The sequence below is a fragment of the Bos indicus x Bos taurus genome, chromosome 4, assembly GCF_003369695.1.
Source record: "Bos indicus x Bos taurus breed Angus x Brahman F1 hybrid chromosome 4, Bos_hybrid_MaternalHap_v2.0, whole genome shotgun sequence".
NCBI classification, from domain to species: domain Eukaryota; kingdom Metazoa; phylum Chordata; class Mammalia; order Artiodactyla; family Bovidae; genus Bos; species Bos indicus x Bos taurus.
In genome coordinates this window covers 51,117,870-51,256,947 of record NC_040079.1, presented here as the reverse complement: position 1 = coordinate 51,256,947, position 139,078 = coordinate 51,117,870, and the positions used below count along the sequence as shown (strand labels likewise).

The following is a 139,078-nucleotide window of genomic DNA, read 5'->3' as shown; positions in this document are numbered from 1 at the left end:
GGCTTCTCCGTCCATGGGATTCCAAGAGGAGAGGAAAAAGCTGGCTTATACCTCAACATTCAGAAAACTAAGATCATGGCATCCGGTCCCATCACTCCATGGCAAATAAATGGGAAAACAATAGAAACAGTGACAGACTTTATTTTGGGGGCTCCAAAATCACTGCAGATGGTGGCTGCAGTCATGAAATTAAAAGACGCTTGCTCCTGAGAAGAAAAGCTATGACCAACCTAGACAGCATATTAAAGAGCAGAGACATTACCTCACAAAGGTCCGTCTAGTCAAGGCTATGGTTTTTCCAGTAGTCATGTATGGAGTTGGACCATAAAGAAAGCTGAGTGCCAAAGAATTGATGCTTTTGAACTGTGGTGTTGGAGAAGACTCTTAAGAGTCCCTTGGACTGCAAGGAGATCCAACCAGTCCATCCTAAAGGAAATCAGTCCTGAATATTTATTGGAAGGACTGATGCTGAAGCTTAAACTTCAATACTTTGGCTACCTGATACAAAGAACTGACTCATTTGAAAAGACCCTGATGCTGGGAAAGATTGAAGGCAGGAGGAGAGGGGGATGACAGAGGATGAGATGGTTGCAGGTCATCACTGACTCAATCGACATGAGTTTGAGCAAGCTCCAAGAGTTGGTAATGGACAGGGAAGCCTGGCGTGCTGCAGTCCATGGGGTTGCAAAGAGTCAGACACAACTGAGCGACTGAACTGAATACACCACCTTGGATGACCAGCTGAATTTCTCTTTTTTTCTTCTGTAAGTGATCTAAGTAGGTCAAACCTCTTAGTCACTGAGGTGTACAGATTTTGTACAGTGGAAATGGGGAATGGTCAGAGTGGAGATTACAGAGAAAAATGATGTTTTCATGATATCAGAGAAGTACAATTTGGATAATGAAAATAGAGGGGTCCTCATTTTGATCCCAGAGAAGGCAATGGCACCCCACTCCAGTACTCCTGCCTGCAGACTCCCATGGACAGAGGAGCCTGGTAGGCTGCAGTCCATGAGGTCGCTAAGAGTCGGACACGACTGAGGGACTTCACTTTCATTTTCACTTTCATGCATTGGAGAAGGAAACAGCAACCCACTCCAGTGTTCTTGCCTGGAGAATCCCAGGGACGGGGGAGCCTGGTGGGCTGCCGTCTATGGGGTCGCGCAGAGTCGGACACGACTGAAGCGACTTAGCAGCAGCAGCAAGTTGGTAAAGACAAGTGAATTTCTATGACATCTATGGTAATACTTTACAACCATCCTGAAGTGCTAAGTGACTAACATTTCTAGAAGGTGACATTTTATTTCCACCTACATAGTTTCAATTTATATAATTATATAAGGGGTTAGATGTCATCATGAGCTACTTTTTCATGGAAAAAGTAGACAAGTGAATTCTTACATATGATGACGATGAATAAAATTACTTTGAGACTGAAAAATAAAAAGGACTAGGGAGAGGCTTCCCACTTGAATGGCAAACTGCACACATGTGTTTGCTCTGGATGCAATTAAAATAATAGTAAAAGAGCAAAACCCAAAAAGGGAAATAAAATCACATGAATGAAGAGAATAGGAAGAGAATCACCAATGGATGAAATACTTTTAAAATCATACGAAAATCAGAAAAGCGATGGAATCATATGAGGGATTAAACAGAAAGAAAGAAGCCACAACCCAGATACAACCAGGAGGGGCTGCAGTGGCAGTAGGAATGAATCTGTCCAGTAAAACCTCAGAGATTTTCTGAGGTTGGAAATTTGGAGTCAAATTGTCAAGTAAGCAATAGAACAAGATATGTTCATCTGTTGGTTTTCAGGGAGTTCATTCCAGGACCCCTGGGGACACCAAATCCACAGATGCTCAAGTCCCTTACAGTTGGCCCTCCATAATGGTGGATGCCAAAACCACAGATAGGGAGGGCCCATTGTAAAGATAGTCTGCTGCTGCTGCTGCTGCTAAGTTGCTGGAGTGGATTGCCATTTCCTTCTCCAACGCATGAAAGTAAAAAGTGAAAGTGAAGTCGCGCAGTCGTGTCTGACTCTTCGCGACCCCATGGACTGCAGCCCACCAGGCTTCTCTGTCCATGGGATTTTCCAAGCAAGAGTACTGGAGTAGGGTGCCATCGCCTTCTCCAAAGATAATCTAGGACTCAGAAACTCCCTTTCTTAGGAAGTTACTTGATGTAATTGAGAAAAAAACAAGAGGTAGGGAAAATAGAAAGAAAATGAGCTGGAGTTCAGACAACACAGACCTAACCCAGGCTTCAGCAAACAGAAATCCCAAAGGACTGCGAGCGCTGCAGGTCTAGAAATGTCTTTCCAAATTAGAGTAAGAACTCAGTGGGGGCCAAAAAGAATATCTGTAATAAGAAAAGAATACATTCCACACTGTAGATAGAATAAATAAGGTGTTGGAAGATATTTGGATATGGTAAGAAGGTATATTCCTTTTCCCAAAAGAAAACAAAAAAGAAATTAAAAACTCCAGAAAAACTGAAATAAAGTTGTGGTCTAAATAGTTATCAGTCTAAAATGCACTATAATTTTGGGCAATTGGTAAAGTACAAGGAAAAAGAATGTATTTGAATATGAACATCAAAAAACATATGCATTTTATATCTTAATAGCAATTACCAAACATCCCTCCTAAAAAGATTCTATTTTGGCCATAATTATTAAAATGTAAAATGTATAAACTTTTTGACCCAGATATTCCACCCTAGGAGTTTATCCTCAGATTTATATTCATATCTTTGTTCAAATATTTAAATTTAAGAATGTTCATTTCATCACTATTTATAGTGGCAAAAAATTAGAATTGGTTAAAGGAGTTATGGTATATCTATACAATAGAATACCATACAGTCTTTATAAAGAATGAAATAAATCTATTTTTATGATTTGAAATAACCTCCAGGATATAGAAAGTACAAAAAGCAAGATGTTAGAACAGTGTATACATTGTGCCTCTATCTGAGTAGAAACAAGAACACACACATTTATATATGTGAAGCTTATTCTGTGGTTGACTCTGAAACGAGATGGACATTTTCTTTGTCCTTTTATGCTGCTTGAATTTTACCACATGCTTGCTTGTAAAAATTGTTCTTAAGCCTTAAAATATTTTGATATTTTGAAAATGAAACAAAACTAAAACTAACTCAACCTTTTTAGTTAAGATACTTTTCCCCAAACGTAACAGAAAATCAGATTCCACTTAGTTTTTATTGGCTTATGTAACTGAGAACTCACTGGTTCACATAATGGAAGTCTAGAGAAGGTGGGCACCAGGTTCAGTCTAGTCCAGCCTGCCAGAACTATTATTCCTCAGTTTGCTGGATCCATCCTCACAGGGGCTTTTCTTACGGCAAAATGCTACCTTCGTATACGCTTTCCTCAGTGTCCAAAGAAAGAGCATTTCTTCCTGTGATTCTCTTGGAAGAACAAGGAAAACTCTTTCTCAGAAGTTTCTTCATGTCTCTTCTCATTTCTTATCAGCACAAACAGGTTTATTATGTTCTTCCTGAACCAGTCCCTGGGGCCAGAGGAGTGCTGTGAACAGGCCAGCGTAGGCCTGGGTTCCTGCACCAGTAACTATAGGAAGGGACATGGTATTATCCTTAATTCAAAACAGTTTTTCTCTGGAGCTGGGTGTGCCGGTTTCCCCTGACGTACATGAAAAGAGTCATACCGGTACCCAAATTAGGATGCTGTTAGGAATGGGAGAGAGGAAAATGGAAATGGGTGTCTTGCAGGAAAACTAATGACCATTACTCCCACCCTAATCCTCCTCAATGCCTCTTTACTACGCCTTCATAAAATTATCCTAACTCATAAAATTACTGTCAAAGAAAAAAGTTTATCTTTTGCAGCAACAAAGTAAAACCTGCCCATAATGGTCATGATATATCCTTTGGAAAGATATAATTTATGGGAAACTCTCCCCTTTGATATAGAATAGATCATTTGTTAGATTACCCCATTCTTTAGAATACAATCCTCAGGGAAATAGGACTATATCCTTCAAGACACCAGGCTTTAAGAGAATATAGAATAAGCTCGTCATAATGCATGCACAATGCTTATAAACTCCAAAGTGGAATTCATTAGGCTTAACTTCCCCTTACTACTGATTGGCTGCAAAGAAACAATGTAAAGTTTACAGGAAGAGTCGCACAGAGTCGGACACGACTGAAGCGACTTAGCAGCAGCAGCATGGTTTAAAAGAAAACATATCCATTTTCTTTGTCTTAGCTAAAGTATAATTTCACTGTATCCATTAAGAAAGGGCACTTGATCATATATAGAACCTGAATTAAGTCATGGAGTGAGGTTTTTGCCTTAAAAAAAAATCTTACTACTTTCTCAAAACACCTCAGCTTTTTTCTTTTTACTGTAACAATCCAAACTTATAATTATCCTTCTAACCTAAAAAAAAAAAAAAAAAGTTTACAGGAAGAAACCCACAGAAAGCCTGATTAAACTGATTAGATAACCAGCAGATATTTCCTTGCTAATAAGGGGATCAAGTTAAAATACTGCAGACATTCTGTCTCTTCTAGAACCTAACCAATTTAGAGTAAATATTGGTATTCTCCAGGGAAGGGACAGCAATCCTGAACATTCTGGTTTATCTGTTTTTTGTAATATGCCTAGCAAAAGATGACATTTCTGAAGGACTGCAGAGTGCAAACAAAGCTGAAATTTCATGGGAATCATCTACAAAACAATATCGTTTAGCCATATTTCAGACTTCAGAGTCCAATCATGCAGGTCTCAAAAAGCCTGAAGCTTCTCCTGAACTCATGAAATTCTTCTAGGTAGGTTGCTGGAGTGGTGATCAAAGTAAGTAACAGAGAATTACTTGGAGTGAAACCCATAATTGCAGTAGGTATTGAAATACTGGTTGAACAGAATCAGAAAAGTTACATAGTGTGAAGGTTGCTCTATTAGGGTTAACTGCCCTATTAATAAGTTGGCCTAAAACTGAAATAGCCCAGTATTTGGTTCATAGTCTCTTGGCCATGAGTTTAGAGGTGATGACCAGTAGACTTGGACCTGGATTTGAAATGCCTATGGAAGGATTACAAGTCTGTGCCCCTCCAAGGGGAAAGAAATATATTCGGTGCTTTGTACTGTTCCACTGCATTTTGCACGTGTGTGGTCCAAGATGCCACACGTGCCACTCAAGATGCCCATCTTGCAGGTGCATGGTTGAGTGGCCAGTGCTGTGTGAGCAGGCACAGGTGATGTATAAACTTTTCACCAATAGCCCCCTCACTCTGAGGTGGACACAGAGAAAAAGGAAGGTTTACGATTAAATTGCATGACTAACAGCCTTAGGGGCAGGAAAGGGAATAATAGCTCCTTGGGGATCACTGACTTATCTTTAGGCCGTCAGTATCCTTTGTCTTTGTCTGATTAATGAAAGAAGTTATGTTGCATATGGGACTATTGGAGCCCCTAATGAATCAAATTAGTTCTCTTGAAAAGGCCCTAGTGGCCTTCTCAGCTTGCATCCTGGCACAGAAGAAAGGCCTGGATCCAAGATTTGTCTACTGGGACATGTAACTGGCTATAGTCACATAGGATGCCTTCCTTATCCCCAGTTCACAGTGTCTGGGTGTTCCCAGAGTTCTGCTGAGCATGGACAGAGGCAGAAATTTCCTTTTGGTGGCACTGGATAGGTTTACCAATTCTTTTGAGGTTGCAGGACTGTAAAGGTTTTTGAATGGACATTCTAAGATAGGGTAGCTTTCTGACTCCTTGGCCTCAAAGCACACTCAAACCTAGAATTAACCATTGGAAGAATTAAGCTTTGCCCTTAATTTCTAAGGGCAATAGTTGTTCGAGGCTTCATTCTGAACTTCCTAAGAGTGCTTGGTCTTTTTGAGGTATGCCTTTAGGGGTTAAACGTGAACTTCATGTGAGGAGTTACTTTTCTATTCTAATTAAGGCTATCTGGCATTGCATGAGTAGGTGCTAAGGTGCTTCAGTTATGTCCGACTCTTTGAGACCCCATGGACTATAGCCGACCAGGCTCCTCTGTCCATGGGATTCTTCAGGCAAGAGTACTGGAGTGGGTTGCCATGCCCTCCTCCAGAAGATCTTCCTGACCCAAGGATCAAACTTGCATTTCTTATGTCTCCTGCATTGGCAGGGGGGTTCTTTACGACTAGCACCACTTAGGAGACCCTCATGTGGCATTAGTCTGTATGAAAATACTGAGCATACATCAGGACACCTGCCCAGACATTTTCTTGGAACAATGGCATTGGAGGCATCAGTCTCTTTTACCCCTACTAAAAGGTAGAGTACATCACAGCGTGTCTAGCCTCCTGACTGGTCTGGCCATAGTCAGATTCCAAGGGACCTCCTGGGCCTTCTTTTGAGCTGCACTGTCCAATACAGTAGCCACTAGGCAAACATGGCTATTAAACTTTTTTTTTTTCACTGAAATATGGTTGATTTACAATGTTGTGTTACTTTTAGGTGTGCAACAAAGTAATGTCATGGCACTGACTTTCTAAGGCAAGCAGACACCTCAACGACCAATCTCAGTCATTCTTCCCTGAGATACCCTTGTCATGCTGTGGGGGCACCTGGAGAGCATTTTCATCTTGACTGTACACTTTCAAGCATTTAACTCAGCTACAGATCAGGAGGGGTAGCCTTGGGCATCCCTTGGGTAGCATTTGGAATCAATCACCTCTGATCAAAACCCTCAGTGGGTTTTACTTCAATCAGGTTCCTGTTTGGTTTCCCATTTCTGTTTTTTTTTCTCATTCACTGTCCAGTGCAGACCTTTGGACTTGACAGTTATGTATGAAAGCTCCAGCCTCATGTTCTTGGTTTTCCCTCAAGGACTTTGGCTTAGACCTGTTTTACCAGATCTTTATTTGTATGCCACCAGTTGCTGGAATCAAGATTGCCGGGAGAAATATCAATAACCTCAGATATGCAGATGACACCACCCTGATGGCAGAAAGTGAAGAGGAACTAAAAAGCCTCTTGATAAAAGTGAAAGAGGAGACTGAAAAAGTTGGCTTAAAGCTCAACATTCAGAAAATGAAGATCATGGCATCTGGTCCCATCACTTCATGGGAAATAGACGGGGAAACAGTGGAAACAGTGTCAGACTTTATTTTTTGGGGCTCCAAAATCACTGCAGATGGTGATTGCAGCCATGAAATTAAAAGACACTTACTCCTTGGAAGAAAAGTTATGACCAACCTAGATAGCATATTGAAAAGCAGAAACATTACTTTGTCAACAAAGGTCCGTCTAGTCAAGGCTATGGTTTTTCCCGTGGTCATGTATGGATGTGAGAGTTGGACTGTGAAGAAAGCTGAACGCCGAAGAATTGATGCTTTAGAACTGTGGTGTTGGAGAAGACTCTTGAGAGTCCCTTGGACTGCAAGGAGATCCAACCAGTCCATTCTAAAGGAGATCAGCCCTGGGTGTTCTTTGGAAGAAATGATGCTAAAGCTGAAACTCTAGTACTTTTGGCCACCTCATGCAAAGAGTTGACTCATTGGAAAAGACTCTGATGCTGGAAGAGATTGGGGGCAGGAGGAAAAGGGGACGACAGAGGATAAGATGGCTGGATGGCATCACCGACTCGATGGACGTGAATATGGGTGAACTCCAGGAGATGGTGATGGACAGGGAGGCCTGGCGTGCTGCGATTCATGGGGTCACAAAGAGTCGGACATGACTGAGAGACTGAACTGAACTGAACTGAGTTATTAAAAAAAAAAAAAAAAAGAGTTAACACAGCAGACTGAGTGCCATCCTTTCAAAGTCCTCCTTACAAGCTTGGCCCTTGACTGATGTCTTTCTGGCATGCTGAATCCTCCAAAACTTCCTTGGCCTTCTTCCAATGACTTCTCTTCAGTGTACCTTTCCAAGTGGGTGTCTTTTGAGAAGTCTGTATCATTTGCCAATTTTCCATGTACCATGAGCCTCAGCTTTCATGCTTTGGGTCTCCCAACCACATTTTGCAATATTAGGTGTAGCAAGAGATTTCACTTCTTACTCTCTTAAGAGAGAAAATCAAACCAAAAATCATTTACATTCAAGTCTTCCTCTAGTGGGTTCTGTGTATTACATCATGTCTCATGGGGTCTCCAAGACCACTTCTCAGTCATACTCATGGCTATGATTGATTTCAGCAAAAAGATACAAAGCAAAATAGCAAAGATAAAGGGGACATGGGGCAAAGTTCACAGGAAACCAAGCACAAACTTCTAAGAATTCTCTGCTGGTGGAGAGAGACAGGACCCTCCTTGAACAGAACCCAAGGCCATGTCCCAGAAAAGGAAATAGAGAGATAAAGGCTGGTCTTGTCCCAGCCACAATGACAGAGTAGGCTAAAAGGAGGAATTCTGCTGAAACAAAACAAAACAAAAAACTAGTATCAGCACACGGAAAAACTTCTTTCTTAAGAAATACTGTTCTTGATAAAGCTTCAGTCAGAAGTTATTTTAGGAACAAAATGTTCACAAACAGAAGATTAAAAAGGGATAAAGGGAATTATCGAAATATTTTCATTTTTTATCTCAGAAAATGCAAGTTACTTTTGTATTTCTATGCTTAGGGTGAATTAGGTTTAGCATTGAATGTTTTTAAATTGTCAAATATTCAAAAATATACTAGGCCTCATTAGTTTTACTATCATAAAAAACCCAGGTTTAATTTCCCAATGAGAAGACAGCCTCTGATTTTTCAAGAGACATAATATGAAAACGGACTTTGGAACCAGACGCCTGCTTTTAGTTTTAGGTCTGGTTGCTAGTTATGTGATCTTGGACAGATTAATAACCTCTTTATGTCCTAATGATTTCATCTTAAAATGAAAATAATAATTACAGTTACTTCATAGAGTTATGAAAGGGCTACTTAATCTATATAAAGAATTCACAGTGCCTGGCATACAGTATATGCTCAAGAAATGGTAGATGTTATTGTAATAAGATATACTTCTTGTGTTCTTAGAAAGTAAGTTTACAGGATGTTCTAAATACTTGAGGATTATAAAGATATGCCCTGTTAACTTGTAAATGAGATAAAATAAAACCTCTAAGAATTTAGCCTTAAAATGAATAAAAAATGAATCACCCGAAAGATTGCTTGAAGGTACAGTGTAACCAGTTTGAAATCATTATGATATCTTAAGAACATATCAATCAAAACAGTGTTTGTTCCTCTGGGTGGATAGGATAGTAGTTCCAGGCCTTTAGGTTTTATGACTCAGTTTAAAAAAAATAAAAGAGGACCCAATGAAGTGCTGCTAACTTTTCAATTTACCAAAGACGAGTGTGAAAAAGATCCACCAGTCTCTTGCCACCATCATGGCGTAAAGGAAAAGATGTTTTGCCATAAAAAATAACAAATGCCGTATTCTCAGAACAAACACAATTGTTCCCATAAAGGCCACTAATCCAGAGAGATATTATTTTCTTTTCTTTCAAAATAGGTGAAAATCTCATTAAAGGCAAGCAACACTCTCTTGGACTAGCCCTCGGGGTAAGAAACAAAGAATCACAGAGGGAAGTGTTGGAACTGCCCATTCTCTAGGGAAAAGGAAGTTTTAGCATCAGTCTTTGACCACTTCTAATGTGAAGATAAACATAGGAGATTTAGGCATCTGATTTTGAGTACTTCCTGTCACTACAATCACAAAGCGGCATTCACTAGACAGCTGATTCATTGGTTTCTCCGTGTTTGATTTCATGTTCATGAAGCAGCCTTCTAAGTTCCATGTAGGTCTGCCAATAGGGAGAGAATATGTTGACTCCATGAACCTTACTTTATTTATTTTTTTCTGGCCATGCCATGTGGTTTGAGGAATGTTAGCTCACTGACCAGGGATCGAACATGCACCCTGGGCAGTGAAAATGTGGAGTCCTAACCACTAGACAACCAGGGAATTCTTAACTCCACAACTTTAAACATTTCTGGCAAGTCACTGGAGTCCAGAAACATGGGTGGATCTGGAGAGCATTACCCTAAGTGAAGTAAGTCAGAAAGAGAAAGAAAAATACTTATGATATCACTTATATGTGGAATCTAAAAAAAAAAAGCAAACTTATGAATGTAACAAAAAAGAAGCAGACTCACAGATACAGGGAGCAAATTAGTGCTTAACAGCAGGGTGAGGGAAGGGAGGAGGGACAATACAAGGGCGGGGAATTAAGTGATACAAACTACTAGGTATAAAATAAGCTACAAGGATATATTGCACAGCACAGGGAATATTGCCAACATTTTAAATATCTATAAATGGAGCAAAACCTGTGAAAATTGTGAGTCACTATGTTGTATACTTGAAACCTATATAATGTTATACACCAACTATACTTCAATAAAAGAAAATTCCCTGAATTTACTTCCTTCTAATTTCTCCTTTCCTTCACAGGCCAAGTTTCCTGGGGGAAAAAAAAAAGACAATATTCATTGTCTCTGTCCATTTTGCCATCTGTCATTGTCCCCTAGTGTATTGTGAGCTGGCCCTATCATTTCATTGCAAGTGTTCTTCTTTACTAAAGGCGACAATAATTCTTAGTTGCAAAAGCCTACAAAGACTTTTCTGTGCTTATCGTATCTCTCACTTGATAAGCACTGGCATTAGAAATATTTTCTTTGAACTGTTCTATTTTAACTTCCCTGACATCTCTCTGCCCTCATTTCCTGTCTTCTCTGGACTCTCCCTCTTGGTCTTTACATGCTCTAATTCTTCTTCCACTCCCTAGAGTGTTCTCAGGATTTTTATCCACTCTAGAAATATTCGGAGGGACCCCATCTACACTCATGACTTTCATTATCATCCATTAGCCCATGACTTCCAAATATATATGTCTAACTTCAACTCTCTATCTGGCCAACTGCCCCTGGACACATCCACTTCAAACTCAGAATAACCCAGTTCCCTATTGTGGGAAATGGCATTTTTGTCTAACCAGTTACCCAAGTCAAACCCTAGGAATCTACCTCGATTATTACTTCTCTCTCTCTCTCTCTTTTTTTTTGGCTGCACCATGCAGCATGTGGGGATCTTAGTTCCTCAAACAAGGATCAAACCTGTGCCCCCTGCAATGAAAGCAAGGAGTTTAGCCACTGCACTGCCAGGGAAGTCCCTTTCTTTCAAATCTCCTTCAGTTTTCAGAAGTAACAGGTACTATCAGTTTCACCTCCCAGACGTCTCTCCTACTTGTCCCTTTCTCCCTATGCCCATTGTCATTGCCAGCATGACTAGTTCCTGAACATCTCTCATGTCTTAGATCGCTTTACCTTATAAGGCAGCCGCTATCAATGCTCATTCTGTGGCAGAACTATTTGAGAAAATTAAAAAATAAAGGCAAATGCTCAATGACTCACCCCAGAAATTACTTTTAGTTGAGCCCTGGGCTTTAGTATTTTGGAAAAGTTCTAATATGCATTTGGGACTCCAAACCACAGCTTTATGGTCTTCGTAGATGAATTGGACCATACAGAAATAATCTAAGAAACATCAAAGTGACTGAAGGCTACCAAAATTATGTCATGGGTCTCTGGTAATTATAGCCTTAAGCAAAACTAAATAAACAAAAGCAAAACCAAAAACCTCTGTTATTTTTGTTATAATTGATATATTGGATATAGAATCAAAGTAATGCACTGCATCTTCGGTCACGAAAGGGTCAATAGATTATATGAGCACATGACATGAATATTGGAGAATGCATGACTTGTTCAAAAGGCATTCTGATGCCAATTTTTTAAAAGCATCTAAGAATGGCTAAGTGACTAAGCTGTGGCCAGTGGGGAAGGGAAATTGTGGCGTGGCTTATAAAGAAGAATTCTGAAAATGACCGTCCACCAGCATATTCCTTTTCTTTACCTTTTCCCCTCCTTTTCTTTTATGTGGGACCACCAGCAGCCACCTTGGATGGTGAAGTAAGCATGAAGCCAGATACCAGTGGCAGACAGTAAAACAAAAAGAGGAGCCTGGGTTTTTGATAACTCAAGAGTTGCCATAATGATCCTGGTTTGTCTATGTTTAGACTTTTTATGCGATGATTAACCAGACTGCTATTATTTGGCCTCTCTGCTTCATTCAGCTAAACCTGATGCTGTTACAATTTTTGAAGGTACCTTTAGGTATCGTTTCTTAACCAGACTTTACCATTTTCTTGACTGCTTATTTATTGTTGTGGAAAAGAAAGAGAATGAGAGAGGGAGAGAGAAAGAAAGAACCTGGTATTTCAGAGTGATCTGGCAAGAGAGACAGTATCATTTTATGGTGGAGGTGAGTGAGTAAGAAAATAGCTTGGAGACAGATGTAAAATGATTAGATAGCATGGGTCTTTTTGGGGAAAGCTTTTTTTTCCCCTCTCTTTCCCAGATTCTGAGGACATGAATGTTAGGTCTTTTGTCACATGGATCCCTGAAGCCAAGGTTTTGTTTTGTTTTCAGAATATTTTTTTCTCTGTTGTTGAGATTGGGTAATTTCTACCGTTCTAGCTTCTTGCTCGCTGATTCTTTCCTCTATTCTGCTGTAGAGCTCATTCTTTGAGGGTTTGTTTTTTCTTTCAGTTATTACATTCTTCAACTCCAAATTTTTCATTTATTTCTTTCTTGTATCTTCTTTTTTTTTTTTACTGTGCTAATGTGCTTAGTCACTCAGTCACGTCCGGCTCTTTGCGACCCCATGGGCTGTAATCTGCCGGGCTCCTTTGTCCATGGAGATTCTCCAGGCAAAAATACTGGAGTGGGTTGCCATGCCCTCCTCCAGGGGATCTTCTCAACCCAGGGATCAAACCCAGATCTCCCACATTGCAGGCAGATTCTTTACCATGAGAGCCACCAGGGAAGCCTGTAAATACTGGAGTGGGTAGCCTATCCCTTCTCAGGGGATCTGTCTGATCCAGGAATTGAACTGGGGTCTCCTGCATTGCAGGTGGATTCTTTACAGTTGAGCTACCAGGGAAGCCCTATCCACCCCCCCCTCCATTTAAGGGTATTCTAACTGCTTATTGAAACATTTTTTGATGGCTGCTTTAAAATGTTTTTCAAATAATTTTAACTTCTCTGTCACCTTTGTATTGACATTTTATTAGTTTTCAATCTTCCTGGTTCTTGGTATGATGAATAATTCTTATTGAAGCCTGAAAGCTTTGGGTATTGTGACATTCTGGATCTTATTTTAATCCCCTCTTTTAGCTGGCTTTCCTGACACTGCTCTGGTGAGGGAATGGAGGGGGGCATTGTCTTTGTTAATGCCTGGTGGGGATAGAAATCTAAGCTCCATTTTTTGCCTCTGTTGATACCTGTTGGCGGGGGTGGAGGGGCAGCCAGGGCTCCTCGTTGCTCTTAAGTGGTAGTGGGAGTTTCAACTCCCCACTGGGCTTCCACTGATATACCCCTAGCCTAGAAGGGTAGGAGTGTTCCCTAGGTGGCCTCCACTGACACCATGGCAGTGAGGGGTGGCCTCCTTACCTCTGATGGTGGAGGAAGTCCAGTCATTCCACACGGCCCCTCTGACTCTGACTGTCAGGTGGGGATGGAAGGCTCACCACGTGGTTTCCAATGACATCTTGGGGATAGGGGAGAATGTGTGAATGGGTACTTGTTACTATCCAGCAGTGGGAAAAATCCTGCCTTTCTACTTGGCTTTCTCTGAAACACACGAGTGGAGCTGAAGTGTAGAGAGATTGGGCTGTTAAGATGTTGGGGTGTCTCATTATGGCCTTGAGGGTGTGGAAGTTGGTTCCTCACCTGGCCTTTACTGGCGTGAGTGCGACTGGGGCTGTAGGTTTTTATTATATGGTATCTGCAGTAGTGTGGTTATTTTCTAAAGGTTTTCTATCTTGCTGCTGCTGCTGCTAAGTCGCTTCAGTTGTGTCCGACTCTGTGCGACCCCATAGACGGCAGCCCACCAGGCTCCCCCATCCCTGGGATTCTCCAGGCAAGAACATTGGAGTGGGTTGCCATTTCCTTCTCCAAGGCATGAAAGTGAAAAGTGAAAGTGAAGTTGCTCAGTTGTGTCCGACTCTTCACGACCCCATGGACTGCAGCTCACCAGGCTCCTCTGTCCATGGGATTTTCCAGGCAAGAGTATTGGAGTGGGGTGCCATTGCCTTCTCCATTCTATCTTGCTAGGCTGCACCTTTTTTTGGCCCTTTGGCTAACAAGAGTAGTCTTTTACCGGGGCATTTGGGTTTGTGCTTCTTGGCTATTCGGGGTTTCTGGTTTTGGGATTCTCCAGTACCCAGTATGTGATATAAAATGCTAAATGAAAATCCAAGAACTTGCCTCTGTGTTCCTATTTGGATCTTGAGGTCTCTAGCTAGTATGCCTTCTTTTATTCACTTTTCAGAGTCTTCTTATTGTTACAGAGCAAGGACTTGTGTGCTCACTGTGCAGAAAACCAAACTCTGACAGTGAGTATTTGCAATAAAGTAAGGGTTTATTTGCTGGGTGCCAAGCAAGGGAAAGGCAATGGCACCCCACTCCAGTACTTTTGCCTGGAAAATCCCATGGATGGAGGAGCCTGGAGGGCTGCAGTCCATGGGGTCGCTGAGGGTCGAACACAACTCAATGACTTCACTTTTACTTTTCACTTTCATGCATTGGAGAAGGAAATGGTAACCCACTCCAGTGTTCTTGCCTGGAGAATCCCAGGGATGGCAGAGCCTGGTGGGCTGCCGCCTATGGGGTCGCACAGAGTCCGACATGACTGAAGTTACTTAGCAGCAAGCAAGGGAAACAGGCAGCTAGTGCTCAAAACACCTGAGCTTCTTGATGGCTTTCAGACAGGCTTTTTAAAGACAGTATTAGGCAAGAGGGCTATAGAATGCATAATCAGCTTGTGGACCTTCACATCAGTTGATGGTGAGGATAACATTTCAGGAATCTCAACTTTCTGATTTCAACCAGTCTAGGGTCTGCCTGCTTGCAGTCAGCACGTAAGTCACCATCCTCTATCTGGGTCAGGGTCTTACATTCTATTGAGCAACTCAAAGATTTGCATCAGGTTGTTATCAATGCCCCGTTAGGAGGGATTCCTATGATTAATCATTCATTAACTGCTTGAGCCTGCTCTTTAGAACCCAATGAAGGCCATGGAAACGAAAGAGTTTTTTCCTTTCAAATAAGAAATGGGGGACATGCAGGGGCTTTTGTACCTGGGAAGACCCTTCAGGGTCCTGATCAGTTTCAACTCTCCCTTCCCCCCACCCTTTTTCTTTGACACTCCTCAGTCTTGAGGGGTACAGGGGCAGGATAAGAAATGGAATAAAGTTCTGGATAGGGAGATTAATCATAGACCTACTAAGGGAATTTGGTTTTAGAGGGACTTGGTTTCAGTATGTTTATTTTAGATGTAATGTCCAGAGTTTTCAGTTGTACTGTGTGGGAGGAAAAGAGAAAAATACATCTACTGCATTTTCCCAGAAGCAGAAGTAAAGATCCTATAATGCACTAAAACACAATTTCAAGCAAAACTACACGGCAGTGACTTAGGGAGAAGTTACAGGGCCTTTCCAGCAAAAATATCAGGAAGGCAATCAAGTAAAGCCAGACACAGGAGTAACTGTTTTTTCAGATACATTAAGATCTGTAAGCACCTTTAAATAGGAATAGTTACTTTAAAAAATCAAGGTGCTTATGGGAAAACTTTTATGAAAATCTCAGAGCCTTAATTTATGAAGCAACATAGGGCTTTTGAGAAACTATACTAAACTACATGATGTAGGAATATGGAGAAATTATAACTTACCCCTGGTCCTAGTTGAGCAAAACAAATCAAACTTTCAATGCCATTCAGTCCCTTTTCAAAACCAGCACATTCATTTCGTTTTTTAAAAAAATTAAAAAGCTCTCATGTGCAACCTTAGGTCTGCTTCCTCTTCTTTCTGAGTTATTTCTTCTTTTCCTTTCAGTCCTAGGAGAAAGCAGTTAATAAGAGGGGACTTTTGTAAAGAAAGATTCATTTTCTGAGAAGAGAGTCCTACAAACAATTTAGAGAAACAAGCACTGTAGCTCACAATAAAAAAGACAAAAATCCATCTGATTGGATATAAAGTCTCAAGAGGACTGGGATACAAACTTAAGGAGTTGGGAGATCAATTGATATGTGGGCCTGTTTTCTAAATACCTCTGCTATGTAGGCTCACATAGTTGAAAGGCAGACTGCATGTCAACAATTATATAAACCTGTAGTGCTACATTGTAGTACTAACAATTGTAGTTCATTGTTTGCAGGAGGTCTATTCAAGCTGAAACCTAAATAAACCAGCAATAGATGATCAAGTAGGAAATGCTCCAGAAACTAGTAAGTAGATTTGGGTGGGGACCCAAATCTAGGAGACTGTCCCCATGGCTGAAATAATGTTTTCTTTCCTATCTTACTCCTTTCCTTGGTTTTGGTTTGTGTGGAGTAGAGGGCTGGGGTGGAGAAAAAGTCAAAGAAAGGAACTGCTTCTCTATCAGTTATAAACAGCGACCTTGCACTCTGTACCAGTTTTTGGAAACACTGCTACCATGCCAAGAACCCTGAGAGAGCATACTTGGAAATCATCCAGTTCCTTTAGATACTTTGAACTATGTGTGGCTACAGTGGAGGTTAAAAAAAGTCAAATCTGTTGATTCTGCTACATAGATCAAAAGGTTGGGTAAAAACAACCTAGGCAAATGAATAAATAAAATGAATTCAGGGGAGTGGTTTCTATTGCCCTAGTCTATTCTCACTCTTTTTCCTTCTGTACTGTGCGGTGTGCTAAGTTGCTTCAGTCCTGTCCAACTCTTTGTAACCCTATGGACTATAGCTTGCCAAGCTCCTCTGCCCCTGGAATTCTCCAGACAAGAATCCTGGAGTGGGTTGCCATGTCCTCCTCCAGGGGATCTTCCTGACCCAGGGATGGAAACTGTATCTCTTACCTCTCTTGACTTTGCAGGCAGGTTCTTCATCACTAGTGCTACCTGAGAAGCCCCTTCCTTCTGTACTATGCTATGCTATGCTAAGTCGCTTCAGTCGTGTCCGACTCTGTGTGACCCCATAGACGGCAGCCCACCAGGCTCCGCCATCCCTGGGATCCTCCAGGCAAGAACACTGGAGTGGGTTGCCGTTTCCTTCTCCAATGCATGAAAGTGACAAGTGAAATTGAAGTCGCTCAGTCGTGTCCGACTCCCAGCTACCCCATGGACTGCAGCCTACCAGGCTCCTCCGTCCATGGGATTTGCCAGGCAAGAGTACTGGAGTGGGTTGTCATTGCCTTCTCCGTCCTTCTGTACTACTTTTCCATTAAAAACAAAAAACAAAAAGCAAGTCTTTGTTTTGGGTGTCCATGGCTGCCAAACCTTCCATGGGGTTAGTGAGGAAGTGAAGCCCTGTAATCATCGCCAAAGGTTTCAGAGATTCAAATATGTACACCAAGCACAGATAGAAGAATGAATACATCTCCTTTCTGACACACAAACATACTTTCTGCACTTTCATTTGCCTTTCAGTTCAGTTCAGTTGCTCAGCTGTGTCTGAGTCTTTGCGACCCCAAGGACTGCAGCGTGCCAGGCTTCCCAGTACATCACCAATTCCCGGAACCTATTCAAACTCATGTCCATCGTGTTGGTGATGCCATCCAACCATCTCATCCTCTGTCATCCCCTTCTCCTCCTGCCTTCAATCCTTCCCAGCATCAGGATCTTTTCCAATGAGTCGGCTTCTCGAACCAGATGGCCAAAATATTGGAGTTTCAGCTTCAGCATCAGTCTCTCCAATGAATATTCAGGACTGATGTCCTTTTTGATTGACTGGTTTGATCTCCTTGCAGTTCAAGGGACTCTCAAGAGTCTTCTCCAACATCCCAGTTCAAAAGCATCAATTCTGGAGCTCAGCTTTCTTTAAATTAAATGGATGCAGAATTTTCAAACATTAGAGAAATATATATTTGAGGAGCAAGTTCCTAGCAATTCTATACTTCGAAGAAAACCGTATTGTTTTCCTACAATTTTTCAAATATGTGGAGAATCTATTCGGCAAATTAAAATAAACTGAATCTGGTAAAGTTACTGCATTCATGGTAGATTTCTGCGCAATGAATAGACACTAAAAACACAAATGTTAACATCAAGAGGCCCACGTTTTATTGAAGTTAAAACGGGATCACTGTTTTTGGAAAGCATGGGAATTTCTGCTCTTGCTTAAATATTGCAGCAGCTTCCGCGAGCCAAAGTTCCGTCCTTGTCTGCATGGAAGCAACACGTGCAGTTATAACACTCGAAGAGGCAGTTCTGAGGGGCAGGTGTGGCAAGGAGGCGCTGAGCGACAGCCACCGCCTCCCACACGCCCTCTGCGTTTTGGTAAAAGAGATTCCAACCCGCAGTCCGTAAATAAGGGAGGAACTTGGGGGGCGGGGTCATGGAGGTATGCGCCCTCCTATTGGTGGTTCACAAAGGGCGGAGAGACCTGGGATTTCTGATTGATCTCTTTCCCTGTCTGTAAGGTGATTGACGGCGCTTGTCCCGCCGGGCCACGCCTCTCGGCTCCGTGCTCCTCCCCTCCCGGGTAGGTGTTCCCCCCCCCCCCCCTGAGCAGCAGAGCGCATGCGCCAGCGGCCCCACGCCGCAGCCGAGCCCGCCCGCCGTACCACGCACCCTGCCAGTCAGTGGGTGAGCGGGGAGGCGCGGAGGTCACTGTGGGGAGGCGGGGCGGGGGCAGCATGGCAGCCTCCTTACGGCTCCGTGGAGCCGCCTCCGGCCTCCGGTATTGGAGCCGCCGGCAGCCTCCGGCAGTGGCCAGCCTTGCAGCGGGTAAGGACCTCGCTCCTTCTTCCCCCGTCCCTCCTCCAGTCGCCCGCTTCTCGCTCCCTGATCGGAAGAGGTTTTTTTCACCGGAGGCGCTGCGATTAGATCGGGGCTTAAAACCCAACATTTTGGCTGGTTCCAAGGCCTAGGCTTTCCTGCGGCCGCGGCTCGCGCCGCCAGTGCGTCTCTGAACTCTCCCCACCTGGATCTATATGAATAGGGATTAGCATCCTTCTGGGATTTAGTAATGCGAAGAGCTTGGGATAAAGGGAGGAGTGTTTGGGTCCGATTCGTGCCTCTTTAGAGTTAGGAGTTTGAGGACAATTGGAGGGCCCAGCCCCACGGGCGACCCCGTACCCACGCCGGCGACCCCTGGCCTTGCAGCGCTGGCTGGCCTTTAAACGCCCCGGGTGGGCGCGCCGTCTGGCCGCAGGACCTGATTTTTGTTAAACTACCTTAACTGTTTCAGATGTTTTTACACAAATGGAGTCTATACAAGCCAGACGATCAGTCTTTCCAGCAAAGTTTTAAGTCACCTTTGGGTGGCCAGGCGGGTTCCTTACCCTTCCCCCCAGCCCTCCAAGTTCTCTGTAACTGTGCCACCTGAAGATGGCACTTCTGTCAATTTATTTACCAGAATACTTTGTGTCCTTAAAATTGTGGCCTGACGCTATCCTGCTTCCGTCCCCTTCCACCTTCCGTATCATTATAACTTATGGAAGCTAACCATCGATTTAGGAAGAAACAGGTTTTTTTAGACCCACAGAGAACTAATAGTCTTTTCATTTTTCAGAGGAAAGAACCTAAAGCCTCTCGGATAAGTGAATTAGGATATTACAACAGGATCTAGAAAGTAGTCCTTGGTTCTTCCTGATTCCTGCATGTTTCTTCTACAGCAGGATTCCTGTTTAACTGAAAAATTGGTTGATTTGTGCGGACACTGCCATTGTCTTCTTGTAAAATTTTTTAGTTTTGACAGTGTACTGTTTAACACTTTCATACTTGAGAGTTTTGAGAAAGCCTTGGTATTAATTTTTTTCTGATCCTCACTGAAAAAAAATATAGCAGGCTGAGAATTGAGTTCTTAACAGACTCCCTTTCTATCCCTCAGTAAAAACCTAAGCAGAAGAGTGGATTTCCTCTCTGGTTTGAAAAAAGAAAGCTCCCTGTGATGAGAGAAAACAGATGTCTGATACAGAATCACACTAATAAGATACAAACTCACAGAATTTGTCAAACTTGAGTATAACCACTGCTTGATCTACATCTATTGAACTACAGACAATGCCTCCCATGTTGGAGATACTAAAAAAAACCCAACACTTTTCTGCAGTAGTAAATGTAGCACCAGTTTTCAGATGAATGTGTGATTCTTTCAGTTTTGATTAGTCAAAGAAGGCATATGTGGCTGTTTAGTGGTTTTACAAGGTGTTCTAATGATATTTTAATGAACCCTTGAAGTACCTTTTAGAGTTACGAAAGTTCTTAAAATTCATGGAAGAGGAGTCAGAGGCCTTTGACTATAATAAATGCTTCTCTAGACTGGAAAGGCCTACCTTGAAACGTTGATAGACTACTTTGGCATATAATGTTGTTTACCCAAATACATTGTAATAATATAGATATATGACAAATTTTGAATTTTTTTTTTTGATGTGTGTGTGATGATTGTTTAAAATGCTTCAGTATTCTTACTCTTGAATTGTTTTAAATGTTTTTGTTAATTTACTACAGAAGTGTTAACTTTTTTGATGTTGGAGTCTTAAAAATTACATGCCAATTTGGAGTCTAGGGACATTAAGAAAAACAGCCAAGTTCAAATAGTAACATTATTTAGTGTTCTAAATTCTGTAGGCTGTTTGCCTCCATGTTATGTTCAACATGTTTATATCATGTGGATGGTAATATTATAAAGATCTGTACAGTTATTTACTGTACAGTTTGAAAAAAATAAGATCTAGTAGTTACTGGTTAATAGCATATCTTAATTTTAATATTTAAAGCATTAAAAAGGAAATAAAAAAATGAGAAGCATTAAACTAGCCATACATTACTATTGCATCACCATTTAATAAAAGTAAGTTTTGTGTTTTATCTTAAAGGCAATTAAATTTAGTTTCAGACTTCTTTGTACAGACAAAAAAATTACAGATGTTGACCCTCTACAGCCATTGTGATTCACTAACAAGTACAAGTAAAAATAAATTTGTAACAGATCATCTTAAAGTGACCACCTGAGCAAAACTGGAATGGGAAAATTAGCCAGAATTATAGACAGATATGGGAATACATTTCTTTATTATTGACGCTGTGTGTGTATGAAATCTGCTTTAACTCCTTGTGTAAATAAGACTAATGGCATTTTTTTTCTCTTTATATTAGCTTCTAGGGTTGCACATGAAGCTCTGAGAAGCTGCACATGACCTTGGGACCAAAAGTTGACCTTAAAATTGCATAAGGAAAATACATTTGACCTTTGAACAAAATGGGTTTGAACTGCAAGGGTCAGCTTACAAATGGATTTTTTTCAATGAATTTGTACTACAGTTGGTTTAATCTGCAGATTTGGAACCATGGATGTCGAGGACCAACTACAAATTATATTTGGATTTTGTGAGGAGCATCACAAAACCCCCACTTGTTCAGAGGTCAACTGTATTTCTAAAATAACTTGATCCAAATAATAAAGGCCTTTATAGAGTCACTATTCTTAGTCTAATAATAATTAGCATTAAAGCAAAAGGAATGCTCATGACATAATATGTGATAAAGTAGGACACCAAGTTGTATATACAACATGTCTCATGATATAATGTAAAAAATGCATTCAGAAGACTGGTCGGGCTATACAAAAAGCTAACTGGTTGTTTTTGTGTAGTGAAATTAACTTTTTCCCTTATGACTTTATTAGTTGTTGTTCAGTTGCTAAGTCATGTCTGACTCTTTGTTGCCCCGTGGACTGTAGCACACCAGGCTCATCTGTCCATGGGATTCTCCAGGCAAAAATACTGGAGTGTTGCCATTTCCTTCTGTAGGGGATCTTCATGACCCAGGGATCTAACCTGTGTCTCCTGCATTGGCAAGCAGATTCTTTATCACTGAGCCACTAGGGAAGCACCTTTTTCATATTTTCCACTTTTCTACAATGAATTACTTTGATGCAAGGGAAAAAAAACTTTTGGAAATATAAAATAATTAACCTCTTACCAATTTTTGCATTTTTATACTTGGAGTAGCCTGATTTGGGTTCACAGTGTTAACAAGATATGGGTAATTTTGTCCATGTCCCATTGGAGAAAGAGGTCATAACCTGTAAATTTACAGCTATCAATTTAGAGTTTAACTTTGCCAAATTTTCTGGCTATTTCTTCCTCCTATGTGGTGGTATTGAGAATCACAGAGGTTTGCTGATTAGATACGATCGTTTCTTTAATCTGTATTTCATTTCCTAGTACATGTTCATATTTTTCAGAGCTTCTCTAAATCTTTTACTCAGTGTTACCAGTCTGTGAACAGTCAGTTCAGAGAGATGGCAGTACATAAGTGGTTTAAATAATGTGGAGCTTGACTCTAGGTCCGGGAGGAAAGGATTTGGAGAGTAAACCTAAAATGTTTGTTTAATGGTTGCTGCAATACCAATTAAATTAATTCTTTGCTGGATCTATTTTATCATTATCTTTTGTTTTAGCATTGATTTTTATCCCCATTTTTGTGTTTTTCAGAGTTTATATATAGTAGGAGTCAGCACACTGTGGCCCAACAGCTGAACCTGTTTTTGTAAATAAAGCTATATTGGAAAATAAGCACAACTACTTGTTTTTATATTGTCTATGGCTGCTTTGAAAATGTAGTGGATGAGTTGAATAGTTGTGACAGAGGCCTATGGCCCCAAACTGAAATTGTTTACCCCTCACCCTTTAGGAAAAAGTGTGCTGACCCCTTACATATAGTGTATATTCCTAGAAATGTAATTACTGTTTCAAAGAGTATGCACATTTTAAATTTAAATTTTATAGTAAGGTTCAAATGTAGATCTTTTTTTCAAATTGCTGTCTAGGATTGATATAAAATACAATTCTATTGTGTACAAGAGTATATGTTTTTATCAGGAATAACCAGTTATGCATTTTATCAGAGAAACACATTTGTCCAGCTGATAGGTAAAAATGATACTATGTTGTTTTGTTTGCATTATTCTAATTATGACAGAAGTTGAACATTTTTTAAAAGTTTTTTTTGGGTATATTCTGTTAACTGTCATTTTGTGATTTTGGCATACTTTAAAACAATGGGTTATTTAAATTTTTCTTATAGATTTTAAAGTTATTTGCATATAAAGTAAAATAGCCCTATATCTATCTTGTGTTTCAAGTGTTCTTCCTAGTTATTTGTGTTTGGTCATGTTTTTGATTTTTTTTTTTTTTGTATATAGATTTGGTAAGTTTTCCCCCTGTGTTTTTTTCATGAAAAACTTCAAACATAAAGTATTGAAAGAATAATGCCACAAACATCTATGTACTCTTTGCTTAGTGTCAATAGTTGTTAACCTTTTGCCAGGTCTGCTTTATTTCTTTCCAATATGTTCATATCCCATGTGTATTATTTGAAGGTAAAATGCAGACGCCATGACACTTTCAACCCTAAATGATTCAGCACGAATCTCTTAAAAACTGTCTCCTACATAACCAAATTACCACTATCTCAATTAGCAGACTGCCCTGGTGGCTCAACGGTAGAGAATCTACCTGCCAATAGGAGACGTGTGTTCGATCCCTAGGTCAGGAAGATGCAAAGATCCCAAGGTCAGGGTTGCAAAAGGAAATGGCAACCCACTCCAGTATTCTTGCTTGGGACAATTCCATGGACAGTGGAGCCTGGCGGACTGCAGTTCATGGGGTTGCAAGGAGTCAGATATGACTTAGTGACTAAACAACAACAACAAGGCAATTAGAACTTCCCGATATCATCCTAATGTACAGCTTATATATAAAATTTCATAATTTTCCTTAGAATGTCTTAATGCTTCCTTGGCACCTCCCCAATCCAGATCCATCCATATTTCACATGTTGCATTTGGTTGATATATCACTTTAGTATCTTTGGACTGAGGAATGTCTTCTCTTGGTTGTTTTTTTGTGAACATGTTGACTTTTTAAAAACAGCTTTATTGCGATATAGTTGACCTACAATAAACTACACATCTTTAACATGGAGAGTTTGATGGGTTTCGACATGTGGGAAACCATCATGACAATCAAGGTAGAGAACATATCCATTCACCCGTTTCCTGCCGATTTCCTCATACCCCTGCATACGCAGGTTTCTATAATCGTATACTGTCACTGGCTAGATAAATCCTAGCTTGACAGTCATTTTTTGTTTCAGTCCTTTAAAGATGGTGCTCTCCTATTTTCTCACTCATTTTGATTCTTGCTCCTCTGTACGTAATGCCTTTTTTTCTGCTGGTTGCTTTTCAACGTTTTGATTATGACATGTCTTGTTGCAGTTTTTTTCATGTTTCTTGTGTTGGAGTTCATTGAGCTTGAATGCGTGGGGTTTATGGTTTTCATCAGATTTGGAAAATTTTCCCATTAGGTCTTCACACACTCTTCCTGTCCCCAGTTTGCTTTCCTCTCCTTTGAGGATTCCAGTTTTGTTGTGTATTTGGCTGGTTGAAGCTGTCTCACGGCTCACTGATGTTTTTGTTTTGTTTTTTTTTAATTCTTTTTTCTCTCTCTGTATTGTGTTTTGGATAGTTTATTGCTTTGTTTTTAAAGTCTTTTCTTCCAGTATTTCTTCCATTATTACATTATAATGAGGCCTATTACTGTGTCCTTTTATTACTATATTTGAAATATTTTTCCTATCTGTATTTTCTATGGCACCACCCTTTATTAGTTCTGAACTTAACTGTGGACTGAATGTTCGCAGCCCTCCAAAATTCATGTGTTGAAATCCTAATCCCCACTGTGATAGTATTAGGAGCTGAGGCCTTTGGGAAATAACTGGGTTATAAGGTTGGAGCCCTCATGAATGGGATTAGTGTCCTAAACAGAGGCAGGAGAGCCTGTGTTCTCTCTCTGCTCTCCAGAGATACAAGAAAATGGGTCATCTACAAGCCAGGAAGTGGGTTCTCATGGATACTGAATCTGTTGCCTACCTCATCTTGGACTGCCCCAGCTCCAGGTCTGTTAGAAATAAATAACCTGTCATTTAAGCCACACAATCTCCTTGGCTGGAGAATCCCAGGGGCGGGGAAGTCTGGTGGGCTGCCGTCTTTGGGGTCGCAGAGTCGGACACGACTGAAGCGACTTAGCAGCAGCAGCAAGCCACACAGTCTATGGTTTATTTGTTACAGCAGCTGGAATGGACTGAGACTTTAGATAGTCACTTTTATATTGGTCTTTCTGCCTCCAGGCTGCTCTTACAGTTTAGTTTTTGTACACTGCTGCTCTGTTTCTCTCCTTTTAAAGCATGGGTTTGATCAGGTCATTTATCTTGCTCAGCCCTTTCAGTAACTACCTGTTTTAGTCTGTTTGGGCTGCTATAAATAAATACCACAGACTGGGTGGCTTATAAACAATAGAAAACTATTTCTTACAGTTCTGGAGGTTGGGAAGTCCAGAATCAGCATGTTGGTATATTTAGTGTCAAGTGAGGGCTCACTTCTTGGTTCAAGGACAGCCATCTTTTCACTGTGTCCTCACAGGGTGGAAGGAGACAAGGGCACTCCCTGCGGCCTCTTTTGTAAAGGCATTAATGCCATCCTGAGGGTTCTTCTGTCAGGATCTAATAATCATTGCCTCAAGCTCCCACCTCCAAATACCCTCACATTGGAGGTTATTTTTTCAACATAGAAATTTGGGGGTCACCAAACATTCAGTTTGTGGTACCGCTACTTGCTTACAGAAAGTGAAAGTGTTAGTTGCTCTATGGTGTCCGACTCTGTGCAGCTCCATGGGCTGTAGCCCACCAGGCTCCTCTGTCCATGAGATTCTCCAGGCAAAAATACTGGAGTGGATTGCCAAAATACAGTCAAATTGTTTATAGCATACTTTCCAGCCATGTTATGGTTGCATTTTTTTCTTTCAATCTTAATCTTGCTCTTTTGTTTCTGTGTGGGTCCTGTAGGAAGAGTGGATGGCAGTTAAAAATGAAGAACCGAGAGTCAGATTGGCTGGATTTGAATCTTGGCATTACAACAACTTGAATCTGTGCATTTTATTTAAACTAAGTGTCAGGGACCTGAACTGGAAGATAGGCTTAATGATGGGATGTAATGACAGTGCTATTTATCAAGTGCTTAGTACAGTGTCTGGCATGTAATAAAATTGCCACAACTATTAACTTTTATTATTCATGTTTGCTTGACTTTCCTATTTGCTTGTATACACTCATATGCATACTCATTCCTTTTTTGTATGGAACTCCCTTTGTTTCTACTCTCATTCCATTTGAAAGCCTACCCATCCTAAAATACTTAGCTCAAATGCTGTTTTTTTTCAAGTTCTCTTTTAGTATCAGCATTGTTTTTCGTACTTTATCTTTTGCTTTCATGTTTTAGTGTCTGTGTACCTAGTTGTCTTCTTGTGTTTTAAGCTGGTTGAAAGCAAGGACTGTATGTCACTTGTGTCTTTGATGGCATCTGGCATGGTACAAATGATTGCTTCATGTTTATTGAATGTGTAAATAAATCATGGTTCTACTTTGCCATAGTTATTGTTTGACTTAGAGTGAGTTGCCTGTTAAAATTAACTGCATTTAAATAATAATATTTCTAGTTTCTAATGTTTTTAGTTAAATTATACCTTTTCAAGCTTAACACAGTAGTCAGGCATGCTAGTTACTAGTATTTATGAGAGTTCTCTTACAAAGTATACTTAATATCAAAATAAAAATTCAGTGAAGAGTCATTTCTCTGTCATTAAACCCCTTGTGAACCAGAAAGTTAGGCACAGGACTCCTGTCATGCCCAGAATGTTAAACTCAGCACTAGTAAGGTGGTGATGCATAGAAAGCACACCCATCTTTAATGGAAATGGTAGAGACAGACATGGAGTTCGTAGGAATTAAACATGCTTCTGACCCAAGATGACCTCTTTTTCTTAAGCATTAGGGCTTCAAATAATCTGCTTTTAGGAAATCTCATTACATTGAGATTAAGTTGAAAGAAGAGCAGGGATCCATCAGTTGAGAGGATCTGAAACTTAAAAAGTGTTACTGTGATTAGTCATTATACACTTTACTAAACACTACACAGTTTTAAAACTGGAGTCCTTGAAAGAAAAAGAAATAATAAAGCTGGGAAATGATAGGAGAAAGGGCAAGTGGAATTATTTTGCTTTCTTCTTTCACTGGAGTGTGAACTTTTGGAGGGCAAGGACCATATCATAGAACTTCATGCAGTAAATACTTCTTGAATGGAGTAGTAACACCATCTAATGCGGAGCTTCTCTGCTGTCTTGCAAAAAGCATTACCTTGAGTTGTATGCCCCAGTGTGACTTCACAAAGTCTTTTATGAAAAGAAAGAAAATAAAATCAAAAGCTACATACAGATTTTTAAGAACAGTTTTCTTTTTCTGTGAGTGAAAATGTCTCTTCTCTGAAAGTGCCTGGAGTTGTTAGCCCAAGGTCCTGAGACTGTTTCCGTTGTCATGGAAAGCCCGTGGAAGTGTCCCCCTGGTCTCACCTAGGACCCCGTTTATAAACTGGTCACTTTTAAGTTGAAATACATTCTTCTGGGTTTAACATTTTATTCAATTGTTTTTTTTATACCATTGGAGGAAGTAGTTTCAATAAATGTGAAGGTGGGAAGCTAAAAAGTTTTTCCATTCTTGGTGCTTGTCCAAGATACAGGTTTTATTGAATACTTCCAGTTTTTTTGTACACATTTTTAAAGAAGATAATATAGATAAGAGAATTTAGGATACTTCACTTAACAGGCAATGTAAATAATAGGTACATGGTAACATTATTAAGTTTATTGTTAAAATAGTAAAGGGATGTTGTAGAGGTAGAAAAATTTATGATTATTCCTAGAGAACTGTATATTCAGAAGTGAATATTTAAAATATTTAAAATAAAACATTGTCTGCTCCTGTTAAAAATAATGTGTTGAAATCAGTGTGTTCTAGGTCAATGGCTTCTAAGACTCCAGTTGGATTCATTGGAGTTGGCAACATGGGGAATCCAATGGCAAAAAATCTCATGAAACATGGCTATCCACTTATTATTTATGATGTGTTCCCTGATGCTTGCAAAGAGTTTCTAGATGCAGGTGAACAGGTAAGGCCTTTTCTTAAATTTCTTTTAAGATATTGATGTTTAAAAATGTTTTTCAGATTTTGATATTTGACATTCAAGTAAGTAATAGCTGCTTGGAAGTATACATGATGGATTTGTAAAGTTAACTCATTGTTAATTTTATTTCTTTATATGTGAGATTACATATGTATATTTATATAATATGTAAAATACATGTACACACACATACACACACACACACACACACACAGGAGACTGTGTACTAGTAACCAAATTTAGAGGTTCCCCCACAAGATACGCAGGAAATTCTTCTTGAACAAGGTGTAGAGTGGTAATTGAGAACTGGATGCAATCCCAGAGCTGGGTGAATACTAAAAAATACTGAGAAATATAGAAAACAGTTAGAGAACAAATAAACTTCTAGATAACAGACTTGAAATAAATACTGAGAAGACGCAGTGTGTATGCAAAGAGCAGGTTTAGGTAACTTGGATATCTTCTGTCTCCTCCTCCCTTGAGGTTTGTGTGCCAGATGGGGGTGGCTGCAGTGCTGTCTAAGGATGTGTGAGTATCCTGTTGGGACTTTTCAGGGTGGGGTTGCGGCTGCGTATGCCCATATAGTCTCTGGGTGCTGACAGTGTGCTACCAGTGCAGCAGGTTACTGATGCTCTTAAGTAGCTAAGGGACTTAGACTTGTTGGAGAGGTTTGGTCAGTTCTTTGTTCTGGGACAGGTTGGCCATTACCATATTTAAGGGTGGACAGGAGTTCCAAGTTGATACTCAGTCTGGGGTGAATTAATTGTATTTTCAGGAGTTGAATATTACTTTTTGGGATAACACATCTATTTGATGTTGGCACTTTCCAATAGTTTATGTATTTATTTGTAAAAATAACAATGGTACATAATCTCTAAACAGAGGAAAAATCTATTAAATACAGAATTTAATCAAAGTAACAATAGGAAATTCTTTTGGCATTTTGGAGCTAATGTTCCAGGTGTTTTCGTGTGTGTGTGTGTGTGTGTGTGTGTTCATGAAAAATCCCATGAATTCCTCTTCCTCTTCCTACCCCTTCTAGTAATAGAGAGGTAGAAATTGAATGGAAGCTGATTTACCATGGACTGGCAAACCAGATGCTTAGGGCCTTTCAGATTGTTTCTAATGCCCTTACTCTTCCCTCTGTTCCTGTAGTACTGAACAGCTTGCCTGTGGAGAACTGAAATGTTCATCATCCTTTTGTGAATCTCTTTGCTGCTGCTTCCCAGATTGCTGGAGCTTTTTGATGCTCTGCCTAAATTGCCTCATACTCTGAAGAGAGTGAGGCATTCCCTAACAAAATTCTGATTTTTTTAGTGTTGCTAATTTTGGGTAGATGTGAAGGAAGGTTACCTTAACAATAAGACTTATACTTGAATGAAGGAGACATTTACATTTTAAAAGGGAGAGAGAAGAAACAATATTTAATGAGTACCTACTATGTGTCAGGTCTCTTACTAAATATTTTGTACATATTATCTAATTTTATCTTCACAACAGAAGTATTTTCAGGAAACTGATGCTTGGAGAAGTTAAGTAACATCCCCAAGGTTACATGGTGAGTGAATGGCAAGAGCCAGGATCTGAAAAAAGGTCTGTCTTTGACTTTGGAGTTAGTCACTAACTAATGAAATTTATGTATGAGACATTTTTAAGTGTATTTTTGGTGTCTTCCTTGATGATTCTGAAATAAGCACCTGTTAACCTGTCTACAACCTAGACTACTAGACAATAAAATGCCTAGATTTCTTTTGGATTAGATGATGTCAGGGCAGTAATGATTATATACCACACCCTACTAAATTGTGTTGTTCTGCACCCATGAAATTTGTTGGAAGTAATTAATAGTTATCTATTATGATAGATAATATAGTTAGTGAGTATACAGTAGGTTGAACAGTAGCCCCCCAAAGAAGTAACTTAGAAAACTCTTAAAAGAAAACCTGAGGGTAAATCTTTATGACACTGGATTTGGCAAAGGACTTTAGGTATGATACCCAAGATCATGAGCAACAGAATAATAAAAAAAAAAAAAAAGACTTCATCAAAATTAAAAACTTTTGTGCTCCAAAGAACACCAGCAAGAAAGTGAAAAGATAACCCACAGAATGGGATTAAATATCTGCAAATCATGTATCAAGAAATATCTGGAGTAACAGGCAAATTTGGCCTTGGAGTACAGAATGAAGCAGGGCAAAGGCTAATAGAGTTTTGTCACGAGAATGCACTGGTTATAGTAAATACCCTCTTCCAACAATACAAGAGAAGACTGTACATATGGACATCACCAGATGGTCAATACCGAAATCAGATTGATTATATTCTTTGCAGCCAAAGATGGAGAAGCTCTATGCTGCTGCTAAGTCGCTTCAATTGTGTCCAACTCTGTGCGACCCCATAGACGGCAGCCCACCAGGCTCCCGCGTCCCTGGGATTCTCTAGGCAAGAACACTGGAGTGGGTTGCCATTTCCTTCTCCAATGCATGAAAGTGAAAAGTGAAAGTGAAGTCGCTCTGTCGTGCCTGGCTCTCAGCAACCCCATGGACTGCAGCCCTCCAGGCTCCTCTGTCCATGGGATTCTTCAGGCAAGAGCACTGGAGTGGGGTGCCATTGCCTTCTCCGGAGAAGCTCTATACAGCCAGCAAAAACAAGACCAGGAGCTGACTGTGGCTCAGATCATGAACCCCTTATTGCCAAATTCAGACTTAAATTGAAGAAAGTAGGGAAAACCACCTGACCATTCAGATATGACCTAAATCAAATCCCTTATGATTATACAGTGGAAGTGCAAATAGATTACAGGGATTAGATCTGATAGACAGAGTGCCTGAAGAACTATGGACAGAGGTTCGTGACATTGTACAGGAGGCAGTGATCAAGACCATCCGCCAAAAAAAGAAATGCAAAAATGGCAAAATGGCTGTCTGAGGAGGCCTTACAAATAGTTGTGAAAAGAAGAGAAGCGAAAGGCAAAGGAGAAAAGGAAAGATATACCCATTTCAATGCAGAGTTCCAAAGAACAGCAAGGAGAGATAAGAAAGCCTTCCTCAGTGATCAGTGCAAAGAAATAGAGGAAAACAATAGAATAGGAAAGACTAGAGATCTCTTCAAGAAAATTAGAGATACTAAGAGAACTTTTCATGCCAAGATGGGCTCAATAAAGGACAGAAATGGTCCTTTATTTGGTATTTATATGGTTATGGACCTAACAGAAGCAGAAGATATTAAGAAGAGGTGGCAAGAATACACAGAAGAACTGTACAAAAAAGATCTTCATGACCCAGATAATCACAATGGCGTGATCACTCACCTAGAGCCAGACATCCTGGAATGTGAAGTCAAGTGGGCCTTAGGAAGCATCACTACGAACAAAGCTAGTGGAGGTGATGGAATTCCAGTTGAGCTATTTCAAATCCTAAAAGATGATGCTGTAAAAGTGCTGCACTCAATATGCCAGCAAATGTGGAAACTCATCAGTGGCCACAGGACTGGAAAAGGTCAGTTTTCATTCCAATCCCAAAGAAAGGCCATGCCAAAGAATGTTCAAACTAATGCAGAAATGCACTCATCTCACAGCACTAGTAAAATAATGCTCAAAATTCTCCAAGCCAGGCTTCAACAGTATGTGAACCATGAACTTCCAGATGTTTAAGCTGGATTTAGAAAAGGCAGAGGAACCAGAGATCAAATTGTCAACATCCATTGGACCATCAAAAAAGCAAGAGAGTTCCTGAAAAACATCTATTTCTGCTTTGTTGACTATGCCAAAGCCTTTGTGTGGATCACAGCAAACTGTGGAAAATTCTTCAGGAGATGGGAATACCATTCCACCTGACCTGGCTCATGAGAAATCTGTTTGTAGGTCAAGAAGCAACAGTTAGAACTGGATATGGAACAACAGACTGGTTCTAAATCAGGAAATGAGTACATCAAGGCTGTATATTGTCACACTGCTTATTTAACTTCTATGCAGAGTACATCATACGAAATGCTGGACTGGATGAAGCACAAGCTGGAATCAAGATTGCCGGGAGAAATATTGATAACCTCAGATATGCAAATGACACCACCCCTATAGTAGAAAGGGAAGAAGAACTAAAGAGCCTCTTGATGAAAGTGAAAGAGGAGAGTGAAAAAGTTGGCTTAAAACTCAACATTCAGAAAACTAAGATCAAGGCATCTGGTCCCATCACTTCATGGCAAATAAATGGGGAAACAGTGGAAACAGTGGCTGACTTTATTTTTTTGGGCTCCAGAATCATTGCAGATGGTGACTGCAGCCATGAAATTAAAAGACTCTTGCTCCTTGGAATAAAAGCTATGACCAACCTAGACAGCATATTAAAAAGCAGAGACATTACTTTGCCAACAAAGGTCCATCTATTCAAGGCTGTGGTTTTTCCAGTAGTCATGTATGGATGTGAGAGTTGGACTGTGAAAAAAGCTGAGCGCCAAAGAATTGATGCTTTTGAACTGTGGTGTTGGAGAAGACTCTTGAGAGTCCCTTGGACTGCAAGGAGATCAAACCAGTCAATTGTAAAGGAAATCAGTCCTGAATAGTCATTGGAAGGACTAATGCTGAAGCTGAAACTCCAGTACTTTGGCCACTTGATGCAAAGAACTGACTCATTTGAAAAGACCCTGATGCTGGGAAAGATTGAATGCAGGAGAAGGGGACGACAGAGGATGAGTTGGTTGGATGGCATCACCGACTCAATGGAGTTGAGTTTGAGTAAACTCTGGTAGTTAGTGATGGACGGGGAGGCCTGGCATGCTGCAGTCCATGGGGTCTCAAAGAGTCGTACACTACTGAGCAACTGAACTGAACTGAAATCATGTATCTGATAAGGACTTGTATCTAGCATGTGTAAAGAAGCCGTGCAACTCAAACAGAAAGACAAGTGACTTAATTAAGTGGGCAATGGATCTGAATAGACATTTCCACAAAGAAGGTATTCAGACAGGCAATAAACACATGAAAAGATGCCAGTATCTTTTGTCATTAGAGAAATGCAGTCAGAATCACAATGAGATTTCCACCCCCTAGGTTGCCTAGAATCACAGAGTCAGATGACAAGTGTGAACAAACTGAACTATCTATCACACACTGCTGATGAGAATGTAATTCTACTCCTAGGTATATATGAAAGAGAATGAAAACACATGCCCACACAGGAACTTGTAGATGAGTGGCAACATTATTCATTTATAGCCAAAAGACAGAAACAACCTAGATGTCCCATCAGTGATAAAAAAATACGGTATATGCATATGATGATATATTATTCCACCATAAATAGGAATGAGGCAGTGACACATGAAAATCCAGAACAGAGAAATCAAAGTGGGTTTGTGGTTGCTTGACTGAGCTACTTCACTTTCACTTTTCACTTTTATGCATTGGAGGAGGAAATGGCAACCCACTCCAGTGTTCTTGCCTGGAGAATCCCAGGTACAGCAGGGCCTTGTGGGCTGCCATCTATGGGGTCGCACAGAGTCAGACACGACTGAAGCGACTTAGCAGCAGCAGCAGCAGTGCTGGGTGGGAAAGAGGGAGGCAGGCACAAGACAGAGAGAGAGCTAATGGATATGGGATTTTTTTCTTGAAGTGATACAAAGTTCTAAAATTATAATGGTTGCACATATCTGAAAATACCCTGAAAACCATCAAATTATATACTTTATGTGGGCAAATTATATATCACAATAAAGTTATTGGAAAAAAAAGATAAATGTCCACATTCTAACCCCAGTACTTGTGACAGTGACCTTAATTGGAAACAAGGTCTTTGCAGATGCAATTAGGTTGTATATCTTGAGATGAGGTCCTCCTGGACTTTGCATGGGCCCTAAAGGCAGTGATGAGCATCCTTAGAGAGAGACATAAGGGCAGGCTATGGCAGGTCCTTGCTGACTTCAGAGTTAATGCTGCAGCAAGCCAAGGAGCAGCCGGGGCTACCAGAAGCTAGGAGAGGCAGAGGAGGCTCTTCCTGTGGAGATAGCATGGTGGTGCCTACACCTTGATTTCGTCCTTCTGGCCTCCAGAGTTGTGAGAATAAGGTTCTGTGTTTTAAGCCACCACGCTTATGGGAACTTGTTGCGGCAGCCACAGGAAACCAATACTGCAAGAGTTTTGGGAACCTGGAACATGACTTTACCACTTAGTGTCTGCAATCCCAGGAGAGATATTTAGTATCTATATCTCTGTTTCCTCCTAAGAATAATAACAACCTTTCTCAGAGAGTTAGTATGAGGATTACATGAATTCATATTTGTAAAAAGCTTAAAGTCATGCTTGGCATGGTAAGTACTGTGTGTGTTAGGTCTAAGTTAGTTCCTAGAAGTCTTTGTTTCCCCTCTGCTGTGCAGAGCTGTCATTCCTTTTCTAATGCTCTCTATTCACATGACATGTCAGAATCTCTTCTTTGTGAAGAGAAGTTACTTTGATCACTGCAGATTAAGGCTACCTTAGACTCTCCTAGCAAAACAAGGGAGCAGGCAGTGGCAACCCACTCCAGTACTCTTGCCTGAAAAATCCCATGGATGGAGGAGCCTGGTAGGCTGCAGTCCATGGGGTCACAAAGAGTCGGACACGACTGAGTGACTTCACTTTCACTTTTCACTTTCATGCACTGGAGAAGTGGAGACAACACTGGGGTGGCAACCCACTCCAGTGTTCTTGCCTGGAGAATCCCAGGGACGGGGAGCCTGATGGGCTGCTGTCTCTGGGGTCGCACTGAGTCGGACACGACTGAAGTGACTTAGCAGCAGCAGCAGCAGCAAAACAAGGGATAGGACCTTCATTTATTTGCTACTTTGATTGATGTTTCTTGAGTACTTTCTTTGTGCTGGGTATGGGTATTATAGCCTAGAACAAAATAGTTACAATTTTGCCTTTGGGGAGGAGCAGGAGGTATTAGATAATCAGATCACACAAATATGTTATTCCAAATTTCGATGTCAAAAGAAAAAGTAGCGTCTCCTCAGTTTTCAGTAAAAAAAACCTGTATTACATTGGTTTAGAGGGCAGTTAGGGCTGTTCGCTGAAGACTAGCAGTGTAGGCAGATAGTGCAAGAACAAGCAGGATTTATCCAGATGAATAATGGAGACAAAGGAGCAGTGTTCTTTAAAAGTGAAAGTCTCTACAATGATGGCAGTATTTTTTGTCAATAGCAGTTCACCTAGTGCGTGTTGATACTTTGGGTCTGAGTAAAGCTGAGGGTAGAGGGGAAAAAAATAATAAATAAAAGTGGAAGGCTCCCTCTCTAGTTTCTAGAGATTTCTACATCAGGTCAACAAATAGAGATTGAGTACCAGTATGACTCAATTCTCATGTCCTTCTTTGGAAGGACTGATGTTGAAGCTGAAACTCCAGTACTTTGGCCACCTGATGCAAAGAGTTGACTCATTTGAAAAGACCCTGATGCTGGGAAAGATTAAGAGTGGGAGGAGAAGGGGACAACAGAGGATGAGATGGTTGGATGACATCACTGACTTGATGGACATGAGTTTGAGTGAACTCCGGGAGTTGGTGATGGACAGGGAGGCCTGGCCTGCTGCAGTCCATGGGGTTGCAAAGGGTCGGACACGACTGAGCGACTGAACTGAACTGAACCAGTATGTCTAGCAGAGCACCTAGTGCTGTGGAGAATAAAACAGGTTGAATGTGGCAATGTTTTAGATGTGTCGTAGATAGCCAGACTAAAATTAGGAGGGAGTTTCTATTAAAATTGCATTTTGACAATAATGAAGTGCTGAAGCAGGTTTTGAGGGGAAAAATAATAAGTAACTGTTAAGAGCCATTTCATTTCTCATAGAAAACTACATAAATATTGCTTTTAAGGTTTGCTGACCTGCAAACAGAAATGCTGTAGTCTGAAATGAAAGTCATGTAGACAAGGTCTCTCAGACTCCTGAATAGAAATCAGAGGGTTCTAGGGCACAGGCTCAGTCATTAGATTTCCCTTCTTTCTGTCTTCCTTGAGACACTGAAGTGGGTATGAGGAAGGAAAGACGTTGGGTTCTGGGTAGCTGCCCCTCCCAGAGTAGTGAATAGTGAAGACATGTCCTAGCTTCGTGCCTGCAGCTCCCACCCCTGACCACTGCACGCGGTGGGAAAGGTTCTTAGATGCTTCAGTCTAAGGTGGCAAGCCTGGAAGGCAGGCTCCTCTTTTCCCACATTCTATCTCTGCTTCCCCTCAGAGTCTTGACTCTAAGGAGTCCTGTGTGTATTGATTGTAACAGCAGTGGAGGGCTGGAGGACGTGAAATTTAGATGAATGAAGGGAGAGGGGTGAAAAGTAAAAAAGCTTTGGGCCTGAGGGGGAATATTCTGTCATAAATATCATAAAATGAAAACATTTGTTGGTAAATGATTTATGCTGGCAGCTTAAAAACCATTTTGAACAGTGGCAGTGTCATTCAAACAAGTGTGATTTCTTAAGAGTCCTACTTTAAAAGATAGTGTTAATTTGGATGGATGACATCTGATATGTTAAAATGTCAGTATTATTTCATAGCTGTATTTAGTTTTAAATGTTTGATAAAGGGAAAAGTGAGTTTCATTTTACCACTAAAAGATGAAGATAAGATTTGGGATTAGATGGGAAAATGCAGGTGAAAACCTTGAAACCTCTGGCTATTATCCACAGTAGTACAATGGATGGATTAAGAATTCAAAAATTCAGAGTATATTTGAGTTGGTGCTTACATTTTAAGGACAGATGTCCCTTTCTTCCCTTAATGTTACTATCTCAAGGGAAGTCTATGAAATGGCAGCCAAAGGAAACATAATTTTTTTTCCTCAAAGTTTGTGGAAAGCATGGCTAGTTGATTTCTAATGTCAACTGTGCTTTCAGTAGGAAATTTGCGGGAAGAGAAAGTACCAAACTAGACATATCTGAAGGATCAAAAAGCAATCACTTGGTTTTAAAGATCTTTGAACATCTTGAAGAAGTGCTGCTTCAATTTTTAAAAAGCAAAAACTGAGAATTTGTTGTTTCATGTAACTGAAGAGTTGGGGAGTGGTCTGAACCTAAGCATAGTTGAATGTTGGGTACAGATGTAAGCAGATTCATTTCTGTCTGTGTCTTGGCTCCCCTTTCCGCAGCCCAGCCCTCCCTCCCCTCAAGGTGCAAGGTGGCCGCCTGTAGCTCCAGGTGCAGAAGTGCTTTGGATGTGACCACCCTGGAGGGTTTCCTTCCAGCTGTACCTAGTAGTAAAAAACGCTACTGGGTTATGAAGGAAATTTGTACCTTTACATGTTAACGAATTGGGACATTTACAACTGGTTTAATATGTTATTTGTGGTCATTCCCATAAAAAAACAAAACAAAACAAACCTATGCCTTCCTCTTGCAGTAACCCTTTGTTATGTCTTTATTTCTGTTGGAAACTCAGGTTTAACCTGGGCTTCCCTGGTGGCTCAGCTGATAAAGAATCAGCCTGAAGTGCAGGAGACCCGGTTTCGATCTCTGAATTGGGAAGATCCCCTGGAGGAGGAAATGGCAACCCACTCTAGTATTCTTGCCTGGGAAATCCCATGGACAGAGGAGTCTGGCGGGCTACAGGTTTAACCCTGAATGCATCTTTGCAACTTATAGCATCTATTATAAGAATGTAACCCTGGTAATCGTCAGCCCTTTGGGTTTTAGAAATTATGAATCAATAAATGGTGAATGTAGTGGTTTAAAAGCACAAACTTAGGAACTTGACTGTCTGGTCTCAAATCTCAGCTCTGAGTGACTTTAGACAGATTAATGTCTTTCTATCAATACTTAAAGTGTCTCATAAAATGTCAATTAGTAATAGTACCTTCATTTTAGTTCTAGAAAACCTGGCACATGGGAAGTGCTATTATTGCTGCCACTGCTGTTACTACTGTTATGGTTGTTGCTTTAGTATCTATACTGTATTTCTCCCAAATCTTCATCCCCAATATCACACATAGAAGTGTACCACTGTCCTGACTGAGTCACTGAGTCCAGAGTTGCTTGGAAGAGAATTTAGACATGTTTTTAAGTCAAAGAATGATGATAAAAGTTAAAACCAAATTAGGAGACAAAGAGGAATTTGACCGCATCCCTGCTTAAAAATACATTCTGCAGAGTGCCTTGTGTCCTGGACACAGAAGATAGCAGTTTCTCTTTTTAAGCATTAGTATCAGGGGCATGTGACTTGTGCTTTATTTTCATTTTCATTGTCTAGGAATTTCCTTGGAGATGCCTCTGATTGGTACCAAAAGTTTTGAGACTTATGCAACCATTTCTGTGTGAATTTTCCGGTTGAATGAGGCTTAATTGGATTCTCTCTAAAAACTTGGAAGCCATCTTGTTGTTCCTAGATTATAAGGCTGACCATGTTTGGTTAAGAAAGTCTCTTGGGATCTAATCTGGCATCCACTCAGGTCTCGTTAAATGGGAACTTTAAACGCCTCTTGCTGAGTGGGCTTCATCATTGTTGACCAGATGTTTCAAGATGTAGGCACAAACCATTTCAGTCAATTTTTTTAAGGGTGGTGCAATTTTGAAGCAACAATATGCTTTTCTATTTGGAAAGATGAAAATACACAGAGTGGCATGTTTAACCAAGGTCATTTTCATCTTGTCTCTTTGCAAATATCTCTGTCCCACTTAGTTTATTTGGAAGCAGTGCTAAGAGCTTGACTTATGTGACTGTTTTGTCTAGAAGAGACAGCGAGATTTTTCTCTTTATGTAAAATAGCTAGGTTAATTGTTGTCTCCTTCCACTGATAATGTAAAAAGGAAATGTAATGTGTAATGTAATGTAAAATATAATGTAAAAAGGAAAGTAATGTAACTGTAGAAAAAATCCACAGTTACTTCAGATTACTGTGGACCCTGATGCCCATCATGCCCCGCCCCCCTACCCAGCAAAGCAGATTTTGTCTTCCATCTGTCCAGTCATCTACTCTTTATATTGTACACCTGCCATTGTACTTACTAGCATATGGATGAATCTGATTGCAGAAATGCTTAAAAACTAGATAGTTTGAAGGGAACCAATCTCCTGTAATCAAAATTGAGATAATGGAAAAATTGTTGTTGTTTAGTTGCTAAGCTGTGTTTGTTTTGTGACCCCCATGGACTGTAGCCCACTAGGCTTCTCTGTCCATGGGATTTCCCAGGCAAGAATACTGGAATGAGTTGCCCTTTAGTAAGGTCATCTTAATTCACAGTGGTGTAAGAAGGAGGCAGTTGAAATTGTCAAGAATTTCTGGAATGCGCATGACAGAGCAAAGCCATGGTTCAGAGTCAGCCAGATCAGTGACCACCCACACATGTGGAGGTGCAGAAGAGTCCTGAGTCGCTGCAGATGCTTCCTATCCTATCAGTCCTTTTTCACAGAGGCAATACCTTCCTAGCATTTAAATTTACTCAATATGGAGAAATTTCCTTGCCAGAGTTGTCTTTCTACTTTGGAGGTAGAAACCCTTAAAGATAACCTGAGTCAGTTTTCTTATTTTGTAGGTTCAGAAACTAAAGTCAGAGAGGTTAAGTGATTTGCACAAAAGCACACATGACTTAGTGGCTGAGCTGTAGCTAAACCCGGGTCTCTGCCTTCTAAATTAGTGTTCCTTTCACTGATCCATGCTGTCTGTCTGTGCTTATCCATTCAATTAGCTAACGTAATTGAAGGGACTCTAATTAGTTTGGCTCCTAAAGGCTTTTGTGGTTAGTGTCAGATTGGCAATAAGGTTTGTTTTTTTCCTGCCAGCTTTTGAGTCGTGGCCAAATTTTGTTAGTCAATTATTTCAGTCTTGAAGTCATCACATGGAAGGCAAGATGATTTGAATAACTGGACACACATGTCTGTCTTATCTGTCTAATAAACATGCCTGTTCTGTAGTGCAAATTAGAGACTGTTATAATGTACCGAATGTATATAGTCATTAGATATGGAGCAGTTGTGGCCAGTAGAGTGGTGACATTCCAGCTATCACTATCATTGTGTGTTTTTTCCGGACCTGTGAGCTTTGACACTACTTTCCTTTATAATTGAGGGGTTAGCAGTACTCTGGCAACCCAAGCATCCCAAGAAGCAGATGCTAAGGATGCAGGGGGCTGATTGGCCACCCCATGCACTTGGCAGTTGTATGAATTGGCAATGCCAATTCATGAACATGAGAAGCTTGGAGGTGTGAAGTATTCCTAGATTTGTGAGCTAATCGTCGGGGTCCCTGAAGGCACGTCTCAAGGAGCTATCTAGATGGAATTGAATTTCCTTCAGTGGAAGAGACTCAATTCCTAAGAGAAAGTTTGAAGTTGACTCTTAGACCTCACGGCTGAGGTCTTAGAATACAGGCCCTGAAAGATCAAGCGAGATGGAGCTGCGATAGAAGGAAAGGCCACTGAAAGGTACGCCAGCATTTTGTCTGTGTTCATTACTTCATTTAAGTAGGGTGAATGGGTGGGGCTCTCTCCATGTAACCCATATTCTTGACACAGTCCAGAAGTAGGGAATTACAACTCCTACAACCTTTCTTTTTCTTATCTTCTCATCTTACTGAACTTTTTTTTTTTGCTTGAATAAACTTGAATCGTTTGCCAGGAAATAGTTGCCTCTTTTCAAATCTCAGTATTTGTTTGAGTGTAGGAAAGGTTTTCACCTAACTTAAGTATTTCTTTGTCGTTGGATGGAAAAAAATGTTTTTTCTGGAATGATTTGCGGCAGATCCCTACTATATATCAAAATATACATGTTGTTGAATGTGCTGCATTGTAGACTCGAAAGTACTGTCTTGCCTTTAGAATAAGAGAGACTATCTTTTTTCTTTTCTTTTGGTTTTTAGAATCTGTGGTGTTTCACTTAATGTTAACACACAAAGTGACAGGACACTTGATTGTCTGAAATTTTGAAGTACAACATAGGAAATTCTGTTAAAACTTCCTTTATGTAGACTTTGATTTAGAAGCTGATAATCTCTTATGGAAAATTGAAATGTCACTGCTTCTAGTTCATAATATTTAGATTGCACACTGTGTTTGGCTTCTCACTCTTTCATCAGCTGTACATCAAAGACAAAAAGAAAACGTTTTGTGTACTTCCACTGCATGAAAAACAGAGTCATTCCCATTCCCAAGATGCTTATGTGCCAGTTCACATTTCCTTGTAGAAAATACGTTTGTTTCTAATGCATAAGTAAATCATCCTACGGAGAAATCTTTGATTATCCTCTTGATAATCCTTTGTCTTTTTTTAAAGAGGAAAAAAAGCTTTGGACAGGAACTTCTATGACAGGGTGGTGGATTCTTTCTGTTAAAGGGGAGTTTTAGTCAAGAAGTGATTTCCTAGTCTCTTTTGGCCTCTTTGGTGGCTGCCCAGCTGGTCAGGTGTATCATGGTGTATGTATGCGAGAGAGCAGAGGATGTGGGGGATGTGAGTGAGGGCAGAGACACCGACACTTGTGTGCACGTATGTTCAGAGGATGGACAGAGCAGCTTTCCTGTGTGGTATGTTCATGGTCATTGTTAAAGCAGAAGTCAGGGTTGCAGAGAGGGCATACCTTGATGCCTGTTGGCTTGTCTTCCTTGTAAATGTGGTTTCCACAGGAGTCCTGGCAGCTCACGCTCTCAGACTTTCATGGTGGTCTCAGTCAGTGCAGTTCATGCTTGTCCTTGTTCTGACTTTAATGAGAGGCTTAATTTTTTTTTTTTTTTCTCTTGAAAATAGAGGCTGGAAGATAGTGGTAATGGGGGCTTGAGAATTTTCTTGGGGATTTTGCTGCTCATGAAATAACTGGTGAATCCTGTACTTCAGCTACCAGCTCTGTTATACTAGAATGTTTTTCTTAGAGCATCTACCAAGAAGTATGCTGTTTTAAGAGTCCAAGTTGGAGGAATCCATGAGAAGTGTGTCTGTTCCCAGGACTGTAGGGTTTTGCCCTTTTCCCCCTCAACTCACTTCACACTTTTAAAAGTAAACAGTGGATGTGATTCCATAGAAACTGCATCTGTATGTGTGTAAGGAGTGGACTCTCTATTTTAGGCAGTAAGGTTTTTTTTTTTTGTCATTTGAAAACAAGTATTGATTTTTATTCACTGCTACTATTACAGGCATGCATAAAAAGTGGGTCCTACTTGTGCTCTAGAAGCATTTGATTTAAATAATGTGCCTTTGCAATTTTTTTTAAAGGTAGTGTCTTCCCCAGCAGATGTAGCTGAAAAAGCTGACAGAATTATTACCATGTTGCCCACCAGCATCAATGCGATAGAAGCTTATTCTGGAGCAAATGGAATTCTAAAGTATGTATTTCTCAACTGTAGATACGTTCTTTCTATGATAGTTTATGTATTTCACATTTGTTAGAACAGTTGTGAAATTACAGTTATGTTTGTTAAGTCTTCTTGTACTGTTTTCTTATGTCTTAAAAGTGAATAGTGTGGTTTCTCTCTCATTGTAAAGGGTTTATTTTTTCACTGAATTCAAGTATGTGACTTTTGGGAATGAATTTTTTTTTGCTTCTCTTCCTTTAACTCTTGCGTTAAACTTAACACTTTCATTGGTAAGCTGTTTTAAGAGACTTTTTAAAGCTTGACTTTAAACTGTACACAAATGTTACAAGCATACTTTTCTTATGGTTTATAGAAATTCAGGAAAAGATTTCTATGAAAAATAAAACCAAGCATTGGAAAGAACACTATTATTTAAAATTTATTATGAAATTAAAAGTTACTGTATGTCCTCTGGGTTAGTTCATCTGTAGTAAGAACTTTGAGAAGCTGGAATTAAAGATTAGCAGTAGCTCCCTGAATGATATATTATTTAGGCCAGCATATCCTACCCAGTGCCTCGCTTCAAGAACCTTTTGGTTAATTGGTGCCTGCTGCCAGACCCTTGTGGTTATATTAGGATGGCAATGGGTGAGTTCGCAGTTTAGTTTTCTGGTCTTACTGATTCCTGTACCTAACTTGTTTCATTGTTGAGTTATAGCAGAGAGCTAGAACAAACGTAGGCTCAGTGGACACATGAAGGGCTGAAAGAAAGGGTTTTAATTTCATGAAGCTGTAACGCATGGAACTTGAGGTTTTAGGAAACAGAATTGCTTTGGAAAACTAGCAAACTTAGAAGCAAAAGACACTTGAATATTAGGCAGAAAACTGATAAGATAAATGTTTAGATTTCAGAGAAGGTTGAAAGATACTCATTTTGGATGAAGCCCTCAGGCCCACAGTGTGTGTGGCCCTGAGGTGACCTAGCTGTGTTGTTACCTAGTCTGTTCCAATTATGGCCCTGCTTTACCTGTCAGGGAAAAGTCACTAAAAACTTTGTGTAGACAAAATTCTATGTTAATTAATATCCTTTATTAGGAATATGGTGGCCACCAACCAGGGTGGTTTTGTCTAGGGAGTGCTTTGAAGGAGTTTGGCTTTACACTGAACTATAATTTGCTTCTCAAGGGTGGTTCTTTATTTTCTTCTGGGCCAGGATCACTTCCCCACACCCAGTTGCATGTGTAGTTTCTGAAGTGATTTCCCATTTGATTAAAGATTTAAGATCTTAAAAATACTAATATCACAGAAGACTGGTAAACTTAATTGTCATTTTTAGGGTATATACATCCTGGAGTGATCTATAATAGAGTATGCTATTTCCTTTCTATAGAACATACTCATTTACTGCACTTAGACCAGATCAATTCATATGTCAAAAATTGTTGCTTAAAGCATTTTATGTGCTATTTTTTTTTCTGTAGAAAAAACATTTTTAATGGTTTTAGCAATGATTTTGTTTCCCCTTTAATATTTATATTTATTCAGTTTTAATTTTCCAATCATAGTTATGATTAAATGTCTTGCGGGTTAGTTTATCTGTAGTAAAAACTTTGGGAAGGTTAGCCATAGCCCTTTAAAAAAACTATAATTTAGGTCTGAGTTTCCAAGCTAGTGACAATAGCATAGATAATATACTGTAAGGGAACTCGACAGGTGTATAGTCTGTATTTAGAGTGCAAACAAAACTATTACTTTAAAGTGAAAGCGAAGGTCACTCGACCCCATGGACTATATATTCATGGAATTCTCCAGGCCAGAAACTGGAGTGGGTAGCCTTTCCCTTCTCCAGGGGATCCATCCACCCCAGGTCTCCTGCGTTGCAGGAGGATTCTTTACTAGCTGAGCCACAGGGAAGCCCTTTACTTTAAGAACGCCGTTTAAATATTGATGTAAAATATGATAATGAAAAGACTGCTTCCCCCTTTTACCAGTGTATATATATAAATTTACCATAAAGAACAAGAAGACTCTTTGAGATTTCTAGGTCCATTCCTATATTTTCCTTAGTATCTGTTTGATATTTTATTTTATCTTTACAAAATTACAATTATTAAAGAATATGCCATTCTAAAGCAAATGGCTAAATTTTAATTGCTTATATTTTTTCTACCTAGTGGAAATAAAATGGATATGTGAAATTTGCAATATGGCTTGTTAAAGACAAGTAAATTACTTTTTAAAGAGACCCAGCTATTTTACAAACAAAAATTTAAATCTTACCAAATAGCCCCTTTAAAGTTAATAGGTGATTTAAATTGCTTACATCTTAGCTAACCTACATTATTATGGTTAATGTGTATTTCACGTGAAACCAGAATTTATACCATGCAGTTTATTAGGTTACTTTGGTTTGTTTGAAATAGTTTGAGTTTACTTTGAACTGTAATTGATCTGAAAATGAATTTGAGATTTTGAACCAATTCTAATAACGAGCTTTTAAAAAATATAATTTATTTCTGGCCGCTCTGGGTCTTTGTAACTGTGCAGGCTTTTCTCTAGCTGCAGCAAGTCTAGTTGTGGTGTGCAGGCTTCTCAACGTGATGGCTTCTCTTGTTGCAGAGCACAGACTCAGTAGTTGTGGCACATGGGCTTAGCTGCTCTGCAGCATATGGGATCCTCCCTGATCAGGGATCTAACCCATGTGTCCTGCAATGGCAGGCCGATGCTTTACCACTGAGCCACCAGGGAAGTCCCTAACAATGTTTCTAATATTTACACCAGAGACTTCCTTGATATCTGGCAGCTTTTAGCAGATTCTGATTCTGTAAGTAGTTGCATGAAAGACTTATTAAGAGTTGTAAACTATATTTTTAAAACTATAAAACTGTACTTTTAAAAAAAACAATGTTTCTGTTTGTTTACTTAGAAAAGTGAAGAAAGGCTCACTATTAATAGATTCCAGTACTATTGATCCTATGGTTTCAAAAGAACTGGCCAAAGAAGTTGAAAAAATGGGAGCAGTTTTCATGGATGCCCCTGTTTCTGGTGGTAAGTCGTAGCTAAAATAGATGCACACCTATTCTGTTTGTCAGAAGTAACAATTACGATTTTTTGGTACCCAGGATAATCCAGTTATTTTTAGAGTTATTGCAGATTCTGTTTCCTCATTACAAATAAAAACAAACCAAAACTGACTTATGTTGTTTAGCCCTCTCAAAATACAATGCTTGTTCTAAACTCAGATAAAAGGATGTTACAGCTTTGAAGAGCTGTGAATTTTTGATCCAGAATCCTGTGGGTAGGGCTGGATCAATTGCTAGAAAATTTTAACTTTTCAGAACAGATTCAAGAAATAATTAGCCTTAATAATCTTATAACTATTAAAGAAACTGAAGAAGTAGCAAAAAAGAGAAAATTACTTCATGAGGAAAATACTAGGCCCAAGTGATTTTACCAAATGTTAACCAAAATTTCAAGGAGCATACCATCTCAATTTTATATGAACTTTCCCAGACAATGAGAAAAGAGGAAATGCTTCCTAAATCATTCGGTAAAATGTGTATAACTCTGATAATTAAACCAGTTAGAAACATTATGAGAGAGATAAACTATAGGTCTACATCAGTCATGAATATAGAAGTAAAAACTTTATAAAGTACATTAACAAATGAAATACAACCGTGTATGAATGAGATCAGACACTGCAACCAGGTTCAGTTTATCTCATGTATGTATAGATAACTTAATATTAGAAAATTTATAAATAAATTTTACCACAATCTCAATCAGAGGACAGGGAGCTAATAAAATTCTAAAAGCTTAATATTATATAAAATACTAATATGGGTATCTAGGTATTTTGGAATGGCAAGATTATGATTTTCTATAATTTACAAATTTTTCAGAGTTACTGTGTAATCAAATATATATGCACATACACATACATATGTGCATACATATATACACATACATATGTAATTATAGCGATATGGCAGTAGACAATGAAATAGCAATTTTATTCCTATTAAACATGATTATTGGCTTTGGAATTAAAAAATAATGAAATGTAATAATTTAAATCAGTTTCTTTTTCATAAAGAACCTAGTGAGCTTGTAAAGGAATCTTATATCCCAAACCCTTTTGAGTATAGAAAGTGAAAGTCACTCAGTCATATCCGACTCTTTGTGACCCCATGGTCTATACAGTCCATGGAATTCTCTAGACCAGAATATGGAGTGGGTAGCCTTTCCCTTTTCCAAGGGATCTTCCCAACCTAGGGAGCAAACCCAGGTCTCCTGCATTGCAGGCGGGTTCTTTACCAGCTGAGCCACAAGGGAATCCCAAGAATACTGGAGTGGGTAGCTTGTCCCTTCTCCAGTGGATCTTCCCAACCCAGGAATCCAGCTGGGGTCTCCCGCATTACAGACAGATTCTTTACCAATGAGCTATCAGGGAAGCCCTTTTAGTATAGGTGGAGGTATAAGTAATTTTTAGCCCCTATAATTGTTATATTGAATCATCTAAGTAGAATTTTAGGTGTAAAGATTTATAATGTGGTATGGATCTTTGATTACAAAATACTAATAAGCAATTTTAAGCTTGGTATTGGAATTTATTTATAGAATAGATTCAGTAAATGAACAATTCTTTGTTCTTTGAGTGGTTCTGTAATTTAATTTGAAAATTGATATGGTACATATTAGTTGATTGATCTTTTGCTTCAAGAGTATAGCCTGAAATGATCATTTGATAATGAAAAATACAATAAATTAAATAACATTTAATAACATTAAATATTATTTTAACATTTAAAATAGTCTTCTTTGTGATAAAACTTTGAGATTACTCCTCATCCTTATCAAGTTATTTTTATCACAGTTTTTTGGTTTTAGAGTATAAAAATGCTAATTTGTAAAAGTTTATTCACTTCAGTCTGATCTGTATTACAGATTGAAAATTTTGTGTAGAGACGGTTTGTGATAATTTGTTGCTTGACACATCATCATTATGAGTTTGGCTAACATATAATAGAAACTTATGTTTGTCTTCTCATTGTTATTATTTTTATATTTTTAATATGGGTTAAAAATGCCTGCACTTTCTCAGTTAAAATAGAGGGAACTTTCTGTAAGTTAGAGTTAGCAGGTTTAAAAATCATTGCATTTTAACTAAATAAAATTTAGGAACAGGGACTTGGGAAAAGTCTGGGTTAGGTACCCAAATGGGCTTACAGTTTTACAGAGGTTCTATGTTTGTCAGTTTTAAAACATGTATTATTTGAGGTAATTGTAATAAAATCTTAAAAAAAATTCCCCCATTTTTATCCTCCTCCCCCCACTCTTCATTTGTTTCTTATCTTAGACTTAAAAAATGCATTTTTGTGTAATTATATAGAGGTGTTACCTACAAATACAGTAGTATTCTGAAAATTAAAATGGGAATACATTGTATTCCTATTCTGTGGTTAGCATTTTAAAGAGAACCTTTTTTAAAACCCAGATGAAGAATTTGAAGTTGTACAGATTTTTAAGACAGTGATTTCTTCAGTCTAGCCCCTTCTGCTTTCTGCTAGCTTTTATTCAATTTTGTTTCATGTAACTTTAAAAAAAAATAAAAAGCAAATGATGCTTAAACTGTTCTACTTATCATCCTGAAACCATTGTGAATAACTGTTATATGCTTGTACAGTTATCGCTTTGTACCCTAGATACTACTTTATAAAATATTTTGACATGCCTCAACCGATTTTGGTGCTTCCTTTTTTAACTTCCCCAGCCAGGAATCGAACCCTTTCAGTGAAAGCACAGAGTCTTTAACCACTGGACCAGTAGGGAAATCCTGGTGCTTCCTTTTGAAGCTATGAAACATGCCTTTATCAAAGCCCATATTACATTATATTTATAGGTGTTGATTCTCTTCTTCCTGTAAAGCTTAATCCTTTTGAGTGCAGGGAGTAACTTTTCCCCCAAATTTTTATTAAATGTGAATTTATATACAAAATATTTATAAAATTATAAAGGTGCAAACTATAAGTGCACATCAGGCCCATGTGTTCCCCCTTCCAGTTTAAGAAATAAAGCCTTACTATTACCTTTGAAATTCTTACGTGTTTCTCCTACTCTTTGTCCTATCTGGGGTGGGTATTAATACTTAATTTGACCTTTCTGGATATTTAAAAAGAGGGTAACACCAGATCTGATTCATACACCTGATTCTAGGCTAGTGAAGGATTTTAAGTTCTGGAACTGGAACACTTATGTTAAAGATCACCTGGAAACCTTGTAGATGATTCCCAGATCCGAGGAGAATCATTGGAATTTGGAATTAGATACGACTGTTCTTAGTAAATACTCTTTAAGCAAGGAAGAAAGGAAATTGGTTAGTTCATATAATTCTACCACCTTTAGTTTCATTTTCTGGAACTTAAACGTGAAGGTCTTCATTTTTTTCTTCAGTGGAATGTCTTATACTTAAATTATTGTATTTATATAATTCTTACAGTGTTATATACTGTTTTCTGATCATATATTCTAATATTCTCTTTTATGCTGATGGGACCTTGATTGCAAGGGACATGCTTCATTCTTCCTTTCATGCAATAAACATTTATTGAGTACTTGCTATGTACTAGGTATGTTCTAGGTACTAGAGAGAGCTTTGAAGATACTCAACATCTTTTGTCTTATGGAGCTTATTATTTGATCGGAATAGAGAGGATAAACAAACAAGAATAATTTCAGTAATAAGCACGATAAAGGAAAAAATAGAGTAAACCGTTAAGGCGACAGACCAAGGGGAGGGCCCTTTTACATCGAGTGGACAGGGAACCTTCTCTGGGCAAGTGACATTTAAGCAGAGATCTGAACACACAGGTCCGGGGTAGACTGTTCTCAGTGGAGAGAGGTACTCTATAAGGTAAGAGGTACTCTGTACTTGTTCTGAGGCATGAACAAACTTGGTATGCTTGTGGAACGTTTGTCTTTGTATTGCTAGGACTTAGCAGGTAGTTTCACTCGGAGTTAGTTAAACTGGATCACCTGTATATTGATTCCCTATATGTCTAATACCATGCCTTTGTTTAACAGTTTGTTTATTACAGTAAAGCTAACCAGGATCTCTGTCTGTTAGCCATGACACTGGCCTCATAAGTATGATGCCCTAATCTGTTTATCTGTCTTGTGTAAATCACATCTTTATGAAAGTTGTAATCCTTTAATGTGAAGTGTTGTTTAGTGACACCATTTTGGACACATGCATTTTTTTTTTGGTGGGGGGTGTGGTCTGCTACCACAGAGTTAGTTCCAGTTTGACCAGCTCTCTTGTATAATGAATGCTAGATATAAAACAAATTAAAAACTATTCTTTGTAATTGATATCTAAATACTGTTCTTTCTGTGCCAAGGGCATAATTATAGCATTTAACTGTGCTTGAATAATTGAAGAATAAGGTCACTGATTACATAGTATGTCTGTAGGTTTGCACAGAAACCTTGAGTTGAAGTGACTCTGAAATGGCTCTTGTAGATAGCCCAAGGCTTTCTGTGCTGGCCAGCCTCATTGATTTGCTAAATTGTATTGCCCTGGTTAGGATTAATGTCAGAATTAAATAATTGAACTTGTGTGTATGTGTTTGTGTAACAGTTCCCGACCAGGAAACCAGATTTTATACTCTACTTGGCTGGGTTAAATTTTAGTAATTTGTTTGAGGTATTCTTAGAATATGGAATAGTAAGCACAAGACCTATTAAGGAGTTTCTCTTAGAGTGCTAGACTTGCTCGCTTAATTCTTCAATGAAAGTCTCACATAGACTCCATTATTGTTTTTAAAATCAAATGTGCACGTCTTGGCCTTTACCGCTCACTGAATTGGATACCTACTGTTTTTCCACTCGACCTGTATCTAATTTAGGGTAAAGGGAGCACAAAAACAAAATTTATTTATGTTTTGGCACCTAACACCACACCATTATGGTTAAGGGTCTCTTGGCATTTCCATTAAAACATTTTCTTAGAGAGGTTTATAGCTTGGCAATTTTACTTTGCTTTGGGCTGAAACATTGCTATTTCTGTCCAAAAGCAAATTCTTTTACCAAATTTCATATAACTTAATTTACCGTGGTTTGTAATGTGTGTGTTGGGGGAAAGAGCTATCATAGGAGGTCTTTGGTGCTCTCATAAGCTATTTGATTACACAGTAGTATTTTGTACGGTATTCATTGTTGAATTTTAGTCTTACCTCAGTAATATTGTTTTTAATGTTTTGAAATAAGTTGGTTTAACATGATTCAGATAATTCATTTTCATGGGTTCTTTCCTTTAAAGAATTGTATTATTGTGATGATTTTTAGTTCTTTTAAAATGATCAGTTTCTATTTTTTATTATAAAACTTAGAAGTACTTTGTGGCATTGACTTCTGTATCAGAGACTTGGATTATTTTATCTTAAAAGGCTAAAGTAAGCCTCTCCTTGGTCTGATTCAATGGTATTTAAAACTTTAGTAGTAACTCAAATAATTAAATTTTTCTTTAACTTGATTTAATGGATAAGTCTATTTCTTTAGAAGTGACGTAAGATTCATCAGTACCAGTATACCCAGAAATGAGTTAATTTTGTTATCCATCTGCATTTACCCATAATTTTACTTATCACCCTGTATCCATTAAGTATCCCTTCTGTCTCTGGAGAGTACATTTTGCCTGGGATTTTCTCCAGTTCGCACAAAGTGGTTCAGAGATGTTTGGTAAATAAATTCCAAGGATTTCTTTGAAATTAGTCCCAAAGAAGAGGTGCCCATAAAAGCTTCTTTTTACATTCTTTGGCATGTCTGAAACTCCCTTACAACAGTTGTTGTGGAGAGTCCCTATATAAGGTGTTAATGAGTTCTTAACATGTTTAGAGAAGACTGCTGACTCACTGCCCAAGATAACATGGTTGAGGCAGCATTAATAATTTGTCTCCTAAGAAAATAGTGGAGGAATGGGATAGAGAATGCAGGGTGATCACTTCATTCAGTGTTCGTATTATTACTATCAGTTATTGTTGGTAATAATTATTATTGCTAACAAAAACCTAGTTTATTTTTAAGAATTTACTCGCTTGCAGTTTGCAATTCCCTCATCTCCAAATCTGCAGGCCAGATTTTAACTGCATCTCAATTTGCAGTCAAGTAACTATTACCAGAGTTGCTCTTGCCAGGCTCTACCCTGTGGTGGAGGGACACTGTGTTCTCTTCACATGGTTCTGTTGGAAAGCGCATGGATAAGGCAGGGGTCCTGCCTCAAGTAATCCTGGGGTATTTTTAATGTCCTTTAATTGCCATTCAGGATGTAAGTCAGACCAGACACATTTGGGTCTGGTCACATAGTTTAGAACTGCTTAGCAGTATTTATATACAGGTGAAATAGATTTGGTAAATAAATCTAAGTCTATTAATTGTATATAATTTATTTTTCATTAACATCTATTGATTCCTTAGCAGCATGAAATTAATTCCAGTACCCCTGATGTATTATATGTCTTTATTTTGTTTTGCTTGTGATCCCTGGATAGCTATTGGCGGGAGGTGAGAGGAGGCAATGGAATTAAGAATTTGACAAGGGCTTTGTCATCACAAACTGTTACCAGATTTATTTGCAGTTTTATAGTTGTCTGATTTTCTTAAAGTTTGATAATATCAGCTGATGAAAAGTATATTACATAGAATTTAATACCTTCTCTGTATATATTTGTCATACAATTCTATTTTATTTTACATTCTTTGGGATATTTTAATTGTGAAAAATTTAAATTTACATGCACATTTCTTGGAGGCCATCCTCCCAACATGGCCAGTGAAGGTTTGATAACCAACTCACCATCTGTCTTCTGCGTCAAGTAATTTAAATTGACCTGAAGGTAGAGAGTTTTTGTTGTTATTTTGTATTTAGCTCAGGTTATATCCAGCAAGGGAGAGGTATGGACTCTATTCTAAAAAGAGTATTAAGAATTTTAAGATTTGCACCTGACATCTTTTTTATAAGTTAAGTTGTTGCCTGTTAGTTGTGGTCTTCAGAATGTTTATCCATTGCAGTCTCTAAGACAGCATTGTTCTTATGGAGTTGTGAAACACAATATGAGGCCAGGCATACAAGTGGTTTTATCATTACTTATGTTTCTTTTCCACTAATTCTTATGTGTGAGGGTAATACTCGTTCTCAAGTGGCCAACATTTTAATGTACTATGTACATATAGTAAAAGTAGAAAAATAATCTTGGCAGACGGCTGAAATAGTTAATTTGCTTTTCTAGCCAAGATAGGTTTATAAAACTTTCTGAAAATTAAGAAATGAGAGAATTTTTCTTTGCATTAGTGCCACATTAACCCTTTACCTTAGGCTATAAAAATTTTCTTGCAGCGTTTTTTTCATTAGATAAGCAGCTAGAGGAAGAAGGATAGTTGATTTATTGTAATTGTGAAGTATCTGCACTCACTCAGATAGTTGAATTATTTTGACATAAAATCCTGAGTAGAGATGAGATTTTTCTTCAAAAGTAAATGATAATTTTGAGTATAGTTCTGGCTTTGAGATCTGTAATCTTTAGTAGCAAACATTTAAAAACAGCGTTTAGAAATTTTTGGTGGTATCTTATGGGCTTTAGTTGGGCTGTACTTTTGTATTCTTACTAGTACTCGTATAAAATCAACAACTTTTCATGATCGAGCATTTACATCTTAAATCTTACACCCTGCTCTGTTGGGAAATAGATCCGACAACACTGAGTATTTTGAAGTTAATAGAAATAGCCTACTTTTATACAGGAAAGTTGCTTTTTATGTAATACTCAAGGGCTGGTGGACAAGAGTGAGAGTGAGGGTAGAGGGAGGCTAGGTGGGCACATGTCGGGGATTGAGAACGCTGACATTGTCCTTCTCCGTTTTAGCTGGTAGTTTGGAATAAAACTGCAGAATTAAATTTTTTGGAATCGTTACTACCCCAAGTGGGAATGTAAACTATATTGAACACAATTTATGTAGCCTGTTAAGAAGTCAACTGAACACTAGTTAATTAGTTTACATTATTACATCACTTCTAGTAGAGACTCAAACTGGTACCGAGTAAGAGGAGCTCTATCAGGTGAGCTGACTGCTGCCCATATGGGGCTTTAAGATAATGATGAGTTTAAATTTCCTCTTAGAGCTAAGTGAGAATAAAACTGGAGGCAATAAATACTCTGGGCCAAAGCCATTAAATGAAAAAGCTGGGAATTCTCCAGCTCTTGACTTAAATTGTTTGTTTATCAGCTGGCGCCTAGTCTGGAGTCAAGAGCTGGAGATTTCTATCTGTGACAGAACTTTGAAACTCTTGCAGGACACTTTCATTTCAACTTAAGGTAACTTGAGTTTATAGCTTTGGCTTTAAAGATTACTAATGATTTACTCATTTCCTTACCATTTAACCAGAGTGGACTTTTTCCCAGGAAGGGATCTGTGTTTATTTAGGGCCTTTGTCTGCGGAGGGATTAAAAGGCAGCCCACCAGCATTGTGAACTTGATGGTAATAAAAGGTCACCAAAACACACCATAAAAACATTCTTACCATGGAATTAATTATACAGTGTAATTTTACAAAGCAGTTCGGTTACTCCATCCCTACACCCCCAATTCTTAAGTATTTCATCTTTTAAAAATTAGAGCTTTGGTACAGTTTTAGGTTTTTGAAAAAAGAAAAAATGTTTGGCTTCCTTTATGATATTTAAACACTAAGGATGTTGTCACATGCAGTTAATTGCTTAAAATTTTTAATGTTTTAAAATAAAAATTAGTTGTCATTATTAAACGGCAGGATGAATAACTTGTTTAGGAGGAAGGTAGAGGAGTCTGAAGGGGTGGTTGGTGTTTTCATAGAACAGCTCAGTTTCTAAAAATCTAAGCTTCGTTAAAAAAATTTTTTTTCTGTACCACCAGGTGGCATTATATCCAAACCTGCTTGTGATAAAGGGAGGATTTTAAAATACATGCTTTTTGTTCAGGAGAGGTCATACTACTTTCTCTAGATTTCGTTTTTGAAGTTAGCTTAAAAATACATCTAATAGCAAGGTTGATTAAATGTCACTCTCCAAAGAACTGAAAAGATTTCTGAACTGCAAGTATTTGCGTTTAGGTAGTTAATACTGAAATGAAAGTAAATTAAAACGTTGAGACATTCGCAGAGGATTACCTTTTTTTTTTTTTTTTTAAATAAAATGAACATTTAACAGTTGGATATTTTTTTGGTTTTGTTTTACTTGTCTAAATCCTGGAGAGAGGATCCTGCCTATAAAACCCTCACAAATGTTGCAAAAATCCGCTCATTCCTACAATGTGGCAAATCAGTGCCCTCCTCCCCTCAACACCCACCTTATAAAAGCGGTGTCAGCAGGTTTCACTGTATGGGAATTTTTAAAAAGAGGGAAGGACCTCTGAAACGTGCAAGTTGGTCCTTTTCACAGGCCTAACTATGAGATTCATTAGGCAGTTCACGTCTTAAAAGCTGTTTTTGGGAAAGTAAATTCTTGCAGTTTCCTGTACTGATTTTGAGGGAGTCTTTATAGTCTTTTGAGTCAGCCCATTTTAAGAAAGTGATAATGTAAAAGCAGGGGAAAAAAAGGCTCATTTTAAATTTTAATAAAATAGATTCTTTCATTAAAATATATTAATGTTCTATTTTTATGAACCCATATATGTTAATAAACTCTTCAGAAAAAAATTGTATGATACAAGTATTCAGGTGCCACAATATTTTGTCAGAATAAATAAGGTTCAGTGTACATTCTATTGATTTTTATCCTTTTAAAAAATGTGTTCACTGTACAGAGAGATGTTTAATTCTTAGCTTTGATTATTTATTAAAATGCTTTATGAAATGTTACTCAATTTATATTCTCACCTCTTCCTCTGTGGCTTCTTAGTGTGTACAGCCTGATTAAGAAATGTGTATGTTTTCAAATTAAGTGTTTGACCTCCCACTTTGATGTTCCTGCTTTTATATATACACACAGAAACACAACACAACCCTCTCCTTCCCTATATTTTGAATAACTTGATTGTAATGTGCGTTGTACTAAAACTAAATACATACAAACAAACCTTCAGTATTATCATGAAAACTTTGTTTTAAAAATAAGGAAAATTTCATATTTGAAACTTGACAAAAGGTGTGCATGACACTTAACACTGAATATTTTACTTTTAAACTTGATACAACAGTTTGCTTCTTGGCTTTGTTGTATGCTGATATTTCTACTTATTTAACATCAAAAAGCTGTAGTGGTTTTTCTTTATAGATTGTGCCTGTGTTCTGGAATTGCCTCCTGCTGTCCATGAATTGCTTCTTGTTTTTTTTTGTTAGAATTTCTCACCAGGGTTTTTGTGAGCTAAGTAGCCAACATTAAGCGGGGGCAGGGAGAAGAATTTGATACAGTAGGCTGGATTAGTAAAAATTATACTATTTATAATTATAATTGAGTCAGCCTTCTGGCTCAGTATATCAGTTTTACGTAATAAGAATAAGCACATGCAAATCTCCTGTAATAATATGCATATGTAATTACCTACAATGACTTTTTTAATTTATTTCTAAAATATTAAATGACTTATTTTGCTGAAATTCTAGAAATCTACTTTTTCACTAGAAAAATGATAGAAAAAAAATCCTTACTCTTAGGGTGTGTGTAATTTAGTAATGAAGCATTAAGATTTTGGCTTCTTTCATTTCAGTTGGAAATAGTATTGGTGTAAGTGAGTGTTGCCATGGGAACCCCCACATAGATATAAAAGGCAAGACTGTCTAACTGGAGGAGGAGGGGCGATGTTCTCGAATACCACTGGCTTAAATGATCTATTTTATGTATATGTTGGGGGTCTAGAGGGAGCTAGGATGAGAAGGGAAGAAAAAGTAGTGTAGAAAGTAGACGTTAAAGTTAAAATCGTGTACTCGTACTTTTGGAGTCTCATAGATGGAAGTGTTTTAAAATTTAAATGGATGAAATGTGATTCCTGATTATTTGTATCATTTGCATATGTTGGGGAGTGTCTGCATAGCTTATTTTTAAATTGTATTGATGGAACATGTTTAACTTATTTGATTTTAGATAAAATATTTAATTCTGCGAAATTTTCTTGGTTGGAAACTGAGGATTTCAATCTCTGAGATGACTTTAATTATAAATTTTATTAAAGAGTTTAAAATACTTAATTTTTTTCAGATATCTGAAAAAAAAAGTTTTTTTAACTGTAACTTTGCTGATAAGCAGACAGTTAATGTGGGCTTTCAAAGGAAAACTGACTTTTAGACTTCATAGTATTTTTAATATTAGATTTTTTTAAATTAAAGAAGTTTTTGCTTTTCTATAAATATGGGTCAAGGAAGCAATGATTTACTGTATTTACATGTATAATATTGTATGGTTTTCTAAAATAAAGAATGAAAATAGCAAAAGCAAGCATCAAATCCTTTTATATCCTCAGGAGCACATATAGCTGCTGACAAATAGGTTTAGAGAACAGCCAGTTTTACTGTTATGTAACGGTTTTTGTTTTTTGCATATTTATGCTACAAAAACCAGTGAAATTGTGCCAAACAGGAGTTAGTGTGGTAAAATGCAACATTATTATTGCAATTTTAACACTATGGATTCTGGTTGTCATATATCCGTGTAAAAAAAAGAAAAGACATTAACCTGACAAAAACTGTTTAAGCTTACCTTTTTAGTCTTTCCAGAGAAAAAGTAAAGCTGCCAAGGTCATAAAACATCCGGAAGTTTTTAAATTAAAAAGAGTAATTTAAATTTTTTTAAAAGGGAGGGGGGAAACAGGAGGAGCGGGGGAGACCGCATACTGCTCCCCAGGCCCAGCCGAATCTGATGTAAATCAAGCAGCAGTGGAAGTGTATTGTTTCCAACTCCACACAAACAATGCTGGCATCTCCTGGGGGTGGGCGGGTGTTGGAATAGAGAGGGGTGTTGAGAAGTGAAATGGAATGCAAAGAGTTTAGTCGTCAGTGGATTCTGTGGCTTAGAAAACTACGGGGTTGAGAGTAAAGAAGGAGAAAGTATGTTGGCATATACAATTAATGAAGCGAAACCTTCAAGGGGTGTGAAACAGTTCATAACTGTGAGAGAAGGCTTAGTTGTCAGTACTCTTCTCTTTTTTTTTTAAAGAGATTGCATGAGGCCCTTAAACTGTAAAATGTTCAGCAACCAAGATACATTACGTTCACTTTTAGGTATACTTTTAGCATAGACTGTCGGCTTAGACTTGATTTCTTATACAAAAAGATGAAGAAAAACTTTCTTGGAAAAATAGATAAGAGCGATAAAAAGTCAAGTTTATTTTAAAAAATACTTAAGAAAACGAAAGGGCAATGCCATCTATGTTGTTCTTCTGTTTCAGTTTGTGTCTGCTACCTCCCTTCCCCCTCTTTCTTGGAAAAAATCTGACAATCTTAATGCAGTGAAGCGTAATGAAGTGGAAAGCACATAGCCTTATCAATAAGTGGATTCAAAATATATTTAACCTCCTTAAAATTCATAATACAGAAATTTTTAGAAGGCAGGTAATATTTATTAAGTACCTTTGGTGTGTCTGGCTATCATGCTAGGTGGTTTGTGTATTTTAAATCATTTAATCCTTATAGCAACTTCGTGAAATGCAGGCTGTCCTCATTTTTTTTTTAGTGTGAAAGTTGAGGCTCATTTTGGAAGGTATGATATGACAAACTGGAATTATTATAAGAATTAACCTGATATAGCAAGAAGACATTTTAGGTAGAGGGTTTTATTATGAAAGGAGTAGTACTTTCAAATTTGGAATTTCTTTGGTCGCTAGAATAACAAAAAGCCTTTTTTTTTTTAATAATAAAAAAAAAAGAAATCAGCGAAATACTTTTTCACATTCCATTGATATCACCACTCAGTGACTTCCCCCCTTCCCCTGCCACCCAATATAGAAGAAATTATTACCCAACTGAAAAAACAAAACTTCCATAATTTAAATCAGTTTTGGTTTTGTTCTTCTATGCTTGAATCTAGTCAATGACAAGAATAAAAGGGACAAGAAAATGCAGAACCAGAAGTGAAAGCCAGAAGTTTTAAACCCTCTAAAATAACTTCCTTGGAAAGAAGATTTAAAGATGCCAGAGGGTATCTTTTTAGCTATGTGGTTGAAGTATGAGTACACAGACAGTTTTACATATGTTCACTCTTTTAACTTGTGTTTTAAATTTTTTATTTTAAAAAAATTATTTATTTAAGTATACTTTTACAACTTTTTAATCACCAAAAACTGGCCTTTACAAAAATAATGTTTAACTGCGTGTATACCTTTTTTAGTATGTTTATAGTATTCAACATTAAGCCTTGTGATTAACAGTGTATCAAAGTTTATTGCTCAATAATAATAAAGTACAGTATTTAGTCTAATTTCACATTATAGCTATCATCATGTGTTTTACTGAAAGAATTATAATGTATTGGGAGTTAATGGTTTTTATCCTGTCATATTTTTATACCCTCTCAATATGCACAGTTCTTCAGTCATATTATTAAAAAAATCTGTCCCAACAGCTTTTGCAGAAGGCCTTTAAGAGTTGTATGTGGTATGTGAGTGTGTCTGTCTTGAAGTTATTTTCTAAACATAATTCACATTAGTTAAAAAAATGAGAGCGGTACAAACAAACCCATACTCCTCATAGCTTAAGTATAAAACATAGGTTTCATCGAAAGCTATAGGAAAATATGTTTATTATATTTTACTTTGCCAATTTTTCTTTGAATTTTGTAAAGATCAAGTGTGTTGAAATGCGATATGCTAGTATATATTTGGAATACAAACTGCTGCTGCTGCTAAGTTGCTTCAGTTGTGTCCGACTCTGTGTGACCCCATAGATGGCAGCCCACCAGGCTCCCCGTCCCTGGGATTCTCCAGGCAAGAACACTGGAGTGGGTTGCCATTTCCTTCTCCAGTGCATGAAAGTGAAAAGTGAAAGTGAAGTCGCTCAGTCGTGTCCGACTCTAGCGACCCCATGGACTGCAGCCTACCAGGCTCCTCTGTCCATGGGATTTTCCAGGCAAGAGTATTGGAGTGGGGAATACAAACTGGACCTCACCTCATCTCTTTTTTGGCATATACTAAGAGTGAGAATTTCAAGTGTGATATGTCTGGTTTCATCCTCATAGATCTAGCTTCAGGCATGATTGGCAGCAGTTTGAAAAGATTGATGAGTGGGCCCTTCTTCCCTTTATCCTGGTGTGTTCAACAGGAAAAAAATAAATCAGCATTCTTGTTACTAATAGCTCAGAACACTGAAGAAGAGTATTGTAGTCTTCCCAGGTTATTTTGGAAGTTATATGTGAAGCTTCTTTCGTTTCAGTTTGTTCTTATTCTAAGGATTATCCAGTTCTCCCCAGAAATGCTTACGAGATGGATTGCTATGAATATTAAGGATAGAAAAGGCAGAGTAGAGAATACTGGCAAGAAATTTCTGGAAAAAAATTTTCTTAAGGATATTTTGACCCTGATCTTTATTGGGGTGAAATTCCAAGTGAATAATTATTATTGTTGGTCAGAAAATCGTCCATCTGGATAATGATGAAAACTGAAAGTTAGTCAAATGTTATTTTTATGTGGTTTTGCTTTCTTTTCCTATTGTTGGTTGTATTGGAAGGGACCTTTAGTGGGTCATCCAATTATGGCAGGGTCAGGATTAGCTTTGCCTGGCTTCAGTCATGTTATCTTTTCTAACCAAAGTGGCCTATGATATTGAGATTCTTCATGGGGAAAAAATGAGCAATCTTGATCTTTATCTGTGCATCAGTTTTAAGTGGTGATATGATTTTTGAAGATTTAGGCTGTGGCTTTGAACGAATGAACTGCTGTTATTTCAGGAAGTATGCTAACGTGAACATGGGACAGTGTTTTCATAGGGGAGGTGATATGGGAAAACTGTAGTACTGAGGTAAGGAATTGTACAGAACCTAAAGGAACAATACCTATTCTGTTTTGTTGTTGCAGTGGGAGAACTAGGGCATTTGTATATCTTACCAATTATATGTAGATATAAAGTTAACAACAGGAACGAAACAGTTTTTAAATAGTAATTTTGATGTCTACCCCTTATTAAGTATATTTGCAGTACAGTTGAGCAACAGAATAAACTTCAAATAAAATTCCAAAATAAGGAATTGTTGACTTTTAATTTGTCATGTGTGTCATGTGGGTATGAAGGTCACAACTGGGGGACAAGTTTTGGGAAAAGATACTGTAAAAATGAGCTGTTTGTGGTTTCATGACCTAACCATTTACTATTTCCCGCTTACTTTCCTTTGAGAATCATAGATGTGTATGTGTGTGGATACGCATCTTTATCTGATAGTTCTCCCTTATCCTGCCAAAGCAAAATTTTAACGTCTAAGAAGTAAGAGGTTATTTTTCTGTTATGCGCTCCACATCTTATAATAAATTAAGCTCTGAATTTTTTTCCATTGGCAACAAAAATGAAGGTGATATACCTTCCTTTTACTTATGCTTGAATTTTAAATGTTCTTGAGTTTTTTATATGATGATACCACAATGTACACAAAGAAAGAAGCAAGCATCTGTTTATAATTTTTCCATATAAACCTTTTTTGAAAAAGAAAAAAACTTAAAACTTTCCTTAAGAAAATCTTTTCAGTAATTGCTGTTTAATTTTATTTACATTTTTATCCTTTCTCCTTAATTTTTATCATAATTTAAAAGACTAATAAAAAGTATAAATGTAAAGAGTTCAAAAAGTTTAGGATGAAAAATTTATCTAATTGCATCTGGCTTTTTCCTGTGTTTTCTACTGAAATTTCTTAAAGTTCCTTCCTTTTAACTGTGCTTTAAATTAAACCTGAGGAAGGCATTTAATTAACTTTCCTTGGACCCCAAACCAGAGCTTTGACTCTTATTGGTATATATACTCCTATCTGAACACACATCTTTGAATATGATGTTTGTGTTCTGAAAATGATTCCCCCTCAGTAATGATCTAAAATGGATGGTATCAATCTCATATTGTCCTAAGGTGTTCTGCGCCTAACCTTTGACAGGGATGGTTGTGTTATGTATGTCCAGTTTGCGCTGTACCCACTCTGTCTTGGATATGCTTCTAAGTGGGCGCAGTTTTTGCTTTTCCTTTCAGTGTTCATTCTACGTAATTACTGAAATGAAAGCTTGTGTGGGAAAGAAGTCCTTGTTTCCTGTCTTTGTTGGTCCTTGTGGGTTCCTAATCTCCTAAGAGCCTTGGGATGTAGATCTGTACATCACAACTAGGGGTGGGTAGTTTTTATGGCGAGGAAGAGGGGAAAAGATAGTATTGAAGCAATTCCTGTCTAGGTCTGCAGAGTGCAGATTGCATTTCTCTTTCAGTGGTGTTAGGTTTATGGCCCTTTTTTTGGAAAGTGCTGTTAAGTGTTTGGAGACCTTTATCTTCCTCTGTTTTGTTGTAGCAGATGGAGTTGTCCTCTGGTGGTTTTGCTAGGTATGATAAATGTTGTACTAAAACTGCTTGGTGGAAGTTTGATCTGGAAAGATTAGTATTTGTTTCAGTTTCCTGAAGAAAATGGAATCTGAGTATTCACACTGTTGAACGCCAAGCCCGTCCGCAGATCAACAGTAATAATGCATGCTTCTCTTTGATGCTTGTGACTTTTCCACCCTCCCTTAAAAAAGAAGGGTTAGGAATAAAAGCTAGAAATGATGATCAGTTTTGTCTGAAGTAAAGTAAGTGGTAAAAATAGTCAAACCTTTCTTCTCAGAGCCTATAGGAAGAGGTGGCTGTATAATATAGGATTGTCCCTATTTTATAAAAGAAGAATGAATGCAAAGCAGTTGTGCCTTTCTCTTGTGTTCACAGAAAAGTTATTCACAAGATAGTGTTGAAGTCTTTTATAGCATAGCTAGCCTTAGTTTTATTGTTAAAAAGACTTCCTTGTGCATGTTTCTAATATTCTAAGAGGCATTTCCCTCTTCAGCCACAACTGTTTTTAGTTTAATTTTGATTAATACAACTAGTAGTGTTTTTAGATAATTGTGTAGTTCTAGCTTTTATGCATATCTGATCTATAATTTATCTACACTGGAAGATACTGGCTACCGGACCTGGCTGCTGAATTGAAATAAATTTTCATTGACTGAATCCTCCTTATAAACAAACTTGTTACGAAAAATGCATAGGAGATTATAACCAAATGACCTGACATTTGAAGACAGTTTCACTGCTGAGGGTCCGAGTTATATCCCTGGTCAGGGGACTAAGATCCCTCAAGCAGTACAGCACGGCCAAAAAAAAGAAAAGAAAAAGTGAAGATAGTTTATTTCTTTCTTGGATGATTCTCAAGATTGGCTATGATCAAAACTAGGAGTAAAGTTGAAGCTTCTACGGAATCTGTGGGGGCAATTTGCAAATTATTATTATCCTCACATTTCAATTATTTGCAATTTAATACTACCTTATATTGATAAAGTTAAAAATAGATTGTAGTTTTTAATCCGAGACTCCCTCTTCCAGCTCTTTTACCTTTTATGTTCTACCTCTTAAGTATTCATAGCTTCAGTAGTCAGGAATAGCATAGCAAAGCATAATAATAAGAGTATCCACAATCTTATTAAGCCCCTCTTTTTGCTGGTGTTGGGGGAAAGAAGCAGAATACTGGGTGGTTTCAGTCGTATCTGGAGTTCACACAAGTCTTTAACTGTGGTTACTGCTTCTGAAGTGGAGGATGCAAAAGGGACCTCCCACCGTGATATACCTGTCGGAAGATTGTTGACTCACAGCATCATATTTTTCCTTTTTCTGAGGTTGCTAGGAGACTCAGAGCTAACGTACCCAGTAGTAATCATTATTTTCCCCAGCGTGCTCTTCCACATGGTTTCCATTCTCATTTGTAGCTTTAACTGAACACGTATTTATTTAGACCCTACTATCTGCTGCTAAGCACTGGTAAAATAGTGGTGAACATGAGAGACCTGTTTTCCCTGTTCTCAGTGCTTAAGATCTGTGTGTTTGTGTCATCTTACCAACTATCTCAAATCTTTTTTGGGAGTAAGGATATGAGTCATAAATACGGACTCACAAAGACATGAGTTTTCTTATCACTTCTGTCTCTAAAATCTTCCTCTGTGTACTTTTATTCCTGCCTTGTTTTCTATTTTTTACTTATTTTTCATCAGTTTTTTAGAACAAAATGACTGCCATTTCTTCCTAAAGCTTCTGTATATCATAATTGAAGACTGCATCTTAATATTTAAAATATATTTTACTGCATGTATATGCATATGTACACTTGCTAAAAAACAAAATGGGATTTTTTTGCAATTTTTTAAGTTTTATGTAATTACTCTTTTAATATGTAATAGATTTATTTTACACTTTAGTTACTACAAAGTATTCTATTATGTGGACAGATTTCTGTTATTACGAAAAAGTTACTCTGAATATTCTTGAACATAGGTCTTTTCATGTATATGCAAATTTATCAGAGAAATTCTAAGAAATGGAATTGCTGGGTCAAAGAGTGTGTGTCTTTTCAGTTTTGCTAGACACTGCCAGTCTTTTCACCAAAGGTGTACTTCCACCGACAATGTAGGACAAGTATTTATTCACATTCTTGCCAACAATATCTTTACATTTCCTTTTTAATCTGATAGTTTAAAATACCATACTGTGGTTTTTATCTTTTTTTTAAGTTATGAGTTTGAGCATTTTAGGAATGTTCATTGACCTTTTGTTTTTCTTTTTTCCAGTGATTGCTTCTTCCTGTTCTTTAGGCATGTTTTTATTGGCTTCATTCCTTCAGCAGATATCTGTTGAGTACTTAGAGGGTACTGGGCACTGTGCTAGGCATTGATCTCTTCTAATTGATATGTATGAATGTCAAATGCTCATTCATTTATTCAGCAAATATTTACTGACCATCTACCATGTTTTAAATACTAAGTCTGGGAATACATAATTGAGAAAACACACAAGCACTCACATATATACACACTCTTAGAGAGGCTATATTTTTAATGAGTGTGAGTATGTGTGGGGAGATATGTTGTTGTTTTAGTCACTGAGTTGTGTCCGAATCTTTTGTGACTTCATGGACTATATAGCCCACCAGGCTGTCCTACCATGGGATTTCCCAGGCGAGAATACTGGAGTGGGTTGCCATTTCCTTCTCCAAGGGGTCTTCCCGACCCAGGGATCGAACCCACGACTCCTGCATTGGCAGGCTAATTCTTTACTGTTGAGTCACCAAGGAAGCCCATAGGGAGATACATATTTTGCAAATATCTTTTGCCAGTTTGTCCTTTCTTAATTCATTTTGTATATGGTACTTTTTGAAATACAGAAGTTTTGAATTTATATGTAATTGATTTTGTCAATCTTACCTATGGCTTCTGAGTTTTATGCCCCATTTCTTTTTCTTTTTTGTTTGCCACGCTCCTTGTGGGTTCTTAGTTCCCTGACCAGGGATTGAACCCAGGCCCTCAGCAGGGAAAGTCCTGCTAACTCCTGGACTGCCAGGAAATTCCCTATGTCCTTTTTAAAAAGGCCTTTCCTCTCCAAGATTATAACAATTTTTTAAACAATTACACATTTTTCTTTTAGTTATTCTATGATTTCATTTTTTAAAAATTTAAATCTTTGATTCATTTAGAATTGTGGGGGAGAGAATAAGGGTAGAGATGGAGATTATGTTTTTTGTTGTTGTTAATTCACTTAATGAAAATCCATGTTTTCCCTTTAATTTCAAATACTCTATCTTGAGCTCTGTGTACTCTTCTATTGATACTTTATTGTTGAGTTTTTCCTATGTAGGCCCTTTTAACTTTCTGTTGCTTTATTTTCCTATCTAGAAGGTTAGTCTTTCACTGGTCTTTTTTCCCTTTCAGAATTGTCCAGACTACTTTGGCCTATTGATTGTTTCGTATAGACACGAGTGACATTTTATCATGTTCCTCCCAAAACATTCTGTTATTATTTTGATTGGGATTGCACTGAGTTTATGGATGAATTTATAAAGAAATTGATATAGTTACAAAGCTCTTGAAGAGTAAGATTTACACGTTATTGATTTCTTCTTTTATGTCTCTTATTAGGATTTTAAAGTTTTCTTTTTGTACACCAAATATTTCTTGTGCAGTTTATTTCAAAAAGTCTTTTTTTATCTTTGTTATTTTTGTCGGCAAATATGGAGCCCTTTCTTTTTGTATATTTCTAACTTGTTAATAAATATGACAAATATTGATTTCTATACGTTAATTTGAGTTCCACCTCTCTTTTGAGTTCTCTTACTGTTTCATCAAGTAGTTTTTTAGTTGGTTCTTCTGGGTTTTCCACTTCTAAAATAATAATTTTGCTTCTTTTCCAAGTTTCAGCTCTCTTTATTTCTTTCATAACGAAGGACACTGGTTGGTACTTCCAGAACAGTTTTGAATAGCAAAGTGTGGTAACAGGCACCCTTGTCGTGTCTTTGACATTAATGAGAAGGCTTTTTTGGATTTGATGGTAAATAGAGTGATAGCTTTTGGTTTGAGGGAGATTGAAAAAAAATTGTTAAGAAAGTATTCCATTACTTTTATTTTAATGGGTGCTTTCATTATTCATTCCCTCAGATGTTTATTACATTTCTAGTATGGGTCAGACACTTAACTTTGGCACTGGGAAGTGAGCAGTCATAACCAGTACAGTTCCTGCCCTCATGAAATTTATAATCTAGTTGAGGGGAGACAGATGTTGGTCATCGAATCACAGAAAGTGGTACAGTATTCTTACTAGTATGGTACATTGGAGATACACTGGGCTTATAGAAGTATATAAATAGGGAAATTTTCTTGTTGGAGGAAGTAGCTTCTGATTTGTGATCTTTGATAAGGGAATGAAGTAACTCAGCACAGGGGAGGAAGATTCCAAGCTGAGGGTGGGTACATTTGCAGGGAAGCACCATGTTGGACAGTGTTGAAGAGAGGGGTCAGGGGTTAACAATCAAGACCTTTTCAGTGGTGCCCCTCATTTTGTTCTCTATGCTAAGGAGAATGGAAAGCCTTTGAAAGTTTTAAGCAGGGAGGCAGCATGATTGGATTTGGATTTCTAAAGGATCACATAGTTATAGTGTGGAAAATATTAGTATTTTAGAGGCAGGGTGAGGGTCAAAACTGGGAGACTAATTGGGAGGCTATTGCAATAGGCCAAACACTGGGGGATGGTACTTTGAGCTAGAGTTGTGGCTGTGGAGTTAGAGAAAATGGCAACCTAACTGATTGTTTATTTGGTTGTTTTCCTAAAAGTATCTTATATTTAGGCATTACAAAGAGTCAGTGTATAAAATTCACCAAGAATAACTCAGAAGATTGGGGGAAGCCAAGTGGAGGTTCAGCTTTTGAATAAAAAAAATTATGTTTGTCCCAGGAGTTGGTTTTAATTGTTTCTATCTCTGTCCTCTAGTTCTTTCCATCTTTACTCTTTTTGTTTCCTGATCTGGAAATCCAGTCTCTCTTCATCAGATTTCTGTCCATTCTTCTTAAGCATTTTTTATCCAGCAAATTTTATTGAGCACCTCCTCTGTGTTATGTTTTCTTCTGGGTGCCTGGAAAAGAGATGACTGGGCCCTCAAAGTCATAGTAACGTAATAGATAAGGCAGATGTATATTCATAAAACAACATACTGTACTAAATGTAACATACAAAACATGCAAAATAGAGTTATTGATCCTTTTGGGGGCATCTCGTGGTTGGTTTTTTAGAATAGGGGAGGTCTAAATTACATTTTAAAGGATAAACAGAAATCTGCCAGGGGGAGAACAGGCAAAGGGAATGTAGCATGTGGAAGGACACTGAAACTTGAAACAGCACAATGTTTTTTCTGAAATATGGCAGTTTGACATTTCTGAATTTTGGTGTTGCTGGTTGTAAACGGAGGGGAAAGTGGCAGAAGATGAGATGGGCCAAATTGGCAAGACGTTCACCATGAAGTTTCTTCCAGAATCCCTGCATTCAGAAAAGCATTTGTGTTTGGGGAGTAAACAATGTTTTGTTTTTAAAAGCTTATGACTTCGTTTAAAAAGTCTTATTATCTAGACTAACGTTATTAGACTGAGTTTCAAGAAAGCAGATAACGTATTTTGTAGAAGATACCATCTTTGAAATTGCCTTACACTATGTAACCTATAAATGCTTGCAGATAGTAAAACTAAATAGTGAAAGTGCCTATGTTGTTCACAGGAGGCAGTCAGAACTTCAGTGGCTCAGTGATATCTGAGTGAGCTGAGAGGGCTCAGGTCCTCACCAGACTTATACTTTCAGGGAGAGACTTAAGGTTTGTGAAGAATCTTAAATGATAATTTTGATGGTACTCAGTTAATCAAATTTGTGTAGTGCTTCCACTTATAAAAGATGAAAGCAAAGCTTATTTTTTAAAAAATTAACCTTAAGTAAGACCATTTGATACCAAAATATGATAGTGTTATCATTTAAGTCACTTACGAAAGGAAAACTACGGCAGTTCTCTTGCAGTATTAGCACTTTTCCTGAGCTGTTTTCTTCTCCTGTTAACCATTTCTCTGTTGCTTGAGAGAGCTATTCAAGCGCTGATACTAGCAGAGTGCCTCAGTGAAAAGCTGGAAATACAATTTCACTTAACTGTTGCTGGTATGTTTTCTAAGTGTGATAAGAGGGTACTTTTCTAATTCTAGGTGCTAGTATTACACCCAGACTTTGAAGAAATTGATATTGCTAGTTTACAGAATTAAGTGAGATCCTTATCTGGGACTATGAAGGAATTAAGATACTTTGAGAATGCTCTGCAGCTGAGGTGTAGATAGAGGTAAAGCTCTAAAGGGATCAGATGGGTGGTAGTTAAGTAATAGCAGATGTTCCTTTTCAAATCTGCAAACCAGAGGTCTGTTATGGTTTTTGCTGACTTGGTTCTGTAGGAAACCTTTGATTTGTGCCTTATACTTCTGAAAGAATCAAGAAGAAACTATTCAGATGATTGGACACCAGTATTTTTGCTTTGTAGAGGGTTTTACATACAAAGGAAATTCTAATTTACTGTAGGCTAGCACCAGAATATTTAATTAAGTATGCAAGAGAGTTGGGCATAGTGAAAAGGACAGTTGTGTTAGGAATCTGAAGACAGGTTTGAGTTGCTTTGTTTCCAGCGCCTGTGGTGTAGCTTTGGGAAAATTACCTGACTTCTGTGAGCCTTGGCTTTTCTGGGTGTATATAAAAGTGGTGAGAGTACATATATGCTATTTTGAAGTTTAAGTGAAATATTGCATGAAATGAAAACCATATTAATTGGTTCATAAAACCATTGAATTTCCAGAGTGAGCATATGCCATTTTATGTCTGTGCTTCTTGTGAAATAAAATAATGATCAAGAACAGGGTAAAGCAATAAAAATAGAGAATATAATATGCTTTCATTTTTAAATTTGTTAAATGCTTTTATTTTTTGGCTGTGCCATGCAACTTGTGGAATTAGTTCTCGACTAGGAATTAAACCCATAGCCCTCGGCAGTGAAGGTGAGGAGTCCTAACCAGTGGACCACCAGGGAATTCCCTATAATTTGCTTTTAGAGTGTTGATTCTTTAGATGTCATTAAGGAAATGTTAGTAATTTCTAGAAGCAAAACTGAGAATTGTAAGTTAAATCATCTTATCAGATAACAAGATGATTTTGAGATATATTTTAAAGTACTGTATCTTTTATTATATATATTTAAAATACTTACATACTGATGTAAAATTACTGTACAACTGATATTAAAAATACTATATATATATATATAGTTACCAAAATCTCTTGCCTTGCGTTTATCCTGGACCATCTTCCCTTATTTCCTTACTTAGAAAATGAAGCAAAACAAACCAACAAAAAAACACCCTTCCTCCCTTGTCTTTAGCTTTAAACCTGAAGTGCATTTTAAATGTGGTTGGTGCCTGGCCAGCAGTCTCTTCATTCTTTCAGTTTTGCAGTCAATAGTGAATTGTTTTCAGAGTAAAGATCCTAAACATTCCTATGCTAGAAACATTCCTTGGGGACCGAGGTCCAAATATCATTCTGCCACTCTGCAATATCTGTTTTAGCTAAATTTCTATTGGTATTTGTATCATTGCATGATTCATAAACAGACATTTACTTAGACCCTCTCCCTCCTGAACTGCCATACTCAGAACATGGAATCCGCTAGTTTGGAAGTATGACTACCTGATATGCTCATCTCTCTCTCTTACCCTCTCACTTGTTTAAAATGTCCGATTTTATAATAGTGTTACTTGGGTGAGACTTTGAACTATAGCTTTAGCCCAGTGGGAATCTTTTCTCAGGTATTGAAAGGATTAGAAATAGTTAAATGCTCTTGAATGCTCACACCTCAAATGATTCTCAGATTGTTGGTTGGTTAAAAAGGTATTAAATGAGAAAGAAACCAGATTGAAAGGGGAGATGAAAAGGGTGCAGGCAGAGGATAGGGAGGGTGTGCACGTTTGGGGGGTGCCTGGCTGGGGAGGGTTGTGGCGGGGGAGGAACGTAGACAAGGCAGTGAGCCCTCCACATGAACTGTACCTGATGAAATTTGTCACTTCTTTCCTTTTCATTTAAAAATGACTATTAGCCAAAGTACCACTGCAGCATTTTTCCTAATAATTTTTTTTTGGCCCAGTATAACTTCTTATACTAGATTTTCCTTTAGGTCATTAAGATTTAAATTTCATATTTCTAGTAGTAAAATCATCCTTGTCAAGTGTAGGGAGGCTGTAGCTTTAACACCACTTCATGTCTGATTAGAAGGTTCCCTTTTGTAATTAATTTTCCTCTGAGTTCTTTGTGGAGCATAGTAGCCCACTGCAGAGAGGTTAGAATACTGTGGACTTTGGCTGTTCAGTTTTAATGATACAAGGGAATAGCAAAGCAAGAATAAATGAGGTACTTTTTGGTGAGCACAAAATGTGAACTGACTGTCAGTGTGAGCTTGGTTCTAGGAGCAGTTAGCCAGCAGTAATAGGGCACACTTGAGTAATTGAATTTGCATAACAAGGCTTGCCGAAGAGATCTGACAGGCACAGAGATTTGTCTAGCTAGCGAGCTCCAGATGGACATGACCGCGCAGCAGCTGGGCGGCACGTTGCTCAGCATGGACAGCACCGCCCAGACTGGCAGCTGGACCCTGGCGACTGCAGGGCTGTGGCAGGCCAGCTGGTGGCTTCTGACAGCCCGTGGCCCGGTTGGAGAGCCTTTTCATAATGGCCTGTCAGGGTATGGGACCTGCAGGGACTGGCAGGAGAATGTCACAAGTCACCAGTGAGGGTTGTTAAGCTGAAGAAATCTGTCCTAGGGAAGTAGAGGTGGTCACCATTGCAGCCCCAAAGCAAATGCCTTCCAGAGCCATTCCCCTCCTTTTTGAAGAGGACAGGCTTTCTTTCTTTCTTTTTTTAAAAACACATTTGCTCCAGGCTGCGGTCATTCTGAATTATGTCATATTCTTAAAACTTTGAAACCAAGTTGGCCACCTTCCTGAGAGCACATGTTGACTGTCAGTTGAGATGAAAGAGAACATTGTTTTTTATGTCTTTGCATACTTGCCCCTCTGTCTTTGCATACTTGCCACCAGGGCATATTTGTTGGTGGCGGGGCGGGGGGTGGGGGTGGGGGCCGCGGCAAATAGGTGATAGTTTAATGATCTATCTTGGATTTATTGCTTATAAGAAAAAGCGATATATTTTAAGAATAAGCTGCAGAGAAAATGAGTGAACTGGTATGAGGTCAGTTTGTTCAGGCCACTCCTTTCCTGTGTCCAGGTGAGCTGCATTTATGTAGAAGAATTATATAACCACCTGTCTTCTTAGATTAGAATGAACATAGAGGAAGGCCAGCTCTGTGCTTGCTATTAATAAAGTTTACATCTGTAGTTTTAAATTGAGATTTTTGCCATCTATAACACTTTCACTCTAAAAAATCATATAACTAGACAATACAATATTTTTTTTAAGGGCAGGAAAACTCAGAAGCGTTTTTCAGTAAAATGAGAAATTTGCTGTTATAAGCCCCAGGCTCTTGTACTTTCAATACAACCAAATTCTGATGAAACAACACAATTCATACTGGAGCACCTTGGGCTTTATGGTAGTAAAAACAGTTCAAAAGGTTACTGTTTTAACCTTCAAATAAGCAAAGATACAAAAGTCTGTTTTCAGCCAAGACAGGAAATGTGAAGCCTCATTGATTACTGTTGGGGATGGAAATTATTACAACCAATTCAGAGAGCAATTTGGCTAGATGCATCAAAAGCTTAAAAAAATTATGTAAAATAATTTATCTAGTAATTCTAAGAATGTATCCCCACACATTCAGAATATATATAAAGATTTACCTTTTAGAATGTACATTTAGTGTTGTTCAGAACACTGTTTCTCAATGTGCTATACATGGACCCTGGGGGTGGCCATGAGGTCAGTATTATTTTCATACTAATACTAATAATATTGATTTAATACTAATACAGTGCAAAAGGAATTGTGGGTAAAAGTGCTGGCCCCCAACATGAATCAAGGCACTGGCATTGTGTTCTTCATTGCCACCTGCATGCAGTTTTACTTAAGAATGGCCTTGAAGCAATGCAAATTAAGTCTTGATCTTTGAATACATTTTTTTTAATAACTGTGTGATAAAATGAAAAGCATGCATAAACACTTCTGCTACAATAGATTGTTTTGAGGAAAAGTTCATTTGTGATTGAGTTGCCAGATGAACTATCTGCTTTTCCGTGGAATATCGTTTTTATTTAAAAGAATGAATGATAAGACATTTTCCAGAAAAAGGACAGAGTGAGCCTGTTACTTCAAATATTTGTTGCCAATAATAATATTGGACCTCTCAAGCAAACATAAGAATTTTAGAAAACCTGATTCTACAAGCCTGACAGCTTTTTAACACTAAAGACTATTATGAAGAGGTTTGTGGTGCTGTTAAAGAGTGTGAATTTCTAATATTGTATATTGGTAATTTGAAAGATATGCGTAACTTATGGAACCCTTATTTTCCAAGAGATTGTTAAATAATGCTACAGAACTATCCTGAGTAAGAGATGCATTCAAAGTATAAAGTAGATAGATTTTAGTATAACAGACTGAAAAAAGTTCATTGGTAACAATTTTAGATTCCACCCTGCAGCTGGCCTTTAATAAACTACCAGTTTTCAAAGTTTTGGTTTAATATCAAAGAAAAGTATCCACAGTTATCTGAAAAGATTCTTGAAACATTCCACCCTTTTTCAATTTCATACCCATGTGAAGCCAGCTTTTCTTTATATATATATCAACCAAAACAACATATATTTGCTTCTGCACTCAATCTGGTATGAAAATCCAGCTGCTTTCTAATCAGCTAGATTTAAAGAGATTTGAGAAACTGTAAAACAGTGCTACTATTCTCACTAAATTTTTTTTTTTTCGCTTTAGGAAGTCTTATTATTTTTCATAAAAATGTTAATATTATGTAATGGGTTTATTGTTTTTAAGTGAATTAATAAATAAATAATCTTACATTTTCTCAATTTTAATTTCTAATGTAGTAAGTACCAATTGATATAATCCACCTAAGCTAAAGGTCCTCAATAATACTTAAGACCAGAAAGTTTAAGAACCACTGGTTTAAAATAATGATTACTTGGAAATAGCACAGATGTCCAATAGGAGGGAGTTGATTAGATTGCATAATATGCATCAAAATGTTAAATATTTGACATGAAAAAATTTTACAGTATTTTGTTAGGTAAGAAAAGCAAGCTATAAAATAATATATACAATATTCCATTTTTGTAAAAAAAATATTATAAGTGTATCATGTTTATATCAAATGTATTCTATAACACTCAGATATGAAGCAGTTTTCATTGGGAAAGAAGGCAGAAAAAGTTCTAAAAAAGTTGTAAGAATGTTAAAGTGTATCATGAGATACTGTTTCTTCCTGGCTTTTGATGAAAACATCTTGTTCTTTTCTAACCAGCTTACCTAACCTGAATATTTTCCCCTTATTTTAAAAATAAGGACAATAGCTACCTCTTAGGCTAGTTGATGGCACCCTACTTCAGTACCCTTGCCTGGAAAATCCCATGGACGGAGGAGCCTGGTGGGCTGCAGTCCATGGGGTTGCGAAGAGTTGGACATGACTGAGCGACTTCACATTCACTTTTCACTTTCACGCATTGGAGAAGGAAATGGCAACCCACTCCAGTGTTCTTGCCTGGAGAATCCCAGAGACGGTGGAGCCTGGTGGGCTGCCATCTGTGGGGTCGCACAGAGTCGAACACAACTGAAGCAACTTAGCAGCAGCAGGCTAGTTGAAAGAATTAAGTGAGGTAATAGTACCTGGCATATGATAGTTGTCCCATATATATACTTTCCTCTAATATAACATTTCTCTCTATGCTAAAATTCTGTATGGTAGCAGTGTGTCCGTGACATTCAGTGGCTAGTAAAACATTCCCTTGAAGTCAAAATAACGGTCCTTTGAAAACAAGAGCATTTCAGGTGACTATCATCTTCTGTGAAAAAAATTTGGACTAATAGCTGTAATACAAAAAGTAAACAGCACCATGCACATGCTTTTTGGTAAAGATGGGTATGGGAAACAAGTATTTAATGACCTGCAGATACCTAAGTTCCCAGCCAGGTACTTTTGTAAAATAGCTGGATGCTTTACAGACATTATTACATTTAATCCTCACAACAGCCCTCATTTTACTGAGGCAGAAATGGTCAAACAGAGATGTTACAGAACATGTCTTTAGTCATTTGTGAGTGTGGAGTAAATTCAAACCCACGTCTGGCTGACCGTGAGGTTTATACTTTGAACCCTATAATATACTGCCTCTGATAAAAGAGAAGTGAATACAACCAGATGAATACAAGGAACAAGCCAGCCCTGCTCCTCACTTTGGGAGATTCTGAGGTAGGGGAAAACCTGGATTCAGGTTTATAAACTTCATGATCTCTGAGTCTCATTCCCCAGTGTTAAAATAACATATAAAACACAGTGTCTGATACGTCATAATCATTGAGTAAATGGAAGTGAGTTGTTATAACTGCATGGCCAAGCCAAAAGTTTGGGTTCCTGACTATAAAATATGAAAAGAAAAAATATCACTGTATGTTCATAATCCCTTACTTGAAACTCTAGGAACCATATGAGTTTTATTTTAAATTTTTTAGAAAAACAATACCATACACTTACCATATATTATGTAACATCCCTAACAAGGTCCAGGGCCACCCTTGGTAATCAAATACATTAATTATTTCTGCAGTGAAACGTGATATTCACACTAAGCATAATAAATGCTATTAATATAAAAGATAAAGACTATGTAAATAACCTTATGTCAGTTCAGGTGAAGTTTTGCTGTCAAATGAGTGAAGAAAATAACCTTTTGCTTTTAGAAGTTTTGTAGAACAGAGTTCTAGGGATGGGATTGTGGATTCAGAAAGCATACAATATAATGTTTCAAGAGAATAAAGAAGCCTAGATTTCTTTACCAATTGAGGAACAGATAGTCAGATGATTGTTGTGTTCAAAAGAGACTCTACATATTAAGTCAAAAACAGTAAGTCCTTTTTGCTCCTAATCTCAAATACTAACTATATCCAAGGAGAAAAAAAACACGCATCTCCTCTCATATAAATATACTTCATGTTAAATGTTGGGGACAGAATCAAGTCCCATATTTCATCTGAACGATCTGCCTTTATCAAAGAAACCACAAAAAAACAAATCTATTTGCCTTGGTCTCTTCTTCCCAGAGGTCTTCTTGTAATAGAATCTCTTTCTTTCTCTTTCTTTTTTCAGTGAGAGTGGAAGATTGATATTCTGGGTCTTGGTCTTCAAATACTGAAAGTGCAAGTTGCTCAGTTGTGTCCAACTCTTTGCAACCCCATGCACTATACAGTCCATGGAATTCCCCAGGCCAGAATACCGAAGTAGCAGTTCCTTTTTTCAGGAGATCTTCCCAACCCAGGGGTCAAACCCAGGTCTCCTGCATTGCAGGCAAATTCTTTACTAGCTGAGCCACCAGGAAGCCTTTCAAATACTGAAAAATTTGCAAATACTAAATTCTCTTGAACTGTGAAAGAGACTAACATTATAGGTTATGTTTGGTCATTCCTAAACAGTGGTATTCAAGAAAATTGCCTTTTGTAAAAGAAAAAGAATTGAGTAATTTTAAAACAAGGGAATTTCAAATGTTGAGAAGATAAGCAATATAGTTACTGGCTGTGCCTGATGGAGTCAGAACTGAGGGAGAATCATAAAACAGCCTATTCTTTATCCCTATCCTCCTCCAGTCCTCACTTTTCTTAGTTTATATTCTGTGGTACATGATTAAACATCCCTCTGTTGAATTTATTCCATCCCTGTTCTGCCCTTCATTTGCCCTTGAGGAGCTGAACATGCTTGAAGTACATGGATGCCCATGTTGGCCTGGTTTCACTTGTAAATTATCACTAATCTCAAGTGGGCCCTTAAGACGGACAGTTTTTCATTTGCTTAATTCATTCACGCTTTTCATCACCTAAATAGTTCTTTCATAGCTTCTCTAGGACCCTTCCCCAGTGTCATCTCATGAACTTCCTTCTTAACTTTCACTGAGGAAATAGCAGTCGTCAAAGAACTTCCACGTAATCCCAGCACTGCCTCTACTAACCTCCATGCTACTTGATGCGTGCACTCTGCCTTCCCTCCTGTCACAGTGGATGAGCCCTCAGGGTTTTGTTGAAAGTTAACTTCTGTACTTCTGCCCTGATTTCTACCCCTCTTGCTTTCTCCCCAAGTAAATCAGAAGCCCTAGGAGCTGTTCTTTGCAGTTGGGGTTGAGAACTACTCTTATTAGAATATAAGCTCCATGAGAGCAGATATTTGTTCTGTTTTGTTTAGTATTTGTAACAATACCTAACACATAGTAGACATGCATCCACCTATCCATTGTGTTGAATGGATAGATGAGTGAATGAATAAATTTTTCTAGAACGAAAAAAGATATAAACTGTAAGTTCTGAAAAGGACAAAACATACACACCTAATAAATAGGCTTTCCCTGTGCTTTATAATTAGAAGTTCAGATCTGTTCACCAAAAAAATATTGGTTGAGTGAGGTTTCTAATGAGTTCCTACAGATATGCTCATTTGAAATTTTTTTCTTAGAATTTGTTTTTTGCAGGTAATTCTAGTTACTTGGATTTTTTTGGTTACTGAGAGCTGAGGTTTTTCTAGTATCTGAGTGCTCAAGCCTTTTCATGTGGATTTCTTGGTGGCAGTTTCACAAATGAGTGGATCTATTTAAATACAAACCCCTGTTCTTTTTACCCAGTACTGCTGCTCAGAAGACCTAGCTTAGAGCTCCATCATGTTTTCTCTTAAGGAGACAGATTCTATTATGACCATAATCTAATTGATTGCATTTCTTTTTTCTCTTTTTTAAGCAAAAAAAAAAAAAAAAAAACCAGTTTAATTGTGGTTTAAAAAAATCTAATTAATAAAAGTTGATAATAGCTTCATTCATTAATTAATGTACCTACCCAGCATTTATTGAACACCTACTGTGGACAAAACACTAATCCAGGCACTGGAGACCTTCTAGATGAGAGAAACAGTAAGGATAAACCTTCAAGTGTAATTTAAATGATATAAAATTACATTAAGGTAAATGTTATAAAAAGAAATTAGATTGTGACAGAGATCTTCATTCAGTTAAAAATGAAGAAGTATTCTGTATTGGCTTTGAGTGTAATTGATTGTATTTCTTTCCTTAAAGTGAGAATAAAATGTTTATTTTCATGATACCTCTGTTTGATGAAAAGTCATAGGAAAAAGCCACATATATTTTAATTTGGCTCTGTATCTCTTTTCTCTAAATCCTAATTTATAGAAATGTGGCTATTCAGACTCTTGTGCGTTTTGACAATGTACATGAACAATGTACATGTGTGTGGGAAGTAAGCACTAGGGATGAGGGTAGGATGGTTAGATAGCATCATGGACTCAATGGACGTTAATTTGAGCAAACTCTAGGAGATAGTCGAGGACAGAAGAACCTGACATGCTACAGACCATGAAGAGAGTCAGGTGTGTCTGAGCGACTAAACAACAGCATAGCAAAGTGTTGTGGATTTTCATGAACTGTAACTCAGTAGCATAGCGCTATGTAATAAAACAGTCCCTGAGCGCTGCTTCCTTACCGATGTCAATCAAATAATATTAGGATAATGATACTCGCTTCTTTTTTTGTCAGTTGAATTTTTATTTGTAAAACAACCTTAAAATGAAACTCACGTAATTTTTATATGTATGCCCTGGTAGATAGTCTAGAACAAATACCGTTGGTGTGGTTAGTCATTTACTTGGGAAGCTGTTGCCAGGGTGGACTCAGAGCTGCCAGGGACAGAAAGCACATATGTAAAGCTGATTGTAAGAGTGGAGATACAAAGTAACTCAGCAATATAATAGTGTAAATTAATGAAGGATTGCTCCATTTGTAGAAATTTGATGCAGATGTTTCAGGAAAGTATCTTTTGTAAATCAAGGTACAAGTATTTATCTCTGTTGGTCTTTAGGTCAGAATTTTCCCTCTGTCACCTCCTGCCTTTGTAAAAGACAGTAAAAGTAGAATTTGTGAAACATTTCTAAATAATGAGTATACAAAGACACCATTTATAGGTGGATCAGTGCTATTATTCTATTTTTTTATTTTATTGGAGTATAGTTGATTTACAATTTTGTGTTTTATTTTAAATTTCAATTTGTAGGTTCTTCCCTTGAGACTTTGTTCTTTTTTCTCTATTTTTAAATTTAAATTTATATTTAAAATTTTTAACACTGTTGTGTTGGTTTCTGCCAACAGCACAAGTCAGACATATTTATACATACATCCCTTCCCTACCCTCATCCCATCCCTCCTACTCTTTTTGGCTGAAGCATTTACTTCTATCTGAAAACTATTAGCATAAATCTCCTGAGAACCAAGACATCCTCCTGTATAACTTCAAGACTGCTGTCACATCCAGGAAATTTAACATTGATTCAGTATCATCTAATGTAGAATCCATATTCAGGTTTTCTCAGTTACTCCCCAAATAACTGGGCTTTTCCTTTTCTTGTGATCCGCATTCTGATAAGGGTTCATATATTATGTTTGGTTGTCATGTTTCATCAGCCTTCCAAATTTTTCCTTTAAAAAATCTTTCATGATGTCATTTTTGGAGTCCAGATCAAGTTATCTTATGGAATTTTTCTCATTCTGAATTTGTTTCCGTATTGATATAAGGTTAAACCTTTTTGGTTACCATACAGAGCTTGATTTGAAAGAAAAAAAAGTTGGCATTCACTTGTAGAGAATCTTGATTTTTTGCCTTTCTCAGATGCTTTCCTTAGAGTCTCAACCAGGTATAAAGAAGTAGTAGTTGAATTTGTTTGTTTGTTTGTTTGTTGTAGATATTAAAAACCTGACATATTGTAATGAAAAAAAAATTTTAAGCAAAACTCAGCTGTCCAATTTATGATCTAATGAGCCTTTCCAAAACCTGATGGTAGGGTGTTTGCCCCATAGAAATCTTAAAAGAACAGCATTAAATATTCTTCTGAAATTCAAAGCTTTCAAATTTACATCCCATCAAAAATTCACATTGTGTAAAACAGAAACAGGCTGAATTGCAGGTGGATTACTGAAATAAAACCAAGAAAGTGAGTATTTTGTACCAGCTCTCTTGAACCTTATGCTCATGGGAGGAAATAGGCATTCCAATATCTGTATCTTTAGATTATTCTGAGCTTATCTCTGGTTTAATTTAGGAACTTGTGTATAAGTAGTAAGAGTTTAACAGTAAACTTTAAAACCAAAATGACATCTTACTGTAGCCCTGGTTTATAATGCTGTCTAAGAAAATAAAGCAAATATTTAAAATAACATATATTGAACTTATAAAGTCAGGTATTTCCAAAACAATAGTTCAATAGTTGTAACAAATGTTGATATTTAAGTATTGTCTTTAGCTCTTCCTTTTTCAGAACTCTTGACAACTTTCACTTAGTAAAATTTGCATACCAGATTTTCTAAAAATACTGTTTTCATCTAAAGATTTGTTTTCTGTAAGTTCATACTAAAGAACAGTAGATGTTAATAACAGGAGTAAATTCCCCCCCGCCTTTTTTTTATTGAGGTCAGCAGTGTTTAGATTAATCAGGTTGACATTTCTTGCTGGTGGGTCATGAACTGTTGATAATAGCATTAAATGGTGATTCGCTTGTTGCAGAAGGTACAACTCATTATCCAGCTACTGTATTAAATCATCATGGTACCCCCACATCCATGTGTTCTGTAGAAATAGAAGATGAGGAAGTATATATTTCTTTTATTTGCATCTTAAATTTATTGGAGGCTTAATCACATTCTCTATGGAAGCTGCAGCATTGCCACTATTTTAGAGGACTAAAATGTTCTGACTGATTTGGGGAAATAAAGGGGTGTAGAATTTTGTAAATAACACACCCAGAGTTTTTTTTCATATTGTAAACCTTTCTGAAAACTTGTTTGAAGAGTGAGTATACCTGGGTAGCAAGTAATAAAAGCAAATGTTTACAGACTTTTAATTTGGATTTAATTTTAAATTATAGGCATATGAATATTTTTTAAAGATATATTCATTTTAAGGGAGAGATGGTACTTGGAAAGCTTAGTTATGTACTATGAGCGTAGATTTCTTGAGAAGTGTCATTGTTATGAAAAACCTCTTTTTTTAAGAAAAGGGCTAGATTTTTTAAGTAGCTGCTAGTCAGCTGCCTTTTAAGATAAACTTCAGTAGTTTAGTATTCAGTGACTCTGAAGTTACTAGTCTCTTTGAATTTTAAATTCAAATGTCTTATACATATAATATGCACATTAATATACACATGTCCCATGTGTATATAGGCAGTGAATAGTAGCATGACTCTTGTATTAAGGTTGACTTAGTTTCTGATTGGATAGTATAGAATGAATGAATTCAGTTTCCAGATATTAATAAAACACCACAAACACCCAGCTCAATGGTCTTATAGATAGGTGCTCAGTAATAATTTAATAATGAGTATGTGTCACTTGTGCAGAAACTGAACTTCTTTAACACTTTGTATTTGTGACACAGAGTGTATCTTAAGGAGGGATGGTAACAAATATTTCCCTTTATGGGGAAAAAGAATATTAACATTTTCAAAGTAACAGCCTTATTTAGAATAAATAAGTTCTTGCTGACTCAAAGAGAAACATAGCATTAGAAAATTACAGGCCACTAGAGGTCACTGTTTAGTAATCAACTTTTAATGAACCAGAACAGTCAGGAAAGCCAATAAATTACAGTGTGGGTTTTTCTAATTATGAATTCATATTTAATCCTTCAATGCCAAGTTAACTGTGGCAGTGGTTCTATGTATTTTGCATATGTGGTTATGCTAATATACTATTATATTTCTCAGATGTTGGTCCTCCATCATTAGAGAAGTATTGCCAAAGGCTTTGTTATATGGTCTTAATTACTAATTACGAGATGTAATTAACTTTGTTACCACCTTCACCCCTTTCATGGAACAGAAAGTTCTTTTGAAAGGAAAGTTTCACTGTAAATGAAAATTACATTTATGTGATCACAGGTGTAATGGTTCTGATCCAGTCTACCCTCTGCCTGTCTGACATCTTCATGCTTCATTCTTGGTTTCTCTTGATCCCATCTCTGTTCTCTGCTCTGTCTAACCTGGTTTCTTTCCTGCCTTCTTTGGTCTACTTTATGTGAATCAGCTGCTTGATTAACTCAGTGACTGTTTACTCTCCAGCTTTCCAGCCTTGAGTAAGTGAGGAGTAGAATTTGACTCTTAACTGCATATGTTAAAGGAATCCCAGGGTGGGTGACTTGGACCCAGCAAACCTGCAAAGGGAAAACCATATGCATGTGAGCAGGTGTGTTCTGCTGCCACCACTGCTGCTCCAAGCAGATGTCTCTCCTCAACCTGTCCAGCCCAGAATCCATTCAGGAAAAGGCAAATTTCCTTGCTCATGTGATGTAAATTTGTTTTCTTCCTTAGAGACTAGGCTGGTTGCCCAGGAGGAGCCCTCTTAATCATGGGGAGAAAACCGGAACACGTGCAGATGTGTTTTCTGTTCTTGAAAACAATTTTGTGCATTCTGCCCAGAAACAGGTACATCAGTCCTTTGCTACTCAGACTTCCCTCTGCTTCATGTTGCCTTTACTTCCCCTGCTGCTAGGCAGCTGCTGGGTGCTCGGTATCCATGGGGGATTGGTCCTAGGACCCCCTGCCGATACCAAACTCCTCTGTGCTCAAGTCTCTTATATAAAAGGCATAGGACAGTCGGCCCTCTGTACCTGAGGTTCAGCATTCACAGGTAGGAGGTGCCACCTGTTTTCACTCAGAGTTCTCAGGGTTGCTTCAGTCTACGCAATGCACATACACGATATATTGTTCACCCAAACCAGCCCAGTCTTCTCAACCTGCCATTCAAGGCTCTCCACAGTCTGGAGCAAGCTAACTATTCTACTCTTATTTCTTATTACTTCTCTTCACATGCTTTAACTTCTAGCCAAACTGAACCATTCATGATTTCTTAATTGTGTCTTTTATTTACTCAAGTTTCTATTTCTTGTTTATGCTTTCCTTTGCTACAGTTTTCATCTCTTCCTCATTTCCTATCTGTCAGACAATAAGCCCAGCATAGGTGCTACCTTCTGTGATATTCTCCTTCAGTAGTGCTGAGCCTTCCTTTGAACCGCCATAGCAGGTAGGACACTTACCATCCCACCTTGCACTGTAATGGCTTGTGTACCTGTGTTTTTGCCTCGACTCAATATTGCCTACACTCAATATAGAGTCATTGAATAAAATTCTTGGCAAATAAATCAGAAGTCCTAAAATACAAACAGTTCTTTGTTTGGTACAAATAGCTCTTTATTGTATCACTTAATGGAAAGGGAAATGGAAATGTATTTTATACTTTGAAATGATTCTCCTCATATTTGCATAGCTCTATTTTGAAGAGATTAAGAGTTTAGTTAAAAAATAACCTTTTGCTTAAACAGCTACAATTTTTTGTGGTTTTATAAAAATTTGTAAGAGGATATATACATTTTGAACTTGAACCAGCTCTTTTCAATTAGTCTTTCCAGTGGCTGAATACATATATAAATTCCATATTATTAGAGGAATAAAGAATGCACTTTATTATGATAGAAGCTAACTTGCAGAGTGTTTGTTTATAACACGGTAAAATAAAGTATTACCTGTTTGAATTTGGAATATACTTTTCCTTGGAAACAACATTTTCTAGTATATTCAGGTCCTTTTTTCTATCAAATGTAGTCAACACAGGATATTCCTAAATTATGATAAGTATCATGTTTCTGTGGGAAATGATTTCAGAGATTCAGCTTGGAATGCCAGCCAGGATGCCAGCCCTTTTTATTCTTTAAGAAAATCAACTTACTGCTTCTTCCTCCTCTTTCTAGGCTGTGGGCTCTAAATTTTCCTGTGAGATTCACTTACTCTTCTAAAATTTCAAGTAGCTCATCTCTGAAATGTTTTCCTAATTCTGTATTTCCATCACAGTTTTTTTTTACTTTCTGGACCTGCATTTTTATTAATTTAACTCCTTAAGTTAAACTCTTTTTTTCTAAGTCAGGCTCATCTTTTCTATAAAACAAGTTCTTCTTCTTGATTTCTATTTATAGTGTGCTGCAGTTTCAAAATTTTTAAATTTTAGGTTTAGACTCTGAAAACAGCACTGTCCGATAGAAATATAATGCAAGTCATATGGATAATTTAAAACCTCCTAGTAGTCACATTTAAAAAGTATTTTAAAATACAGGAATAGAATTTAATAATATTTCATTTAGGCCAGAATATCTAAAATGTTAACATTTTTTAAACATGTAATCAATGTAGAAATTACTGATGTATTTTTACATCCTTTTTTTCCGTACTGAGTCTTCAAAATCTGGTGTTCATTTTACACCTAAAGTACATTAAGAAAACGATCTCGTTTTAAATTGTTTTAAAAAGAATAAAGTGCCTATTACTAAATTTAATGAAGGTAAAAAAATTATACACTGAAAACTGTTGACACATTAATTAAAAAAGTTGTGTATGTGTTAGTCACTCAGTTGTGTTCCACTCTTTGTGACCCCATGGACTGTAACCCACTAGGCTCCTCTGTCCATGGAGTTCTCCAGGCAAGAATACTGGAGTGGGTAGCTATCCTCTTCTCCAGGGGATCTTCCTGACCCAGGGATCAAACCTGGGTCTCCTGCATTGGCAGCAGACACTTCACCGTCTGAGCCACCAGGGAAGCCCAGAAGTTGAAGATGATCCAAATAATTGGAACAATATTCTATGTTGTTCATGGATTGGAATAATTAATATTGTTAAAAATGTCCATATTACCCAAAGCAATCTATAGATTCAGTTCCAGTCAAAATTCCAATAGCATTTTCCATAGAAGCAAAACAAGTAATCTTAAAATTTGATGCTGTGGCTGAAACTCCAGAACTTTGGCTACCAGATATGAAGAGCCAATGCATTGGAAAAGACTCTAATACTGGGAAAGATTGAAGGTAAGAGGAGAAGGGGATGAGAGGATGAGATGGTTGGATGGCATCACCAACTCAGTGGACATGAGTTTGAGCAAGCTCTGGGAGATTGTGAAGGACAGGGAAGCCTGGCATGCTGCAGTCCATGGGGCTGCAAAGAGTCAAGACATGACTGAGCAACTGAACAGCAGCAAAATTTGTATGGGACCACAGAAAACCTCCAGTAGCCACAGCAATCTTGAGCGGAACAAAGCCGGAAGCATCACACTCCCTGATTTCAAACTATTACAAAGCTGTGGTAGTCAAAACTGTATGGTATTGCCATAAAAGCAGACATACAGAACAATGGAAAAGAATAGAGGGCAGAGAAATAAACCCATGCATACATGGTCAATTAATATATGACAGAGGAGGCAAGAATATAAAATGGGGAAAAGATAGTCTCTTAAATAAATGATGTTGAGACAATCACATGCCTAAAAATGAAACTAGACTACTATCCTAACACCATAGACAAAAATTAACTCAAAATGGATTAAACATTTGAATGTAAGAACTGAAACCATAAAAGCCCTAGAAGAAAACATAGGCAGTAAGCTCCTTGACATCAGTCTTAGTGATTTTTTTTTTTTTTTAGAGGATCTGATTCCAAAAGCAAGGCAATAAAAGTAAAAACAAATAAGTAGGACTACATCAAACTAAAAAGTTTCTGCACAGCAAAGGAAGTCATCAGCAAAATGAAAAGGCAATGAGATGGGCATGGAAAAAGTAACCCATTACATTGCAGATTTATAGTTGCTGTAACAGTTGTATAAGCAAGTTCCATGATGAGATGATGATATAGTTTGGATTATATGTATTTATCAGATTGAATAAGTTCAAAGTCAGTTACTTTCCTGAGCTGATGAGTGTTACCATGTATTTTATAGTTGGGTTAGGGTATTTTAAGAAAAAGATAGTTTTGAAGGTTTGGAACTGCAAAAGGGCATATTTAAGGACTATTAAGTGAGAGTCAGTTTCTGGAGTTTTAATTGTTTCAAATTGAGCTGCTTATTATTTTCTGAACAGATTCGTACTTTTATACCTTTATGTATTTGCTTTTGTAGTTCACTTCTAGAATTTCTCTCTTTGCCCCAAATCTTTCCCTGCTAGCATATCCTAGTCTTAATCATCTTTCATGGCCCATATTGAACTGATCTTTTTAGTGAAGATTCTCCTACATTCTTTTCCTAGTTTTATTCCATAAATGAATGTGACATTTCCTTCTTTTGAATTTTGAACATTTTGGCTTTTCTTTTTTGTTTGTTTGTTTTTGTTTTGTTTTATTTTTCCATTTTGGCTTTTCTTATGGCAGTTGTCTTTGTATTAAGATTAATTTTATAATGGAGTAATCCTTGTTCTGGATCACAAAAATTAACTTGAGCAGGAATTGGGTCTTAATTATTTTTTTATATTCTGAAGAACCAAGAGTGAATTCCTTCTATGTAGGAAATACTCTGTAAGTATTTGATTTATGTGTAGTAAATATATTTTATGAGTTGTAAACCAAACAAAAACACAAAGTAATCTAGAGACTCCCAAAACCTAATGTTTTCTTTTAGATTACTTTCATGAAAAATATTCATAAACTTGATTGGCTGCTCTACCTGGATAAAATTTCTGGATTTCACTTGTAAAAGTAGATGCCATAAAAGCAACATTCTGTTGTAAATTTTTAGTGTAACACAGGTGCTAATGGTAAAGATAAAACCTTTTTTATTATCATAAAAGAATTAAAGATATCTCAGCATAAAAATAACATGGAAATCAATCATGCCTTTGACATTTAAGGACATGTTCTGTTTTCTTTTTTTACATATCTATCTGCTTCTTCTGGCAGTATAGTGAATTAGGTATGTTAAAATAAGACACCTAGGTGCAGGATAAATTACAACAAACATACTTTTAAATGCATTTCAGATACTTCAAAAAATAAGAGAAATCCTCAGTGACCAAATAATTTAATAATACAGGCGTATCTCTGAGATATTGCTGGTTCAGTTCCAGACCAGTGCAATAAAGTGAGTCACATGAATTGTTTGGTTTTCCAGTGCATATAAAAGTTATGTTTATAGTATATTGTAGTCTGTTAAGTGAGCAATAGCATTATGTCTAAAGAATAATGTGCATACCTTAATTAAAAAATACTTTATTGCTAAAAAAAATGCTAACCATCATCTGACAACATAGGGTTGCCAAAAACCTTCAATTTGTTTAAAAAAAAAAAAAACCCATACTATCTGAGAAGTGCAATAAGCAAAGCGCAATAAAACAGGATATGCCTGTAACCTGAAGGCAGAGTAATAAATCCAGAAGCTTTGGCTGCTCCAGAGGCAAATGTTGATTTCAGGAACCAGGAGCTTTAGGGATTAATACTGATGAACAAAGAATCAAAGTGTAATGGGAAACTAGGCCTTGTGCTCACACCAGTTGGGAAAGCTGACCCCTGCCTCATATTCCCCTACTTCCTAAAAGCCAAAATACCCAGAAGCCGTATCCTCTGGAAAAAGGGTGGTCTGTAGATAATATCCCTGCTGATAAAGTAGATTAAAGACTACTGGAAAAACCGCACTATCTATGGTGGTAACCGTGAAATTCCAGATGTTCAAGCTGGGTTTAGAAAAGGCAGAGGAACCAGAGATCAAATTGCCAACATCTGCTGGATCATCGAAAAAGCAAGAGAGCTCCAGAAAAACATCTACTTCTGCTTTATTGACTACACCAAAGCCTTTGACTTTGTGGATCACAACAAACTGTGGAAAATTCTTCAAGAGATGGAAATACCAGACCACCTGACCTGCCTCCTCAGAAATCTGTATGGAGGTCAAGAAGCAACAGTTAGAACTGGACATGGAACAACAGACTGGTTCCAAATTGGAAAAGGAGTACCTCAAGGCTGTATATTGCCACCCTGCTTATTATTTAACTTATTTGCATAGCACATCATGAGAAATGAATGAACTTGGCTGGATGAAGCACAAGCTGGAATCAAGATTGCCGGGACAAATATCAATAACCTCAGATGTGCAGATGACACCACTCTTATGGCAGAAAGTGAAGAACTAAAGAGCCTCTTGATGAAAGTGAAAAAGGAGAGTGAAAAAACTGGCTTAAAACCCAATATTCAGAAAAATAAGATCATGGCATCTCATCCCATCACTTCATGGCAAATAGATGGGGAAACAATGGAACAGTGAGAGACTTTTTTTTTTTTTTTGGCTCCAAAATCACTGCAGATGGTGACTGCAGCCTTGAAATTAAAAGACGCTTGTTCCTTGGAAGAAAAACTGTGACCAACCTAGACAGCATTTTAAAAAGTTGACACATTACTTTGCCAACAAAGGTCCGTCTAGTCAAAGCTATGGTTTTTCTAGTAGTCATGTATGGATATGAGAGTTGGACCATAAAGAAGGCTATGCACCTATGAATTGATGCTTTTGAACTGTGGTATTGGAGAAGACTCTTGAGAGTCCCTGGACTGCAAAGATATCCAACCAGTCAATCCTAAAGGAAATCAGTCCTGAATATTCATTGGAAGGACTGATGCTGAAGCTGAAACTCCAATACTTTGGCTACCTGACACGAAGAACTGACTCACTGGAAAAGACCCTGATGCTGGGAAAGATTGAAGGCAGGAGGAGAAGGGGACAACAGAGGATGAGATGGTTGGATGGCATCACCAACTCAATGGACATGGGTTTGAGTAAGCTCCTGGAGTTGGTGATGGACCGGGAAGCCTGGCATGCTGCAGCCCATGGGGTTGCAAAGAGTCGGACATGATTGAACAACTGAACCGAACTGACAGTTTGCATAATATATCAGCCTTGCTCTCCCCTCCAAATCTTTGTAACAGTAGGTCTGATCTCAGGTATAGTGTTCAAATTTAAGCAACTAACCCAGTTGGGGAAACACTCAAACAGTAAGTTCAGTTTCTGAGTTGGTAAGGCTAGTAGGGCTTGTCATCCACAGAAAGAATGAAAATCCTCTCTGGAGAAAATCACCCTCAATCCAGACCTCTTGGAATTCACAAGTATTCAGCTTAGTAAATACGAGCTGACAAAAAATATATATATCTAAAACATAAGGCAAGTTTCCAGCACAAGAATTAACAGGAACAAACAAATCCCTAAAGCTCTTGGTCCTGAAGAGCTACAGATACTAAAACCCCCAAACAGAATGTATATAATTACTATATATAAAACATTTTAAAATGACAAACATAGAATTAAAAATAAATGAACAAAGAACGAGAGAGTATCAAGAAGGATCAACCACTCAAATTTGGAAAAAAATATTGAAATTTAAAAGTTAATAGATGAGTTAAAGGGCATTGGAGAGGGAGCTGAAGAGAGATTTAGTAAATAGGAAGAGAGATCTAAAGAAATCACCCAAATGTATTACAGAAAGACTTGGAGATGAAAAATAGGAAAGTTAAGAGGCATGACTACATGGATAGAAAAAGTCAAATATGTCTGATTGGAATTCCCAGATGTAATGGGGGAAAATGGTCTAAATGATAATGTCTAAGAATTTCCAAGATTGACGTAAATCCACAAAAAACAGGAATCCACCTAACATCCCTCCCCACCCCCAGATCTCCCAGCCTGGTTTCAAAGACAGCTCGAATTCTGAAGCTATGCATGAGTACAAACAAAAAGAGTTCTGAGGAAAGGGTACTTTCTAGTCCAAGGAGCAGAAAGAAAGGCCCCATGAAACAGGAAGAAATTCTTTATTTTTTTTCCTCCCAGCTCTGCCACGGGCAGGGCTTATTTAAAAGGTAAGTCTTACTTCTGAAACTGCAGTTCTCTTGTGGCAGCAGCAGGCATACAGATTCTTAAAGATCTTAGGAAGGAAATCCATCTCTCTGACCACAGAAACTGTGGTCCAAAGAGTGTGGGAAAATTCCCTTGCTTTTTACTTTCTTTATTCTTCTGCTCCTGGTACCCAGAGACAGACCTAGTTGTACAAATTGCAGGACTATACAGCCGGAGGACCAGAATAGGGGGAGGATTGGTAGCGGGGATGGGGCTTCCCTGATGGCTCAAGTAATAAAAGAATCTTCTTGCCATTACTGGAGATGCAGGAGATGTGGGTTCGATCCCTGGGTTGGGAAGATCCTCTGGAGAAGGAAATAGCAACCCACTTCAGTATTCTTGCCTAGAAAATCCCACGGACAGAGGAGCCTGGCAGGCTACAGTCCATGGGGTTGCAAAGAGTCAGACACAACTGAGCACCCATGCACATAGCCAGAGGACCAGAAGAGGGAGAAGACTGAAGTGGGGGTACTGGAGTGTCAGTGAGTGGGGGCTGGCGGGAGTTCACAGATGGGAAGGGACTCAAGAAAAAGGGATCCCTTAGTTTTGTGTGCACTTTTGGGTCCATCCCAGAGCCACACAGCGTGGACTTCTCCCTAAACAGCATACCAAAAGCTTTAAGAACTTAACTATGGGATAGACTGGAGAAGGAAATGGCACCCCACTCCAGTACTCTTGCCTGGAGAGTCCCATGGAGGGAGGAGCCTGGTAGGCTTCAGTCCATGGGGTCGCAAAGAGTCGGACACGACTGAGCGACTCCACTTTTACTTTCACTTTCACTTTCACTATGGGATAGACAGACTGGCCCCTGCTGATGCACACGCAGTACAATTCAAATATCACCACTGAGACTTTAAAAACCGAACTGACATTGAAACCACAATACACAAAAAGCAAATAGCAGTTTGTAGCTTGACTCTTACCTGGTCAATTGGTAAAGCAAACAGACAAAAAAACAAAATGCAATATTCTTCATAGAATTTGAGTAAGACCCAGAGTCTCATAGCATATAATATTCCAAATGTCTGTGATACGCTGAAAAATTAACTTGACATAGAAAGAACCAGGAAAATCTGAAAAATTCTCGAGTGAAAAAGGCTATCAAGATGCCAACTTGAGATTATGCAAATGTTTCATATCAAGCAAAGACTTTAAAATAGCTGTCATAACCATGTTCCAAGAAGTATAGAAATAGAAGCTGTAAGAAAGAACCAAATTGAAATTTTATAACTGAAAAATACAATAACCAGAAATTTGGGGAAAAAAAGAACCACAGAATGTATTTAAAAGCAGAGTGGATATGACAAAGGTAAGAGTCAGTGAATTTGAAGATAGAAATGACATGAATGCGAATTATTCATTCTGAACAACAGAGGATAAAAATACTTTAAACAATGAACAGAGCTTCAGGACCCTATGAAATACCATCAAAAGGTGTATGTGCCATTGGTGTTCCCAAAGGAGATGAGACAGTGTGGTGCAAAAAAAAAAAAAAAAGTTTGAAGGAAAAAATGACTGAAAGTGCCACAAATTTGACAAAAGAAAATCTTATAAATCCAGTAAGTTCAGCGAGCCTGAAACAGGATAAACTCAGAGAGATTAATGCCTAGATATATCATAAACAAACTGCCAAAAACCAGAGAGAAAGAAAATTATCTTGAAAGCAGCCAGAGAAAAATGCATTACAGGGAACAGTGATATGAGTGACTTCAGAAAAACCATGAAGCCCAGAAGGCAGTGGAACAACATTTTTAGTGCTGAGACCAGAATTCTATATATGGCAAAATATCTTTCAGGAATGAAAGTGAAATAGAGACATTCTCAGTTAAAGGAAAATTAAGAGACTTTATCTTCACCAGACCTACTTAAAAAACATACATACTGCACATACAAAATAACCTTAAAAATTTATAAAGCAAAAAAGAAGACAACCATAGGGAGAAATTGTCCACCATAATAGTGAGACATTTCAGTATACATCTTTTAAGCAATTGGTGAACAATTTTTTAAAATGCAATAATTTGAATAACACAATTAACAAGTTTGAACCTTATATCTAGAAATTGAAGAAATGTATTTCTTAAAACACATGGACAAAGTATTAAAAATTGACCACGTGTATAAAGCAAGTCTATATAGCAAGTCTCCAACTCCAAAGAATTTATATCTTATAGATTTCATTGTCTAACAACAATGTAATTTAATGAGATATGAATAGCAAAAATAATTTCTGTACATTTGAAATTTAAAACCACATTTCTAAAGAGTTCATGTTCTTTACTCAAATCGTATGAGAGCAAAAGAATAGTACTCAACAATAAAGAAAAAAATATATTCAACTGGGATGCAGCTGAAGTAGGACTTCTAGAAGAAAGCAAATTCAAATTTTGAATAAATTCTGAAAGTATATATTAAAAGGAAACAAGGTGAGTATAGGAAAGAACTCCTAATTTTTTTTTATTTTCAAAGCAAAAATAAAAACACATTTTGAAAAATGAAATGAGTTTAACAATAGCGGAAAACAACCCAGTTTTAAAATGGGCCTAGGACTTGAGTTAAACATTTCTCCAGAGAAGGTATACAAATGGGCAATAAGCACATGAAAAGGTGTTCAACTTCACTAATTATTAGGGAAATGCAAATTAAAATCACAATGAGATACCATTTCACATTCATTATGATGGCTACCATGGAAAAAACAAAATGACAAATGTTAGTGGGAAATTGGGATTGACGTCTACACACTACTGTATATAAAAATAGATAACTAATAAGGACCTACTGTATAGCATAGAGAACTACTCAGTGGTCTGTGGTGACCTAAATGGGAAGGAAATCCGAGAAGGAGGGGATATATGTATGCATATAGCAGATTCATTTTGCTGTAGAACAGAAACCAACACTACATTGTAAAGCAACTATATACTCCGAAAAACATTAATTTTTAAAAAATGAGCCACAAACACAAGATGATTTTAGAAATCATATCACAGGGACTTCCCTGGTGGTATAGTAGTTGAAAATACACCTGCCAGTGCAGGGGACGCCAGTTTGATCCTGGTTGGGGAACTAAGATTCCCACATGCTGTGGGGCAACTGAGCCCACAAGCTGCAACTGAGCCTGTGGGCTCTGCACCACAACTAAAGAAAGCCTGCACATTGCCATGAAGGCCCAGAGCAACGTGTGTGTGTGTGTGTGTGTGTGTGTGTGCACATTGCCATGAAGGCCCAGAGCAACGTGTGTGTGTGTGTGTGCACATTGCCATGAAGGCCCAGAGCAACGTGTGTGTGTGTGTGTGTGCACATTGCCATGAAGGCCCAGAGCAACGTGTGCGCGCGTGTGTGTGTGTGTGTGTGTGTGTGTCGGACTTCCTTGGTGGTCCAGTGGCTAAGGCTCCAGGCTCCCAATTCAGGAGACCCGAGTTTGATCCCTAGTCAGGGTACCAGATCCACATGCCACAACTAAAGATTCCGCATGCTGCAACTAAGACCTGGCATAGCTAAATAAATAGTTTCTAAAAAATCAAATCAAACTTTAAGTATTGATTGTTTAAAAAGGCCTGTTTTTGTGTGTTTAAGAAGTAAAGCTAAAAGTGGACAATAATAAGATTTGAGGTGTGTGTGTAGTGAGGGAGTAGTATCCTCTACTACTTAATACTCATTAAGCCAGTGAGTATCCTCTGGCTTAATGCATGCTGAAGTTCAACACTATGTTTGAGAGGAGAATAGAAACACTGAAAACCTTTAGATATTACTGGAAAATGTCATAGTTAACTTTGTATATGTAAAATTTTTAAGGACTATCATTAGAAGAATAGAAAAGTGATTCATAGATTCCAAAGCCCACTGGTCACGGAAAAGATATTAGAAAATGTTTATCAATCCAACAGGAGGCAAGAGAATAGGAAGAAAGTAATTTAAGGAAAAATGAAAGTAAACACAAAAACTAGGTGAGGAATAAATCTAATTGTAATACATATAAGCTAGCTAAGTTCATTTTTCTTGAGATTGTTATTTAAAACTTCAGCTGTCTGCTCCCTATGAGAGACATATCCAAACATCTTTTTTTAAAAGGGAAAAAGGAAAGAAAGAATTCCCTGGCTGTCCAGTGGTTAGGACTCCCAGCTTTCACTGCAGAGGGCCCTGGTTCAATCCCTGGTTGGGGGGAACTAAGATCCCATAGGCTGTGCAGTGCTTAGAAAGTAAGAAATAAAAGCTATGCAAAAAGATTAAACATAGGGCGAGAGAAAACACTGAGAAAATATTAACCAGAATAGAAATTTCAGATCAGAATTAACAAAAAATAGTAGCTGGATATAGAAAGTTAAAAAGAAATGAGATGATTGAAGTAGCATTTCCTGAGACAGCTTCTGAGAAAACTAATTCTGAGGAGGTTTCTTTTTTTGTATTCAAATAAATTTAAGAAATGATACATTTTTTTTGGTCACCCTTTTTAACCAATTAACTATTAACCGATTAACTATTGGTTAACCTTTCCAATAGTTAATTGGAACTATTCAGGGTACATGTTTTCATATTAAAATAAGCCCTTAAATTCTTAGTTATCTGTTTTAACTTTGTTTAAACCAGTATGTGTTTGACCATAAAGCCTTTAATTAGTTTAAGAGATGGGAGTCAGGGGGTAGGAAATTTATGGGATAACTCAAATTGAAAGAAGAGCTTCAAGAACCAGGGTTTTAGTGACTAGAATTGAGCAGCTGATGCTGCTGAAACACTCTTTATTTGTCTTTATTATCTGCTAGTTTCTGCTATGCTTTTTTGCTTGTCAGCCTCATAATCTTTTACTGCAGACACTGTCCATGTGAGCCTTCAGCAGTCTTAACTTAGCAGCCTAGGACAGGACTCTTGGTTTTGTTGAATTTCCTTGTCCCCATGGACTAGGTACTGTTTTCCTGAGGATGGGGTATCTTTATAGTCTATGAGTACAATTCTTTGGCCAGAGAGGGAGGATTTGTTAATAGAAGGAGAATGGGAAAGCTTACAGGGGCCAGAAACAAAACCATATCACTAAACATGCAAAAACATCCTGTAGAAGTAGTGTTCTAAGGAAGTGGCCTTGAGAAATACTGCCAGGGATTTCTAGTGTATATGGGTAGTATATACAGATAGTTGGAGAAGGAAATGGCAACCCACTCCAGTATTCTTGCCTAGGAAATCCCATGGACAAAGTCTGAGCCTGGTGGGCGATAGTCCGTAGGGTCGCGAAGAATTGAACACGACTTAGGAACTGAGCACACATACAGATAGTAGTAATGTCTTAACTGCGAAAGGATGCACAGAAGAAAGAACCAGTTTGGGGTCTGTGTGAGAGGAAGGTTGGGAGGACAAAACATGCTGAGCTCATTGTGGTTTAGTCGCTCAGTCATGTCTGACTCTCTGTGACCCCATGGACTGCAGCATGCCCGGCTTCCCTGTCCTTCACCATCTCCCAGAGCTTGCTCAAACTCATGTCCATTGAGTTGGTGGTACCATCCAACCATCTCGTCCTCTGCCGTCCCCTCCTCCTGCCTTCAATCTTTCCTAGCGTCAGGGTCTTTTCCAGTGAGTCGGCTCTTCGCCTCAGGTGGCCAACGTATTGGAGCTTCAGCTTCAGCATCAGTCCTTCCAATGAAGAACATTCAGGGTTGATTTCCTTTAGGATTGACTGGTTTGATCTCCTTGCAGTACAAGGGACTCTCAAGAGTCTTCTCTGACACCACAGTTCAAAAGCATCAATTCTTCGGTGCTCAGCTTTCTTTATAGTCCAACTCTCACATTCATACATGACCACTGAAAAACCATAGCTTCGACTATACAGACTTTTGTTTGCAAAGTAATGTATCTGCTTTTTAATACACTGTCCAGGTTTGAAAGTGAAAGTTAAGTCGCTCAGTTGTGTCCGACTCTTTGAGACCCCATTGTAGCCCACCAGGCTCCTCTGTCCATGGGATTCTCCAGGCAAGAATACTGGAGTGGGTTGCCATTTCCAGCTGAGCTCATTAGACTGGACATTTTTCAGTTGTGTTTTGGACTGGAAGATTTGGGGGCCCAAGGACTGTAACTCTGTCTTGAAGTTGCCTTGCCCCGTGCTGTGGATTTCAGTAGGAGTTCAGTAACGCTGAGAGGATATGTGAATTAACTGTGATTAATTTGTCATTTTCACAGATTAATAAAATTGGAGATGAGATTCATTTTATAGAAGAGGGCACTAAAGCCCAAAGTGGTTGATTTGCCCAAAATAGCACTGTCCTGTCAGAACTGGAGCCTGAGCATAGGTCTGGTGTGTCTTCCCAAGGCTGCTGTGTCCCCCTCGGCAGGCTGTCTCCTGGTGAGGAGACCTGAATTGGGGCTGAAATTCAGTTTATTCTCCACGTGCCAGTATTGGTGGTCTCACCTCCTTCTGTCCGTTTGGGGTAAAGCCTTTTTCTGGTTTGTTCACCCACGGGGGCTGCTCTTTTCTGGGTGCTTTTGCCCTGGAGGGTTTTTACAGTTTACACAAAGGCAGATTTAAAACCCTCTTCTTTTGGCCCGAATCTGGTTTCATAATTAGGCAAACCAGATAACCATCATTCTGCTTCCAAGTAGTGTTATCCTGGGATTATTGCCTTCTCCTGAATCTTGAAGGCATTTCGCTTTGCTTTATGGCCTCTCCTCCTCCGCGTGCCTACCCTTCACTCAACCATGTAAGACACTGGGTGCTGCTTTACGTGCGACGGCCTGTGTATAGTGGCGTGTATGCATACTGGGTTCCCCTACTCCCTTGTTTATAGTTCAAGTACCAGTCCACGTGGATTTAAAATTATTTGCTTCTTTAGTTTAGCCTATGCTTTTAGTTGAACCAGTTCTTGATCCTAGTTTTTGTGCTTTGATTAGTCTCCTTTTTCATCTTAACTCCTGGGTGACCTCTTATCAGAATTTGTGCATTTTTCTTTGGGGAGGCAATTTGGCCTAGTGAAATGAGCATAATACTGCAAATTAGAGGACCCTCGTTTTACCCATTTGGCTCAACTATGTACGTTTACTTATTTCCTGTTAATTGTTATGTGTTTTTAAATTGTAAGACTAGTATGACTTTCCTTAGTTTTCTCTGCACAACTGCAGTAATGATTTGTAAAACTCTGTACATAACTGCATTAATGATTTGTAAAACACAGTTAATAGCATATCATTGAAATACTCTGTTCTTTTGCAGTATGTGAGAATATCAGAATTGTTGTTCTGACTAAATCGTGTCTGACTCTGTGACTCAGTGGACTGCCGCACGCCAGGCTTCTCTGTCCTTCACTGTCTTCTGGAGGCTGGTCAGATGTCCATTGAGTCAGTGATCTTATCTAACCCATCTCATCCTCTGCCACCTGCTTCTCTTGCCCTCAATCTTTCCTAGCATCAGGGTCTTTTCCAATGAGTCGGCTCTTCGCATCAGGTGGCCAAGTATAGGAGCTTCATCTTCAGCAGCAGTCCTTCCAATGAATATTCAGGGTTGATTTCCTTTAGGATTGACTGGTCTGATCTCCTTGCAGTCTAAGGGACTCTCAAGAATCTCCTCCAGCACCATAATTTGAAAGCATCAGTTCTTCGGCACTCAACCTTCTTGATGGTCCAACTCTCACAACCATACATGACTACTGGAAAAACCATAGCTTTGACTATATGAACCTTTGTCAGCAAAGTGATGTCTCTGCTTTTTAGTACACTGTCTAGGTTTGTCACGTCCAGTATGGTACTGGGGAAGAGCAGAGAAATAGCTCCAAAAAGAATGAAGAGGCTGGGCCAAAGCAGAAATGATGTTCAGTTGTGAATGTGACTAATGGTGAAAGTAATGTCCAGTGCTGTAAAGAACAATATCGCATAGGAACCTGGAAGGTTGGGTCCATGAATCAAGGTAAATTGGACGTGGTCAAGCAGGAGATGGCAAGAGTGAACAACAACATTTTAGGAATCAGTGAAATAAAATGGATGGGAATGGGCAAATTTAATTCTGATGACCATTATATCTACTACTGTGGGCAAGAACCCCTTAGAAGAAATGGAGTAGCCCTCACAGTCAACAAAAGAGCATCAGAATACCACCAGTTAAAAATTATTTTTCTTTGCTTTTTATTTTAATTAATTTACTGACTTGATGGACGTGAGTCTGAGTGAACTCCGGGAGTTGGTGATGGACAGGGAGGCCTGGTGTGCTGCGATTCATGGGGTCACAAAGAGTCGGACACGACTGAGTGACTGAACTGAACTGAATTTACTTATTTAGTATAATTTTAATTGTTGTAAATGCATATTACATAAAATTTACCATCTTAACCAAGTTTGTGTAAATTTCAGTAGTATTTGCAACCATCATGATCATTGATCTCCAGAACTCTTCATCTTGCAAAACTGAAGCTCCACACCCATTAAACAACAACTGCCTATTTCCCTCTTTCCCTCGGAAGCCCATCTCCTTCCTGTCAGTGTGAATTTGACTGCTCTCAGTACCTCATACAGCATTTGTATTTTGGGGACTGGCTTATTTCACTTAACGCAATGACCTAAACTTTCATTCATGTTGTAGCATGTGTTAGAATTTCTTTCCTTTTTTAAGCTGAACCATACTGCATTGCACGTCTGCACCGATTCTTATTTCCACCAACAGTGTTCAGGGGTTCTAATTTCTCACATTCTGACCATTGCTTGTTATAGTTCTGTTTTGTCTTAGAGTAGCCATCCAACTGGATGTGAGGTTTTCTTTGGTATTCTTACAGAATAAATTCTGATTCAAATACACTGAGCTAGACCTGGGACTGACAAGTTGACTTCGTACTCAGCATCCTGAACAAAACAAAGTGGCTGGCTATGAATGTCGTCAGGAGGTAGTTTGTATTAAGGGGTGAGGAGGGAGAAGGCTGTCATCTATGATAGGATGATGTATATGGCTTATTCTTTACTTTCAGGGAAAAAAAAAGAGGTAGGGCAAGAAGCATTCCTTCCTGCCATGTTTCATTCTCATGAAACCAGGCGAAGAATTCTCATACCGCTTACATGGTCAACATTCACTAGTTGCCTTGACGACATATTTGGTCTCACAGTATTCAGTAAAAGTTTTCTTCTGCAGGTTTTAGTACTTGACCACAAATATAATAATTTTTATTACTTCCTATAGTATTGTTTTTCTACTCAATAAGGAAATGGTAAATGGGATCTAAACCCTGTGTAAACAGCAGTATGTTCTTGATCGTCATGCACATACGATAATTACCCTTTCTTACTATGATGCTATGCAACATCGAAATGGTGCAAAAGGGTACTGAAAAACCAAAGGGCTGGAAAGCACGACAGTGGACTGAGACTGGCGCACACTCGCAAGCGCCACCTCTTCAACTGTGCCTGCCCCTCAGTTCCAGAGGCCAGGGTCTCAAGGAGTTCCCAGTGGGTCCTGGAGACCGTAATTCCCAGTTAGCTGACGGTAACTTATTAGCATGGCTTTCTCTTAATCTTTAGTTTCTATCCTGAGTTGGCTCTGATTTGCTGCCAGGTTATCACCTGGCCCTTAGCTTTTTCCTCCTTATTCTGTACTCTCCCTTCTCTGTTGGTCGTCACTTCTTTTACCTTTCCCCAAAGTTAAAACAGAACTCAGGTGAACGATCAGTTCTCTAAAATAGAAGGTGGGTGAACATGCTTGTGTTACTTCTCAAGCAAACTGGAGGAAAAGGGAACCTCAGAGGTTTGTGAAATACGGCAGTGATTGGATCACTCAGAATTTGGCGTGTTAGCCTTGCTATACTTTGTGATTGTTAATGCTGAATGCAAGGAATGTGTAGAAAATGTATAGGGAAGAATCTGACTCCTATCACAGAAAACTGTTGCAAATTATGCTACTTCTAAAGAAAGCAAACAGAAGGACAAAGGCTACAAGCTGTTTAATACAAGATTTTTTATTTGGCTTTTAAAAGTGTTTTTTTTTGTTTGTTTGTTTGTTTTTTAAGCTGAAAGACACGTTATCTGTAAGATGGAGTTTTGAAAATCACAATCTCTGAAGACATCATTAACTTTCTCCTTGGGCTCTCCTTGGGCTCCAGATATGTAGGTTTTAGGAGCCTAGAGTTTCATAGCAAATCCAACATTATGCACCATCTTGATCTGGGGTGACTTTCAGAGAATTGTTTTTTAAAGTGATTTTCAAAATAAAAGCAAACCATTTCATTCTCTGATTTACCCCCACCCTATAAAAATCCCCACTCTGTGTGACGGCTTCTGTACTGCGTTGGTCCTGAAACCAGCCCAGTTCCATGCGGGACGTTCTGTTGCTCTTTCAGCATAAGCAGGTCTATTGTGATATTTATCTGAATTCAAACAAGGCTAATTAAAAGAGCTGCTGACAGTTGTTGTGATCTGACTTTGACTGCAGCTTGATGGTCATTATGGGTAAATAATGAACCAGGTCTGCAAATGTAGCAGCTGCCAACTTGGGATAGAAGAACGGCTATTGCTTCCAATTTAAGGATCTATCGACCGCTTCCCTTCTCCCTGCAGATCTTCTGCAGAAAACTAATGTTTTCTGCTGCCATGTATTGTGGTTTCAGCTGTTTCAGATAGAGCCTATAATTTCCTTCTTTAATATTTAACTTAGGACATTATTAGCTTTCAGAGTTAACAACTTTTCTGTTTTGAAGAAGTTCAGCTTTGTCCTTGTATGTCTATAACTAGCTAACCAGCTGTAGTTTATTTGTATGTGTTTAATTTGTATTATATAGGAAAGAGTCTGAAAGAGCAAGGTGCAGCTTTATGAAGATGTTTCAAAATCCTACGTAAATGGTTTTTACTTGTTCTTTTAAGAGAAACATGTCCCTTGCTTTTGTTTTCTTATCGATGGACACCTCCTGCCAAACCTGTTTCAGGTTTTGTTCACTGATTCAGCGACTTATGAAATATTTTGATACAAAGCTCCATTTATCAGTTCAGAGGAACTGCAGTGAGTTACATTAAAATATGATACTGAATATATTGTCACTGTATCATGAACTTTTCCTTGTACTCTTAGCATGTCAGAACAGGTGCATTAAAGGTAAGAGAGAAACACATTGTGTTCATAGATTGATATAGTCCCTTGAAGATTTCCCACACATAAAACAGGGCGTCTGGATTTGAAAGTCACAGTCTAGAATTTAATACCAGCTAGTACTTAACAACACATCCTAGCATTTGTTCACCTGCCATGGAGAAGGCTGTCTGCATTATGTAAAGGCTGAGGAGACACTGGTGCTTTGTGCATAATGCAGCAGAGCTTCAAGATCTTGCTGGGAGGAAATGATCCCAAACATGCCCCTGAAAGACAAGTCTTATTTTGAAAAATAATGATGAAAAATTGCTTATTTCTCCATGTATTTGTGTCTGTGTTTATTGCAGGAAGAACTAAACTTCATTTATCCAACTCCAGAATAGTGCAGTGAATGTTTCTGCTTTTCTGTTTCCAGCTTGGATAATGCCAGAAATAGTGTTAACAAGGGGTTATGTTATGCTGGCTTATGTTAAACCAGATCACCCCCTAACATGTGCAGAGCCATTCATCTGTGTCACCAAAACCCAAGAGGACATCTGACATGGGCTCTGAAACAGAAACAGTGATCACTTACAAATCAAACATGGCACGCTCTAAACTGATTGTGCACGGCAATCTTTTCTAGAAAGGACAACTAATTGAACATGATAAAGTGTAAAGTTAATTAACACCCTTAAATTTGTTGATTACTTTCACGGGATTATATTGTTCGTTGAGTAGCAGCTTTCTGTCCCAGCTGTCGCCTTTTTCAGCGAATGTCGCTGGTAAACAATAGAGACACCATAACAAGTCGTAAATGGTCCCTGTGACAGCAGCCCCTTGTGAGGCTGCATCTGTAGAAAATGATTAGAACAATTGCATTTTAAAGACGGCTCACATTGCAGCCCGAGTCCCATTGGCCCTCTTCGTGATCTCTTCTGATGGCAGACTGGTTAAAACATTTAAGTTCTTTTGAGTAAATTAAGTGATTTACTACATTTTGCTATATATCAATGAGAATGCTTTGGTGGCAGGATTTTACAGTATTGAAGACAAATCTAACTCGATTGTACTCTTTAGATTGCCATCTCTCCCTTCTCTGGTTTTTGAAGATTTCTTTCTAATAGCCATTGTATTGAAAATGACCTCCTTATTTGTGACTTATAAATGGTTATTCTAAGTTGTCTATGCTTGCATAATAGTTTTTTTATTATGAGCTGAACTCTTGTTCAGCTTCTCATTAAGGCTAAATTCCATATTTCAGTTCTTTGCTGCTGTTAGACCAAAGACTTTAACATGTTCAGATTGAGTAGATTTACTTTTTGTTATATTTGAATTTTTTGTAACACCAGCATAGAAACTGTGTTCAGTATCTTTCCAATGTACTCTTTCTTTTGAGTTTCAAATTTAAGTATGGCAAGTGTTTTTATATCACCATTTTCAGATGAAGCAACCAAGATTGAAAGGTGTTGTAAGTGGTCCAAGTGGTGTGACCCTCACTCCAGGTCACTTAACCCAGATCACATGTTCATTTTTCAAGTTCATGATAGTATCTCCATACATGTGTACTTATGTGCATGCATATTTATTCAGCAATAAGTGAGAATGCCATTATCACATGTGGAGAATCATGCTATTCCAAAGTAAAAACATTGTGTTATTTAATAAGTTAGAAAACATTGTCTTAGTATTCTTGATCATTTTGTTAATCATTGATTTCTTCTCTGCTTACCTCCTAAAAAGCCAGGGATCATTTATCAGACACATGCTGGATGCTAAGATTCAAACATGATATTATGCCCATAATAATCTTATCAAGACCCCAGAAAAATCATTGATTAGTATCAGTGCTTTATCAGAGATATCACTAGGAATGTCACAATAATAGAAAAAGGGGGTCATGGTCATTCACTGCTTCTCAGAGTTAACCTGAGATGAATCTTTGTTTAAATATTTATTTCATTTATTTATTTATTTGGCTGCACCGGATCTTAGTTACAGCATGCGTTCCCTGACAAGGGATCGAACCCAGGTCCCCTGCATTGGGAGTGCAGAGTTTTCGCCAGTGGACCATCAAAGAAGTCCCTTGAGTCTAGAAAGATAAGCAGGAGTTAGGCAAAGAAGAAAGAGAAGGAGATTTCTTAAGAAGGAATGCCCAGAAGAGGCATGGATGCATGAAAAGCCATTGCACAATGACAGCCACTGAAAAGGGTTTCCAGTATGCATTGCATAGTGCATTTTGTTGCAGGGCTAGGTGAGGAAACCAGAGAAGTTAAGAGTTCATTAAAAAGAAAAAAATTCAGAAACCAGTTACGGAGAAAGAAGAGAAATAGAAAGTTATTGCTTCCTGTAACTAAAGAAGAAGGGGAAGATACAGTGAATTATGAAGTTCTCTTTTTTGCAGAAACAAACATTTAAGTACTTCAGAAAAAAATAGCTTTTCCTTAATGGAAAAAGAAACTGTGAGACTACAGAAATAGTAAGAAACAGTTATTAATGTCTCTAGCTACTGGTTATATTCATGTTGATGCATGACTTGAGACTTAAGCCCGTTTTGGTTCTTCTGTCAAAAAAAAAATGCCAAAGATTAGGATAAACATAAATATTAGAATAAGGTTATTAATATTGACTTATATGACAGGTACAAGACTAAGGTTAGCCAGAAAAGGATATAAAGAAGGAACTGAATTTTAGCTCAGTTTACCTTGAAAAAAATTATCACTACACTATTTTGTAAAAATATGAAGAACACTGTCCATTACTTTATTTACTGTCTCCTGCATAAAGTTCCAAATGATAATATTTTAAGCATGTAACTTAGTTCAAGGAAAAGTTATATTTTCCTTGGGACTGCTTTATTCCTCTCCCAAATAGGATTTGCCCAAAAACAAAACAAAATAAAACAAAACCTGATATCTGTGTTTGAAATTCATTGTGAAATCTTATGGTTTCATTTTGTTATTTGTTCTTAATTCTCATTTTCAGTTTTCTGATTGTTTTGTTCTACTAAGCAAGCTCAAATGTGTTGTGAAGAGAGGTAGGGTATTATGTGCATTTAGATAACAGGCAGAACTCACTGTATATAAAACAAACAAAATTACATGCTCAAGTTACTTGAAACTGCTCTGAACACAATTTACAAATGGGTTCAGAATACTTGTATTCTTATCAAACTTTTCATAAGCCTACCCACAGTTGACAGCAAGACCGTTACTATCTGAGATCAATTTCTTATTTGATTTTCACTCTTTCTCTGAAAATCAGTATTGTTTTGATGATAGAGGTTGAAAAATAGAAGGAAAGTGGGAGTTGGTATTTGGTGGTGATTGTCTTCATCCATCTGACACGTGGTATGTGATGCTACCTTTTGGCATTCACTTCTGAATGTGTCTCTTTTTCCTAATTATTTGTTAGACTTTTTGAGAGCAAAGACTATGTTTTATACCTATCATGACCTTACATTTTGGACTTTCTAGAACAGTTGTATTTCAGATATTCTCCTGATACCAAAAAAGAGTTCCCAATTTTTCATTTAGAAAATATGCTTACTCCTTGAATCTTTGTACCTAGCACCAAGGTCTATCAAGCTGTTAGAAGGACTGATAGATATTTCCTGCTGATGTTTTCTTCTTTGAACTTCTTGCAATTGTGTGTCTACCTCTCCTGTAGCTTGCATCTAACAGTCTTTTATTATTTATATTTGCATTTGTCTTACCTCTTTTCCTGTCTCCATCCACATGCACCCACACAGTGCCACAAACACTAGCTGTCAAACTCCTTGGGTGCAAGGACTGTTTCTTTGCCATTCTTGGTTGAGAACTACTGAGGAATGGATTTCGGATGGTCACATTTTTTTATGTCAGCTATAAGTAGGAGTGGAAGGAAGGAAAGAAGGAAGGTAGTTTAGATAACGGAGGCTCCCTGTGATACCTTTCTTATAAAGGGGAGGGGTGATTTAGGGTCTTGGATTAAAGTGCTTCTCCACTGTAAGGTTGATTGAAATCAAACTGCTACCAAGAGAAGTGATAGATATCTATCACTTTACAAGCAGGCTGGTCAGCCACCCATTTTGAATGGTTTGGGCGTTTGCCTTTTCATTTGTCTGTACTAGTGCATTCAGTTTTTCTGATCTAGGGTCATAGGAGAGAAACACAGACGACATCATCACAGGAAAGCGTTAGATAAACCATCAAAGGCAACTACAAGTCTTTAGGCTTGTCAGATTTAATTACTGTCGTTACATGAAAAAATTCATTTTTTAACTCTTTTCTCTAATCTGAAACTTTTTATATATTATTTGCATAAAATGAAACCTGCTTCAGTTTTGTGTGTTAATATGATGGGTGTGGGAAAGTGTATATGTATGAACTTGAGAATCCAAAATTACAGAATTTCAAAAGCTTAAAAGTAACTCAGTGATAATCTTGTCTAATCATCTCACTTTACATTTGAGAAACTTTCTAGAATGACAAATGCTTTGTGCATCTATGGGAACAGCTCCTGCATGTACTGTAGTCACTCACTTCCTGGCTCTCCCTTTGCCCCTTTCTCTTTCTGAAACACATACTGTATTTACTAAGCATCTCTTATGGACTGGACACTGTGTATACAGGGTGAATAAGCCAGAGTTGCTGCTCTCCTGGAGCTAATTTTAATGTGGGGAATTCAGATCAGAAACAAATAAATAGAGGTGTTAACATAAGCAGATGGTAATCAGTGCTGTGAATAAAACTAAATCTGGAAAAGGGGATAGAGAGTGGCTGGCTGCCATTTTAGATGATTATGTTACGGAGATAGGGAAGGCCTCTCTAAAGAGGTGAATTTTGAGAAAAAACCTGAATGAAATAAAGGAAACAAGTATTAAATACCTAGGAAAAGAACATTCCAGGAAGAAGGACTAGCAAGTCCAAGGCTTTGAGAAGGGAACTTACTTGACCTGGTTCAGGAGCAACAGGGAGGCCACATGGCTGGAAAGCAGTGAGTGCTGAAGAGAATGGTATGAAATGAGCTAGGAGAGGTAGCCAGGGACCACACCATGTACCGCTTTGTAGGACTTTGGATTTTATATTGAGAATGATGGGCCACTTTGGAGGTTGCAGAGGAGGGAGGAACCATGAACTAGATTTATACAGTTGACCCTTGAACAACAGGGGATCTACTTATGTGCAGATTTTTTTTCAGTAATAAGTATTTCTGTACTATATGACCCATGATTGGTTAACTCTTTGGATGCAGAGGGCTGGCCATAAATTAGACTCAGATTTTCAAGTGCATTTGGGTGGGGGTCAGTGCTCGCCATCTCTGTATTATTCAAGGGTCAGCTATATTTTAAAAAGGATCCCTCTGACTGTTGTATGGAGAATAGGCTTTAGGGGCAAGAGCTGAAGAGAAATCAGGTAGGACCTGGCTGTCGCAGTAATTCAGGTGAGAGATGGTGATGACTCAACCCAGGTTTAGTGATGGTTAAGGAGAGAGGGGGCTAGTTCACAAGTGTATAACAACTTCTTAGGATCGGGAACACATGTTATTCATCTGTCACCCTAGGGCTTAGCACAGGGCTTGATTTTTAGTAGGTTAATTTTGTTGAATGAATAAGACCAAACGAATGCAAGCTTTCTTGTCACTTTCCCAAATTGTGTTGCTTTTGAAAGATTTTACAAGAGGTTTTCACTGTAATCTTAATGACACTGGCTATGGACTACTTTAGTAGTTCTTAACTTCAACCAGCCTGGTTCCATTATTTATAGAATTGGCTCAAGCCAGCCACTATTTAGCCAGAGAGGCTAAAATTATACTACAGCAGACAGCTTAGATAACCAAATAGGAAAGGACTCAAGATATTATATAGGTGAAGAAAAAACCACTCTGAAAAAGCTATTAATGTTTTCCTCTTTTATACACAGAACCTCAGAGAAGTGAAGTAATTTGTTTATAATTTGTTTATAATAACAACATAACCAGCACATCCCCAAACCAGGTATTTCATCTCCAGATCCTTTACTGTTTGTACCATGCTCATGAATTAATTTACTCAACAACTATCTGTTGAATGTGATAGATAATGGAGTGCTGACATAAGCATGACCCAAATGCCCCCCTTGTAAGTGATTTATGGTGTCATGGAGGAATCAGGTAAGAAAGTCAAAGGTTTTAATAAGGTGTATAAATGCTGTAATAAAATTAAGCATAGGGCATATTTTGGTTTTGTATATATAATACAATTACTAAAATATAAGTTTAAATAAATACTCCCAATAGTCTAGCAGCTGCCTAGTTATATATTCCATATTTTCCTATTTTGGGGAGTGGATCTGATTTAAAACTCATGGCAGAGTAATAAAGTTATTGTTTATTATTCATAGACATAAAAATATATACAATGTCTTCTGAAATCCATGACATTGTCTTATACAGCTTTAGAGTTCCAGCTGTCTCTATGTTATTTCAAAACTTGAAATGGTTGCATTTATTTTGGGATAACTTCAGTCACTCAGTTATATCTGACTCTTTGTGACCCCATAGACTGCAACACGCCAGGCTTCCCTGTCCATCACCAACTCCCAGAGCTTGCTGAAACTCATGTCCATTGAGTTGGTGATGCCATCCAACCATCTCATCCCCTGTCATCCCCTTCTCTTCCTGCCTTCAATCTTTCCCAGCATCAGCATCTTTTCCAGTGAGTCAGTTCTTCACATCAGGTAGCTAAAGTATTGGAGTTTCAGCTTCAGCATCAAACCTCCCAACGAATATTTAGGACTGATTTCCTTTAGTATTGACTAGTTGGGTCTCCTTGCAGTCCAAGGGACTGTCAAGAGTCTTCTCCGACATCACAGTTCAGAAGCATCAATTCTTCGGTGCTCAGCTTTCTTTGTAGTCCAACTCTCACATCCATACATGACTACTGGAAAAACCATAACTTTGACTAGACGGACCAGGTCTTAATTTTGTCATTGCAATAGGACTATGCTTGGTAGTGACATATGGTTAAAGGAATACATGTGGAAAGTTAGAATGTGGTCCCAGGGAATGCCAGAACTTTAGAATTACCCAGTTTGGTCAGACCCTTACGTTGGAATATCGATTATGATGAAGTCGGAAATAATCACATCACATAATGAGAGAAGGAAAGAGTGGAAATACCACAGACTTACAAATTAAAAGATGAATTATTCTTTCTTTCGTGGTATTCTCTTAAGTAACTTATTTCTTCTTTTTGAAATATGTGTTTGAACAAGTGAGAAAGTACACTTGTCAAAAGATTAACCAGCTGAGAACCATTGTCAGCATTAATTTTCCTTTAATAAATGACTCTCTGAAGCTATTTAGCAGCCTGTAATCTAGATACAAAGCTGTTGACCTATGATGGATAGTGCTGGGTTTGTTTATAAGCTTTGACTTAAATCGTCTGCTTAATTTCTCCTGGTCAGATCAACAGGATTTGGAGTAAGGGTGGTTATGTGGTTGGAATTAAAATAGCCATAGAAATTGAGCAAAATGATTGTAAAACATTAATGATCCACCATCTTGGTGAAGTAAATTAGAAACTAACAAAATGACAGTCACTTAAACTTCACCATTATCAGAATGTTCAAATGACACAGATAAGCTAATTAAAAGCATTTGTTCTAATTGGGTTTTTGTACATAATCAGTTCCATAGTGTGTCTGAAAATATTGTGAAATAATGTAATTTAACCATATGTAAGCATCTCAGACTTTCATAGCATGTGGGCACTTCCTCTTCCAAGATTGTTTGGCTAACATAATGCTGACTTCTCTTCCTTTTAATAATTAGTTAAAAATAGCATGAACTGTAAAATAGAAAGGCTATCAGTTCGTGAAATGTTCACAATTAGAATGAAATAAAGATCTCCTCATTTGGCTTTTTATGTATAAAACCTGTATTTCATTGAATAAATCAAATTTAAAAGTAGGCCATTACTTGCAGCTGTCTAGTCTAATAGCCAGGTTTGATACATAGCACAAATAGTTACAGTTTCTTTATTCCTAGCTATACTATAAATAAGTTGTAAAGGCAAAAATTGTACTAATATAGTTCTTTCACATACTTCCCTGATTTTGAACAACAAAACCTAACCTGAAAATTACGAATTAAGATTTTTTTCTAATGCTAAAGGCAATAAATAATACTCTTGGTTTTATTTTATAGTTAATAATAATATAGATGAGTGAAGCTCCCCCCTACTTCCTTTTTAAGACAAGTCTAGGCCATATTTTCTGTGCTGAAGTAGAAGTTGCTTCTCCAGTCATTTCCATTAGTGAACATACTTCAGACCTTTGAGAGGCTGAGGAGTGGCCAAACCGTTGATAAAGTTTATTTCTTCTTCCCATCATGTCACCAGGAATGAACTGCCCAAAAGGTGTATAGGCATACCTTGTTATATTGCTCTTTACAAATATTGGGTTTCTCCATTAAACACAGAATGAGTATACAACAAGGTCCTACCGTATAGCACAGGGAGCTATATTCAATATCCTGTGATAAGCTGTAATGAGAGAGAATATATGTATGTATCACTGAGTCACTTTACAGCAGAAATTAACAAGACATTGTGAATCAGCTGTACTTCAATAATAAATAAATTAAATATTTATTTAACAGAAAGAACCAACATTGTGGTAACCTTGACGTGTCAGGTGATACTTAGCATTTTTAACAATAAAGAATTTTTAAATTGTGTATACATTGTTTTTATAGACATAAAGCTATTGCCCATGTAGTAGAGTACAGAATAGTGTAAATATAAACTTTATATGCACTAAAAAATCTAAATATTCATGTGACTCTCACCTGATTACAATATTCACATTACGGGGGTGACCTGGAACTGAACCCACAGAATCTTCAAGGTATGCATGCTTGTATAGCAGGAGGAAAAAGAATAATCAAGTAATAGCTAAAAAGTGCACATCAGAATAATCAGTCTAACTAAGCAATTGTTTTCTTTACCTTAAAAAAGAATCTTTCCATCTGAAATGCCTACTTGTTTATGGGAGAAAAAGACAAGTCCCTCTCTTTGTCGGTCTCATCTGTAGATAGTGTGTAGAGAGGGAGTGAGTGAGCCAGAGACCCCAAATCCAAACCTGGGCAGCTGACCCCATGGCTGTTCCCATGGCACAGGTACTGGTCGGGGTACAGGTCATCTTTTTCACACACTATTACTGAATAGGTTTTTCAGGAGAATAAAAGATGCATGGAAATAATAAAATTCACATTTCAAATTCCCATGGTACTCCATGATCTTGCAAAAAAACTTGAGATGAATTGAGTTCGACTGAATCTGTGTGTTGCCTTTGGCTTATGAGTAACCTTCTTAATACTTGACAATTAAAATATTCCAAGAGAGATTTATGCCTGATACAAATACAATTTGGAGGCAAGGTTTTTGATTTGGTTTGGAATTTTCTCTGATTTTATAATCTACTTAAACACTTGAAGAAATGTATCCCTCTGCTTCTATCCCTTTACCCCCAAACCATTCAGGTGTGGGAGCCGCTCGGTCGGGGAACCTCACATTTATGGTAGGAGGAGTCGAAGAAGAATTTGCTGCTGCCCAAGAGTTGCTGGGGTGCATGGGCTCCAATGTGGTGTATTGTGGAGCTGTTGGGACAGGGCAGGTAACGTTTTCACATCACTGACACTGATTTGATGATGTCAAATCAGCTAATGTTCATTATTTCTTTCCTGACGACAGTCTGATTCTGCCTTACTCTGTTCAATCTATGGATTTTTTGTTTGCTCAGGTTTTCTTAAATTAGAATAAATTAGTTTTCCATCATTCCTACTGGAAGTAAGCAGAGATCAGCCAATTAATTTAAAAAGATGTCAAAAGTTCCTTCATTTCAGACTTGAACATATTTGCCCCAGCGACCACTGAAATTGTCCTTAAAATGGCTTCCGTGTGAAGTGCTCATGTTGTCTTATTTGCTGTTATCCACCCTCTAACTTTGTAATTGCTTGCCACAGCTCTATTCGTAGTACTGTTGGGTAGAAGTAATGTATGCACTTTAACTTAAAAAATTTTTTTTTCATTAAGAAATGTGTTATGTTACTTTTCTAGTCAGATAAAGGTGAACGATCACACTGAATCTTGAAATCAAACAGGTTGTTCCCCTCCCACCCAACACTCGCACTCCTCTTCATGCTTTGTCCTGGTCACTGGTCCCCCCCCCTTTTTTTTTTTTTAATCATATTCAGGACTATACTGTGATCTTAGATACATCTATTGTCTCCATTCCCTTATCCAGTCAGTCTCCAGTTTCTGATTCTAGCTTCAGTGGCTCTCACTGTTTTCTCTCTAGTTCAGTCCACACATTACCTGGTCTTTCATTGTGTCTTGCCTTGTTTACTGTTCACAGGGCCTAGTGGATCTCTGGACACTGGGTTTACCCCTCTGCCAACATTATAGCCAGAACTAATCAAGATGTTTGTGTCCTTGTAGAGTTCCCACTTCTGACACTTTGTGTAGATCTCTGTTTCCTACCATGTCAAACTCGGACGCTGTATACTAACTTCTGTAGCTCTTGACCCAGTCTTACTTCTTCCCATTCCTTAAAACCACTGCCCAGGAATCCGTTTCCTTACTGTTCTCAAGAATATCTCATTCTCTTGTGTATGAGATATTTACTTTTTCTCCTGGTCTCCTCCTTTCCCTCTCTTACCTATTTAAATCCTGCGTGACCTTCTGAGAGATGGTTTCAGGTTTCACTTCCTTTCTGCTCCTGCCTTCAGTGATCTGGTGTCTCTGAACTCCTGCTGTCTGTCTACAGCTTCTCCCATGCAATTTACCACTTAGTTGTGTTTGCTTGTTCACTGCCTTTTCATTCAGTGTGTTACCACTGTTTCCCCAGTTAGGATGTCAGCCCCATTCCTGAAGGAACAGTTGTGCCACATCAGTCAGTATTCCCTGTCGTGCCTGCACCCATGGGAGTAATTCGGTCACCTACACTTCACGGTTCTTCCCTGGTGCAAGAGACACCCCCACCCCCGTCAGCTCTGGGAGCTTGTGTTAGGCTTGGAGGGAGGTTTGCAGCACCAAATGCCTTTTCCTGCTTGAGAGAATCAACAGTTGAATGCTCTTACTTTTAGAAACATGTAGAATTGGGTGAAGAAATCTTCCTGTGAGTTACGGCTTGAAAATAAATATATTTAATATGTACTCAATTTGTTTTCAGGCTGCGAAGATCTGCAACAACTTGCTGTTAGCTATTAGTATGATTGGAACTGCTGAAGCTATGAATCTGGGAATCAGGTTTGTTGAATAGTACATTTTCATATACTAACAATTTTTACGAGCTTTCCAATTTGATTTCCTGATGTTGAAAACAAATGTTCATGAGAGATAAATGAGTTGATCCAGAAACATTTTGAAAGTATTTCATTATTGAACTTTAATAGACTTTGTTTATTGGACAACCAATAGGACCCTGGAGAGCATGAATATTCTTTGCCCTAAGCCATAAAATGTATTGTGCTGTATATTTGAAGTTACATTATCCTTTTTATATTGAGAGCTCCATTTCTTCTATTATGTCACAATGCAAGAAACACTTTTACTATAAAATTTAAACAATTTTTGGCAGTGTAGGACAAATTTGTATAAAATACAGTTTTAATGTGTAGTGAATTCAAGTGTTAGGCTACCATGTGACTGGTTTTATGTATTTATTTAAAATACAGTCCCTAGTATCTACACTAAAAGGACTCTTGGTTATTTATTCTCAGGATAAACTGGATGGCATTCATAAGACTGCATAGCATAACTCTTCATTTTAACTTGCCTAGGGTTTTACATTATCCTTACTTTACATTAAAAATATATCTTTTCATTGAAATAAAATGGCATTCATACTTTGCTGAAATTGATTTAGGAATTCAGTTTTTCCTACAATGGGGATCATCCTTTAGAATGCTTAAGGTTAATGCCTTAATTTTAGTCTTTAATCTTTTGGGTTAGGAATTTTAAATATGATTAATCACCTAATTAATTTTTTGGATGTTTTGTATTTCATGAATATAATATATATTTCTTATTTTAGAAAATGCTTAATGAGAAAGATGCTTTTATTCAAGTGTTTTCTTCACACTTGCCAGAACTGCTTGCCAAATATATTACAAATCAGAGTAGTGTTTCATATCATAGCTTTTGATAAAAGTAATAAAAGAGCCAAAGGACTTGAGATATTTTTTAAAACACAGTAATGGATTCACATTTCCTCTTAATTACCATATCAAGATGCTGTTGTTTTATTGAATTGCCCTTGTCTCAGATGTTAAACTATCTTGACCTATTAAGTTGTCATGTTGTAATTGAGATAAAAGAGGAATTTGCTTTGCATCAGTGCTAATTGGTTTATCAATATCCTGTACCATTTACATTTTAAAATTGAATGTCTGTAAGATGGTAAGGCATATCTGTACAAAGTCTTAATAAAACTAGTAGTATATAGGAAGCTTTTCAGAGTGCTGTGTCTGAAATGTAGCTAGTTTAGGCTATGGGTCACTTATCATAATTGGAAAACTAGTTATTAGTAACTTGTTTTCATGTCCATTCTTTAGACTAATTTTGTGGAGGGAGACAATGTAAATTTCTGGAACCAAATTGCATACAAAATTAATTGGTATTGACAACAGGATTAAAGTTAGTATGCATTTTCACCTTTAGAATTTTATTTTCGTTTTTCTGGATATAAATGAGTATATAATTAAAAAAGTAGAAGCCTAGGTTACACTATACCAAAATTTCCCTCTATTTTTGCCAGTTTATTTTATATTCTGGCCTCTTACTTTAAGCATCACTGGATCAGAATGTTCATTAGGCATCTTATAGCATTCCTCAAATGTTTTTCCTAGCAAAACTCTTATTAGGTGATTGTTCTAAAATGAAATGTTTGTACAGTAAGTGCTTATGGAAGTCTAACTCCAAAGGCCAGCTAATAAAGAGTAGTATGAAAATCAGTTGAATCAAATGAATAAAATGTATACCTTGGCTACTAGTTTATTATCAAAGAGAAAAAAAAGTGATAAAATTTCAAACAAGTATTAAGAGCAAAAGTAATAAATCTTTTCTCTTATTGTTGGCTTTGATTCACTATGATAAAAACAATATTTGGAAAATATTAAGCTTTCAATGTTTAATTTTCCCAAAACTACATATTACTATTATTGATCTATATGTGTAGAAATGAAATATTTACATATGTTTATACACACACACATATATGTCTGAATTCAAAGCAGGAATTCATTATTTTTACTTATGTGCTATAATATTAATAATCTGTAAGTTTGTGGTACTCTACACTGTACTAATGAATTGTTTATTTTCATAACATTAGGATTTTATCAGTTTATCTTACAGAGATTCTCAGTGGTTTGAAAGTCCTAAAAATGATTGCTTTGGCTATTGTCTTTTCTCCATGGTTTACAGACATGGTTTAAAATGACAGGATTGTTCTCTAACAGAGTATAGAGAGCAACCACGATTTATTGAGCTTTGCAAGGTGAAAGAGAAAATTGGCATCAGCAAGCATAAATTCCCAAGTAGTAAATTCCCACAAAGTACTATAGCATCAAAGTGGTTCAGCCACATTTATATTCTGTTCACTCTGAAGTGAAAATTTTCTAGAGCATTAATGTCAACATTTACAAATTGAGTCACTTGTTCCTATGAAGTGATCATTTCTGATTAATTTCATTCTCATAAGGCAGTGTTTTTTTCTGAAACACTGACGTTTCCCTTTTTTAAGTAGAATAAAACCTTATAGTTTTAAACTCTTATTGACCCTATATGATCTTTTACAATGAATGTTTATGGATGTCAGTGAAAGTTTAAATGCTATTAAAAAAAGTAAAGTGTAAAAAGCATTGGTATACAACATATTTTGAGATTCTTTTTTACTGGACCTTTCTGCCTTCTAATTGGGTTCTATTTAGGACTCAGAGCATAGTTTTAGGTACTAAAAATGCCTTATGTGCCTTAGAGAGATTTTGTTCCCATGTACCACATAAGAATAAGGTTGGTAATGTGAGTTTTGTTGTTTTGTTTTCATTTTTCTTCTACCAGAAATTGTGTTTTTGTTTGGTTTTCTTTTTTTTCCCCAATATGGGTGGTGTAACAAGTTATTTGCATTACCACCAGGGCCCAGGGCCCTCTACCAACAGCCATATTGTCTCCTTCCACCAAAAGAAGCTTAAAACAGTTAAACTTCTGGAAGACTGTTCAAGATGAAGACTTTCCCACTAGCATAATTTTAGCTTCTTGGCTACTGCCCTGAGATGGTGTTGCCTTTTTGTTTAAGTGATGACTGAAACCTCTCAGTTGTATACCCTAATAGATAAAACATATGGCCAAAGGTTTATAATAAAAGTTTGACCAAATTTGATGGCTGATTAAGTGACTACCCATATGACCTAGTGAGACTCAGGGTGGTGAGTCTGGGTGCCTGTTGATGACCACATCCCAGCTCTGCCACCAACTTAAACTTTTCTCATCTATAAAATGACAAAAATAATAGTATCTCTCCACAGTAATAATAGGATCTATTGTGAAAAGTGAAAGTGTTAGTCACTGAGTCGTGTCCAACTCTAAGTAACCCATGGACTGTAGCCCTCCAGGCTCTTCTGTCCATGGGGTCTTCCAGGCTAGAATACTGGAGGTAGCCATTCCCTTCCCCAGGAGACTTCCCAATCCAGGGATTGAACCCATGTCTCCCACACTGCAAGCAGGTTCTTTACCATATGAGCTACCAGGGAAGCCCCGTAATCTGTTGTGAGGAGTAAATAAATTCACCCATGTCAATCTTTTAAAACAGTTCCTGACATGTAGTAGGTGCTTAATACATGGCAGTTATTGACGTGATGGTGGTGGTTAGTATTTGAATTGTACTTAACGTACAATTAACGTTTTTTTCTTCATAATGCTTCTCACTGGCTAGCCTTATATATTTATTTGTTTGTTCGTTTATTGCCTGTCTTCCCAACTAGAATGCAGGCTCTGTGAGCTTTGTCTGCTCATCCATGGCACATAGTAGGCACTCAGTGAAGATTTGTCAGGTGAATGAAGAGGAAAGAGGGAGGGAGGTGGGCAAGGCTCTTCCCCTTGCCTTAGGTAAATGTTACTATCTGGATGTCCTAACTGGCCCAGTCTTGGAGGGCAGGCACAGCCTCTTGTTAGCTGGCAAGTCGGCATAAACTTTGGTGAATAAGGGAATGATTGATTTAAATTGACCTAGTCTTGGATGTTTCATTTCCAGATTGGTTCCTGTGATACACACATCTCAGTTTAGGGACATCATTTGCTGTGTCCTTATATAAACCACACAGTATAGATACTTACAGAGACTATAAAGTGAGCAAACTTTGTTGGCCTTTAAAAGCCTTGGTTACAGTGAAGGCAAACACTTGGCTTCTCTTGAATTTTTCTTACAGTTTATGCATCATTTTTACTTCTCTCAAAAGTTCATTTAAAATTCTTGTGTTTTAAAGGTGAGTAGATTTGACACAGTGACGTTTATTTGAGTTGCATTATATATGCGGTCAGAGCAATGAATTCATTCTCTGTTTATATCAGAGAACATTCCAGCAATTGTAAAGCCACATGCATGCACGCGCATACTCTCGAACCACATCCAGTGGCAAGTTATTATGGGGACTGACAGACTGTCATCCTTTTGATGGCTTGAGCTGTATATCTCCTGAACAGCAATGGGGCTCTTATGCAGAAAGTATCATATGTTCCCAGCCAATTTACAGGGAAACAGCAATAACATTTTATCATGGTTGAGAGCCCAGTAGCTGCTTCCTATTAAACTTGCCCTTTCAGATACCTGTCTTGGATTAATTTGTTGATTTCAAATGGAAACTCAGTCTTCTCCAGTGAAGCATGACGTTCTAGGATAGACTCCCTGAATGACAATTACTGTGTATTCTAGCTGGTTGCAGACCATTACAAGCCTTGGGCACAGTGGAAAACAGAGGACTTCAGTAACTGATTTTAATATCATGTCTAATTTTAGCTGTCAGTTATATATATGCCAGTGAAAGAATCCTCAGAAAGATGAAATGCAAAACACTTCTAACTTGCTCTTTTTAATGATACACTTTGCTGTTGGGGGTCGGGGGGATGCCTTGGGGAGGAGCGGAGAGGGAGCAGCCATCTCCTAAAGGGTATCAGCATGGTGGGGGAGCATCAGATTTGAAAAGTGAGCACGTAACAACTGTCACCTTGTTTTTTGGTGTGCCCCTCAGGGTGCTTCTAAATAGTAACATGTTCACCAAAGAGTTCCATAAATCAGTGCCAGTATTTTTCCTTGAACATTCAAGCAAAATGGAATATAGGGTTTTACGACAGATAATAAGCTGTGCTCCCATTTGATGAGTATTATAGACAGAGTATGAATTTCTTTAGCAATAAAGAGCATTGTGAGGCACTGTTGAGTCCAGGCTGGTAAGCAGGGAGTATCTCTGCTGCTCAGAATGTGATGAGCCATTTTAAAAGAAAATTTAAATTAGGAAGCCTGAATTACATTTCAAATGGAAGGAAAAAGCAGTGCTTTGGGGAGGGGGTCTTTAAAAATATCCCCTGCTCCTAGAACACAATATTTGTGCTCAGAAAATATATTTGCAGTTAAGCAAATTAACTAATTGTTCATTTGGGACTTTATTTTTCATAGTTATTCCCTAAGTGCATTGTGTTTGGGTCATCTGCTACCATAGAACCCTGATAGCCTGATTTTATTTAAAAGAGAAAGAAAGCATCAGTAGCAAATTGTACGTGTAACAAACTTGGATCTTTATAAAAGAATGAATGAAATTGTCAGGTTACTTTCCAGCAGAGTACAGTTGAACAGCTGACTTCAATGGAATCTTTATCTGTTAAAATCTTTTAGTAAAAACTGCTCATTATAACATGGCCCACTATGTGAATTCGTGTAGATGGCATGCCATATCGTATTTCTTGAATCACAGTTGCTCCTTGAAAGTCTGATTACATAACAGTTGTATGATTACATAACAGTCCTTACCCATCCCGGGTATTAGCCCTTGACCCCACTTGAGCATTTGGAAAAAGGTTTTCCTGGTTGTTATATTCCGCCCTGGAAATAAACAGATATCTTTCAACACACAGGTAATAAGCAGCATACCAAAACACACAATTCATTTAACATTTATATGTCTCTTTTTAATCTTTTTTTATTCTGGAACGGATTCATTTTAAGGAAAAGCAGAAAGTTTTATTTGAAACTTGATTAAAAGATACTTAGCAAAACTGTGCTTCCCAGACTGCACTAAGATACTTGAAATCAAAGTAGTACAGCATTTTAATTCTTTTTTTTTTTCTGGGTCCACATTTGAACAGCCGTTTATGCCATCAGCTCAGTGATAGAACAAATGATGTTTCCGCTTGGGCAGGCTTTGTTTTATCAGGATCAGTAACCTTATCAGCAGTTGACCCAGAACTATAATGCATGCCTCTGAATAGATAGCATATGTCACAGCTCTGTGCAGACTTGCTTCATAAGCAAGATGGGCTAATGAAGATTTAATAAATAAGGAAAAGTTTACAGCAAGAAATGTCCTCTTTTATAATAATAACTTCTCATAAGCTCATTTTACTGCTCATGACTCATCTCTTGCATTTATTCTCATAAAAGCTAAAAGAATAAACATACACATAAATGATACATAGACTCCCATGGTACGTAGCTTATCTGTCAGTATTTCTTTCTGAAATATATAATTTGCGAGTAAAGACTTTAGATGATCATCTTGGCTTAAGGTTCTTAGGTGATGCATAAATGCAATAATGTTCAAAAGACTAGAAAACCTATGTGTATGATAAGCCAGCAATACTTTTTATGCAATTATATATTGTTTCTTAAAAGCAGGGTAGCACAGGTTTTCTCTCAGTGTAGAATGTCCTGGCTCAGAAGTGTTTCTTCACTAGCTTTTAACACCCTATAATCTAAGATTGGATTCTTCACTCATCCATCTGCTTTGATTTTTCAAGACATCATAAATGGAGAGAAGATGGAGCACCCTCAGACGTAAATAAGTCACATGTGACTTGTACACTTTGACATTTAACACTTCTTTCCTTTGACCTTTGACAGGTTAGGGCTTGACCCAAAACTCTTGGCTAAAATCCTAAATATGAGCTCAGGACGATGTTGGTCAAGTGACACTTATAATCCTGTACCTGGGGTGATGGATGGAGTTCCCTCGGCTAATAACTATCAGGGCGGATTCGGAACAACACTCATGGCGAAGGTATGGGAAATGCAGTGACTACCCAAGAGAGTGGGGAAATGTGTCATGGTCTGTTCTTCTCCTTCCATCTTTCCCTCCATCATTCTCCACCCACCCGCCTTGCCACTCCCTCCCTCCCTCCCCAGGGCTCACCACCCAACCCACCTCACCCGACCCCACTCCTCCCTGCTTGTAACAAAGCACACCCCTATCCTAGAAGGCAAGATGACTAAAATAGTGACTCACTCACAGGAAATTAGCTCAAACTTAGCTTCGATAAAAACCCTTATCTTGTTCATTTTTAATCCTGGTCTTTTGATAGAGAATAGATTAGGATGTTTCTCTTGTGCTTGGCTGTTTGTAATGTGAGTCGGTAAAATTTTGTTCTTCCTATGTTTTATAATCTTCTTGTTTCTAGTCATTTGCCAAGTCCTTAGAAATGGAAGCAGTAAGCATTTTCTGATGGCTAATAATCTAATGACATTAGATGTACATATCACAGAAGAGAGGATCTTTCTCATGATACTAGATTTCTAAATACATCTTCCTGCTTTAAGAATATGTGTTTATGTGTAAAGTCATTTGAAAAGCAAATTATCAGCCTTCTTTCATTTGTGATTTCAACGTTAGGAAATACTTTTTAGACAGACTTTCAGATTTTTGTGTAGCGCTTTGTCCCATTCTCACTGCCCACAACCCTGCCCTTTACTTTTCGACCAAAGTAATAGTACGAACACCTGGATGTGGTGCGCAGGTCACCCTCATTCGTTCCCCATGATGTTCGTGCATTCTGCTTTTCGACTGTGCCTTGACTTTGTCCACTTGCCCTCTCCACCACCTCCAATGCCTTGGCTGAACCTCATTTGGATGCTGCCACCTCAGCCCTCAACTGGTCTCCTTGCCTTTCATTCTCATCGTCTCCAGTTCATTTTCCATGACATGGCAAAGAGTGGGCTTCCTAAAATGTAAAAACCTGATTATGTCGTCTCTCCTGTTAAGTCTCTTTTCGTGGTTTCCAGTTGCTTGTAGGTTAAAGTCCGTCTCTGCACGTTTTTCTTAAAGGCCTTTGCTCTCCTTCCTGATTCATCTCTGCTTCCCACTCCCCTCCTTTGCTTTAGCCGCATGGGACTCATTTGGCCCCTTGTTTTCCCCTCCCTGGCAGCCCTGCGCCTGGTCTGCCCCAGGCCTACCTCAGTGCTTCCTCTCCCTCCAGCCTGACCCCTGGCACATTGTCAGCTCATTTGAAATATTGATTGGGTGAAGCCAGGTTTGAAACTATGTTTCTTATTTTGTGGATTTTGTAGTTTCATTTCTCCTCATGTTTCATTTAAGAAAACACTAATTTTTATGCCAGTCTGTACCTTGTATTTCGGCTTGCATATCTTCCACACAGGCTTTTATTGATGTAGTGTGCTGTGTTACTTTTATTGGAGAAAGTAGCTCCTTAAGCGGATTGTTTTCACAAAGCTGCAGGGTCATTTATCAGGACACAGAAGAGTGAAAGAACCGCATTTATGCCCGGTTTGCTTTCTCTATCTGTGTGAAGTAGGTTGTGGCCTGTTAGCTTGTTTGGTTTCCCAAGTACTACTAATGGCTCCAATTGAAGAAGCAGCTACCAAGTGGCCTGTGAGCAGTGCTGGCTTTATTGTGGGTCTCAACTGCAGCTGACCCTGTGTCACACCTCTCCTTCCACCGTTTGCTCCAGTATCCCTGCCCAGGAAGAATCTGTCCCTACTGAGGTCCTTGAAAATTATTTCCTTGATAGTAGAAGGTAGCATAAGACAATTCAGTAGTAAAACATATGAACATTGTTCTCTTTTGCCCTTGTTTTCTCTGTAAAATGCAGGTGTCATTTCCCTTACAAAGAACAAGACTTCTGAATTTTGCTTAAAATGAGAGAATTTACACAGAAATGCTTTCATCACCTCAGAGAGCTGGTAGTGAAACACACTATAGATGATGAGACTCGTGTCGAGAAATTGATAGAGGTTAAAAAAATCCCCATTCATGCTACTGATGAAAGCAATCGTACCTGCTTGGGCAGATGAGGCTATTTGTTGTTGTTCAGTCACTGAGTTGTGTCAGACTCTTTGTGACCCCATGGACTGCAGCATGCCAGGCTCCCCTGTCCTTCAATTTCCCTGATTTTGCTCAAATTCATATCCATTGAGTCACTGATGCTATCTTACCATCTCATCCTCTACTGCCTCCTTTTGCCTTCAGTCTTTCCCAGCATCAGTGTCTTTTCCAGTGAGTTGGCTCTATGCATCAGGTGGCCAGAATATTGGAACTTCAGCTTCAGCATCAGTCCTTCCAATGAATATTCAGGACTGATTTCCCTTAGGACTGACTAGTCTGACCCCTTGCAGTCCATGGTACTCTCAAGAGTCTTCTCCAACGCCACAATTTGAAAGCATCAATTCCTCAGCACTCAGCCTTATGGTCCAGCTCTCACATCTGTACATGACTACTGGAAAACCATGCCTTTGACTATATGGACCTTTGTCAGCAAAGTGATGTCTTTGCTTTTTAACATGCTGTCTGGGTTTGTCACATCTTTCCTTCCAAGGAGCAAGCATCTTTTAATATCATGGCTGCGTTCACTGTCTGCAGTGATTTTGGAGCCCAAGAAAATAAAATCTGTCACTGTTTCCATCGTTTCCCCATCTGTTTGCCATGAAGTGATTGGACTGGATGCCATGATCTTAGTTTTTTGAGTGTTGAGTTTTAAGCCAGCTTTTTCACTCTGCTCTTTCACTTTCAAGAGGCTCTTTAGTTCCTCTTCACTTCCTGCCATTAGAGTGGTATCATCTGCGTATCTGTCTGAGGCTATTGATATTTCTCCCAGCAATCTTGATTCCAGTTTGTGATTCATCCAGCCCTGCATTTCACACAAAGTACTCTGCATATAAGTTAAATGACTAGGGTGACAATATACAGCCTTGTTGTACTCCTTTCCCAGTTTTGAACCACTCAGTCGTTCCATGTTGCTTCTTGACCCGCATACAGATTTCTCAGGAGGCAGGTCAGGTGGTCTGGTATTCCCATCTCTTTAAGAATTTTCCACAGTTTGTGGTAATAACACAGTCAAAGGCTTTAGCATAGTCAGTGAAGCAGAAGTAGATGTTTTTCCCTTGCTTTCTCCGTGATTCACCGCATTTTGGCAATTTGATCTCTGGTTCCTCTGCTTTTCTAAACCTAGCTTGTACATCTGGAAGTTCTCAGTCCACATACTACTGAAACCTAGCTTGAAGAATTTTGAGGATAATCTTAGTAGCATGTGAAATGACTGCAATTGTACAGTAGTTTGAACATTCTTTGGCATTGCCTTTCTTTGGGATTGAAATGTAAACTGACCTTTTCCAGTCCTATGGCCACTGTTGAGTTTTCCAAATTTGCTGACATATTGAGTGTAGCAGTTTAACAGCATCATCTTTTAGGATTTGAAATAGCTCAGCTAGAATTCCATCACTTCCACTAGCTTTGTTTGTAGTGATGCTTCCTAAGGCCTACTTGATTTCACATTCCAGGATGTCTGGCTTTAGGTAAGTGATCACACCATCGTGGTTATCTGGGTCATGAAGATCTTTTTTGTGTAATTGTATATATTCTTACCACCTCTTCTTAATCTCTTCTGCTTCTGTTAGGTCCATACCATTTCTGTCTTTTATCCTGCCCATCCTTGCATGAAATGTTCCCTAAATAGCTCCGGTTTTCTTGAAGAGATCTCTTGTCTTTCCCATTCTATTGTTGTCCTCTATTTGCACTGTTCATTTAAGAAGGCCTTCTTATCTCTCTTTGCTATTCTGTGGAACTCTTGATTCAATTGGATATGTGTGCATGCTAAGTTGCTTCAGTCATGTCCAACTCTTTGTGACCCTCTGAACTATAGCCTTCCAGGCTCCTCTGTCCATGGGATTCTCTAGGCAAGAATACTAGAGTGGGTTGCCATGCCCTCCTCCAGGAGATCTTCTCAATCTAGGAATCGAACTTGTGTCTCTTTTATCTCATGCATTGACAGACAGGTTCTTTACCACTGTCATCACCTGGGAAGCTCTCAGTTGGGTATATCTTTCCCTTTCTCCCTTGCCTTTCACTTCTCTTCTTTCCTCAGCTATTTGTAAAGCCTCTTTAGACAACCAGTTTGCCTTCTTGCATTTCTTTTTCTTTGGGATGGTTTTGGTTACCACCTCCTATAGAGTGTTATGAACTTCTGTCCACAGTTTTCAGACCCTCTACCAGATCTAATCCCTTGAATCTATTCATCACCTTCACTGTATACAATCATAAGGGATTTGATTTAGGTCATACCCAAATGGCCTAGTGGTTTTCCCTATTTTCTTCAATTTAAGCCTGAATTTTTCGATAAGAAGCTCATGATCTAAGCCACAATCAGCTCCTGATCTTGTTTTTGCTGATTGTATAGAGCTTCTCCATCTTTGGCTGTAAAGAATATAATCAATCTTATTTTTATTGACTCTCTGGTGATGTCCATGTGTAGAGTTGTCTCTTGTGTTGCTGGAAAAGGGTGTTTGCTGTGACCAGTGTCTTTCCTTGATAAAACTCTGTTAGCCTTTGCCCTGCTTCATTTTGTAGTCCAAGGCCAAACTTGCCTGTTACTCCAGGTATCTCTTGACTTCCTACTTTTGCATTCCAGTCCCCTATGATGAAAAGGACATCTTTTTTTGGTGTTAGTTCTAGAAGGTCTTGTAGGTCTTCATAGAACTGGTCAACTTCAACTTCTTCAGCATTAGTGGTTGGGCCATAGACTTGGATTACTGTGGTGTTGAATGGTTTGCCTTGGAAGCAAACCGAGATCATTCTGTTGTTTTTGAGATTGCACCCAAGTACTGTATTTTGGACTCTTTTGTTAACCATGAGGCTACTCTATTTCTTCTAAGGGATTCTTGCCCACAGTAGTAGATATAATGGTCATCTGAATTAAATTTGCCCATTCCCATCCATTTTAGTTCACTGATTCCTTAAATATTGATGTTTACTCTTGCCAACTCCTGCTTGATCTCGTCCAGTTTGATTGATTCAAGGACCTAACGTTCCAGGTTCCTATGCAATATTGTTCTTTACAGCATCAGACTTTACTTTCACCACCAGGCACATCCACAACTGAGCGTTGTTTCCACTTTGGCCCAGCTGCTTCATTCTTTCTGGAGCTATTAGTAATTGCTCTCCACTCTTCCCCAGTAGCATATGGACCTGGGGGACTCCTCCTTCTGTGTCATATCTTTTCTGCCTTTTCATACTGTTCATGGAGTTCTCTCAGCAAGAACACTGGAGCGGTTTGCCATTCCCTCCTCTAGTGGACCACGTTTTGTCAGAGCTCTGCACTATGACATGTCCATCTTGAGTGGCCCTGCATGGCATGGCTCATAGCTTCATTGAGTTATGCAAGCCCCTTCACCATGACAAGGTCTTAACTTACTAGGAGATATTTTGCTTGACTGCTATTAGATCATATTATGTTGGGAGAGATAATGTTAGTGTGTTCTTAAAGTAGAGGCTTATATGTTTATTTTTTAACATCATAAAATTCTAATATAGGGTGTGTATATAATCAGAACATAATTAGAACATCCAAAAACTCCTCAACCTAAAAGTCTGTTTCTGATGGCCTCTAAGGAACAACTTACGGAATATCATGACCACTGTTGTTACTTACTTAATGTACCTGTCTCCTTGTAAAATGCAGTGACTTGGTCCTTCATTAATTTGTTGAAAACTTTTGCAATTGTTTTATTTTTTCCCCTGAACCACCCACTGAGCTCATGAATTCATAAATATTTTTATTTGATTAGTGAAGTGGGGCATTTGTTTGTTTTAGATTACATGTTACAGACTTCAAAGCATGCCTTCTTTTCTTACATTTCAGGACAGACAAACCACTTAGAGTTTTATAGACTAAATCACCTTTCTCTTTTTAGAATGTCTGTCCTCTGAGGTAGCAGCCAGCAAAGCTATTTTAGCTTCCTTTTTTTGGTTTTATTAGCTCTTATTTGGGATATTTACTTGCCCATTTGAAAACCTCTAATAGACTTTCCTTCTCAATAATGTTGTGTTCTCCTCAATATGTTATGTTTACTCTAAGTTTTTATATTCTAGTTATATTTCTAGGTTAAAAATTACAGGCAGTCTTTCTATGCCGATTTCCTGTCATTTTAAATAAATGCATCTTGCAGATATGCAGCAAAATGATGTTGACAAGAGGCTTATCTGCTTGTCCAGGTATAAGCAATAATGTAGCTTATTCACCCACATTTGTTAAATGTGTGAGTAGCTATGGACAAGTTTTAGGTTAAGTAGATTTTCCAAATCCATGAGTTTGCATGTGAAAATATATAAGTAAGCACAAAATCATGTTAACACCTATAGCATCATACATATCCAAGCAGCTAGAGATTTAACCCATTCTTTAAACTTTCCTTCTTTTTTCTTGAATCATTTCCTCCTTTGAGTGGATGGTATCCATAAATCTGCTCATTTATCAAGAATGTTCCTCAAAGAATACAAATGGTCCTGATCTTGCCTCCTTTTTCATTGCTTGTTGACTTTTCTGTTGATGAGGCAATGAGGATGGTAACAGTAAGAAGGCAATCTAGTTGGTTTTGCCACTTGTGCAGCTCTTATATAATCACAAATAAAATGAAATGTGGGGAATATTGTTTCAGTTATCCATGCCTTCATTGTCTTCCATTTACCCTACATATTTCAAGGTGGGAAAAGATTCTGTTCTTAGTAGAAGATATCATTCACCACAGTTGAACTGTAAAAAATTTATAATGTTAGCTTTTGTCTATTTTTAAACAACCATAAGTTTTCTAAAACTCTCAGAATGAAGCATTAGCTCTCAGAGATGTTAAAGGGTTGATGTGATGCTGACTGTCCATTGCACTTGAAAGAAAATCCAGCCTTCTCACCAAACATCATAAAGTTTTCTTGTTCCACCTCTGCCCATCCCCAGGTTCATTACCCTCCCCAGCCCCTTGCTCACTCTAGTTCAGTCTCATTGGCCTTCTTACTGTTTCTTGAACATCCAAGCTATGCCTCCTGTGGGGCCTTTCCCTTGCTCTTCCACCCGCCTGAAACTTTATTCCCCCAGCTCTCCAAACAGCTCACTGCCCCCTCACATTCACATCGTAGGTCAAGTGTCTTCACCTCGGGAGGTCTTCCCTAAACATCTCATCAATCAGAACTCTCTTCCTTCCACTCTACCCCTTGCTATGTATGACTTCCTGACCCCTTACCCTGCTTATTTTTCCTCATCACTTGTCATTATCTGGAAGTTCAGCAGTTGTTTTCCTGTCTGTCTTCCACACTGGACATTAAGTTCCTGAGAATAATGACTTGGTTTTATTATGACTACGTATCACCAGCACTTAGAACAGTGTCTAGCACACAGGATTTTTTAAATATGTGCTAAGAGATTGAATGGATATTTTCATCATTGATAATTTCATCATGCTTAATTTCATATTGGGGTTTGTCTTAGGCTTACAGGCTTCTGCAGATGTGAAAAAGCATTTCTCTATGTGGTCTCTTCTGGATAGGAACATACCTGTCCAGAGTCAAAACAGATAGGTTTTGTGGAGGAGTGGAGAGGACACTCAGAAATCAAGGTTTGTCTCTGGAGCAGTTTTGTAGCTGTAAGATAGCACTTATCAAATATTTATAGACACACACACACACACGGATAACTTAACGTCATTCTTGTAAGTATCTTATTGTTTCAGATTTCATTTTTTCTTCTTTGAAACCCAAGCATTAGGAGCCACAATTCCGAAGTGAGCCTTAACTGCACAGCCTCAATGTGTTCCCTCCACCCTTGTTTGATTTAGGATCTGGGATTAGCACAAGACTCTGCCACCAGCACGAAGAGCCCAATCCTTCTGGGCAGTCAAGCCCATCAGATCTACAGGATGATGTGTGCAAAAGGCTACTCAAAAAAAGACTTCTCATCCGTGTTCCAGTTTCTACGAGAGGAGGAGACATTCTGAACTTGCCCTTTGGCTGGGGACACTGTTGGAAACCAAACTCTCTTGGAGCCACTTATAGCTTACTTCACAAGTAAATGGGCTTAATCAGAGGTCACCTGTCTGCTTTTGATTGTCTAGGTCACAATAAACCCTGGGACTTTTCACCCATTTTTAACTGCTTATTGTTTTTATCTATTTAGAAAACACCTAGTACCTGAATTTTTTTTTTTTTTCCTTTTCTGCAAGCCACTGATGGTCTCTGCTAGCTAGCCAACTGACCTTTTTCAAAAGTTTGATTCCTGAGCATCCTCAGCTGAAACGTTGCCTACTTCAATCAGGATATTATTTACTCCACTTTTCACTTTCACAAATAAGACCAATTTTTTTCAACAGGATAAAACCTATCCTCAAGGAAGGAGAAGAAATTGGTATGAGGAAATGAGTTAGGGAAAGGGAAAGTATAGTGAATTACTCCCTGTGTCCCTCAGGAAGTTTATCCTGTTAACCCAGTGGTGGTGGTCTTGCATTGAGGTTATGGTTTATCTTCCAAGAGTTGATAAAGCAAGAGAATGCCTTGCTGCATGTTATGTAATTTGGACCCTGTTATAGTATCTCAGTGTGCCCCTCTTGTAACAACTCCCAATACTCAGCAAACTTTTTTTTTAAATATATTTTTGCTTCCTTGTACATTCTTACTACATATTTTTTGACTTCAGAAGAATGACTTCTTTAGAACTGTTTCAGAGCCAATGATATATGCTTTAGATAATTATTACATTATCCTAAATATAACCATATTATTTTGAATTCAAATAAATTTCTATGCTGATAATACTTCCTTGGAGTTTTTGTGTCTTCCTAACCTTTTTGGTGAACAGTCAAATGACCTGACAGATTGGTGTTGTCGACTAATAGGGAAAGGATGGGACGAGGGGAAGGGAGGGCAGGTCAAAAGGAACTGAGTGTGAACTGGCCAGTGGGCAGCCCCCATCCTCCCCTCTGCCTGCATCCTTAATGAGTCTGTTTGTTTTCTGGTTCGTGGGTACTATAGGAATTTGGCCTGCAGTAGATGTAATTATGTCCCAATAGGCAGCACAGTTGCTTTTTTTCCCCATCACAGCCCCTAGAAATACTCCAGGCCATATACCTAGACACCAGATTTAGCAAAGTACTGCTACTTTAATCATTTTCCTGGTGATCAGAAATTCCAGGCATTATTGTAAGTGCTAGGGCTCCAGTGATGAGCAAAACATAAAGTCCTGCCCTTGTAGACCATAAATTCTGGTGTCTCTTAGGTGTATATGTGAGGAGGTGTGAGCGACAAGAAATAAGTGTTGAATGTGTATGTCAGATGATAAGAACTAAAAGGAAAAATAAAGCAGGGTGAGGGAGATGGATGGGGAGTGTAGGGGTACCTTATTAGGCAGGTAAGGGCAGTGTGGCCTTTGAGCAGAGATAGGAAAGAAGCGAGGGAGCAAGCCATATAGGTATCTGGGAAAGAACATTGTAGGCACAGGGAACAGAAAGTGGAAAGGCCCTGAGTTAGGACAGCATAAGATACATGAGGACTAAGGAGGCCAGAACTGTGAAATGTCATAGACTGAGGGAAACCAGATCGTGTAGGACCTTGGAGGCTATGTAGGGATGGTAGCTTTTACTCTGAGTGAAACGTAGCATGTCAGTTAGCAAAAGTGAAAGGTAACCAATAAACTGCCAAGTTTAGTGGTTTAAAATAACAAGCATTTATTATTTTTTAAGATTCTCAACGTGGGCTATGTTATTCTTCTGACTGGGCTAACTCATTTGGAGCTGGCAGCTGTGGTTTGGTCTCATGTAGCAGGGACAGCAGGAATGATTGAGGCTTTTGTCCACATAGTCACTTATCCTTTGGGAAAATCCAGGTTTGTTGACCTGGTGGCAGAAGGTTCCCAGCAGCAACATAGGACAAGTCCCAGTGAACAAGCTTTTTTCAAGCCTCTGCTTGCTTTATGGCTGTATTGTCCCATTGGTTAAAGCAGGTCACCTAGCAAAGCCCTGAGTCAATATGGGAGGGGTTGCATAAGATGTGGACACGGAGAAGGGGGCAGTATGGGACCATTGTGCAAACAACCTAAATCCCAGCCAGCACATGAAAGATTTTGGTTTAGAGGGATCCCTCTGGCTGTGGTGTGGAGAACAGACTACTGGGGAAACGGTACGAGCAAGGAGACCAGGCAGGCAATGGTAATAATCCAGGTGAGAAATGATGGTGGCTGGGACCAGAATGATGAAGATGGAAGAGGCAAGAAGTGGTCAGATTCTAAACGTAAAGATGGATGGGGAGAGAGAAAAGGAGTCAAGGATGACTCCAAGGTTGGTGGAGAAGGTGGAAGAAAGGTGTGGCCATGTACTATGAGAACAAGATTGTGGGAGAAGAATTTAGGGAGGATTGGGAGAGGTATAGGAGAAAAAATCAGGAGTTTATGATAGACATCTAAGTGGAGAAAAAGCGGGTCCAAGGACCGAGCCCCATCTTACTCTAGGTTTTAATGGTTGGAACATGAGGCAGAACCAGCAGATGAGACTGAATGACCAGTAAGGTAGGGGAAAAAATGGGAGCAGTGTCCCAGAAGCCAAATGCAAGACTCACTATAAGGAGAGAATGCTTATTTGTATCAAAAGCTACTGACAAGTTGAGTAATATAAGGGATGAGAATTAGTCATTTGGATTTGGCAAAATAGAAGTCATTGTTGACTCTGACAAGTGTTTTGGTGGAGTGTTAAAAATAAGATTGGGAATGGGAAGAGAGAAATGAATGGAGGCAAATTTCAAGTTTTGCTATAGAAAGAAGACAAATGGGATAAATACTGGTAGGGAACATGGGGTCAAAGGAAGTTTCATTATATTTTTAGGATGGGAGGTGTTATAGGGTTATGCTGACGGAGGTGAAATGATCAGAGAGGGGTAAAGTAATGATGCACAAAAGAGGATGCTTGCTAAGTGGGGTCTTTGAGTAGTGAGAGGAGAAAGGTAGAGGCATGGATGGAGCTCTGAAAACTAAAAACCAGCATAAAAATCATGTGTCAAACTGCCAGCATCTTATATGAAGGATAGAGTAGTATTGCAGTTAAATACTACAATTAAATATAATTAAAAATTATACTTTTTTTTCAACAGATAAGTATTAGTGCTGGAAAGGACTTCAGTGACCTATAAGCGTTATCTGTATCAGTCACCCTCCTGATCATCAGCTTTCTCATCTACAAAGTTATCATCAATAGTGTAGCTTAGTATTAAGTGCTCTTTTGGAAACTTGAAACAAAACGTGAGTCAAGGACAATTGCAAGTGTTAACGAGCATGTGGAGGAAGTAGAACCCTCATAACATTGCTGCCAGGACTGTAAAACGGTGCATCCACTTTAGAAAATGGTTTGGCAGTTCCTTGAAAGGTTAAACATGGAGTTACCACGTGATCCAGTGATTCTCCTCCTAGAAAGCGCTCAAAAAAAGTTAAAATATACACCTCCATAAAAACCTGACCATAAATGTTTATAGCAACAGTATTCATAATATGCAAAAAGTGGAGGTAATCCAAACACCCCTCAACTGACGATTGCATAAACACACCGTGGTGTATCCATGCTGTGGAGGACTGGCCATGAAGAGGAGCAGACTACTAATGCACGCTGATGTCAATCATGGGCATCTGAGAAGCCTTGCTCAGGTATTCCCTAAATACCTCAAATTCAGTGTATCAAGCCTGAGCCCCACATCCTCCCCTGTTGACCTGCTTCTTCTCCTTGTCCCTGTCCATCCAGATTCCCAGGAAGCATCCCTGAGGCTCTCTCCTCCACCCATTCTCCAAAGCAGATTCTAAATCTCTCATACCTGCTTCACACCCTCATGGATTCCTGTCTAGAATACTTAGGTTTCTTTGTGGTTACTTCTTTTTTTCCTAAGAACTTCACAGAGGTATAATTTACGTACAATAAAACTTGCTCATTTTAAATGTATGACTTAGTGACCCTTAGTCATCACCACGGTCCATCCAGTTTTCCATCACCACCACCCTCAAATCTCATTTAGTCACTTGCCCGTCTCTCCTTGCCCTAACCCCAAAACTCTAAGCAACCACTCATCTTTCCGACTCTGTAGACTTGCAGCTGCTGCTTAGCCACCAATCTGGTTCTTCCCCAATTTGTTTGTTCCCCCACTGCAGGAGAAGTGGAAGGCTAAAATTCCCTGCAGAACACCTTTTGTGGCTCAGCTGGTAAAGAATCTGCCTGCAATTTGGGAGACCTGGGTTTGATGCCTGGGTTGGGAAGATCCCCTGGAGAAGGGAAAGGCTACCCACTCCAGTGCCCTGGCCTGGAGAATCCTATGGACCCTATAGTCTATGGAGTCACAAAGAGAACTGAGTGACTATCACTTTCACTTTTGCTTTAACACCTTTGAGCCTCAAATGCAGCCTGAACCCTTTGGTGTGGGAGTCAGGCCTTTCATCCTCTGGCTCCTGTCTTACTTCACCAGACTGTCGCCCTTTGTTTCCTCTATGGCACCCTGTGGGCCCCAGCTTGTGAACCACAGCACTTGCCAGTTCCCAAGCATGCCACATTTCTCACACCTCGGGACCTTTGCACATGCTGCTTCCTTCACCTGAAATACCCTTCTCCTACACTCCTGACCCACTGGCTCAGGCACCGTATCTAAAAGGCCTTCCTTGGCCACCTCAGGCTGAGTCATTTCCCCTGTTTCTATAGCTCTTTGTTGATCCAGCCTACATCATAGGACTTTCCTCTTACATTATGTTTGCTGGTTTGCTCATCTGTTTTCTAAACAGAATGTTAGGTCTTTGAGGGCACAGAATGTATCTTATTCAGCTTTGAGTCCCTGTGTTGAGGTCAGCACCTGGCATCAAATAAGAGCTCAATAGAAGACCGAGTGGAAGCAGCGGCATTGCATTTGCGTTAGGTTAACTATGATCTGCATGAACTTTTTCCTGAAAGATTCTTCCTTGGCGGATCAAGTTTATTTTCCTTTGGGTTATAAATGATGCAGTTTGTTAGACACTTGCAGAGTGTGGAACTTTTACACAATTTTCTTAGTCAAAAGGTTAGCTTATGATATTTGACCTAAGAACTTGTGCAATCAAAATACGCATTTTGGGTAGCAAGCTTTAGTCTCATGTGAACGTACTTTAAACATCAACTTGCATGCAGATAAAGCATGCACATCTTCCACCTTATGGAGTACAGCAATTCCAAATGTGATCTTTTTATCATGCAGCCGAGACCTTGAGGCATAAGGTGAATTTCATAATAACACAGGTTTGATTTATTCAAGGGATCCTTGAAGAGTTAGGTATTTCAGAGACTCTCTCGCTATTCTGCGGATCTGAAACCATGATGAGAGAACATACGCAAGGCCACTGCTGGGTCCCTATTTAAGGGACCCTCAAATGGTCTGGGTCTACTCTTGGCCAATCTTATTGCAGGGATTTTGATCTTGACTTGTTTTCTAAGCACTCTGAAATGCGTGTCATCTATCCACTTCCTATGGGGGTTGGGGGAGAAAGGGCAGAGAATGGGGTTGCATTATCCATGTGCATAAATCCTACCCGGCTACTGTCAGAAGCCTGCTGCTGCTCAGGGAAACTTCACAGGTTACCACCAGCTTCAGCCACAGTAACTGCCCCCTTGAGCATTCTCAAACGGCCAACCAATGGGGAGTTGTCTGCCTGAGTGGGGTTTTTAGCCATCTTTCAGTTCAGTTGAAGTGGTAGCTTAAGGACATCATAGAGATTTGTAACGTTCCATGCAAGGTGTCAGGCCCATAAACCAGCATGTCTATCTCGCCAGTGCGCATGGGGAATCGTCTTTCGTCAGTGGCAGAGAGATTGAAGATGACCTTTTACTATTTAATTGTATTCATCAGTTAATAATTCAAGAATACCTAAAAGGGATGATGACTTCTTCATTCAGACTAGAATTCGACTCTTGGAGAACATTAATAGGAAAATACAGTAAAGCCGAAGCACTTTTCGAGCAGCCTGTCGGGAGTGCCTCAGTGTATTGTTTCCCAAAGTTGCCCCTGGCTGGCAGAAAGGAGACCTGGGTCAGCATTCACCTGTCCAGCATCATGGCTCAGTTCCCTTCTCTTTAAAACGAGGGCATTGCACTGATCTCCAGGGTTGGTTTTAGCTCTAAATTTCTGATTCCTCTTAGTTAAGGGTTTAGGAAAATGTAAGGCACGTGCTTCTGACAGTTTTTGGACTCTGGTCAGGGATTATTTATTGCTCATATAGGCATCTTATTTATTAGGGTTTTTTTGTAGCTGGGAATAGATTCAGAGATCAATACATTTTTATTAATGATAGTCCGTCATGCCTGGTAAAGAGATGGCAAGAGAGCTCGTCTAGAATGAGCCCCTTGAATAAGCCTGACACACTGAGCTTAGCTCTGAGCTGCATTTTGGCAGGCCTCTCTGTAAAATAATGACATTGGCAGAGGGAAACACTATGGAAACCTTCCTCACAGCCAGACTCATAAAATCAAAGGGCAGATTTGGGGTGTGTTTCTCAGCCTTGGCTGTATATGTAAATCCCATGACTTTTTGAGTGTAGCATTTTATCTTCAAAAGGACAAAATTTGGCATTTGCTGTGGTCATTAAAAATGATAAATGCCTAAAATGCTTGAGAGTTGGGATTCTTGTAGGTTAGAACAAATATTGTTTCAGGACCAGACGGTACCCTACAGTAGAAAACTTCTCACTGAAGTTTGTCAAATCAGAAAATAAAAAATCCTCCATTATTTTCCCTATAAGTCAGAGGATATTGGGTATAATTGTTGCCACATCTCCTTATAAAAATGAATGGTCTGGGCCTTTTAGAGGTAGATGATGACTCCTGACGCCATGAAGAGATAGCTTTGTGCCCTGAAATGGTTAACTCGCCTCCAGATGGTGCTTCTCAGCCCCTCTGAGCACAGCTCAGATGATATCAAATTCACTGTTCTTTCACATTTGTTTTGTGCCTGTTGCATTCAATTTTCATTCCATTTATGGCTGGAACTTGAAATATTCTATGGTAATTTTAGACAATTTGAAGCCTTCCTCTAGAAATTTCACATTTGAGTTCCAATCTCAGAGACCCCAAAGAGCAAATGTAGCTTTCATTCCCCTCTCCTCCTTTTAATGACCTTAACCCTGACCCCAAGCCTGCTCTCTATAAGTGCCAAACATGATTCATTCTCCTTGCTTGATTTAGTTTTGCCTCTTTAATGAGCCAAGATGACTAGGGAGACCTGATAGCTTATTTGTGCTAATGTAAGTATGCTCTACTAGTTAACTCTTAACTCATTTATTTGTCTTTTACTCTTGCCTAAAATTGACCCTTTGTCTCAGAGATGAAAAGTCCATATTTTAGACAAGGGAGATGCAAACAGTTAACGTTAACAAGCCAGTCAGGAGACAGACATTACCCAGGAATGAAAGATAAAGCAAACTGCTCAAGAAGGAGAGAGTCTTTGTATTGTGTGCCTCTGCACACAAATATGTGTACCATGTTACAGATGACAGTGCAAACGTTCATTAAGAGCATAGTTCACTGTGCAGTTATACCCTAATGCGCTATTTCTCAGAACCAGTTTCCTCTTCTGAGTTGTAGGAGTCATAATGTCTTCAGTAAAAATTTTCGTGCTTGAAGCTTTGCTGTATGAATGTCTTATTTCTCCAGCCTCTCTAGTGTAATTTCTGATCCTGTCTGTGTGTGCAGGAATTTTTTTTGACATGGTGTTTAATGCATGCTGATTTTTTTTTTTTTTTCAATATTGCAATGGCAGACCTGGGCCATCAAGGACGCTTAGAAAGTGATAAGCACGAACAGACTTTTAAAGAGATTTACGATGGTTTAGTTTCTCTGTTGTCTGCCTCTCCACTTTCAGCCCAACTCATTTGGGTTGGTTGGGGTCTGACCGTGGGGTTCTGACAATGTGTTTTTATCCTTGTGAATTTATGCTTGCTTCAGTGTCCAGAAAAAAAAAAAACAAAACACTCCACTATTAAAAACTGATATGACTTTGAACAGTGGCTTGATCCCTGATTATGGCCTCTCCCAGCCATCCCATTTAATTTCTGGCTGGTCCAACTAGTGGCGTTAAAAGCTGCCCCTCCCGAGGTTGCCTGTTCCCTGAGTTGCACTGCACTCACAGCAGTTTAGTCTGGCCCCTTTTATAGGTCAGTGACACCCTTGAGCTTGTATTCCCGTGTCACCACAAATCTTAAAAGATGCAATTTTCTTGGCAGCTTCATCCTCCTGAGATGAATTGGAGGGTGGGAGTGAAGGACAAGGCTCTAATCTCCGTGTTAGGACCAAGGAGGGCAGACACGCCTGTCCTCCCGCCAGGAGCCCCAGGGAGACTGCGGGCTTGAAGGACTCTCTGAAAGAGGGGTTTCCGCAGTGCTACTACTCACACGCTGGCATTTTCGGGTTTTGAAAACAGTCTGTTCTCTTCTGTCTCTGGTTGTGCTTGTCCTGGAACAGTACCGATGGCATCGCTCATCTATGGTACAGCTTGGTGTGCTTGTTCTCTTTGGAAGAAATAAAATGAAAACTTCAAAGAAAATTCTCCTTAAGGCAGTCAAAGAGTTATCTAATCTCCAGCTCTTTAGAGGTGGGGAATCTTTTCTTATGTTAGCCCTGTTATGCCAGATGGTTTCCTCTTAGAAAAAAAAAAAAAGAAGAAATCATAAATGAATTCTGCATGGTCAGGTATTGTCATCTTTGCGGAGAATTTTCTTTGCCTAATGTCCTATCTGATGGGCCATTCTATGTATTATATGCTACATAATCTCCACAAATGTATACTGTGGTCCATAAAACTGCCATACTGTTTTCAGAAACGAGTAATTCACAAAGTAAACCTGAGACAGTGCTGTTAATAAACACAAATTGCAAACAAGAAGGTAGTAAGTGGAAATAATGCACTCATTTAAGAGTAATAAAGCCTTTGATCTTACTTTGAAGGAAAAAGTCTATGTTTAAACTCCCCATTCAGGGACAGCCAGATGCCCATAAAGAGCAGTGCTTTGCTTTGATAGAAAATCAGTGAGGCCTGTCCAGCAGGTCTGGTTTGTAAACAGATTAGTTAAGGGCTCATCAGGACTGATTTGCATAGGATTCAGCTAGCCCCAGTCACTTTTTCAACCTTAATGAGCAATGCTGTTTCCAGGTTGGAAATTACACCATTTTTTTAAAGCTAGAAATCTTAGGTAATTACTTTGTGGGAAAGGGAAAGAATATTCATATAAAGTGAACACTTTCTGTCCACAGCTAATGGGAAAATGATGACCTAAGACTTGTTTTGCTTGCTCTAAATGGTGAAGGGTATAATGAAGGACATAGGTTATGAGTTTAAAATTAGGTTACAAAAAGGTTTTCCTCCCTTTCTGTTATTTGAGAGGTAAAGGAGGATTAATATGAATGATCACAGAAAAAGTAACATTGGACTGCAGACTCAGACCACAGATATTTATTTACCTACCAATGTTTCTGGAGGACCTCCTTAGAGCCAGGCTGTATTCTATGGACCAGGCTTCCCTCCACCAGTGCTCAAGGCAGACAAAAGCCCTGACCCCATGGAGCCTACCTTCCAGAGCCTACCATTATGGAGAAATGGGAACAGTAGAGGAAAGAATTGGGCCAGTTTAAGCGCACGTTCTAAATAAAATCTGCTAGTTAGCAGCCCTCTGCTTGAGAAGTGGGCAAGACTGATATTCCCAGAGAGAAAAGAGCCTCTGATCAGTATAACTGTACTTTTACTTTTGGTTTTCAGAATAATAAGTAATTACCTTGCTATCAGTAATCAAGAATATCTTTTGGAGTGAAGAAATTGTCAAAAGAAAACCTTTGCTTACTCTGATCCTTGAATAGATAACAAATGGGCAGCTCAGTAGAGACAAAGGATAACTTGGAAAATAAACAGTCCCTAAAGAAAATGAAATGATATTGAAAGTTTTCACCTGTGACCTTCCAAAAAGGCAGTGAATTAATGGTGGGCAGTGGTCTATTTCTTTGGCTTGCAGCAGCATCCTTATGCTTATGCAAGATGCTTTTTAAGTATTGTAAACATTGGTGACACTAACTTGCTTAGTTGGGAACTTGAGTTTAAATAATAATCTTCAGCCTTTGTGTCTGGCCTTGTCAAGGCCAAGGACCTCAGCCTTACCCTGCTTCCTAATCAGCACACTCCTATAAATGTCACCTTGGAGACATTCCACTCTGAAAAAAAAAATGCTCCAGCTCTGGTAAGTGTTAGGAGAGAGGCCGGGGACAATTTCATACTGACTTGGCCAGGACTCCAGGTCCTGTCCAGCTAATTCAGATGGATGGACGGTGTAAAGGGAGGCCATGCCCTCTGTTTCTCCAGATGGGTTTGATTAGGCTGAGGAGGAAGAGAAGGTCTTGAGGTGCCTGCTGGTGAAGACTGCTAGGGAAAGGGTTGCAGGGCAATCCAGCTGAGGCCAAGCAAGTCACCTGTACTCCTTAGGAAAGCTGGCTCACGTGCATTCTGTATCTCTCAAGAGAACATATACGGGGCCTTGGAAGGCCTTGTGGTTCCCCCATTCTGGCACCCCCATCCCCCATCCACACCCCCACAGTATTCCTTCATAGGAAGAATCTCCTTCCAGCCTGCCCCTTTCTACATCTCTCTCATCTTCTACATGGGAATATACCTGACAGCCTCTTCAGGCAGGTGTGCTTGTCTGAGAGTAACCCTCTACGTGAGTACTGATAAGAAGGCTCCAGGAACCTGCTTTTCAGGAGTCTGGGCAACACCTGCATCCTAGACACCCCATGGTGGGAAGCCAGGCTGTTCCCCTTCCTTCTCCCCCTCTTCTCTATAGACATCACTCTCCAGTTCACTTCTTCCCAGCTCAGGCCAGCCTGAGGCAGGCCAGCACGGCTAGTGCCGGGGCAGATGTCCAGATGGAGCTCCACGTGGGCAAGAGCCATTGCTGTCACTTGTGTCCCAAGCATCCAGTGCGGTGCCTGGCACACAGTATAGACTCACTAAATACTGCATCTATAGGGAGAATGAATGAATAAATGAGCAAATTGCTGAGATACCAGTTTTCTGTTATAAGCATCCCCAATTTTTATTAGTAATACTCTGACATTCCCCTTTGTTTGGCTCACCAGGAAGAGAGCTGAAGCCAAAGCTCCCATGGGCTCTGCTGTTGTGGGCTCTGAGCGGGAGCGATTGGAGGGGAGGGACTGGCTGCAGTGGGGCTGGTTTGCCTGGTTTCTGGAAGCCTTGGGGTACTGTATGGGTGCTGCCCCATGCCCAGCTCCAGAAGCTCTCCTGAGTTCGAAACAACACTTAGCCCCTGTTTTTAAGGGCCCCAAGGCCAATTCTACGGCATCAGGAAAAGCCCCTCTAAACAGCCAGTTACACATGTAAAGCCACTAGCACAGGCTCTGACCTATAGCAGATACTCAGTCAATGTCCCAGAGTGACTTGTGTCTGGATGCTGGCAGGTGAGCACTTCGACTGGACTCATAGGCCCATTAGTTTGAAATGCTGCTTGGCTAATCACCAAGCTCAGGGGACACAGAAACCCATTGTAGCAGAAAGTCAGAAGCTTTGCTTAGTCTCTTTTTCCTGGGTTCACATACATGACTGAAATAGGTTTAAAACCCCATCTTTATTTTACAAACTTATAACCTAACTTCTGAAAATAATGATGAAAGCCATCCTTCATTCCACTCATCTTCTGCACCTTTTAACACAGCAACAGTGAGGCAGGGTCGTTGGGCCATAAGAGATCAGGCCTGAGTTTGAATCCCTGCTTTACTATGTCCTAGTGTGTGGCCTTGGAAAGGTGACAGCCTCCCTCAGTCTCCATTTTCTCATCTTAAAATAGGGGTGATGATAGTGCCTACCTCATGGGGGTGTTGAAAGGCTTTAAAAAGACAAGATATGTGCAGTGCATGGCACAGTGCTTTCACAGAGTAGATGCTTTGAGCCGGTCATTTCATTCCTAGGAATGCATCTTAAAGAGACAATGAAACGTTTGTTTGTTTCAGCACATAGAGATATATTTATAAGCATAACCCTTCATCTTAGCTTGTTTCATAGCATTGACAGGTCGTTCAGTGCCTTATCTGACCATCGTCTTCCTCAGGCTCTTTCCAGTCAAGCTTTGCCAGGCTTAGGGTCAGCTGGTGAAGAGGTTTGGCTTTAGAGATGTGAGAAAGGTGTGAAGAGCTACCACAGAACTATAGGAACCTCTGCATGTTCCCTACATCTGTTAAATTGTGAATAGAGGCACAGCATAGCCAGTGAAGATTATCCATGCATCTTTGCTTCTAGCTACCTATAAGCCTCCTAGTTACTGGAGAGGAAGCACAAATGACTATTTAGGCAGACAAATATGATCCTAGATTAAATGATAGAGCTGTGGAAACTAAAACAGAACTACTGTGTGGAGGCAGGAAAAGACAGGAGTCAGGAATAGGGGAGAAGAGAGCAGTAAAGAGAGGGCTGCCTTTATCTGGAATGATACCTAGAAAGGAGAAGAACAGTGGCCTTGGAGTATGGCAGACTTATATTGGAACACCAGCATTGCCAACAATTAGCATGTTAACATTTCTAAAGTTAGTTTTCTTAACTTTGTAATGGAAAAGCAGTTCAGAGGGCTTTGGGGAGAAATAAATGAGATGAAAGAGTATCTATAAAGCATCTGACCCATGGAAGATAGTCAATACGATTCAGCTCCATTTTCAAATATTTTGTCCAGGTGTCTCCTCAGGAAAACTGTGTAGTGTACAAGATGCATTGATTTCAAATCCAGAGGACATGATCAATGTAACATCTTTAAAACTGTTTTATGTCCCAGACGTGAAAGGTCTGGTTTATATAGTTTGTATACTTTTTCATTATCTTAGTGAAATTTTAAAGCATTTACCCTTGTACCAACCTTATCGATTAAAGACCCTGTTATTGATT

The 139,078-nt window shown here is 38.4% G+C and overlaps 1 protein-coding gene and 1 non-coding gene across 2 annotated transcripts; both read left to right on the top strand.

The window, feature by feature from the left end:
* Positions 1–18,584: 18,584 nt before the first annotated feature.
* HIBADH (3-hydroxyisobutyrate dehydrogenase) lies at positions 18,585–126,924 on the top strand. Its single transcript, XM_027539402.1, has 8 exons — positions 18,585–18,790; positions 27,910–28,070; positions 42,240–42,349; positions 45,246–45,367; positions 109,337–109,470; positions 111,028–111,104; positions 117,967–118,123; positions 125,953–126,924. Exons 1-8 carry the CDS (start codon positions 18,700–18,702, stop codon positions 126,109–126,111), a joined length of 1,011 nt encoding a protein of 336 aa, XP_027395203.1. The 5' UTR covers positions 18,585–18,699; the 3' UTR covers positions 126,112–126,924.
* LOC113891932 lies at positions 35,229–35,299 on the top strand. The gene has a single exon (XR_003510911.1). It is a non-coding gene; the product is annotated as a small nucleolar RNA SNORD56 (small nucleolar RNA).
* Positions 126,925–139,078: the final 12,154 nt, after the last annotated feature.

Coding starts and splice junctions, on each gene's coding strand:
- HIBADH (XM_027539402.1), top strand. CDS start 18,700: ATGGCAGCCTCCTTACGGCTCCGTGGAGCCGCCTCCGGCCTCCGGTAT. Junction 42,350..45,245: donor GGAGCAAATGGAATTCTAAA/GTATGTATTTCT, acceptor TTGTTTACTTAG/AAAAGTGAAGAAAGGCTCAC. Junction 45,368..109,336: donor GGATGCCCCTGTTTCTGGTG/GTAAGTCGTAGC, acceptor CAAACCATTCAG/GTGTGGGAGCCGCTCGGTCG.